Source organism: Ictalurus furcatus, chromosome 2 (genome assembly GCF_023375685.1).
Source record: "Ictalurus furcatus strain D&B chromosome 2, Billie_1.0, whole genome shotgun sequence".
Lineage (NCBI taxonomy): Eukaryota > Metazoa > Chordata > Actinopteri > Siluriformes > Ictaluridae > Ictalurus > Ictalurus furcatus.
This window is the reverse complement of record NC_071256.1, coordinates 26771204-26915382: the sequence shown is the minus strand read 5'-3', so window position 1 is coordinate 26915382 and position 144179 is coordinate 26771204. Positions and strand designations below refer to the sequence as shown.

At 38.0% G+C, this 144179-nt stretch overlaps 6 protein-coding genes across 13 annotated transcripts; 3 read left to right on the top strand and 3 right to left on the bottom strand.

The window, feature by feature from the left end:
• Positions 1-6009: 6009 nt before the first annotated feature.
• On the bottom strand, positions 6010-9733 carry tob1a (transducer of ERBB2, 1a). The gene is made up of 2 exons (XM_053612000.1): positions 9491-9733; positions 6010-8132 (listed from the first exon to the last, which is right to left on the bottom strand). Exon 2 carries the CDS (start codon positions 7964-7966, stop codon positions 6986-6988), a length of 981 nt encoding a protein of 326 aa, XP_053467975.1. The 5' UTR covers positions 7967-8132; positions 9491-9733; the 3' UTR covers positions 6010-6985.
• A 58053-nt stretch (positions 9734-67786) lies between these two features.
• On the bottom strand, positions 67787-111451 carry spag9a (sperm associated antigen 9a). 4 transcript variants are annotated; one of them, XM_053611989.1, is made up of 31 exons: positions 110755-111451; positions 101427-101547; positions 95705-95775; positions 95375-95469; positions 94419-94578; positions 92094-92177; positions 90934-91078; positions 90159-90252; positions 88571-88692; positions 86384-86441; positions 86104-86256; positions 85556-85607; positions 85259-85389; positions 83996-84052; positions 81228-81389; positions 80961-81090; positions 79535-79624; positions 78477-78623; positions 77934-78102; positions 77553-77786; positions 75858-76050; positions 74771-74893; positions 74514-74594; positions 74310-74377; positions 74074-74222; positions 72995-73166; positions 72448-72561; positions 72256-72291; positions 70870-71046; positions 69877-70014; positions 67787-69777 (listed from the first exon to the last, which is right to left on the bottom strand). In XM_053611989.1, the coding sequence occupies exons 1-31, from the start codon at positions 111052-111054 to the stop codon at positions 69647-69649; spliced, it is 3957 nt and encodes a 1318-aa protein (XP_053467964.1). In that variant the 5' UTR covers positions 111055-111451; the 3' UTR covers positions 67787-69646. The 4 variants fall into 4 exon arrangements, with proteins under 4 accessions (XP_053467964.1, XP_053467947.1, XP_053467938.1 ...); XM_053611972.1 differs by lacking the exon at positions 92094-92177 and having other exon boundaries at positions 77934-78096; XM_053611963.1 differs by lacking the exon at positions 92094-92177 and having other exon boundaries at positions 110755-111450.
• Positions 111452-113683: 2232 nt separating this feature from the next.
• Positions 113684-118714, top strand: LOC128599884 (lipid droplet assembly factor 1-A). Of its 5 annotated transcripts, none has more exons than XM_053611934.1 (6): positions 113687-113704; positions 114233-114310; positions 114448-114546; positions 115548-115722; positions 115831-115969; positions 117114-118714. In XM_053611934.1, exons 3-6 carry the CDS (start codon positions 114502-114504, stop codon positions 117163-117165), a joined length of 411 nt encoding a protein of 136 aa, XP_053467909.1. In that variant the 5' UTR covers positions 113687-113704; positions 114233-114310; positions 114448-114501; the 3' UTR covers positions 117166-118714. The 5 variants fall into 5 exon arrangements, with proteins under 5 accessions (XP_053467928.1, XP_053467909.1, XP_053467900.1 ...); XM_053611925.1 differs by having other exon boundaries at positions 113693-113773; positions 114456-114546; XM_053611919.1 differs by having other exon boundaries at positions 113693-113773.
• Positions 117820-121135, bottom strand: kdelr2a (KDEL endoplasmic reticulum protein retention receptor 2a). Its single transcript, XM_053611906.1, has 5 exons — positions 120862-121135; positions 119804-119904; positions 119557-119715; positions 119207-119459; positions 117820-118886 (listed from the first exon to the last, which is right to left on the bottom strand). The coding sequence occupies exons 1-5, from the start codon at positions 120950-120952 to the stop codon at positions 118852-118854; spliced, it is 639 nt and encodes a 212-aa protein (XP_053467881.1). The 5' UTR covers positions 120953-121135; the 3' UTR covers positions 117820-118851.
• Positions 121136-126733: 5598 nt separating this feature from the next.
• On the top strand, positions 126734-131807 carry si:ch211-139g16.8 (immunoglobulin superfamily member 6). The gene is made up of 6 exons (XM_053611892.1): positions 126734-126863; positions 129633-129965; positions 130050-130147; positions 130264-130314; positions 131362-131475; positions 131569-131807. The coding sequence occupies exons 1-6, from the start codon at positions 126806-126808 to the stop codon at positions 131632-131634; spliced, it is 720 nt and encodes a 239-aa protein (XP_053467867.1). The 5' UTR covers positions 126734-126805; the 3' UTR covers positions 131635-131807.
• Positions 131808-141074: 9267 nt separating this feature from the next.
• rps2 (ribosomal protein S2) lies at positions 141075-143809 on the top strand. The gene is made up of 8 exons (XM_053611866.1): positions 141075-141157; positions 141644-141781; positions 141879-141968; positions 142710-142817; positions 142905-143078; positions 143180-143339; positions 143521-143612; positions 143693-143809. Exons 2-8 carry the CDS (start codon positions 141647-141649, stop codon positions 143768-143770), a joined length of 837 nt encoding a protein of 278 aa, XP_053467841.1. The 5' UTR covers positions 141075-141157; positions 141644-141646; the 3' UTR covers positions 143771-143809.
• Positions 143810-144179: the final 370 nt, after the last annotated feature.

Here is a 144179-nt window from a genome sequence, read left to right as displayed (position 1 = left end):
GCACGTAGCTCGCGCATGTGCGCCCCCCCTCATTGAGGACGTGACATTCGTGCGTCTCATTCTGGTTGCTTGGCTATTTGGTCGCGTCATCAAACACGTCATTGTTCGGTCAAATTTATTCAGCCTCTTCACTAGCATTTTCGGCCGAACACCGAAAATGCTTTTTTTTTGTGCTATTTTCGGCCGAATAATTTCGGTTGCCGAACATTCGGTGCATCCCTAGTTTTAATACTTCAAAGGAAACTGCAAATGATGCTAGCCAAAGCCTGTAGAGATATCGGTATTTCACAACTAAATATCCAACCTTTAAAAATGTACAGGTAAACCATTAGCTAGCTCAGTGAGCTACACTAGCTAGCCAGGTCGTTTGATGTTTTACAGTATCAGTATAGATATACATACAGTATATGTAATGCTCAGGATAATGTGTAAGGGCATCTTTGCTTGATAGCTGACTATGAAGCTAGAAACATATATGACTTAACATGAGCTAGCTAGCTAACTAATGAAGCTAGCAAGCTACTGAAACCATAACAGCGTTTGGCAAAGTTAGCTAGCCAGCTAAAATTATGTTTATTTATATAGTCTACTGTTGACAGTGGAGGTGGTCTTCACTTCAGCACAGCTCACATGATTAGTTAACATTAATTGAAAGGTCATTTGTAAAGTAATAACTGAAGAAGTTTTTCAACAGACCACTTATTTACTCTTACCTGAGTGATTTTCTTGACCAGTACTTTTACTGTTACTCAAGTGTATTATTACTACAGTAGCAGTACTTTTATTCAAGACAGTTTGTTTTGTACTCTTTCTATAACTGAATACCACATACACTTCAATAGAGTATGCTTTTCCTTAAAAACCGTATGGACAAGATATACAGTGCCCTCCACTAATATTGTCACCCCTGGTAAATATAAACAAAGAAGGTTGTGAAAAATTGTTTTTATTGTTTAACCCTTTGATCTTTTGTTTAAAAAAAATTATAAAAATACTCAAACTCAAAAAAAAAATCACAAAAATGGATGAATGGTCTCAGAGCCTTTGCCATATATTCTCCAACCTCATCAGGCATTATAGGAGAAGACTCAGAGCTGTTATCTTGGCAAAGGGAGGTAACGCAAAGTATTGACTAAAAGGGTGCCAATAATTGTTGCACACCTATATTTAATAAAGTTTTTTATTTTTTTTTAAATAAACCTGTGTTGTGTTGCCAATTGTTTGATATCCATGAGAGCAAAGTATTTTCGTGATTTTTTAAAAAACAACAAAATATCAACAGGTTAAACAATAAAGGCCATTTTTTCACAGCCTTCTTTGCTCATATTGACCAAGGGTGCCAATATTAGTGGAGGGCACTGCAGCTGAATAAAATAAGTAATTGCTGTAAGTAATTGCTGTAAATAAAAAACGTAATGCCAGGGAAATTAGATTTAGTTGTCTGTAGATCTGCACTGTTTCAGATGCAGAGCTTGGATAATCCAGCTAATCCATCAGTGTTTTCGGGAGTGATGCTATCTTTTTTCCCTTTCCATTAATTGGTGCAAAATGCCATATATTTACGCAGTTATGCAACACCGTTGCCCATGGCGACTAAAGCCACTCCACACCCACATTCCCTCAAATGTGCCTAAATCATCTACACAAATAAGCATTAAAAGGAACCAAAGGAATCTTTGGAACATTTTAAGGTGTAGCCGTCAAATACTGTACACGCCATACTTGTATATTGTGTATATATATATCTGGCAAAGACAGTGCTGACACAAAAATATATGATTAATCTTTTTTTTTCAGTGATTTTTATGTATCATTTGTAAACATGTATTTTGAATAAAACAAAATAAATAAACACTTTTATTATGACTATATGCAACAAGACCAATACGGACACGAACACAAACTTTTCTGTTCTACAGTTATTGATCTTAAAGGTTGATGGTTACTGTTTGGCAGTGAGGCAGTAGAATGTCATGGTAGATTTACAACTGACATGTTAAAAAAAAGCTGCTTATTTGTCTATTAATGGTCAGACTTCCAGTCATAACACAAGAGTAAAATAATTCAAGGTCCAACAACAGTCATTTATTCTGAATATTTATATGTATCTAATAATACTCCTTACAGCATTATATTTTGTTTCAAGAGGCCACATGTCCCAATGGGCTGACAAAATATATAGCCATAGCAGTCCAGCCACAGATTCACAGGTAAACTCCAAATTCTGCAGTCTTGTGTGTGGGGATGGGCTTTGCACACTATTCAGGTCAAACTAGAGTCAAAGCAAAACACCAACATCAGAAGGACTATTATGAACCAGTTTTGACTTGGAAAATATTGTATAATCATATTACATTATTGAAATCATACATTATCAAACTGCTATTTCAGGGTTGGGCCACTGAGTATGGTCATCGTGTGAGATGTAAGGGCATAGTGAGAAGTTGTGTTGTGCAATCTTTCATACATCTGTGTATGTAAATATATTCCCATGACATGTACAGTAATTTATAAAAAAATAAATAAAAGCAAGTTTGTATTCTATCCTATATGTTGAAGTCATAATATGGTTAAATGAAAAACATTTATGTTTCTCATAAAAATCTCATTTGTTGATCTACCTAACCTGATATACACAGTATCTTAGAGATTTGATATAAATATTGGTTTAAAAAAAGAAAGAAGGAAAGAAAATATCATGTCAGCTTGCACGTAAACAACAGCTCCATGAGTCAGTTATGGGCACTGATTCCCATCTGCACTGGCCACCTGCAAAGCTTCATACGTTACAGACCATCTTTCTGTTTTTGTTTATTACAATGCAAGTCCTGAGGGAAATATTTCTCCACTGCCTCTCTGACTGAATTATTAAGATGCCCCAGTCCTTATGGGTTCACACTTATCTCCTTTCTGCCTACTACAGCTTTTTGAGGGTAATATCTTTCCATGTTCCTATCTCTCTACAAGTGTCACCTCTCTCCTGTGAGGTAGAAGAAAGTAAGACAAAGAAAGGAGGGTAACATATTTGAGAAAAAATGAAACAAATAGGCGTCCAAATGTGTGTGTGAGGATGAGTCCGTACATTTTACAGAAATGGCTGAGCTTCCAGCTGAAACATACCAGATGTGGAACTTTCTGTAATGGTCATCTGAGGACATCCCGACAGGTTTTGTGAGCCAAACGAAAGATATTCCAAACACTAGTCAGGGGAGAGACCAAGAATTAAAGAAGAAAAAACCCCAGAAAGAATGATATTGTGCATATAAGCAAAGGCATTAGGGGGTGGGGCTAACTGTGATCCTTGAGGGATGCAGTCCAGCAGAGCTTGGTGATTTCTCTCGCCAACCACACCTACTATACCTGATAATTAACTTGAGGTGTCTTTGAGCAGTGAAATCACCAGTGTGTTCTGGACACCTGTCCTCCAGGAAATACATGAGGTAAAAAATATCTAAGCAAACCGTCCCATCATTACCACCCCATATCTCTCAATACAGCTTTCAGCTAATCTAAATGTGTCAAATGTTTTCCTGGAAAAGAAGGAAAAACAGCAGCATCCCATCTCTTGCCACAACACCGCATATTGTGTGTCTTTTGAGACAGCTCATCCTCTTACTCACCCACTGGGCACAGCCAACAGTGGCTTGGAGAGAGCTGCCATGCATACCAGCTCATCACAATGCAGAAGCAGGAAAGAGAGAAAGGGTTTTTTTTTTTTATTTTTTTTTTTAACCCAGATCTTGCTTCCTTTCCCCTTTCTGGTATCAGGACACACCAAGAAAAGAGAGAGGCATCTTCTCAAGCACTGGGGTGATATGGTACGTTGGAAGAAGGTGCACTCAGAACCTCTATACCGGGAACCTCTATAACGTTGCATAAAGGTCCAGTTACATAAAAGTCAAAACATACAAGGTCTGGATTTTGCTTGTATTTTTCTCATTTGTAAGTCGCTTTGGATAAAAGCGTCAGCTAAATGAATAAACGTAATGTAAATGTAAATGGATAAGCCGAACTGATAATATTGAATGGTGACAGTTACCTTTTAAACTACTTTAATTGGCGAAATCGCAATTTCACAAAATTGTTTTGCAGTCTTTCGCAGCAAGGTTTGTGGGTAAATGAGACCTTTTAGCTGTATTAACGTTCGACGTACATGAATCAAAGGGTTTGGCTGAATGCGGGTTGTGATGACATCACATTGCGTGCCTTTGCCCAAATCTGTGGTAATTTGGAAAAATAGCAAGGTCCTCTGAATATTGTGGAGTTTCCTTGATTTCCTTATGTCAATTTCTACGATCGCAAAATTGCTAAGTCCTGGAGGTACTGATTAGTGATTAGTTCATAGCTATAAATAAGACAGTTTGAAGTAGTTATGATTTGTTTTGTATTGCCTTCTTCACTTCTCCACTTTGTCCAGTTGTCTTTAAAAATTGTGTTTTCATCGTCTCTTTGCTAATCAGACACAAAAGGGTAAATAAAAATAAATGTCTATGACAGTCTGTGAAAACTTTACCCTTTCTGGCCTGAAGTCTCTAGCCCCTGTAGCTTATCCCTGACCTGATGGACTGCCTTCAGCTACATTATTTATAGAAATGCATGCGATTGGATAAGCAGATGATGACGTTCATATTTAACAAATTGGACATCAGTTCTGCTTAGTATTTTTTAAAAAAAATATATTTTATGTGGGTTGATCTGCTGAAATACTTTGGGTCTCCATTTGGACCGTTGTCTGCCAGTTCATGACCCCTGCTCTATACACTAGAGATTAGATGGGCCAGAAATCATGCACAAGGGAGTTTGTGTGTCAGTGTTGAGTGAGAAGGACTGCAAAGATAATAAAAACTTGGCCAATACATGCAGCAAACTGTTTTGAAGCAACACCATATGGAGTAGAACTGCTGCAATAGCCAAAACAATGTCAAATTGAGGAACAATTGAAGTCATTTGGAGCAGCTGAATTGTACACATCACACTAAAATCAGTCATAAAATGCTCTCCAAGCCTTAATACTCCACCAAACTACAATAATAAAATCCAGCCAAACAGTAGGCCTAACCCCTGCAGGGGCACATCATTCTATCTTAAGAAGCAATAAAATTACTGTTCAATCCCAAATGACACGCAAACTGTAAATGTGTAAATATATATTTCAACTTCCCACTCAGCTGTCACTTCTCAGTCAAGACTACTAATCAGTGAGCTTAATATAGACCGAATTTACTTCTTGCAGTTGGGGGAGCCATTAAGTCATGCTAGCTTCCATTTTTAGAACTCACTAAGAGCAGCCCTCTCTACCTGTTTGTGCAAGTGTGGAAGGAAAAATAAAAAATAAGGCTCGAGGCCCCAGCAAGACCAGCCCCCATCCCCAACCCTTATAGTATATCGGACAAACCACACAGGGCTATATCAGAGTCACATGGGTGAAGACAAAATGAGATTAGCCTGAAGGGTGCATCAATACTCTGCCAAAGGAACACCCCACCCCACCACCAAGGCTTGTTCCAACAGACCTGCTGTTTCAAGGACATTAGAACTATTAGCAAAGCAGCACTAAGCCTGAGAGGCAGGTCTGTAGTATTTAAAAGGCATTTCCTCTAGTGAAAGCAGATTTTTAAAAAGCAAATAAATTAAATGTATAGCTTTGCTTCCAAGTGTAGCATGGTAGATCCAAATAAGACATCTTGCATAAAGTGTGAAGAATTTAGTGCTCCTATTAACTAGGACTGACGTTATTTCCTTTATGTGTACAGCAGACAGATATCAAGAACTAAAATGCCAACTGATTAGACATAAGTAGGGTTGGATGTGAGGCAGGGGGTCATTTTTGTGAGATAAAACTTGAATACAAGTGTGTGCTTGGTTTTGAGTTTCAGATGTTCCACACATTTCCCTACAAGTTAATCAACTACTGTGCAAATGCTGGAAAGATGCCACTGGTAGACTATGATATTATGATGCTGTGTTTAACACCGTCCTATCATATCAATAAATATTTAGACAAGAAAATATTTTCAAGAATTTTAATACAAACTTAATAAACTATCAGTCCCTCTTAACATATAAGACACTGACTCAATACTTTTGTTATACCGTGTGTTTTTATCAAGTATTGCACGATGTAGGTACAAAATTAATATACGATTACATTTCGTCATAATATAGCAAAAATCTTAACTTTTAACAGAAAATACAACTCTTGTTTCTTTTTTTTTCCCCAAAAAACGCAAATTCTTAAATCCCACCACTACGGAATATTCTGTACACAATCCTCAGAATAGTCAATGTTTTTAAAGATGGATTCATTTTACAATTTTCAATAAAAAAAGAAATAACACAAAAGCTGCTGCAGCCATCACAGATCACTGGAGTAGTAAAAAGATATAAATGCAATACCATGTTGTAGAAACAATATATACTCTGATATTTTACAAACTCTGTACTAAATTAAATTATACAATTAGAAAAGGAGACCAGGAAATTTCCACTTAGTATTTATGCCAATCCTTTGAAAATTGGCTGTCCAGCTATATCTTAAATACTGTAAGAGGCCATGAATTGTGTTTTAATTCCTCATAGAGTTATCTTAAAACAGTCAATAAAAAATAATTTTGTGCTTGGTTGGCAAAAAACCCCCCCAAAAAAACAAAAACAAAACCCCCACAACAAAAAAAAAAAAACAACAATATAATGTTGAGTTTAGGTAACCAAGCTTGGACATGTAGTACTACAAGCTTCATCATAAAAAAGAACAAAATAAAAAAAAAATTAAAAATAAAAAAACTCAAGGGGGCAAATAATTCACCCTCGGGCTCATGCTCTTTGACTTGTACACTGGGACTGTACAGTTAATGTGTAAGCTTTTCCTTTTTTTTTTTTGCACTTTTCTATTTTTTCCCCCCTCTTTTTCAGAATTTTAGAAAATAAGCACCCCATCCAATCCCCAGTCACATATCTCTGGTCACTGTAGTAGCGTCTTTGTTTCCTAGTTGGCCATTACTGGCTGGAATTGCTGGTTAGAATACTGCATGTTGCTCAAGCTGAAGTTTAGGCCATCCATCAGGGACTTCTCATTCAGGCCCCCGTAGGTGGCGAACACGTCAAAGGCATTACTGTACTGGAGAGGGCTGAGACTCAGGCCGAGTGAGCTCTCTCCTGGGAACATTGCACTTGGACTACCCTGGCCCTGGTGGCTGGGGAACACAAACTCCTTGGCATTTGGGGACAGGGCCGAGGTCTTCTGCTGCTGTCCGCTCAAGCCGAGGCCATAGAGTGAGTGCATCGAAGTAGAGATGGCTTTCTGCTTCAGGAGGTTGTTCACATTCAAGCCCAGGTTGGTGGGGGAGCTTCGTGTCACCTTACTGCCATTGCGACCACTACTCTTCATCTTGGTGGAGCCGAATTTGGTGGCAGCAAATGTGGCAGTGGTAAAGGTTAAAGGCTGGGTGGAGCGGGGCATGAAGGTGGGGCTGACAGCAGCTGATTGGCCGAAGGGAGGGGACGGTGAGCTGGATGTGGGTGAGGGTCCCACAGGCTCAGTGATTGGCATGAAAACCTGGGCCTCAGGGTTAAAGCTGTTCTTGATCTCTTTGTCCAACTCCAGCCCGTTTTCGTTGCTATCATCCACATAGAGCACCTTGACGGGTCCCTTTTCCCCAATCTGATAAGACACCTCAAACGGATCGATCCAAACACTGAGATCTTGAGGCAGGTTGTTGCGTACATCTTCGATGTCCAACCCACTCTCTTTGGCTGCTTGCTCAACGACCGGGTCCACTTTCTCCCCAACGTGAATACAGCGGAACCCAGACCCCTTGTATGGCTTGTCCGGGTACCAGTGTCCCTCGTACTTCTGCTTCAGCTGCCGTTCCAGCTCCTCGCCAAAAATGTTGACACGACGCCGTGGCAACTTATTGTACAAGTAAGAAATTATAAAGTTGAGTGCTACTTGAATTTCAAGCTGCATAGCTGCTAAACTGGACAGGTGCAAAATATTAGTATCTCCAGAAGCCGCTTGAAATCTCACGTGGTATCGAGCCTTGCGCAACACAAGATTCAGCTGGAGCCAGGCAAAGGAACAAAGTGCTGGTTGCAGAGGAAATGTCTCCGTCCACAGATGAGTGATCCAGTTCCTTTAGAGACGCAAAGAGAGCCATGTTAAAATTGTAATTTTTTATTTAAAACAGCAGAGTAATCATGACTTCACCAGACCAGCAATGTCAGATGCCCTCGTGCTATAAGCACTAACTAACCCTGTGAAAACTGGTTCCTTCTGACTAATGCTGCGGGTGAAAGCTGCTCTTTAATTCTTAAACATGTTGACATTATGAGCTAGAAATCTTTACGCTCCAGTATAGGTAATTAAACCGTCAAGTCCTTCAGGCATTTTAATCTGATTCACATGCATGCGGGTTTGTAAACAAACAAACAAAACTACTGGATTGCATGCGTCAACAAAGATGAATGATTTAAAACATCCGAGTGTTTGTGCAGGGCTGCAGAGTGAATATTCAACCTTTTCTATGGTTACATTTAGGGCAGAACCTGTTCATAATCGTTGGCAACAGTTTGCGCTGGAGGCAGAAACACCAGGCAGCCCTGTCGACGTCAGCGTGCGTGCTATAAGCGGTCTGGCGTCAGAGACACGCAGCTCTCTGGGCTGATCGCGTTACATAATAACGAGCTTCCACTAGATCCCATGTAGCACTGTAGCCGACCTTAACCGAGTCCTTACCGTCCAGTTAGAAACATATCACTGTGGTTTTTATGTGTTTGTAGGAGCTGCAGTGTGCAGCGATTAGGAATAGATTGATATGAGGATGCTAGAATGTTATAAAAGCTCTCAAGTCTTCTGTAAGCACGCGCACACACGCACATACAGCACCGGTACTGACTGCGGCTAGAAATAAATCCTACTTTATAAGACATGCATTCGAGATTAAAGAGGTTTCTAGAAGAAACGCTGCAAATACTTATTGAAAAAACACGCCTATTACGTTCAATTCTCTGTGCAACTCCGAAGTCTGACCAGATTTCAGTGTGTAATAATAAGGAAAACCATAAAGCACATACGAACACCGTTTAATTAAAGGTCTGAAACATGAAGCAAGCGGTTATATGCAACGCTAACTCCCTAAGCGGTTTTTTTAAAGCCATATCACGAATAACTCGGCTCATTTCGGTTAATAACAGCACAAGGAACCCAACATTCGACGATTATAAACGCGAAATTCAGCATTTAAACTAGCACAGACATTAAATAAAGGAGTATAAGGTTGCGGTTGAGAGTTTTACTATAGTTAGCAACCCCTCCCTGATACTGAAACCTCTCGCCTACTGACGCAGTAACTTGGCAGGATGTTGAAGTTCTCTCTATGCATAATACCATATTGTACTGCATTTTCCACGATGACAAGTCAACTTCATTGCAATATAAAGATACACAACGCAAAATACCGAACAGAGTAACGTAAAATGAATAGCTACTTACTTTAGTAAAAAAACAAACAAAAAAACCTTCGCAGTAGCTGAAGTACCGTTAACTAGTGCAAATAGAAAACTGTAGATATAAATACTCTCTTCACATTAAGGAAGTTAACATTAAAAAAAAAGATATTCCAATTTGTAGACGTAATTTTTTGCTTCCGTTTAACCTTCTTAAAAGCGCCTTTCCACCCTCAATACCTGGGTGTTTTTACAACTTCGTCTTCGTTTGCTTGTCATCCTCCTGTATTTATAGTTTTCCTCCGCCATCGACACGAGGTGGGCTGTGATGCGGTTTCAAAGGTCAAAACAATACGAACGCTGTGTTCGAGAATGTGATTGGTCCGAGTCTGGAGATAAACCCGCCCCAAGTGTGACGATCATTCGTCTGATTCGTATATTTCTCCGTCAAACAAAACGTGCCTGTTTTATTACGTTGGGTTTAGCCCGTTAAAGGGACTTGACGTCACACGTTACCTAGTTCCACTCAGCGGATCTCAGCAGAAAGTTAGACCAGTTTGGCGAACAAGACTATTAAATAAAAATAAATAAAAAGAAAGTATTATAACTCACAAGCGAAAATGTTTTACGTTAAACATAATATATATAGTCAAGAGTCTTTAATTAGTCCTTTGCAAGAAATGGTGCATGTTAATAACCAGGGAAAGATTAAAAGCTCGGCCAGTATGTCTCTGCAGTTCTCCTTTCCCAGTAGTTTTATATAGATTGCTTATTTGTCATCAAATTAATGACACATTGCGAAGATGTTTTTATTTTGTTTTACAAGCACCTGCAAACTTTAAATCGTAAACAGCTAGTATCAGCTTTCCCTTCCCTCCCACACATCAGTTAGAAGCAGAAGGACCTGAGCGGAGAGATACAGTGACAGTGGGCGGAGCTCTGTGACGTCAGCAGGAAGAAAAAATAGAAACGCTGATTGGCTTAAAAACAGAGCGGAGCTTCTAGTGAGTGGTGTATACATAAAATTAAATAATAATAAAAAACCCAACCTGAGCTCACATATTGTAACTAAACACAAAGTATTTACTATGCCCTAATATAGACGATACAGAACACACCTTTGAGTGAGCTCCTATTTGCGAGCTTCGTTAAAGTTAAATGTTTTGTACCTTAAGGTGAATGACTGTAAACGGACGTGTTGTGAACAGTAGAGGTGGATCCATTCACTGCTACCTGACATAATAGCTTGCTGTTCCAGTGTCTTTTATTATGTTATTATACACTTCCATTAAAAGTACAGACATGAACCAGAGAGAGCAGAAGATGAGCTTTGGTAGGTATGCTGGTTGTTTCTGTTATCTGCTACAAGATTTGTAAATGTTCCCCTTGCACAGATAACTACACATTGAGTAGAGTGGTGCAGGGATGACGTCATTTTGTACCGGAACCCGGAAGTTAGCATCACACTGTCACCCTCGACAAAACAACAAACAAACAAAAAAAGAACAACATAGGCTTTTGGACTATGCAAAAAATAATCCCTGTGATCAACAATACTAACATGTTTGGTCCATCATAATAATTTTCACAAATGAACACAACTTTTATGAAGTTTGAAGTCTAAATACAATCGCCAGAAATAAAAAAGTTAACTCATATAAATAGCTAACTTCAATGTCACCATCACCAAGCTTCTGACAACTTTTCCAAACTTGATTTACATTTTCCAAACATTTTCCATAATACAGATTTACTCTGTGGATGAATCTTCATCCACATTTTTGGGGGAATTGTGCACTGCATACCTGAACCAGTTTATCTGCGAAGATTTTTCCTGTTCGGCGTGAATTAAGCCCTGATGTGAATGCTGTTCCATCGCAGGACACTATTCACAAACACTCACACACTCATTCAAAACTAGGACATCCAGAGAAAACCCACATGGAATCTTGGTGAACATGCAAAACTCCATACATATATGTAGGTACATTGGATTGCATTGCCACTTCACATCTCCAGAGTCACTGGTTCAATCCTAAGCTTGGGTTACTGTCTAATAATATATATATTTAGCTAATGTTATTAGCATACAATATTTGCTATTACCCTAGGCTATTGCAGTTTGTGCTTCAGACTTTTTATGTGAATATTGTTACTATGTTGCTAGTCTACCCTTACTGAGAGGTAATGACTTTTCCGAATTCATCAACACAACTAACTTCAGTTAATTCGTTTTGCAGAAATAAATAATAATTACAATAATTTGCAATAATTTGTTCCTGTCAGGGGATGTATATCTCTATTCCACACTAGAGCCCTGTTTTAATGACCATATATATATAATATGGCATATTATAATAGTGCATCCATATAGCATCTCATAATGTGTTGCCTGGGGATTGGTGCTGATGCGTAGCCATGTTTAATGGCTGTGTTATTTCTGCCTTGCTGCAGCTAACAGAAGGCAAGCTCATTTCCAGGAAAAAGCCAGGACAGAGAACTTTCCCTGATTGGACTGGTTACTGACAGTGTTTAATATGAGAGTCACACACACACAAATGTATCCTCGGCTGCTCTCAACCCCTCCTTCCCCCTTTCCTCTCAGACTTTCATTCGTGAGACTCAGGCTGAGAGCTTTTTTTTCTTCCTTTTTTGACGTCAGTGATTGTTGTTATTTAACATGGACCTTTGAGGCAAGTTCACACAATGGACAAATGCTCGTCCCCTCTTTTGATGTAGGCTCTACAGTTGAAGGGGGTGTGTGAGAATAGAAGAGGTGAGGCAGATAAAAGGAAGGCCAAAAAGAATTGAGTGTAAAAGTCACAGTAAAAACTTTCAAGGGAAATGTGAGAATTTTTTCATGACTTTTAGTTACACTTTGGTATTTAGCATGGCTGTCTTCTTAGGCCTGCATGATATTCATGTGATTGGTGTTAAATGATTAAGGCTTAAAACATGGTTGTAAGCCTGGTCTCTGAGCATTTTTTGTACACTTACCCAACTTAGACTTTAAATAGGCTTTAAGTTACCCTTAAATCCACAGATCCACAGAATTCAAAGCAAACCATTTGTAATATGGAGATGCAATATATCAAATCAAATCTAGCTATTTTCTAGTATGAAAATATACAACTGTGTTAGTTGTTATTTTAGCTGAGTCTTACCTTCAAACTATAAATATACAGAGAACTATAAGGAAACATTATCAAACAGAAAAGGCAAAACTCTAAACATCATAGATGATAAACACAGACACTTATTTAGTGTCCACAGGATTAACTAAGTCCATGTTTCATTAGATACATACATTTCCTACCACCAAGCTAACAGATGTGAACACCTATGACAGCTCTACCTGGCACACCATTAGCTCAAAATGGCATCTTATGTAATTCAGCAACAGTGCATTCAGCCCAGTCGATAGCTTGCTGCAGAAAAGTGCCTGGGCTTGCTGAAAAGCCCTGCATGACCTGTTCTGTGTCAACAACAATGAAAAATACCTTTTTATTGACTGCTTGCTCTCACTGGGTAAAGAGAGAGAGAGAGAGAGAGAGAGAGAGAGAGAGAGAGAGAGAGAGAGAGAGCGAGAAGGCCATGAAGCTTTCCCTGCCTCCTAACAAGGTTTGAGTGTTTTCTTACTCTTGGAGAAAAGAATTATGTCCTAAATGGCGACATGCTAGGGAAATAACAGTGTCAGCAAAGTCAGCAACTTTTCACAAGTAATTTTAAATATAATAATAGCTGATGGTGATTTGATAGAATTATGCACTCCTCGAAGGTGAGCAATGTAGTAGAGAATTTCATTTCACCTAATATAAGTGTAGGAATTGAAGGTTAAAAAGTGATAAGAAAAGTGAAGGCACGTCGAGGTACTTCACTCTACTCTCTAGATTCTGATATTGCACAAGGTCAGTCATATGACTGGAAAGTATTCGTTAATATGTGTCTTAAACCAAACCATTCCAATTTTTAAAGATTTTTTGAAGATAAATCGATTGTTGTTTTGTTCAATTGATCAACTGATTGAACTGTTTCATAATTATATATTCATCTCTGATTCTAATCGTGCTGGTAGTTTTCCTCTGTTGTCCACAATATCAGTAGTATCTCATTGTATATCAGTATATGTCAGTTTTTTAAAAAATATTCTTGATATTTTATTATTGTGTAAAGTGCCTTGAGAAACGGCTTTAAAGGCGCTATATAAAAATAAACTTTATTATTATTATTATTATTATTATTATTATTATTATTATTATTATATATTCAGTAGCAGGTGACACTAGTTTCTATAGGACCTACTCTAATGTTGTCCTAATGGGAAAAACATTTATCGGAAAATGCCTTTATAATGCCTAAGCCTTTATAAATGAGGGCTTAACAGCTATTGAGGTATTTTATGTTTAATTCTCAGTCAGCCTTTGTTAGAAATTGTTACTCTAAGATAGTTTGCACACACATACACACCATCAAGAATGTCTCATGAATGCAACTGGTCAAAAATCACACAAATCAACCATAAGACAGTTATGATTGTTTAAATATGGGTTAAAATTGTAGCTTATTGATGTTGCTGAAATCCTTGCTTGTTAAATTTTTTGACATTTAGCATGAGACCAGTGTACACACCATGATAATAACAAATGAGCAACAATAGCAAGAAAACAGGGTGGATATCATCCATCCATCCATCCATCCATCCATCTTCTATACCACTCATCCAAGGGTGGATATCAATGTATTAAATATTGGAATTAGGCAGATATGGTGTATATATAGAGTGTTCCCACTGCCTACAGGAGTATTAGAGAAGAAGGTAGAATTACATTATTCCTTCAAGCTGTCTCACCACATCCCTTTCATTATGGCTGAGTTAATTAGGAATGCTGGGTCAGTAGTTAGATGTCTCTGTGGTGTCAGCTGATACAGGCACCATCTGAGCCATGAAACAAGCTTTTACTCAAATTGAACCAATTTTGAAAAAAAATTAAATGAAAGGGTAATACCAAAAAAAGAGAGTATTTTTTTATCAACATAACTAAACAATGTTGTTCAACTAAATGTACAACATATTGTTTTATATTCTCAATATTTTTTGTATATTGAAATGAAAGTTTCTGATTTTCATGTCATAAAAAGAGATCAATTCTATGTGATCGACAAAGGCTGTGAAGGCAAGTCACTGCATATCAATTATAAAACTTCTATAGTTGTGTTGGCTTGTTTCACTATTTTGGGCCTGTAGTGTAAGAGTGATAATTAAGCTCCAGAATGTGTGTGTGTGTGTGTGTGTGTGTGTGTGTGTGTGGAGGCTGTTTCTGTGTATGTAGGTGTGTGAAAAATCCATTGACTGTTACCAGTCTGAATATTACTACTTTACTTCAGCCTTTTCTATGGCCATATATATTGTCCATAGTCATACAGTGAATTTTCAGAAATTGGATTAGTGCCAAAATTGGATTAGTGCCATTTCACAGCTCTTCATATCTGGTATAATGCATTTCTGTCTAAAACACACTGTATTGCGTAAATGAAATGAGTCAGTGCCATTTTTCAGTCACTGTGACAGTTTTAATGCAGCGTCCACACCTCTATTTATAATGCTTTCTGGCTTTGCCATTTTTTCCCCCTGAAGAGTGCTGATTTATGCTCTTACTTCTTGTAATTGAATCAAAACATAACGTCACTTAAAATGGTCAAATATTACAGTGTATGCACGGTGGGTAATACTACTAAACTCATTTGCAAACATGACAGGCTGGTTAGGTTACATACAAAAATGTCCTTGCCCTAGAAAGTTTCTAGAAAGGAGCAAAGGGGATTAAAAAAAGGACAAAAATGTGCCTATGCAGGACTTCAGAAGTGCATTGTACTTTGACGATGCCCTAACATAAGGAAGCTGACTCCATAGTTTACTGCAGAATGGTGTGTTGAAGCCAACTGAGAGGCATAAAAGGTGTAAAGGTCCTGTCTAGGGGGATTAGACAGCTTTGCTGACATTACAGAGGAAGGGAAGCACCACACAGGGCACAGGACACCCCAGTCAGGCTCTCGGTGTCAAGTCGACAGCTAGCTCTGGACTGGAAGGGGAAGACAAAGTGTGAAGGGAGGAGAAGAAGGCAAAGGAAAGGGTGTGAGAGGAGGAGAGACAGTTGACTCAGGATCAGAGGCTTTGGTCATAATACTACTAGGGGGGTTTATGGATCTGCTGTGCAGCCTGTAAGAAGATAAAACCATAAAGAATGTTACAGTAGTGTAATTTATCACACAGAGCAGATCATGTTTGGGGCAAATATTCATGTCACTATCCACACTGCTGTTTGGTAGATTGACAATGCAGATGAGCTAAAGCTGAAGGGAAAAAAGCATGCATTTCAAAAGACCAAAAGCGAAGTTGAGGTAAAAGAAACAAGCATTTAAGACTGGAAGAGAAATTTAAAGTCAACACGAAGCAGGCATGGAGCTATGGAAGTCAACCAGCACAGAATATAAAAAAGATAGTGATAAGAAAGGAGGGAGGAATCATCTTGTTCTGCGTCAGAAGTGAAAACTGAGCTGCTCGGTGTTAATGGTGGAGGAATAATGCATGGACACCTAATGCATCTGAAAGTTCAAACATCCACCTCATTCATAATGCAGCTCTCATGTTCAGCTGGTCTATAATAGAGTTTAGGCATGAAAAGAAACACATGACTAAGCATCCTAATGCTACATGACATCGCAGCATTTAATCAATCACCAAGCACATTAAAAGTCCTTTAAGATGTAGTCTGCTTTTAAAGGTTTAAGCCATGTTGAGTTAACTCAAGTGGTAACTCTGGGTCAATTGCACCCTAGAAATCCTGCCATGGGAACGAAAATGTTCGTTTTTCTTATTGACAGATCTTATCATTACTTGCATTTCTCAAAAACAGTGATTGCAACATCTGAGAACTGACAAACAAGAGAGTTGCTTAAGGGTTACAGACCATATCACAACAGTTACAGTTTACAAACCACAAAGCAAGAACGACTGCAGAAGTGCACAAGACTGCATTTCAACTGGTTTGAAATGATCCTTATAGGTAAACTTTATGTAAAATATTTTGCAGTTACAGTTAATTTGCATGTCCTTTTGATAAACACATAGGAGGGTTGGGATGAATATTGCTCAGTAGCATCAAAGGCATGTCTAGGCATGTTTTGAGGATTTCAGATACAACAATCACCATTAAAGATTATTGGACTGCAAACTGTGAAAGACATATATCAGTAACAATGGATGTTAAATTATGTATATTATGTATATGTAATGACATTACATATAATGGATGTTAAATTACATATACTTACTGTATGTAGCATATAAGAATATGTATCACAAAGCATTACTATTATTATTATTATAATAATTATTATTATTAATAACAATAATAATAATAACAATTATTATTATTATTATTATTATTATTATTATTATTATTATTATCATTATTATTATATAACAGATTCTTTTCCAAATAAATTATAGTCAGACTGATACTGTGGTTCTTTCCTGATACAGTATCATAGAGTCAGAGAAGTAGTAGTAGTAGAAGAAGAAAAAAAGAAGAAGAAGAAGAAAAGGGAGAGAGAAACATAATATGGATGGCATCTCATACCACCCCAACCTTCTCACAAGCACATCTGTAGTTGAAGAACCATAATTGGTCTGAAACACAAACTACATGACCACCTCCAAGCATTTCGCTAAAGAATGAGTAACTAACAAATGAGAAAACATTAAGAAAATGAGTACTACCAAAGTAATACCAAATACTGACCACTGGAAATGGTTACAAGAAAGAATGACTGGTCTGTAAACTAAAGATGAAGTTTTTAAAAATAAAAAAAAAAGATGTCCCACAAAATACTCCCACATGACATTTATCCAGACCAGTAGGAAGTATGATATTCAGTGACAAAAATGCTACTAACTGCTACTTGATGCGACCAGATGTCTCATAAATGCTCTTAAATAGCTCATATTAGCCAGCTAATATTAATGCGTGTTTGTGACCAATACAGTTAACAAAGAAATCCACAGACTCAAATTGAAATAAACATGTTTTCAATGTATAATTAGTGCGCAGGGGTGTATTTATTTATGGGACAGAATGGTAAATTGTGAATGAAACGACTGAACAAGCAGAACAAAAATACCAAAAGCAGGAAAAAAGGCAAGTGGCAAAGCAAACACATGCTCACCAAGAATATTTGCATTCTGTGGCACATCCTGCACAGATGTTTACAGATGGACCAGTGTAAGAATGGCGCAATGCCCAGTCTCTCTCTCTCTCTCTCTCTCTTTCTCTCTCTCACAAGACACACACACATTATTACTACAAGTGCACACATGTATGGCAATGGATAAGCCTTCAGTTCCATTTCAGTTCAGCATTGTGTGAATTAGGGGTTCATGGAACGCCCACAGACATGTGAGACATGAGAGTGACTCAGCCATAATCAGTGAAACTTATTTCTAGTTCCAGATCCCAAATCTGAAATATCAAAATTTAATATTAAATATTAATATTAAAATTTGTAACACCACAGAACTTGTCTCCTTGCTAGATTTCACTATAATGTTGATTTAGAGCTTTAACTGTACAGTGTTCTTCCAAGTTACAGAAAGCGGAAGAAAGAAAGAAAGAAAGAAAGAAAGAAAGAAAGAAAGAAAACATCAGTCTAAGATTAACATGGATAATCTAACTTTGATTTGATGCCTCTGATTTTAAGATTCTCTTATGATTCTTGGGTTCTTTACATGAAAAAAAGACAAGTAAATACTGTAATAGTATTTAATGTATCTTATAAGTTCCAGTATCAGGTACACCAAGAAAGAAAGTTCCTTTAAAATCGCCCATTAAAAGATCTTGCCTAAGATCAAAGGTATTTATTACAGAAACACACTGAAAAGGCCTTTTCAGGGAGTGGATGAAAAGCTGCTTGTTTTAATAACGTTAGCTTTAAGTACAGCTACTCAGCCCCAACTTGCATTTGCAAAACCTGTTTTCCTGTATTTTTCCCCCCATCTTTTTTCAGGTAACCCTGTGCATGATCAAATCAAAGGTGCACCACCCAAACGGTAGAGACTACAGAGACAACAGCATGTGATTAACATTGTGATTTCTGTTTTAGAAAGCCTGGACCCAGGATAGCAAGCTGCAGTTTAGTTTAGTTACAGTCTAGTTTTATAAGTTATGAGGCACCATTTAATAGTGTTTAATTCCATTAATATATTCAAACCTGGTTAATATCAAACTGTATATCAACCAGTTTTCAGACATCTTCCAGAAGTGTGAAATGCAATGAAAATAACACTATTTAAATTCCCTGTGAAATTCTTTAACAGATATCATGTGAAAGTGTGTTGGCAAATGACACACATCTGTCAGGTTTTTGCCTAATAAGACTCGTGTTAATCTGCCTTTGTAAACTAGACACAAAGATGGAACTAGTTCAGTGCATACACTGCACTTGTGCCAGGGTCTGTGACTCAGGTGGGCCCAGATATTGACACTATTGTGTGGTTAACTGATAAAAGCACTATCCTCTAGCTGGTTCCTGCCTCCCTTTAGAAGTAGACCATAAAAAGCAAATAAACCTCTTTCAGGGGTACTCCTTCGTTCATTGAGATTTTCCTTATATTACCCTATTTTGTACTAACATTGCATATTGTGAAAGACAGTCCATGGTTTTCTGTGTTTTAGATCTGTACAGATCTGGGAAGTCTGGGAAAGTTGTATCATAATCCATCTAATCTCATCAAATAATTTAGAAGTCACTAATGGTTGATTTATATTGCAAATTATATTGCTTTGCAGAAGCTCCCTGTCATGTCGACACCGGAATCAATGTCCGGCTACACTTTCCAGAACTCAGAGTGAACTACAAACATGGCCGCTGCAAACTACAACACCCAGACTCGCATTTATCATAGCAATAGCCAGCAGAACCCTGAGGAAACCCATGTGGATTTGGGAAGAACATGCAAAACTCTACACAGACAGTAACCCAAACTCAGGATCAGCTTTATCAGTGGCGTTGTTGATGGCGTGAATGGAAGGAAAATTTTCGCATGTCAAAAGCCTTCACAATGCATACATAATTCAGCGTTTTTAGTCATTTTCCCGGATCCGTGCCAACAGGGATTGTTTTGACACTTTTCAAAAATGTTTCCATTTTTAGTACATCATTGTACTGTGGGTGCAAATGTTAATATTGATTTTGTTAATATTTGTGTTTGTGTGAAGTAAGTTGGCAAGTAGCTGTGCTATGATAGTGTTGGGGGGGGGGGGGTGGGGGGCTTAGTGGTTGCAAGACTTGTTATAGGCTGATTGGCATCCCTACATTGTCTGTAGTGTGTGTGTGTGTGTGTGTGTGTGTGTGTGTGTGTGTGTGTGTGTGTGTGTGTGTTATGTGAGTGTGTACCCTGTGATGGGTTGGTACCTCAACCAGGGTGTCCCCCACCTTGTGCCTTGAGTCCCCTGGCATAGGCCCAAACTCCCCATGACCCTGTGTAGGATAAGCAGTACAGAAAATGGATGGATGCATAGATGGATGGATGGATGGATGGATAGATGGATGGATGGACGATAGTGTTTGCTTGTGTTACGCATGTGTAGACAGACAGGCCTATCAGATTTTTTTCTCTCTGAAATAAAGGTGCAGGATAATGCATGTGCATGTATATACAACCCCAATGCCCTTCTTTCCTTCTGAAAGACTGCCTCTCTAAGATACTCTTTTTATACCCACTCATGTTACTGACATGTTGCCAATTAACCTCCAGCTGTTTTTTTTATTAACACTTACTCTTCCAGCATTTTGTTGCCAAACGTTTTTGAGACGTGTTATGGCCATCAAATTGAAAATTACCTTATTTTTTTTCTTAAAATGGTACATTTCCTCAGTTTAAACATTTGATATGTTTTCTGTGTTCTATTGCGAATAATACGGGTTTATGAGATTTGCAAATCTTTGCATTCTGTTTTTATTTACATTTATTTACATTTTACACAGCATCCCAACTTTTTTGGAATTGAGGTTGTAGTTTATTTGGAAAGGCAATGTGAGTAAGGCTCTATTGTAATGTGTGCACAGAGACCTTTTGAGACAAAGTTCCACCACTGACTGTAAAATCTTAGTGGACTGCACAATAAGATGAGTCACTCAGGTAGGCAGCACCCTGCAAGGTAAAGAAATGGCCATTTAAGACATTCTGCTACACTGCTTTGGAACACGACACCCACAGTCCTCTACCTCTCACTCCAGGATCCCAGAGCTCACGAAGTTTCATCTACAGAGCACAGCAAGGAAATACATTGTGATTGGGGTCTGAAATCCAGGTAGCCCTTTAATAATTTGTGGCAGTGATGCAATCCAGAGAGAGTGGCCTTTATTGACATTCCCTGCAAAATCTCCACAGCTCTTGACCAAACATTCCTGAGCACATTCACAGTTGAATGGATTTTGATAAAGCCTATTACTGTAGATTGGAAAAGTTCACGCAACCTTCAAACCCTAAGCATGAGCTCTGTCTTTCTCCTGAACATAAACTCCAGGCACACAGCTCTCTGGCCTGTTAGGCAGCAGTGATGTCAAAGTCACCATGGCAACTATTCATACAGATCACTTCGCCTTGCTCATTTTTTCCTTTCATTGTATAGGTGACATTCAAGTGCAGTTTCCTTTCATAGCAATGCACTGGGTCTGGCTGCTTCATGTGTTTATCATGTGAAAGGAGCGTAACCTGACCTCCTGAAACACCAAGCAGGGCCAGAGGTTATGAGGATGAGCAGATGCAAAATCCAGGGGAAGGGATGTAAACTCAGTTGAAAGGCAAAGGGGGTGCGTCACCCCAACAAATATCACTCGTCAATTTTACATGGGCATTTCTTCTGGTCTTGTGACATTGTCTTGCCACTTGAAGGTGCTTATTGAAGGCTCAAGTCCATGCAGATAATGGCTAGGAATGCAGCAGACACTTATAAATTCACAGCTTCGTCCTGCTAATTTAAGGCTTAGTGATGGATGAGTTCAATCTCCATGGTGATATGTGGTCAAAATAAAATGCAAAGTGACTGGTAATTTCAACCTATGTAGTATCATGACAGCTAATTGTTTGTGGCCTGAGTTGTTGCTAATTCCAAATTAATTCCCAGATACGGTAAGAGTTTATTTGAAGCACTGTAGAAAATAAAATCTTTTTTTTATATATCGCATTATGAGTAATATGAGGTCTTTGATTGCTTTATCTCCAGAACATTCCTTTCCTACGAGTTTCATTCCATAATGCCATTATTTTGAAAAATGTCACCTTGCCATTTCTGACTCAAAAAAGCAGAAAAGGTACGACTCTGCATTATCAGCCGGAACATAACAAAACCTTCCAGACTTACTGTACTGCTTCTGTGAAGCTCTCAAACTTGTCAATTGCTGGGAGAATACACACTGATTTACCATGGACATTCATATTGCATAATATGACAGCTATTAATAGTACATGGACACCATTATGAAGCGTAAACACCCACGCACCCTGATACCGAATCTATGGAGTGTTGCTTGGTTTTATGAAAGCCTGGAGGATTGAAAAGAGGATAAACCCAAGGGAGCAGGGCATCGTCTTACTTTTAATCCACATGTTGGTGTTGTTTAATCAGCAAATATAACAGCAGGCAGAAAGTAAGTGGTTGATTGGAGGCATGCTGAATAAAAGCTTTTACAAGCAATATATTCTTGTATACTGCAAAATCATTTGCAATTATACAATTCGCTTTCGCAAGAATATTTATCAGTAGCTGGCTATGTGCAAGTAAAAATCATAAAACAAAATTTTACAGCTTGGTTACATGATTAGTAGATGCTATATATTATGGGTACAGTGAATTAATCGAAGGACACATGTCTGTACCATTGGCCTAAATTCATTTGCTGATTTGATTACCTTCCTGTCTAATCAGATGGTGCTGTGCAGTGTTTACAAGCTCTTTATGGAGTGTTACATTAAAAAGAAAACATTCAGATTGAAAAACATTGTTAGCTACTGTCAGATTTGCTCAAGTCCAACCGTCTTCAAACCTTGATTAATAATCTATATTTAAAAAAAAAAAATTTAAGATGCAAGAAGAATTCAAACATTCCAAATTTGTGACTATTTATTTTTCTTATAGCCAGCTTCTGTTGTTTTAGAAACACACTCATTTGGAAATCATGCCTTGTGGAGGTCAACAAAGTCAAAACAATCAGTTCTAGATCATTGCTATTAATTTCAGATTTTTTAAACATTCAGAAGATTTAGGTTTTTCCTGTTACATGAATTAGGAAACACTAAAACCATTTTTGGTTTGATAATGTAGACTAATAACCCAAGCATCAATTGCTATCACATGCTCTTGAACCATAAACAGTTTTATAAATCGGAGGACTGAGCCACTAGAGAAGAATGAGGGATAAGGAGAATAAAGGGAAGGAGGGTACAAGTGAGAGAGTGGCGAGACTGGAAAATTGAAGCATGCCATCCAAGAGTCAGTTTGAAAGAACTCCTCTGAGACATGTTTGAGCGCTAAGTGCAAAGTGTTACTCATACAAGGCAAGGTATGGCACATATATGGTCTGGAATGTCTGCTGAACAGATGATGCTACAAAGCCAGAGAATGTTTTTCTGGGAAAACTATACAAAAACAATACAAACAATACCAAAAAACAAAAAAAATCATTTCAGTGCAGTTGAAATCTAAGTGTATATATAAAGGACAACAGCAGCTTGTCAGAATATGAATTCAGACTTTTTCACCATGGTTGATCGTTCTTTAAGGAATATCTAGCAATCCAAGGCAACTTTAAGAAATGAGTGATGATATTGCATTCAATTTGAGTATAAACTTTAACCTTTCCTATCTGATTCACTTTAACGTTTAAATGTACTGGAATGCCTTTTATGCAAGGTTGTTTTTGGAAAGCCTTTTGTGGTGGTATCAGCATAGCAATCTCAAAACGATGAATTGAATGAAATTATGCAATAAATGGTTCAAACAATGTAAAAAACACAAGAAATGTAAAAAATATTTGCTTTTATGATATTTGCAAATATTTTGTTTTTATGCTTTTAGGTTTGATGCTATATATATATATATATATATATATATATATATATATATATATATATATATATATATATATATATACACAAAACAAATCACAGCCAATCAAGCTCAATAACTTAACATCCAAGAACTTTATGATAAATCACGGCTACTAGTACTTTAGAATGCATATTTATTCCAGGCACCCACTGACAATGGTTTCCAGTATAAAATCAGTCAGAAGAAGGGACTGTAGAACCAAAGCAGCCGTCAAACCCTTGAAAGCTCTCCAACTGCAATCTGGCCCATTACTTTGCCAGAGCTTTTGGGGTGTGTAATTACACTATGAGGACAGTGTCAAATCTGGTTTCGGCTTTAACAGGAGCTGCCTGAATGGGAAATGTCCTCATTGTTAAATAATAGGAGTTTTGTTTAAACCCATGACCATGGAAAACAGCCACAGTGGAAGAGGAGTCCCTCATGCCTTTGTGTGTGCTTGATAGGAAGCTGGGAGAAGTGGAGAATGCTAAGAGCTAGGACAAAAACCCAACGCTCAGCGCCTTGACTAGAGTAAGTGCAAAGAGAACCACACATCAGAGGTAATGTAATCAGAGAAAAGAAAGAAATGAAAGTCAAAGGCAGCTGAGAATTTGTTGGTATGGTCAGTTATGAAGTAATGAAGCCTACACAGGAGACTTTGAAGAAGGAATGCCAATATCGGCCATTTGTACTTTATTTTCATGTGATAATAACATTTACTTCAAAAGGCCATTACTGAAGGGTCCAACTGGCAGAGACTTGCTTTGTGGATAAATGGAGGCCAAGTTTAAGTGTAAAACATGTTAACAATGTGACTAAAGAATATGCCAGGCAAACATAGAATTGTGGCTAGTAAGACCCCACACTGTTTATGAGTTTGGATTAGCTGGTGATGTTTGTTCAATTAAGTACCAAGCCTAAATATGGAGATTGTGATTATATCCATCCACCTCTAGCTTTCTTCAGCACATCTGAAGATGTTACTCTCCTGTAATGCTTGTTTCATGAGGAACAGTCACAATTCCCATCTCTCTCTTGCTCATTTCACACCAAACCTAATTCACCAACCACCATTTCTTACCTGAAGGAAACAAGTTCAATAACCTTTTGTCTCCATCATTATGTGATGTGATGTCAAACATGGCAATCATCTCTCGAATGCAAATAAGTTTCTGCTACCCTCGCTGCCATTCATCTCGGCATGCGGAACACACATCATGGTGGCTTACTGAGGATAAAAACTTGGAAGTATTTTGCAGAATCAACATCACAAGAAAGAAAACTGGGGAGGCCAAGCCTTTTTAGTTCGCCTTGCTGCAGTCTAACAAGAGGGAATTGTACACTGGCTCTGAGTGGAAGGGAGGGAGACAGTCTGAAGGAAGGATGAAGCACTAAATAATACAACATCTCAAGGACAGTGAGCCGGGGACTGCTGCCAAGCTGTTCCCCTGATAAGAAAACAGATGCAATCGATACATAAGCCGCACCTAAAAATATTATGGAAGCAAGCACCCAAGTGAAATATAAGGTTTAACATAGGAGGGAGGAACAGGGAGATAAAAGGGAGGAAAAAGGAAAACAGAAGGAGAACAGAAGCCTAATATGATCTGACAGGGAAACCTCATGTTACACAGTTAATGTTTTTTGGCATAGGACAGACACCTTTATGTAAAAACTGGAAACAAAGCGGTAAGTCTCGTGCAGTAAATAATTTGCCATTTGCAATTTATTGCTGTCAAAAGAGCCAAGTAAGAAGCAGCGCATTGACATTATGGCCTATTGCGCCTAACATATGGACTAACACAGAGACCACTGCATCAACACTGAAATGTAGACATATTTGACTTCATTTATTTTTGGAGTTTCACCTTACCATGACCAGTATTCTGGTGATTAATTCTATTAATCACTTCTATTAATTTGAGCATCAACAATGATGGCTAACATTGATCATGGTTAAAAAGAGCTGCACATCACCACTGACAGCCAGCTACAACAAACTATACACAAACAATGCCTTGAACCATACAACAACCATTTTCCAAGGGAAAACCATGTGAATGCCTCTGTTGTGGAATGAAACAGGTGTGTTCATGTTCAATGTAAGGCACACAGACAGTTTGCTTGTTTTATCCTTCATAATGTACACAGAGAAGGAACAGGTTTTCAGGGTAGAACATGAAGACCTGCTGTGCAAACACAGTTTAATCTGATGCCTAAGCCAAAAATAAAAGTGCTGTTTTGGAAGCATGCATAGCTTCGTAGATAAGTGTGGAGACCAGAGTTTCACGCATACACCTGCCCTTCCCAGAGGACAAACTTAGCAAGCAAGATTAAGCTGTGCTATAATGTGGCCACCAATACATAATGTCACTCATGCCAAGGATTATTCAATTAAGCCCTATCATGCAGTCATCAGGAAGAAATACCAATTGTCTTTAGACAATCTTAGTTCTTTAACAGATGCACTAGTTGGATATATCAGGCTAAATTGATAAGAAATTAATAGTTTTGTACATAGATCAGTTTCCATCCAATATTTTTGGTGATGTGAAATGTTGGCATGTTTAGGCTCATATTGGTTGGGACCACAGCTAATCAGAGTATTTTATTCTTGAGTAATTTATCGTCTCTGCTCTAGGCAGCATAGTGAATCAAAAAGTCTTCTGACTGACAATAGGAACTCAGTCTGGTTAGTTTTCTTTGCTTCTATAGTCTGCTTGAAACTTATTTACAAGGTTCAATGCCTTAATGTATGTCTCAAGGGGTTAATGTTTCATTCAGCAAGATCGATTATTTAATCAGAGCCCACACGCTCCCCCCTCATTTTGTCTGCATGTCGTCTTCTCTCTCTTTTTCTCTCTCCTTTTTGCGTGCTTTACAGATTAAATCGAGAAGACTATATGTTTAAATCAACTCTCAGAACAGGGAGTCTCAGTGTGATCTCAGTAACCTTGACCATGGTACAAGTGTTGGTGCCAGACAGGCTGGCTTGAGTATTTCAGAAACTGCTGATCCCCATTGGATTTATATACCCAACAGTCTATAGAGTTTACACAGAATGGTGTGGGAAAAAAATCCAGTGAGAGACAGTTCACCGTGTGTACACACATTTTTGATGAGAGAGGTGATTGGAGAATGTTCAGACTGGTACGCGCTGACAGGAAGGCTATGGTATCTCAAATAACTACTCTTTACCATGATGAGCAGATAAGCATCTTTCAAACACAACACATGGCAGAACCTACAGCAGAAGACCACATTGGGCTCCATTTCTGTCAGCAATGAACAGGAATCTGAGGCTCCAGTGGGCACAGGATTACCTAAACTTGGGCGGCTATGGCACAGGTGGTAGAGCGGGTTGTCCACTAATCGTAGAGTTGGCGGTTCGATTCCCGGCTCACGTGACTCCACATACCGAAGTGTCCTTGGGCAAGACACTGAACCCCAAGTTGCTCCCGATGGCAAGTTAGCACCTTGCATGGCAGCTCTGCTATCATTGGTGTGTGAGTGTGACTGTGAATGGGTGAATGAGACACAGTGTAAAGCACTTTGGATAAAAGCACTATATAAGTGCAGACCATTTACCATTAAACTAAACAACTGAAAGCTGGAAAAACGTCACCTGGGCTGAAGGTTCTACCTCTGGGTATTTTCTAGTGTTTTCAGGGACATAGATTAAAGTTTATATTTACACAAAGCCATTTTATTAGAAGTATCTTCCCTGTGTCTAAAATTCGCCCTGCTCTGTGCTCTGTGTAAGATCAGATGTACAGCACAAAATACTATATGCATGTATGTAGTGAAGAGGTTAAGGTATTCGATATCAGGGTATAGGATATTTGTTTCTAACAAGTGGATTACATTACTGTAAATCTTCAGACCATACTGTTTCCACAAAGATACACTGACATTTTCAGGTCAGTTTCAGGCTTCACTCCCAGCAGATCTATAATTTTGAAGCCTGTAGTAAAGTTCATCCACCTGCTGAGTGGGGTCAAAATTTAAAATTTATCCCCAGATTTGAGAAAAGTGGAATTTTCTGAAGTAAATGCTTAAGATGTCTTTACAAACAGTGGCGAGAGATAACCCTGCTGTTTGAGCTTCAGGCAAAATTCAAATGAGATTCTGATTTGAATAAGAAGCGAGCTGCTTCTGAAAAGACTTTGCTTTCCATTCTCAGTGACAGGCTGTATTACTTAGAGTCAAATCTTCTAAATTGTTATAAAAATTGAGAATATTTGGCATTTGTTTATTTAGGTCTTCAGTTTCAGGTTGCAATATTTGTTTAATTCAATGGCGTTACTTGTTTTAGTGCCATGTTTAATAATGTTGTGAATGCTATCTTACAAAAAAATAATTAACTGGTTTCTCTGGTGGGGAGTAAAAGAGTCTGGATGGCCTGAGGATCAAGTGTGCCTGAGAACTTGCCTGTATTCATGTGTGCCTAAGAATTTGTTACATCTCTAGCAGGACCAACATGCTCACAAACCAGTCCATACATTGGGACTGCATGTTAAATACATATGAGCAACAAATAGCACCTCATATATGTACAGTTCTGTCTCAAAAGCCAAAACAAAATGTCAAAGATGTCAGCACTTATATGATTTGTAACACAAACTCACAGTTTAGAAAATCAGTCCTAGCTTTCAGACATGGCACACACAACCACTTCCTCTCAGGTGAAAGGCCAATGAATGGAGTACTAGTGGAGCCCTTGTTTGCATTAGCAGCAGGGCCAGGCTTACATACCATATATCAATAATGGCTGTTTAGAACCCATTCATTCACTTGTGCTTAGACAGCATCCATATAAGGCTTCAGTTGTGTGTTGTTTGCAGTCTAAACATGACAGACAAGCTAAGCAGTTCTTTAGTAGTGTGGCCTGTTCTTTAGCTTGACTTATACATAGTCAACTCAGTACATTGTAAAACTATGTTTTCATGGATTCATGCAAAAAGTTTGCTTTCTATCCCACACTTCATAAACAGAATATGAATGTAAAAACAGACACATTAAAAAAAGCACTAATAAAAATATGTGCTCGACCACTAGTCTTTTTAAAGAACTATCACAAGTTATTTTTTTATTTTATTTTTTTTACCACAGAGGAACAGCCACAGACAGCCTGTAGAGAAAGTCTAAAGAGTCTAAAGAACAGAAATATATGTTCCTAACACAAAACTACACACTGAATCATTGTCTACTCTTGCCCCAGACTTAACAGAAGATACAAAATACAAAATGGCAAATAAAGGAGCAGTATGACCTGTTTGAATCAAATTCATATTCATATTTATGTTAATTAGCACGTCTATCAAATCTGCTCCTTTGTTCAGCTTTTTAGTGAGAGTTAGGACTGAAATGTTAACCTTTTTTAGCCTGTAAAACATTCACTGAGTACAAAAATAAAGTTGTGCTTCAGGTTATTAATAGAGTTGAAATTTCATCAACTACACCTGATTGTCTTTCTAAAAGCCTTATCATTAAATGTCTATTAATACAGTTATATTTGACCCCATCCAATAAAACTTAATAGCCAGCCTTTAAATATAGAAATGTTGGACATGGCAATGGTTGTGGTCCCATTCAACATTCTTCAAATGTTCTTACTCTAAGACATTAAACATGTGATACATTTCTTTTATTAAAAGTGACTTTAACAACTTTAATTAGCACTTCCACAACACCTGCTTTTACTAAATATATTTGGCTGTGTGAAGCCCAATTTCTAGAAGTACCTCAGTATTCATAATGGCCAACCCAACTCATAAAACGATATGATGAGTCATTGAGTGAAGGCGCAACAGTGTGCTGAGGCTCCGGAGGGCCAAACACATACTGTATAGACCAATAGAAGAGCAGAGTTCACTGTTGCTGGGTAAGGGTTCCTCCGCCCCTCCTTCTCATTGGCTGTCACTGGTCTAAAACTCCCACCCCTTCCAAGGCAGCTGGATCAGGGACAGACAGGGGACACTCTGAGAATTGTCTTAGGCAGGAATGAAAAGTTAATCTTTTATTTACGTAATATCCTATCTCTCCCTCATTTTTGGTACTATGAAAAGGAATACTGCAGCGTCTGCTAGGAAGGAGTGTAAACTGCTGAACCTGTGACCTGAGAACAATAAACAATATAGTAAAGGTGATTACTCTGAATATAGGGAATCTCTTGTATGGTTTTCCACCGATGCTCTCTCTGTAATTATTTTGGTTTGTTATGTCATCAGAAAAACTCTGAGATTTCAGACAAGCCACTAATCATAATGATAAACTCCTCCCACCAGCTCTGAATTAATTTCCAGTCAGTTCCAGATGCAGACCCTTGCTAATGTGCTGCTGTATGTGCATATTAAAAGGATCTAGCTATATAATCTCTCTGATGCGTAATGCGTAGGTTCAGTGATTCATCCCCATAATCATATGACATCACAAATTGTAGCACTCTGAATTATCTAGTGTGTAATCTAAACTCTAAAAAAAGCTATTAGGGTAAACCCTAATTGTGTTTGTTCTGCTTGATTAATTGCACAGTGATTAGAAGAAGAAGATTATTTGTAACCTAAGTAGGCAATGACTCAGCTTAACCATTAAAGCATTAGTCCTAACTTTATTGAAGTACTCACTCTATACAAAGTTTTAACCAACACTTTTTGAAATATTGTTCAGTTCTTGTACAGTCAAAAGGTGTTATACAAAAAGTAAGTGTATGTGCTCTGAATTTCTTTTTCTGATGTAACCTTTTGAGTTATTTAACATCAGCTACAGACTTTCAAAAAATTGCTCTTCACTGTGGATCCAGATCCTATCCCAGGATCACTGGGCACGATGCAGGAATAGACAGTGAATGGGTCAATTGTCTATCAATCACACAGAGACACACACGCCTTTGTGATGAACCATTGTCGTCAATCCACCTTCATGTACATTTTTGGACATTAGGAGGAATTTGGAGCAAAGACATGATAACATGGGGAGAACATGTGTAACTCTGAGCTCAGGAACAAATCAAATTCAGATTCATGCATTTTTTGGAACTTTATAAAATGATATATTATAATATAATATGAAGATAACAGTAGGCTAGCAATACCCACATGTTCAAACAGTTCGACAGGAAGTGTGTGCTGGGGATAGGGTCCACAAAGCCAGCAGCTTAGTGCTGTTCACCCATGGTTACCTAAGCTGAGTAGACAACCAAATCATTGTTACAGAGAGAGAGAGAGAGGTTGACAGAGAGAGAGAGAGAGAGTAGGAGAAGGGGGAGGAGAAACGGACAAACGCTCATCTGTAAGGACTGTAAAAGAAAACACAAAAAGAGATTGGGCTCCATGCATTTACCAATGCCTCTTGGCTGTTCACTCATATGTATTTATAAGTTTATAAGTATAAGTTTCTTGCCCATGACATAAAAGAAGCTGTTTAAAATTTCTCATTACTCACTATAAATGTATACTTTCAGTGTTATAAAGTCAGTCTACATTTATCAGCTATATAAAACAACTAAGAACAAGCCATCTTCCATTGGGAGTTGGTCATTTGTAATAAGAAAACTCTAGATTTTATCTTCTCAAATAAAATAGATAAGTCTGAAAATGGAAAACAAGGTTAGAGTACATTCGGTGCGCTAGCTCCATATCCTCTTCAGGGTCAGAAGTCCATTATCAGACTCTGTTTCCATTGGCTGACCCTGCACACATGAACACACTCCCACCTAGAACATGATAAACTAACCATGAACATGACCTTCTATAAAGTTTGCACTGCAGAACAAACTCAAATGCTCTGTAAATTACTGCAACAAGAACAACTGATAAGAGAAGCATCTCCTTGTCTAAGAGTGAATGCTTTTCTGTGTTAAGTCAGGGGACGTTGAATGAAGTGTCAAGTGAGGTTATGACAAGTGAATATTGCAATTAATAAGACAGACATTACACTGGAGGAATAAATACAGTATCTTATAACAGTCCCAAAGATGAGCATTAGGGGACAGAAGGCAGAACTTGGCGAAACATCATGGTTTTGCATTGTCAACATTCTAGGTAGCATTAGTCATTGCCAACAGAGGGAGAAAAAGAGGCAGATGGCACACAGTGAAAGGTCAAGCGGATGGAAAATATGCCCATTTCATTTTTCCCCCTTAACGAATTGAAAGGTCACTGCCACCTTATCTCTGCAGGAGCAGAAGGGTCAATTCACACCAGCTTGTGGAAACCCTGCATGCTCCTCCCTCACCTGTCCATGCTACTCCACCTCTTCTCTCCTTACCTCGCCTTCTTCCATCTGGTCCAACAACAGGGTGTTATGTGATAATTATGGAAAATCACAGGAGGAAAAATCAACAGTGGCTGGATAAGGCCTATCAGTTATTTGCATTGCTAAGAGGCTGGCATGACATAACATGTTCCTGGTCCTTCAGACATCAAGTCCCTGGCAATGATTAACCCCAGAGAAGCCAAACAGGACTTCCATGATCTAGGTCTAGGAAGTTTTACTCACAGACATTTCAAACTCAGATTCAAACTGAGACATTTCAAACAATATAACATCAGAGCATTTCAAAATAGTTTGATAGGAAAGAAACAGGGTAGAATAACTATACATTTTTAGAAATGTAGGTGTTGGTTCTAACAGTTGGTTATATATTTTTAGTATCACATTATATAAACCATTTTGGCATCTAATAATGAATTAGTGGTAACAAGTCATTGAACTTCTTGGGTATTGGTTTGTCTTTTTGTTTATCTAACCATATACTAATCTGGTAGTACCAAAAGATATCAAGTACATGATTCCTGGGTGATTTAGTATTTAATTTCAGTGATTACTAAAATGTTACAGTACTGGACATGTTATTGTCTTAAAGTATTGGCACGTATCTTAATTCTTATTGTTTAAGAAAAACACACAACTCTGAAGGCTTGTTTATTCTTCAGACGCAGTTAAGGTTCACATTTCTTTCAACCCTCTTACAGTACAATCCACTTGCTTTACTACATCTTCTCAACAACTCATTTGTTGATTAACTTTCAGCATACTGTAATTGATTCTGGTCAAAAGCTTGTGTTCTCCCAAACTTGTATCTTAAGTTTTAAGATACAAGTTATTGTATCTTAATAACTTTTTACATGCGTCCCTTAACTCTGCACGTGATCTAGTATAACCTCACTGAACATGTGCAGTAAGAGCCAATGAGAACACAAGTAAATATAATAATAGATTTAAATAATGGAAATCTGAAATAAGGCTCCTACAGATATTATTTTATTATTTTTTCATTTGGTATCCTACACTTGTTTTCATGAGCAGAGATATAGCACCAGCCACTATATAAGTATTAAAGGAAGGCTGAAACATGGCAACAGTGAGTCCTCAAGGCTATCGCTTCTGAAGCTGTGTGGTGAAGTCTTCGTGACTGACTGGTATCCTCTGATGTCAGCACAGAGCACAACTAATGCTGACATTAGTATGCATAGCAGCGGGGAGGTGATGTCGACGTGGGAACATTGCAGAGGATCATTTTTCTCTTAGCAGAGACTACCCAGAGTATTAAATTACTGAGTGTGTTTGTGCCAGAGCTGCCTATTTATGAGTGACTCATATTTTTGTTCATTGAGAAAAGGGAGAATATGTTTTAAAATTAAATTGAACTCTGGTTGCTTTTTTCTTGGATTAAATTTGAGATAAGGAGAGCAGAACTGTGTTCCAAATCACATCAAAATAAGTCTGTGAAGAATCATCAATACATTAATTACCACAAACATGGTATTCTACATCTAAATAGTGTTTTTCTTTACTTTGAGCATATCTACAATCACTGGTAACTGTTATTATTATTTTCACTGGTCCCTGGTCATTTTCACACCAATAAAATCTGCATTTAAGGAAATGCCTATAAAGAAATCATAGCTGCACTGTGCTAATAGTTATTTAGTGTCAATAGATAGCAAAGTTTCATATTAACTAACATCAACTAACATTAATATACAGCCAAGCTCACTGGGAAGCTAGTTAATGTAAAGATAATATTATAATTTTGTAATTGAATTAAGTAGCCAAATTTGTAGGTTTGTTCTTTGTTAGTAAGCCAGGTAGCATATATTTTAAATTCCACCAGAAATGGGGTAGGAAACTAGTTATTGTTAGGTAAACTGTTGATTGCTGATATTACAACCAGTGGCCAGGTTTGTTAGTGTCACGTTTCAAAGGTAGATACGGAAGCAATTGCAGATTTTAAACGTTTTATTAAACAAACCAACAAAACACAAAAGATACTATGACTAATGCAAAACACAGTGGCAAGGACTAAACATAAACTAACAGGACCAAAACACAGTAACGTGGACAATGGTGGTCTAAGACAAAGGTAAGACAGGGAAGCAGTTCAAACAATGGCTATATATAAGCGTGCTCGTTAACAGAAACGTGATTCAGGTGCAGTTGGTCATGTGACATATTGTAGTACAGTGCAGTGGCTGATGGGAACTGAAGTCCAGAATTACCTCCTTGATATATGACAGTTAGTAAGCTAGCTAGCCATAATGAATATTTAATTGTGTAATTACAACCTGTAGTTCTCTAACTAGGTTGCCGACTTAGCTTTTAAAAAACATATATTGCAAATGAATAAATTGCTTGTAAGAAATTAGTCAACTCCATACATGGTTGTATAAATATATCAGTATAAATCCTTGACCTGTGATCTATCTAAGTATATGCTTAGGCTAGTGTCAGTCCTATGTAGTCCTGCCCAAAATAACCTAAGCAGTGGAGTCTCTTCCAATACCAACCCCACACATTTTCCAAGACCAATTAGAGAGACTGTGCCAGAAACCACAGGTGGAGGTCTGAACCCAGTAATGCATGCTCAGAGCTGATGCCCATGCAACAAATAGCATACAGGTCATAGCCGACTGGTTATGGTGTTATGTAATTATAAGTCATATGGCTGCTTTTCTCATCTTCCCCTACTACAGACTGTTTAAATACCAAACTCACACTGTAAAAATAGTGATTTCTACAAACCAAAACCAAACACATCCCACCCCAAGACACAGCGGATTTTTGTTCTGTGAGCTTGTGTGTGTTGGTGCTTGAGTTAATCTCCTTCTGCACAACTCATGAAAGTCTGCCACTAGTACCTATAACATTGCGGTGCATTAGAGTTTGACTCTTTTTGCTCACCAATTTATGAGTTAATCTTTACTATGAAGAGAGAGAGAAGGAGGGAGAGCGAGAGCGAGAGAGAGAGAGAGAGAGAGAGAGAGAGAGCTCTTTGTGTAAGCAAAGGTCCTATTTGATCACCGAGTATGCTACTAAAATATGTTTCATAAAATAGAACATCAAGTGCTAGATGCATGACAAATGGCACTGAGGTAGTGCACTCATGTTTCTTCCGTGTTTCTGTTGAGTTATGACTAGACCAGTTGTTTTTGAAGCACAATATACTGGTTTAACATTTTAAGATCTTACAGACCAGGTATTCTAATACAGACTGCACCTGTCTGGGAATAGGACAGTGATTTATATAAAGGGTTTGACTAGTCATGTACGGAGGGAGAACACAGATGCTTAAAGAAGTACTGACTAAAGGCCTATGTTAATTTCTAATTTCAGGTCAACTTAGTCAGCGAACTCAATTTCCCACAACACACCGTGGCCTACAAACATGGCTTCCCTGGACTACACTCCCCAGAACCCACTACCGCTAACATGTTCGCAATCACTGGACATCTGATCACTCTTCCTGTTCACAATCCATTCGCTGTATAAAAGAGACCAAACATGAAGTAACACTTAGTTTGGTTTGTGCTTCTGAAGCTACCAAGCCTGTTGTTCCTGTGATTGCTATTCTGGTTTTGACTTTGCTAGTTTCCTGGTTTTCATATTTTTACATTGCCCTGTTTACACTGTTTGCTGATCACCTGACCTAAGCCTCTTTCTTGACCTTGACTTTGCTTCACATTTTGGATTTGTCTGCCTGCCTTTCATTAAAACACTTAACTACAATTGCATCCATCTCAGCCTTCTCTTACATGAATTCTAGACTGCAGAAGACATGATTTTATAGGTTGACAGCCCAAATACAGTAGTCCTGATTCTCACCCACCTACCTTAGAGATTCACTGTACTCCAGGTCATATAATCGAGGATTACTGTAAGATCCCAATTAACACTGAACCCTTTATGCATGTGCTTTATGCAGGTTGCAACCATTATACTACAGTGTTTACAAAAAAACAGGGTTCAGATGAATCACTTTAGCCATATTGTCATGTAACATCTTGGGACACAGCATGGTTGAACTATGCTTGTGTATTGTGTGTATATGTGTAAAGGGCATAACCTTTACACATATACTAATTTCCCTTTGTTTGAGCTACAGTATATATACACTGTATTCATGTACTGTATGTATGTATGTATGTATGTATGTATGTATATAAAATATTCCAAACTAGGTCTCATAAATCCATAGTATGGAGGAATTAAGAGTTTGCCCTGATTATAGCATTTTGCCCTGGGCTGTCATTTCCTTATTTATGCTGAAAACACTCATTGAAATGCATTCACCAGAGTCTAAAATGAAGGCACACTAGGTGTTTCAACATTACTTACTGTTTTTCCTGACATTTGTGGCATCCTTGAATGATCCTTTGCTGCATTTAAACAGAATAAGAAATAACAAGGAATCTCTCCAGAACACTCCTGTTTGAAAGTGTGGTACTTGCTGTCAAAGAGGAAATAGTGCCTCAAAGACTTAGAGTTGGTTGAAATAAGGTTAGTATATATATACATACTAACCTTTATTCAACCATCTATGTATCTATCTATCTATCTATACACACACACATACACACACACACACACACACACACACACACACACACATACATACGTACATATATACATACATATTACAGACAGACAGACAGACAGACAGACAGACAGGCACACACACACACACACACAAAACCATATATATAATGGTTGTAACGGAATATATGTTGTACATATTTGAATTCAGTCCACAATACCTTTTGGAAAGGCAGTATTCAAAATAGAGGTACGTTTTACGTTTTAAGGAATTGCTTCTTAATTTATATATTTTTTAATAATATATAAATAAAAAGCTTGTTATAAAATACTCCACCAATATCTGTTTATTAACTAATTTAAAGGCCACACTTACTCGTTTATGTTGCACACTAGAGAGTAGTGGTAAATGGAAATGGGTCAAACACACAACCTTGGTAGACAGTTGGTTTGTGGAAATTCTGTTACTTAATGTAGGTAAATAATCATGTTTTTGTGAAATAAGGGTGTGTTTTTCCCATTACCAATGCTTTCCAAATGACTACAATGTCATTATGCTTTAAACCTACAAAACAACAACAACTTTGATGTAGCCAGTCAATTGTGATGCATGTAACAATGGGTGTCTATAATATTCAAATACCTTTCTCTCTGTAACAGTAAATCTGACTGAGTTGAAATTTTGTAAGCTACACCCTCATGTTAGTCTCTAATGTGTCGCATACTTAGAAACTCTTATAATCTAATGTTCTACTTAATGCAATGTGTTCATTACATTGATAAAACATAGGATGAATAACTGTCCCTTTAAAGGTTTTGGATAACAGGAAGTGATGTTGACACTAGAATTTTTTTTTTTTACTCTGCTCAGTGTGGTGCTAAGTTTGAATAAAAGAAAAGTAAGCTCGACTATGAGTTGTCTTTATGGATATAATACAATGGATTTGCCAAGGATGACTTGATTAGCTGGCCACTATTTGCCAATCAGATTACAGCAAACATTTGACAGGGTTAGCATTGAGCTACAGTCATGAAACTTGAAGAGTATGTTCACCTATGGTCATTTTAGTGTTATGTGTAATTTGGCAAGTGTTGGGGAAAGTACTGGGGAAAGATGATTTGACCCTGTAGATTGCCAATTGTGGGTATAATTTTTCATACTTTTGATACAAATTTAATGGTATAGTAAAAAGTTAGTTTGTTTAAACACCTGCAGTAGTTTGGTGTTTCATACATTGCTAGACCATACGCACTGATCCTTGACTACATGTACAGAGTATAAAGTTACCATATTCACCACCTAGAAGCATAACATAGAGAAAACCGCTGACCAGTAACACAGAGAAACAGTGTCTATAATAAAATAGAGTGATGATACAGAACAGTTGTGTGAATATATCCTTGTATTCAAACTTTATTCTGCATGAATAATTTTTCATGCATTTTAACAAAATTCATTATTGCATTTAGGAAGATGTATTCAGTATTCCATTAATACTTTTTCAGAATATTCTGCCAAACCCTGGGAAATGTGAAAGAAAAACACACAGAGAGAGAGAGAGAGAGAGAGAGAGAGAGAGAGAGAGAGAGAGAGAGAGAGAGAATGAAAGGTCTTTACACTGCTTTTTACAGAAAACTACTTTCCCCCAGGGTGATTATCTCACAGGTCCTTGTCGCTAATCAGAATGCACTTGCAGTTTAGTCGGCAGTTGATAGCCGAGTTCCTCCTACAAGTCTCCTACGAATGCTGACCCAGCTCTTTAATGGGTCAAACTTCTAGCAAAAGACAGCCAATTATGAATGCAAGGCAAAACAAGCACTAGCTACAGTAGGTCTAAAAGGTAGACTGAAAAAAGTTTGATTGTGGGCTGATGATTGTACTGCAGCTATCCTTTGGCGTGAGGCTGGTTGGTATGAGTAATTAATTTTGTACAAGTGTAGTGGGTGGGAATGGAGTACACAGAGCAGACTTAATAAAGACTTTAAAGACTTTTTGACCTGAGATGAATAATATCAGACATGGTGTTCCCAACTATCACTGCTTTTGCTATCGTTCTAAAAAGAAAGGGGGGGCTGGTATACAGACATATAAAGGGTGCATATTAACACACTTTCACTGCATATTGCTTTCCCCAGCACAGAGCTATCAGTTTCCTTCTAAATGGGTCAATGTTCTCATTCTTTTATAACACCAAGAAGAAGTCCCATGCATTTTTAGTGCCTGATTTCATGCTCTGGGTTTTGCCCAAGTCAATAGCTGAGACTTCTATAGACAACAGTATAACAAAAAGCAGAGAGGAAGAAAGGTTTTATTAAGCATGAGTGTTTTTTTTTTTTTTCTTTCATTGCACACAATTTATATAGTGGCATGTCAAACTGATACCTTATAGGAAAAAAAAAACATTATGTTCTCAAATGCTTAACTTTTTTTTATTTCATCTCATAAAATATGAAGCTCATGAAGAGTCAAGTATGGAGACTTTTAATGCAAGTTTTGAAGAGGAAAATTCGGAAAATGGTTTATATTGGATTTTAATGCATGATATCTACATGAGTCTTGAACCTATAAAACAAAGCATTTATCAGAGATAAATATCAGATAGTGCTGAGTGGCTATATTAGCTGTATGTTAGCATGTTTAGGGTATGTTATATAGTAAAACTGACCTTAATCTCCTCCTATAGTATGACTGGTAAAAGTCCAATAACACGCTTCGTATAATCAACATAGTGCTCAAATTGATTGCATTTTACTCTGAATGTGCTTCCATTATTTTCCCAAAGATTTTTAAAAAATATAATTCCAGACTTGTTATCAAATGATTTGAGTCTTAATCTCAAGCCTTAATGGTTGCCAACCTCTCCTGTGGGTCAAAATGTCCAGTGTCTTTCTCTTGAAGAACGTACTTACCTATTATTAGCACCCAGCCCTCTTCTGATTAGCCCTTCTATTTTTGCAGCACCAAATCTGCACACAGGCTCCTTCAACAGTCCACAAATCCACATCATCCTGTCCTGCTAACTGGCTAACCCCTGCGCCCTGACTAGACAATGACAATAATGGGTTTGTGTGTGTGTGTGTGTGTGTAGTTGATGTGTGCAAGAGAGACAGAGCCAAGTGAAGACTCAAGCATGAGACTGCAGATACCTTCTCCACATATTCATTCTTCCCTTCTTTTAATGTCTCATGTCCCCAGTTTGCATTTTTGTATGAAATTCGTCCTGCACACCTTGGTATTTGGAATTCAGGCCAACACATCTTGGTCCTCGAGTCGAGATATGTGCCATGGTCCCTTACCTGCACCAAAGTTGTAATAGCTTGTTTTACCAGGGGAATTAATTAGCTGAGTGCTAAAGCTCAGGCATTATAATGAGCAAGTCCACCATGACAGAGGCCACAGCAAGCAAACAGGCCACAGGGAGCCTGTAAGCCAATGTGGAGGAGAGGAAGCAAAGGAGTGAAGAGGGGAGGGATGTGTAGGGAGTGCATCTGCTTACTGTGCACAGCCTGGTAGTATCAGCTTTCCCAATTATGTGAATCACAGCCTTAGAACCAGTGAAAATATTTGTTTTCACTCTAGTTTCACTTTAGTTTTTAGCTGTTTCAGCTGGGACAGTTCAATAAAGTGTTTGTGCAGGCTATTTCGAATGACTAGCAAGAAAACAGATTTGAACTAAGACATAGCTTCACTGGCCACTTTATTAGGAACACCTGTACACCTGCTCATTCACACAATTATTAATCATTCAATCATGTGGCAGCAGCACAATGCAAAAAAAATCATGTAGTTACAGGTCTTCTTTAAATGTTCACATCAAACATCAAAATAGAGGGAAATGTGCCTTTGACTGTAACTGATGATTTGCTGGGATTTTCATGCACAACAGTTTCCAGGGTTTACACAGAATAGGGTGGCCAGATCCAAACAGACCAAATGTGGGAGAAGTGGTAAGTTTGTGTGGGACATTTGGAACATATTTCTGACATTGAGAGGCCTACCATTTTGGTGTCTGTCTAAAAGAAACGTATATTCGGCCCATTTATATTTACATGTTATTTGTATCAAACAAAGCAACAAATAGAAACATTACTGTATAAAAAAATAAAGTGGGAAAAAAAGGATTTTACCTCAGTTGCCCAGTATGCCAAGTTTGAGTGAAAGGTGACAGCCCTTTGAAGACAGACTTCAATATTTTCTTCACAGCCATTGGATGAAAGTCAGATATGGCCACCGCCCCCTGGGGATGATTGCTTTGTCAGCGATGCAACTGACGTTTTTGTCTATTTCAGTTTATAACTCACAGAAACATTATGGTAGAAACATGAGAATTTTTTTGGACTAAAACCTTTAGTCTGTTCAAATTTTTTATTACCGATTAAAATTCAGGACATAATCTCAAGTTGCAGGATGAGGGACAAAGGAATAAAATGCTGTGTATTATAACACAAAGTGGGACACCTTAACATAGAATAATATGGGAAAAAATCCATCCTGTGAGCAGCAATTATGAGGGCTGTGAGGAATAAATTCATACATTTAAAATGTATATATTTCTGTAAAGCTGCTTTTGGACAATGTCCATTGTTAAAAGTGTTATACAGATAAAACTGAATTGAATTGTTGATGAGATAGGTCAGAGGACAATCGACAGACTGGTTTGAGCTGACAGGAAGGCCACAGTAACTCAAATAACTCACCTTAGAACACTCACTACATCAAACCCTCAGACAAATAGCGACAGCAGCAGAAGACCACATCAGGTTCCACTTCTATCAGCCTAGAACAGGAATCTGAGGCTACACTGGCCACAGGCTCACTGAAATTGAGCAGCTGCAGATTGCAGATGACATTTTTCCAATCTTCAACTGTCCAGTTTAGGTGAGCCTGTGACCACTGTAACAGATTGGATAATTGCATGAATAAGCTGGTGTCTCTAATAAAGTGGACAACTAGTGTACAATGACTACCAAGAAAACACATTTGAACTAGGTTTAATCTGATTTTCCTTCCTATTGTGCAATCTCATTGCTTTTTCCTCAATAGTTTTTTCAGTTTAAGCTAGGCTGAGATTTAGTAAAAGTCCTTGTCCTTAATTCCAAACCTGCTGGGGTTCAGCCGATTTTAACAGCTTCCAGGTATTATTTATAGATTTCTGTTTAGTTCAGTTCTTCCTCTTTTTTAACAACTTGCACAATTAACCTGTATATCATTTACTCCCAAGTATTGCCAAAGGGGAGTATTCACCAGTGATGTTTAGCCAGGCAAAACACCAAACCAACCGACTCAATGTTTCTGGCTGTAATCTTATGCATTTCCTCTGTGCTCCATAACTCTTGCCTACATTGCACCATCTATATTGACTGTTTGTGAGTCTTTGAAGAATTGTTCTTTCAGATAGGCAGTCCCTACCAGCTCGGCACATGGTGAAGAATGAAACGTGAACCTCTGCCTAATGGGAAGGAAAAGGAGATGTGTTGGTGTATGTTGTGTTGGTGTTTGTCAGTCTCTCTTACATTGCATTCATATACTAATGGTTAAAAACAACAACAACAACAACAACAACAAAAAACCTAATATGCACTAATGTGCAACAGATAATGACTGCTATGGAAGCTGTGGACCAAGGCAGAAAAGTTCATGTAAACGTTGCTATGGTGATTTGTCTCAATGTTCCTGTAGAGTCAAAGCTGAGGAAATGAAAAGTGCACACCATTTTAATTTACATGCAGTGGAAAAGCAGACAGAAATGTGGAAACAAAAACAGATGTGGATTCATGTTCATGTTGTCAGATCTCAAACAGTTGTTCTATAATCTGTTTCATTTGTTCCATGATTACTGTTAAATCTATACAATATATATTACACAAATAAAACCAAATGGAATGAATATAGTTTGTGCATCTGCTAAAAAAAAATCTTGGCAGGAAAAACTTTAGGCCGAAGGCAGTGTGCGGTATTCAACATAAACAGAGCTTTCCGTAGGCGTCTCTTCAAAAAGCACTGAATTTCGGTCCTGATTTTATGTCATACTACTTTATTAACATGAGTTTGTAACGTTAGACTGCATTAGACTCTGACATTTTGGCAGCTAGAACACATGATCATTGGCATTTCTGTGCCTCTTCAAGCCTGTTAAAAAATGTCAAGGTGTGCCTCGTGAGAGCCTTTTGAGGTCTATGTGTACTGAGAAACAATTAAACTAGCAAATAACCATGGATCATGCATTACTAAATATGCTAATTTTTTTTTTAAAGAAATGATCCAATTATTAGTATTAATGTAGTGTTTGGGTCATGCTGCCACTTGCTTTGTAAGGTTGGGTTCCAGTTTGGGTTTTCCACAGCTGAAAACAAGTTAAAACGTCTCACACTACTGTTTTACTGGCTGTAAAAGAGTGATATGCCCAACAGGCTTATTCCAGGAACAGGGTTTATATCCTAGATAAGCCCTACAAAGTGAAGCTACATATTTTCATAGCATTTTCCTTTTAATTGGTTTTTCATTAGTTAAACTGGTTACAGCTCATTACCAAAGAGCCAGTGATCCAGGTGGTGGTGGCTGGGAATCTTATGTACCAGTGGTATCATGCTGCAACAGCAAAAAAAAAAAAAAAAAGCTCCCTCATTAATTGTTGCAGAGCTCTAGAGAGTAAGTCTGATTCAGGTCATGTAGGTCAGGTGTCAGAAAGATAGACAGGGAGAATGAGAAAGAGCGAGAGAGGAGGTGTCTATGAGGCTTCATATGTCAAATGTGTCGACCTCTACCTTGGAGGTGACACACAATTCTTTGCCTATTTATGTGACATGGGTTCACAGCCCTGAGGGAGCTTCATAAATTAGATCTCGGTGGTGACTGTATTTCAATACCTTCCATTCCACGGCGTCCTGCCTTATCTGGTGTTGCTGATGTACAATCAGGAGGAACCTATCACAACTGACTTGAGTCCCCAAAATGGCAATTAGCCGTAAAGTGAGCCTGAAGGAGTGCTTTGACCAAATCTATAGTTAATGAGCTCATAATTACTGCAACATTGACATCCCTGGACATGGCATAAACAGGACTGCATTACTGAGAGATGGAAAAGATGATGAGGAACACATTTGAGGCATGTGTGAAAATAGTTAACTTGGCAATTTGGTCAGAATACCCACAATTAAATCAAATGAAACCAAAATGAGCTAGATATAATTCATAGATATGACTCAAGTCTGCATTAATTGCATAGCAGTAATATACCTCAGAGAATTGTGATTTTAGGTCAGAGCTGTAGTGGCAAGACATATTATATTATATGATATATACATATTATATGATCAACTAAGACAAGACAAAATTTATTCATTACAGGTGGAAAATTCCAGTGTTATATCAGCAGACTAGAGACAATAGAGCATATAAGACAAAAGACAATAAAGCAGCAGAAGAGTATTAAAATAAGTTATAATAAACAACTATACATAGGTGCACGACTGTAGTGAATATATACACAGAATATTAAAGTAAGTTAAAATAAACAACTATACATATGTACAAGACTGTAGTGAATATATACACAGAATATAGATTATGTGCAAAATGGAACAGGTGCCATTATGGGCTACCAGTGTAGCCACGCCCCACGTGAGTCCAGCACAGTTTGTTCATTTCCCTGCATTAATGCCTCTGCTTCTTTTGATAATTAAATTGTGAGATGAATCAGGTGTCTTTAAACAGGGAAATTACCAAAGAATGGCATTCCAGGACTGGAGCCTATTTAGTCTTACTAGAAAATTGGCCATTTAACAAAACTCCCAAACACTAAACGACTAGGTTTACATGCACATCAAATTCCACTTAAGGTCTATACTGGAGTTGCAGCCATATTTTGAATACGATGTTTATATGCGTACAGGCATCAGAATATTCCTGTATACATACATGGCTGTGGTAAGTATGCCGATCCACACATGCGCCTTTCCTTTCCCGCTCTTATTTCCCAGGAGATTCAAGACTCTGCTCATTGCTACCCACAATTCCGTGCTGTCTTGCTAACTGTGGAATAGCATAATAGCTAATCACACAAAAGTTCTATAAAGTATAGGGTGATTTCAATAGGCTAGTAAGTTGCCCAGCAGTTGTAAGTGATTTTTATCTATGTACCATCTATCTATTGTATCAAAGGACATGTTTCTCAATGACTATGAATTGTCAATTGGAAACACTAGTGCCCTAGGGTATTTTCTAAGTCAATAGGTTCAGAATGAAGCTTATTAAGAATTAGGACATGTCCAGACATGCTGTTTTGCTGAATGAGAATAGGCAGGTTAGGACATGTCTGTGGCTGTGGTGAGATGAGCTGAATCAGTTTCCAATAAATTTGTCTAAACCAAAATGGAGTATGATGAATTAATACAGGTAGCATTTTGAGACAGAGCTAGGCAGAGTTTTTCAGAAAGTGTTTTTAAAGATTTGTTCGAGTTTGGCTGCCAGAAATACTGTGTACAGGGACCACTCTATCTGTTGAAGGCTTATAAATAATACAGTGCTCTACTCTGGACACACTAGCTCGACTCTCTTTCAATGGGATATACGCTACAAACACATGCGCATAGGCAGAGGAATCGTTAGCTCTGAAGCACAGAGGAATTCTCCAAAGCTGTAGAGTATGTGACTCAACAGATAATAATCATGTGACACAATGTGATTATTAACATTTTGCCTATAGTTCAGTAAGGAGGACATTCTTGCACACACACACACACACACACACATGCACACACACTTTGCCTATTTGTTCTTCCACTCCCATATGAATGATGACACATTAATCTAGCTTTCTGGTAAATTAACTGGTGATGTTTACATTTTACTTGAGATCTGACTTTTGGGTCACATAATAGACCTCTGGTCTGAAGCAAGGAGGAAATCTTTGATAAATCACAGACAACTGTGCTGATCCTGCAAGATAAAAATAAAAAATAAAAAAACATGTCCCAAGCTATGAATCTTGTTTATTATTATTATTATTATTATTAATTTATTTATTAATTTTTTGTGTGTTCTGGATCTGAAAATTACAATCACAGTATTTGTGATGATATTACAATAGTAGCAGTATAATAAACCTGCACAGCTGAAAATTCAGACAGAAACTTCATGCGAATATGCTATTATGGTAAATCATTCTAATTTTATTAACCTAGTTTCTTTCCCAATCTCTCCCCTATCACTTTCTTGGAGGAATGTCAAGCCAGCCAGAGTATCTTTTCGAAAATCTCAAGACAGCTGAATGCACTTGGAGGAGACACTAATTTCCCTCTGCATGTATATACGAGTTCCCGGATGCCAGGGTGTTGATCTAATTGACAGGGCAGGCAGTCCCTCTCAGACAGCAGGGCCAATTATGCTCTCATGGTCTCCTGTTCATGGCTTACTTTAGATTACATGGATTTTTTAGTTTTAATGTTCAACCTCTCATTCTTACATACTATTATACATACTATAAGAATGAAAAGGAATCAAAAATATGATAATACATGGGACTATGGAGTAATCAAATATGATTTAAAAAAAAAAACTACCTTATATTTGAAATTCCTTCTCTCAACCATATTCATGGAACATCTTTACAACGGTCTCTAAGGATATACTCTACTGTATGGTGAGCACTTATTGGCTGGCTATTTTTTAAAATGTAATATTTTTGTTGTCACATATTCATTAACTTCACTATTCAAATTTGTCTACAAAGCAATTTGCAAGTGTCAGCCTTCAGATCAAAACGTCAGTCTTGTGTCCATATTTTTGACAGGTGCTGAACAAGATTTTAACCCAGCCCACATCCTGCACACATTCAAATGCATCGGAACACACACACACACACACACACACACACACACACACACACACACATTTCACTTAGATTCAGAGTTCGTGTCCTATGTATATGGATATTCAGCTTTCTGGATGTATAGTGACATCAAATGCCAATGTTCTGTATTAGGAAGTAGACCCTCTTTTTCACTGTCTGAATAAACAACAGCATCTATGTAGCTATGAGTTTCTACAGTTCATGGGAGTGACATGGAGATGAGAAAGATTGCAAGAGAGATAATAATCTATTAGTGTCACTGGCATCATAGGCAAAATGAGTTTCTCTGTTTAAAATAGAGATAGATTTCAGTTTTTGTTTTGATTTGCACTCGTACTTTCTGTTTCTGTCTCATCTCATTTCTTTCTTTTGCGTCTTGAGAATTTTCTGTTGACTCTGCTGGGTTCTAGACAAAATAACTGAGAAAAGAATGTTCAAAGTGCAGTACAACAAACACACACACACACACACTCACACACACACACACACACACACGGCACAGATTGGTCTGCAGGTCTCTTCACCTCCAGAGTTTGTTCATTTATCTTTAACTCTGCATATTTTCTGCATTGTTGACCTCAAGTGTTTGAGTCTCTGAGGCATTGATCAGAATGTTGTGAGGCCAAATCCCAGGACCGCTAGAGAAGGGCCTTTTGAGTTGTAAATCACGTTGGTTAAATTCATTTGCCAAGTGAATCAATTTAAAACCAAGAAAGGGCTTGTGCAATATGTTTGTGTTTGTGTGTTTATGTGTAGGAGTACACGTACACAGCCATGATAGGGCATGGATACGGTATCGGATATATTATAGATTCTGCAAGAGTCTAGCTGGTAAATCATCATCCATATTTATAGGAGAAAAAGTTGCCTCAGCTCTTTTGGAAACATTAGCATCATAACATAGATTCAATTACATTTTGATGTGATCCAAGCCTGGCCCTTTAAAAATAGACAAAGTCAGCAATGTACTACATTCCTGGCCATATAATATGAGTATAGTAACTGAATATGAGCCAATGGTAACTAAAGCACCAGAAGCTGAAAGAGCTGTTGCATGTTCTATTGGAGTTGCATTCAGGCCTGCATTTATCCCAGATTACACACACAAATTCCATTCAAGGATTCAGCACATGTGGCCTTCTGTATGTTTTCCAAATAGTGCCTAGACTCAAGAACACATGGACGTGATATGCATGCAAGAAAGTAAAAAGCAAACGAAAAACAAGAGGAGAAGAAGTAGTAGATATATTGATCGAGAGACAACTTTGCAACAAAAGCCAACTTCTGACGAGAGAGCATACGTATAATCCTGTTATCATGCTCTCGTACAGCTGTAGCTGTTGACAGGTCGGGGTTACGGTTTGACACAGGGCATAATTTAAACTGACATCTCTGTTGGAACAACAGATAAGCTTATCTATGTTTGCACAGTCACATCGCTATGATGTCATGCCATTCTCAGACATCGCCCAGGACCATTAACTATAAATGGAGTTCACATGCAGATGAACTTTTTATCAGTATCTTGTTTTTGGGGTTTTTTTTTTTTTTTGGTAGTCAGCCCGTCACGTCACACTTTGCTTAAGACAAAAGACTTTCGTGCTGAGACTGAGACTTTGTCTGCCTAAGATATAAGCTGTAAAGATTCCCAGTAATGCTGTATATACAGCAAGGACATATGGTATTAAAGCAGATATGTAACAAAAAGAGTCAAAAATGTCAAACTTAATTTATTTTATATGCTGTTTAAACTTGAAACATAGAAGAATATGCTGTTTGCTAATAGTTAGCATATTTTCATTTTTCAAGTTGTGTAATGACTTATACATTGATGTTTCACAGATGTTCCTTTACTGCAAACGTTATCAGGGAATATAATGTAGATTAGTGGTGTAACAGTGTTCAGAATGAACATTTCATATAATGTGATAATATAATATGGTAGTGTCTCAACAAGATAGTGTACACTTTTGAAGCAGCAAAAATAAGGATTGCTTAAATATGTACCAAAGGTTCTCATTTTCTTTTGATTAAGAGATTCAACATTATAAAAGTACAATAACTGAAATGTTTTTTCATTAGCACTGGTGTATGGTAGGAGGGGCACGGTGGCTTAGTTAGCACATTTGCCTCACACCTCCAGGGTTGGGAGTTTGATTACAGCCTCCTCCCTGCGTGCTTGGAGTTTGCATGTTCTCCCCATGCTTCGGGGTTTTTCTCCGGGTACTCTAGTTCCCTCCTGTCGTCCAAAGACATGTGTTGTAGGCTGATTGCCGTTTCCAAATCAGTGTGAATGTGTGCGTGAGGGTGCCTAGAAATGGGTTGGCAGTCCGTGCAGGGTGTCCCCTGCCTTGTACTCCGAGTCCCCCGAGATAGGCTCCAGGCTCCCCGTGACCCTGTGTAGGATAAATGGTATAGAAAATGGATGCATGGATGGTGTATGTTACTCTTACTTGGTGGATCTGGCACACTGTATTGTTATGGTTCAACACCTGTCAGCGTTGTAACTTACCAGAAAGCCAAAGTGCTCCCATACACCAGAGCTTAAAGATTTGAGTAAATTTTCCAGTTCCTGCTTGCTGTTGATTCGCTTTTCTTGAGCTAATATGCTAGTACACTCGTATGCAAGAGTGTTAGCTCAGTCAAAACAGAATGTTCAGGAGGAGTGCGAGTTATTTTAAACCCCTGGAGCCTCTCCTGAGTCGAGATAAAGATGCTATTTTTTAAGAAGGAGTGTGGGCCACCATTAACAGCCAACTATTACAGCAACCCAAATTGCTCATTGTCATTTTTTTTTCTAAACCAGACAAAGTTTGCTGTATAACTCCAACTGAAATAGTTTAATTAAATTTTACGTACTCTACCTTAGGATGTACAAAATAGCGTTACTTTACTTTTTTCCCATAAAAAATATTTCAATAATGGTTAGCCTACATTAGCAAGGCATTACAAACATGCCTTGATGCAAAGAACAGAGAGTACCACTGCTTTGTTATTGTGTCTGCTGTGTCTGTGCTTCATTAACGGAAGATTTATTTCCATTTATCCTGATAACTAATCACATTTGTCTCACATGCACAGCTGAGAGAGCACACGCCTCAGCATTCACGCAAGTGAGCAGCTCAGATGTTGAAAAGAGGTTTCCATGGAAACTTTTAAGCAGTTACTTACGATAAATGAGTGAATAAATGAATGAAAGAATAACAATCGCCTACATTTAAAAAAAAAAAAGAAGAAAGAACATGGGATATGGCCGTCAGTGTCACCTAAAAAGCCTAAAAGAGCTGAGCTGAATCATTCACCCATGACACATCACTAGTATGCTCCTAATACGGTATCGGAAAAGACCTGTTAATTTCTCAGTCAGAATGATCCTCCGTGTTTTATGCATTACTGACACTACAGTTTATTATAAATGTCACAAAGTAAACATACCAATGCAAGTGCAGTTTTTCTGGTTTTATTATTTAAAACCAACATAGCATACAAACTGAAGGGCTACACAATACTCATAAAAATCCCACAATGCACAAAATCTCATGATTTACAGTAAATCCAAAATTCTTTCTGAAAAACAGAACAATGGCTTTGTTTTAAGGCCCTTACATTTATGAATTTAAAATTTCTCCAAAATTAAAATATTATTCAGTTAAACTGGAATGTGTACATCTTCCACTATTAAACCAAAACTGATGTGATGTTTAGAAAATGATGAAATCAAATGAATTGTAATTTTAAGCCATTCGTATATGTCAGACCAAAGAGCTCAACTAATTGAACAGTCAGAAAACAAAATGTACTGTTGTTTCAATGTCAGAATCACAGAAAGTACAATAATTGTGATCAATATTAAATATATATCTCAGAAAATCTAAGGATGGGTAAATATCATTAAAAATTTTAAGTGTACTTCCTTAGCTTAGGGAGGTATAGGAAAGGAAACATAGCTCTTAATTTATTAATAGAGCTCTTGGGAAAACATTGAATCAAATTATTTCGACTAACTTGATTTGGAAATTTATCTTGGGTTAATAAAGTTCATATTCATTTGTTTGGTAAACTATTCCTAATAAAATCCAGCTCCTTCTAATAAAAGGATGGTAGATGAAGAGCGTCAATTAGATTGGGCATTGAAACCGAACAAATGCCTTAGGAATACCATGTCATACAGCTTGTAATCATATTGAAAGTTGTATTTTTCACAAGAAGTCCTGTTATTCATAAAATGACCTTCCTCATCTAGAAGATGAACAACAGACCAGATTTCTCTCTTCCATCTCTTAATCTCTTATAAAGTGTGACTTGTTCCTAAATAAAGTATATTGTTAAACTGGTGAATTGTGAGGGTTTATAAGAAGTGTTTATAAAATCAATTTCCAGTAGAAAAGAACTTGCCTATGAAATTCTGAAAATTTGAAAGGGAGTTTTTATATTGTGAAATCACAGCGTAATAAGAATTCAATTCAACCAACACTTTTAAAGAATCAATGTCCCAATGTGTAGTGAGCCAAGGTCCCTTACCAGTGCCCAAAACTTGTGTACATGATATACTGATTCACGACCCAGGGAGCTGATTGAGACACACCCTAACACAGTAAGCACAAAAGAGTTTTTGGTGAAACACTAACCACTAACACTGAGACTATTTAAAGGGGCTAAGAATAATACGATTGTAAACAGCTGAGTGTCATTAATGAGTAATCAGGTAAATGTGAGCAGGGATGAGCACTTGACTGCAGGTCATGTGATTGAGGATCATGGGAGCTGTAGTCTGTAGGTTTGGAAATTGCAGTCACAGACTTGACAAACGAATGTATGATTATTTAAAGACAGTTATTTGGTAGCGAATTCTGACTTTTGGACTTTTTGGACAGTCATGTACAACTGTCAAGAATAACGTAATCATTATTAATCAACTAATCGTCAGTATTTCAGCACTATTTTGTGATCTATACCTAATAAAATGACCACTTTTTGTATATTATCTGGCATTTCAGTGCATGTTTTACTAGTGAGGAAGGATCAAAGGTTTGTTTTGAAGGCAGTTCCACTGCAAGCATGCTGCTGAGATTATGAAGACATTACTTTGCTGGCGTGTGTATCATAAATACTGCCCTTTAATATGACTTCCAGCTCTCTGCAGGAATGCCATCCTTTTAAATCTGTGTGAAAACAATATACACAGTAGTTAAGACAGTAAGGATATATACTGATGCTATAAATTCTTGGTATTATGGTGGTTGGATCAGTTTAATAGTATAAATGGGATCTGGTGAGGCTAGCTACGTACTCCCTACACATTTAAGCACACTATAACTATAAACACTTGCTTCCACATAAAGTCTTGAAGTGGTAAGAGTAAAAGAAAACAATATAAGCATACACACACATACACATACATATGCACATACAATATTCTCTAGACGTTCTGGAAAACTATAGCGGACAGATGACGCTTTATAACACAATAAATAACAAATGCTATATGGATGCCCTCATAGCAGTATACATACTTATGTACCATGTGGTGTATATGACCTTCAATCACCAAGAGTGCATTCATTACAATAGAATGTATCGGACTGTGTTTTTCTCCAAGCACACGGAAGAGCTTAAAAAAATAAACATATTCTTAGTGTACATGCTTAAATTATGATGTTTTTAATATACCTTCTGTACTTAGGACAAAGCTTTATCAGGCTTTATACACAGGATGCACTAAATAAATTAGGAAAAATATCCGAGAATGCTTGAATTGCATACCGCATATACATTGATAATAAGAGAGAATGTGCATGCACTCATATGAAACTTTATTTCACAGAGTCATGTGAGAGAAAAAGCTCAAGAGCTTATTGTAAAATGAAACAATTATGAGCTCTTAAATCACAGGTTTATGTTATTATGCATTCTTTCTATTACATTATTGTTTCTACAGTAACAAATTACAAAGGGACAAATGTAAAATTGTTGATATAGTGAAGCTTTCTATAAGGACACGTTATCAGTCAGTAAGTTTTCCAACACGGGGAAGTCTTTGTAATGTCTACTTTCTCGGTAACATAACAAGCTGCAGGGTTTTTTTTTTTTTGTCTTATTAATTTCAACAGAAAGTAAAAAAAAAATGGTAGGTGAAGGAAAAATGGTTTATAGTTCATAAGAGGAACTAACTTGTTTTGTAGATATTCCTCCATTTTAAATGTACACAATATGGACAAAAGTATGTGGACATCTGAGGACTACTACTGAGGACGACCCCAAGCAGTGCAGCCTGGAGACTGATTAGGATGGTACCGCTTGAAGTATCATGGAAATGGTTTTGGACCTCAATTCCACATGGACATTCTCGCTGTGGTTGCTGGGACTACGGTTGCTGCTATGCCCTTGGGACTGCAATTACCACATGCAGTTTTGCATTCAGGTCTCCTTTAGTGAACAGTGGACTAGTTCAACAAACAGACTTCATATAAAAACAATAATGAACTTTCTTTTCCTTTCACACTATCTGTTGTTACCCAGATGAGGACGGGTTCCCTTCTGAATCTGGTTCCTCTCAAGGTTTCTTCCTCATATCATCTTAGGGGGTTTTTCCTTGCTACCATCGCCACCAGCTTGGTCATTAGAGATAAATTCACATACTTAAAATCTGTATCCTGTGTTTATATGTTTCTGTAAACTGTTTTGAGACAATGTCCATTGTAAAAAATGCTATACAAATAAAATTGAATTGAATTGAATCTGACCATAACATGCATATGAGGGTCTCCCCCAAACTGTTTTTTTTTGTTTGTTTTGTTTATTTGTTTGTTTTCTAGAATATCTTTGTATGTTTTAGCATTAAGATATCCCCTCACTGGAACCACTAAGTCCCCTTTTGTCCCTAAGGGGACAAAACTTGCTCCAGCATGACAATGCCCTTGTGCACAAAGCGAGATCCATGTAGACATGGTTTGCCAAGGTTGGAGTGGAAGAACAAGTCACCTGCACAGAACCCTGAGCTCAACCTTTGGGATGAATTGGAATGCCGACTTTGTACCAGACCTTCTTGCCAGACATCAGTACCCGAGCTCAGTAACACGTTGAGGCTGAATGAGCACAAAGTTCCACAGCCACACTCCAAAATCTGGTGGAAAGCCTTCCCAAAAGAGTGGAGCCTGTTATAGCAGTAAAGGGGGGACCAACACCATAACACTATTGAAGATGTACTGTCTGTGAGGAGTTTTGCATGCTCTCTCCTCATCCACTTGGGTTTCATCCAGGTTCTCCATTTTCCTCCCTCCTCAAAGAAATATGCCAATAGGTGACCTGGTATCCCAACCAAGGTCTATGCCTGCCTCGATTCCAGTGTTTCCAACGATACGTGCCGGACAATCCTGACCAGGATGAAGCAGTTACTGAAGATGAATGACTATTGAGGATGTAGCCCATAAAAGGCATCTTCCTGAATGACGTTAATACAGTGCCATCAACATGATTTTGTCAGGCCGTGACAGCACTCAAGGTAGTAGTGGGAGCGTTTGTTGAGATATTTGATGAATGTCAAATTAGACAAATGGGGTTAGGGGAGAACATTAAAAAACAAAAACAGCACCTCATAAAAATTCCCATTTTAATAATAAGCACCCGAATGACAGCAACTCAGCATGCGTTTTCACATCTATTAGTCACCTGACAGATCCAATCATAGAGAAACATGATCACGATGAAAAAAAATAATAATCATATGATCCTTCTGATTATTTGCACACTCACACAAATATAGTCATGCTTCCACCTGTTACTATACACACACACACACACACACACACACACACACACACACACATGCACACATACACACACACAGGCGCATGGCCACCCACAAACCTCACAGCTGTTTTAAAGGAAGTGGGTAAACTTCCACCACCTTAAGCTGAAGTGTGTGTGTGTGTGTGTGCGTGTGTGTGTGTGAGACACACTAGCGACACATATTTGTCTTTATAGTCTGATTATACTGATTTCCTCCCACCATTACACAGAGGGCTTACGTGTAAGGACCATATTAACTTGGGTGAGACGCGAGAACTTGTGAGTTGTATAGACATGCCACTTCATTAAAGAGACGGACAATGAGAGTGAGGAGAAGAGAGAGAGAGAGAGAGAGAGAGAGAGAGAGAGCAATGTCCAGAGAGCAGTCTGAACATCTTTGATTGGGGATGTCAAGATAAGTGAGTGACTGCCTCGAGGATAATCAGTGTTTACTTGTTTAATGTGCTTGTGTGTGGGTGTGTGTGTGGGTGTGTGTGTGTGTGAGTGTGGGTGTGTGTGTGAGCATGAGCTTGTTAGCTGAAGGACATGACAGGCTGAGAAAGGCTATGTAGGCTTAGTGGAAACTGAAATCTGTTCAAATACATCAAGGACTGCAGACCCAGTGTGGAGGCACAGAGGATGGGAGAGGGATGTTCGTGTGTGTGTGTGTGTGTGTGTGTGTGTGTGTGTGTGTGTGTGTGTGTGTGTATTTGTGTAATGGCATCTCAGATACAGAATACAGAAATGGCCCCTAAGGGTACATGGCTTCCCAGACAAATTCCATATTAAACAAGTTGATTGAAATCTACAGTCTAAATAAGATCCAAAATGCACTAGATGCTCATTTGTATGCATTCGTTTGATCAAAACAGCTTGACTGGATACCCAACCTGGTTCTGGACAGTAGTCCATCATCATTATATTGCCCATCAGCAGGGGTGGAAAGTAACTACATGTATTCTTGTTACAGTAATTGGTTACTTTTTTAAGTATAATTAAATCATACTACTTTGACTTATATTTGAGGTTTTTTTAAATAAAATATTAACAATATTAAATATAAATAATATTATTAAATATTTGCTACATTTAGTTTTGATCACTGTCACTCTGTTTCACAAAATAAATAAATAAATATGCATTTAAGCCCAGAAAACAATCAATTTAAGCCAATTACAAGACAGTATGTCCATCCATCCACCCATCCATCCATTTTCCGTACCGCTTGTTCTACACAGGGTGCCGGGGAGCCCGAAGCCTCTCTCAGAAAACTCTGGGCACAAAGCAGGGGACACCCTGGACAGGGTATCAACCCATCACAGAGCCAAATCGCACACACATTCACATACTACGGACAATTTGGAGATCCCAATCAGCCTACAGCACATGTTGAAGGAAAACGGAGTACGCAGAGGAAACCCTCGAAGCACAGGGAGATCATGCACACAGCGCAGAGACGGGCTTCAGACCCCCAACCCTGGAGCTGCAAGGCAAGCATGCTATAAAAGACAGTATGTGCAACTGTTAAATAATTCAAGTTTAAGAACCAATCAAAATGAAGAAGTTTCCTGCTGATGGTCTGTGCCAAATTTTCAGATGAGCACTCCCTGGCCCAATTTATCGAAACAGAGTGATAATGATCTGAAAATCCTTTACAAATACTGGCATTTTCACAGATCAACATCCAACCTGTGGAAATGTGTACAGGCACACCTGAGTGAGCTAGATTAACAGGCCAGATCTTGAAGTTTTAAAGCATGAAAGCTCTGTGCTGTTGCCTGTTGTATAAATATATCTAAGTGCTGCTAGGGCTCAATGGTTAAAGCTTTGAGTTACTGATCAGAAGGTCAGGGGTTCAAGCCCCAGCACTGCCAAGCTGCCTCTGTTAGGCCCTTGAGCTTAACCTTAACCCTCTCTGCTCCAGGTGCTTTATCATAGCTGACCCTGCGCTTTGACCCAAACAAGCTGGGAAAGAAAATAATTTCACTGTGCTGTAATGTATATGTGACAAATAAAGGCTTCTTCTTCTACAGCTTATAGGTAATACTCAGGACAACGTGTAAGGGGCATCTTTACAAGATAGCTAACTATGTTACTATAAGCAAGCTAACATTACATTTCTTTATATACTATTGATAATGAAGGTGGTGTTCACTTTAGCATAGCTCACTTGTTTAGTTAACATATTTGTTCAATAATGCATTCAATAATGCAATGATTAGTTGTGTGAATTTTAGACATATAAAAAAGTCATTTGTAGGGCTTTTTTTAACCAGACACCTTGAGAAATATTCTTGATCACAAGTTTTTTTTCTATTAAACTCAAGTGCATTATTACTACAGTAGCAGTACCGCTATTTAAGTCAATGTGTTTTGTAGTCTTTCCCACCACTGCATATTGCCACTTCCATTCTAATTTCATCTATGCCTCAGCAATACAATTAGATGATCAAGCACACAGTCACTGAGGGGATGAGAAATATATTGATCAAACAGGAGGAGGATAAATAAAGGTCAAAGTGTGCTTCACCACCCTGACAAGACACATCACCTGCCATACAGTCCAGTCTTATGACCTCTTCATTCCCAGCAAATACACACACACATGCACCAAACTCAAATCAATGACAGTTGGACCAATCACTGAGACCCTATTGAATTCTTGATCGATGTCATCCACTCACTATTTTCTTTCCTCCATTGTTTCCCTTCTTCTCTTTCTACCTTTGCTCTCTTATTCCTCACATGTTTCTCTAGACAGCTTTTAGAAATAACATGGCACTGTCTCAAACTCCACAGGAGAGACTGGCACAATAGCTGACGTATGTGTGTGTGACAAGCTGTTTTATAATGCAGTAAGCAATGATGGACTCAGAGTCAGCTGTGGCAGCACTGGAGCTTTAGGGGTTAGCATATTTGCCTCACACCTCCAGGGTTGGGAGTTCAAATCTCACCTTTACCCTTGTGCATGGAGTTTGCATGTTCTCCCCATGCTTTGGGGTTTTCCTCTAGGTACTCCGGTTTCCTCCCCAGTCCAAAGACGTGCGTCGTAGGCTGATTGGCATTTCCAAATTGTCCGTAGTGTGTGAATGTGTTTGTGATTAAGGATGTCCCCCGCCTTGTGCCCCAAGTTCCCTGGGATAGCTCCAGGCTCCCCTACGACCCTGTGTAGGATAAGCGGTATGGAGAATGGATGGATAGATGGATCATAATAATTTAAATAGTTTGTCATATTTCCAGACAGCTGGAATTATGGCAAAACATATGTGCACCACATTCCTAACACAAAACATCTTATGATAGAAACTATTGAGTTGAGAAAAATAGTTCAAAACTTTTCTCTAAACTGGTCCAGGCTTTTTCCACGTTTCAGTGAATTCATGTTCTTTTGATCTTTTACTTTTCTTGGATGAGTCCTGCACACTTCAGTACTCTATTCTGCCTGACTTTACTTTCTAGAGGTCTCATCTCTCAATCTGAAGTGACTCTCGACTTGATCCTGAGCCCACTTTAGTAAGGAGGATGTGTGTCCTGAATTAGGGAAACTGTGCTAAGAACAGAATAAAAAGGCCTGAGTCACCATAGCTTGGCAAAGCCTTAAAGACAGACGGAAAGAATATGCAGGTCTGCAGACTTTCCAGCTCCTAGTATATACTATTTTTACTATTAAGGCAATGCTAAATGTTTGGGAGTCTAGTCTTAAAAGAGCTGTTTGTCATTTTTAGAGCCCTCTGCTCTAAGCATGAAGTGCTTAGAAATCTCCTGGTAGACGTTGCATCGACTCTCGACTTGAGAAAACACAGTGGACCAACACCAGCAGATGACATGGCATCCCAAATCATCACTGACTGTGGAAAATCCATGCTCAAGCAACTTGGATTCTGTGCCTCTCCACTCTTCCTCCAGACTCTGGGACCTTGATTTCCAAATGAAATGTAACATTTACCTTCATCTTCCCCATGATTATGGTTGTGTACTGAGCCAGACTGAGAGATTAAAGCCTCAGGAAACCTTTGCAGGTGTTTTGAGTTAATTATCTGATTAGAGCTCTTCTCAGGTCGACATTTCTGTATTATAAATTCTTTATTCAAATGAGATACTAGATTTTTTATTTCCATGAGCTGTAAGCCATGGTCATCAAAATTTAAAAAAAAAAAAAGGCTTGAAATATTTCACTTTAAGTGTAATGTATCTAGAATATATGAAAGTTCCACTTTTTGAATGAGATTACGGGAAAAAAAACGAACTTTTCCAAGATATTTTAATCTTTTGAGATGTACCTGTAAGTATGCCTTGTCATCTGCTTATTAAGGAAATTGGGGCAAAGCTGAGAAGTTCTCTTCTAGTGTTGAATTTCAGGGTTTGAAAACATCCTTAATCCTGAATGAAGCAGAATCCTGAAATGAAGAACTAGTCAGATTCACTGAATTGCAATATTACAAATCATAGTTCCTCTATACCAGGGATATTTAACTAAAATTTATACCATTTCCTGCAAAGGTCCATAGAAGCAACTAACATGACCGAATGGTGACAACAGTTACCTTTTAATGTTTAACAATTAATGGTTATTTTACGTTTTGTTTCGGATTGATGCTTAACCTTGCCACTTTTGACTAGTGCCATAGATTCTGAAAAGATTGGGTTTGCATTTGATCATGTTAAGAAAGCCAGTGTTACTGAACTACATTGATATGCATGTATGATCTTTTCTGGTACTAAGTTCAGCCGACTGAAATTCTTCGCTTTTGACCCATCTGGACCATGGCCCCATGGTTAACAACTTCTGCTATATGCAATGTTTGAAAGATCATTACACATTGTGCCTTTAAAATGAATCACTGGCCTGTAGCCTGCTTTTGCATTTACTTGCTGGCATAGTCTCAAATACCAAGAGATTAAAAAAAATGAACTGTAATTCTTACAAGTTTCGAATTTGTTTTATACGTGTAATTGTGCAAATCTTTTTTTTGTTTTGTTTTGTTTTTTGTTTTAAATACATGTACCAATATGTCTGATGTGACTAAAGCTAAGAATGTCTGTGGGGGAGGTACTAAACAGTGGCTTAACAGGTGCAGGGTGCTGCTGCCAGGACTTGCACACCAAACACACAAGTCAATCAGACAAACTTCACTGAATAACACAACTGACTAATGACCAGCTGTACATTTGACAAGTAATCTCTAGTCTGAGAAGTATTGGGATGTGTGTGTGTGTGTGTGTGTGGGGGGGGGGGGGTTATGAAAAAGACAAATGACAAGATATGAAATGAAGCAGGAGACATATGGAGAGAAAGGCAGTGACAGAAAGAGGAAATGGGGAGCATGTAAGGGCACTCATAACTGGAACACTCAACACACCACAGCAATGAGTACAGCTGGGACACTTGAGGTTATATATAGACAGAGAGAGCAGAGAATGACTCTTACACACACTACACACACACGGCATACAAACATCCAACAGTCCACCAAGCTCCAGCACCTCGACCTCAAAGAGCACCATGTCAACTGTTCCCACTGCGCTCTGGATATCCCCTTTCAGGGATTCTATTGGCTGAACGGTCCTTGTCACATCCTGATGCTCCACCCAATCATGCTTACGTCCACCTGATGAAGGTGTTGGCAGCTTATTTCCAGCTATGAACTTAATACACAGTGAGGACAAGGGCACAGATAAGATTGCTGTCTATAAAATTGATTGCCTGCACAGTGCTAATCCATTAGTAGGGGGGACATCATTTAAAGCGAGTAGTATGAGTAGGTTAAACAGCTTTGGGTATGGGAAACAAAAAGGGTCAAAAAGCTGGACTATCATATTTAAAGACTAACAGCCTTCCCTTTTGCTATTCGGAACCAATTTATTTATCTGGACCATTTATAATGACACATAGGACCGTGGTATCTTAGTGATTAAGGCATTGGTCTACTGATCAGAAGAGCATGAGCTTAAATCCCAGCACCACCAAGCTGCAATAGTTGGGAGCTTGAACAAGGCCCTTAACCCTGCAACTGCGCAGTATAATCCCGCAACTGCACAGTATCCTTTCTCAAATGAATGTCATTTTTTGATTAAACGTATCAGCCAATTGAGGCAAATGTGGATATTTACTACAATATGATAATATATTGAAGTTTATACAACAAGCTTTAGATCTCGATACCCATCCATTTTCCATATTGCTTATCCTGCACAAGGTCACGTGGGAACCTATCCCAGGGAGCTCAGGAAAGAGGGTGGGAGACACGCTGGGTGCCAACCCATCACAGGGCACAATCACACACACTCACATTCCCATTCACAAACTACGGACAATTTGGAAATGCCAATCAGCCTACAACACTGTGGACTTTGGACTAGGGGAGGAAACCGGCATAATCGGACATACTTTTTCTGCTTTATTTCCTAATATTGTATACCATATACAGTTGAGGTCATAAGTTTGCATATTTGACCCCTTTCCAACAGTGGCTATATGATGTTGAGATCCATCTTTTCACACTGAGGACAACTGAGGGATTCGTACACAATTATTACAAAAGGTGCAAACATTCACTGATGCACAAGAAGGTAACACAATACATTAAGAGCCAGGGGGGTGTAAACTTTTGAACATGATGATTGGCGAAAACTGTTAATATTTTGTTTAAAGCCCTTATTTTTTCCATTTAGTACTGCCCTTCAGAAGATTCATAAGATGTTTACAAGTTTCCCAGAAGACAAAATAATAACAATTTACACTGATCATCCTGTTCAAAAGTTTACACCCCCTTATTCTTAATGTATCGTGTTGCCTTCTTGAGCATCAGTGAATGTTTGCACCTTTTGTAACATTTGTGTACGAGTCCCTCAGTTATCCTCAGTGTGAAATGATGGATCTCAACATCATATAGCCACTGTTAGTACAGGGGTCCTATATGCAGAAGAGGCTGGAAAAGCAAAAATGTGCAGGACCTGGAGGATTTTTCTGCAGAACAGTGGGCAGTTTAACTGCTCGGGACAAACACGGGACTCATGAACAACTATCACAATACAAAAAAAACAGTTGTTGATAATCCAGGTAACGACACACAGTATTAAGAATCAAGGGTATGTAAACTTTTGAACTGGTTCGTTTGTGTAAATTCAGTTATTATTGTATCTTGTGGACTATATGTATACATCTGTTGTGTGGAATAGCTTCTTCAGTGCAGTACTGAATAATAATAATTTTAAAAAATGCCATTTTTATGATCCCTCTTTGTTATTCAAATTTTGCAGATTCCACAAGGCACATGTAAACTTCTGACCTCAACTATACCATGGTATTATTTTGTGTCACAGACAAATTGTGGTGATTACCAACACCAATGGTGGACAATTTTAAGTCAAGATCTTTGAGGTGCCAAGCAGCGTTAAATCATTTAGGACTTTGTAGCAGGGTTGGACAAATTAATATGCAGTTTGTGAAATCCAGTACTCTGATGATGCCTTTAATCTTTCTACTCATTTTGTGCGATGTCATTAGATTAGACACTAAAGATCAGCAGCTTGAATAAATCATGTGCAGTGTGTCAGTTTTTTTTTTTTTTTAAAGGGAGTTGGAGTAGGACTAATAAATGATTACAATGCAGCTGACAAGAGGTTCAAGATTCTTTTTGGCTTTTAATCCAATTGACAAAGAACAAGTATGGTTTTGCTTAAGGTGGTGCAGGGGCACGGTGGATAGTTTTTGCGCCTCATAGCTCCAGGTTCCCTGATTGAATCTTGAGTTCAGGTTACTGTCTGTGTGGAGTTCTACATGTTCTCTCAATGTCCATATGGGTTTCCTCTGGGTTCTCCGGTTTCTTCCCAACTCCAAAAAAAAAATAAAAAAATGTGCCAGTGGATTAACTATACTACATTGTCCCTAGGTGTGAATGAGTGTGTGAATATGTGTGCATGGTGTACTGCGATGGACTGACAGGACACCCTGAGAATGTACAGTGTTCCCAAAGTACACAATGTTCCTAGGATGGACTCTGGATCCAGTACAACCCTGACCAGAATAAAACAGTTACTGAAATTGAATGAATGAATGAATGAATGAATGAATTAGATTTTGGTGTATGAATGAAATATTACTAAACAAAAGCTTAAAACCTTACATTTTATTCATTCTGGGTTTTTTTTTTCTTTCAGATAGTGATAATACAGTGAATCTTCATGTTTATGAAAATCTTGGCAGATGAAGAACAGATGTAGTATGCAGCAGACATTTAGCTAGTTTTTGTATTGATTTGCATTATTGCCTTATAAATACTGGTATAAATCTGATAGCACCAGGGTATAAAATCACCCGCCATAGTATTATTATACGCGTTGTATCATGTAAGAGATATCATATGATTCTCACCGTTAGGAGTGCATGCGGGGGCTTGCAGATGTGTGGTGTGTAATATTGTTGGGGCCTGGAGGACGGTGGGAAATTGTGTGGGTGTGAAGAGTGACGCCATGTGCGCATCACATGCACAAATAGATTAACAGCAGGAGCACTCCAGTCTTTAGATCACAGACTGCTGGGGGAAGAGCTCTCATAGTAACAACAAAGAGAGACTGATGCACTACCAAGGTCAATATTGACAGTGTGCAACAGATGCCTCAAGCCTTACCTAAAGATCAAGGTCTGATACCCACACACGGGCCCTGATCCCCACACACACACACGCAAGCACACGCACGCAAGCACACACACACACACACACACACGCTGACCTTAATGCAATGTGCACACATAAAAGCAAACATCCTTGAGAGAGACTGGGTGAGAAAGCAAAAGGCTATCAGAAAGTGCACTTTGATAGTATGATTGCAAGGTCCTAAATGCTTTACAAAACACATACACACACACACACACACACACACACACACACACAAATATCTAATGAGTTGTTGTTCGTCATAATATGAAATAATGATTACAGCAGTTGAAAGTAGACAAGGATGCCTCTGAATCACAGTGTTTAGGGGCTTAAGTGTGAACATACACACACACACACACACACACACACACACACACACACACACACACACACACACACGCCCAAGGGTCTCGGTGACAGAGCAGCTGGCTGGCTTACGTAAGTGCTGCCTCCTGAGCCATGTAGGGAAGGTTGAGTGAGCAAACAAGGAAGCCTCCCTCCCTCCCTCTCTCTCTCTGTGTGCGTAGGCAGCTTGGGCTTCGCTTTCGTCTTTCTTCGTGCTTCAGAAATTCACCAGCTAATTTTGCTATCACTTGTCACCACATAGGCCATTAGAATACACAGCATTTTCCGAAACGAGTGAACATGTCAATTAACACAGGCGTGAACACAGGCATTATGGGCTGATACTGTGTTACAGCAGCAGAATTTAGGGAGATGAGCATCCGTTGCATTGTGCAAACTCTCTCTCTCTCTCTCTCACACACACACACACACTGGGGGTAGTTGACATATCTCTCCTACATACATATTCGTAACCACCTATAATGAAATATAATGAAAAGTGTGTGTCTCTGTGTGTGTGTGTGTGTGTGTGTGAGAGAGAGAGAGAGAGAGAGATCATTAGCGGAGACCCATCTGTACACCGAAGCTGCCTCATCAGGCTGTTTAGTTACCATGAGTGGTAGATAGATGGAGAGAGGGAGTTAGAAAGAGATGGGAGGAGTGCTTGTGATGTAATTTTACTCAAGTCTCTGTCACTCTCTGTAATCCAGCACTGCCACCTTGTGAGACATGAGCACACGGCATCTAGCTTCAATGCTTTTATTTTGTAATTCCAACAAGTCCTTTCTTTCGTTTATTGCTTTGATATTCAACAGCAATACTGCTTAAGTGATGCAGTCAACTTTTTTAGGATTCCTCTGTGAGGAGGAAACCTACTGTTATTGTTAGTATTCTTATTCTTATTATTCTCCTTATCTCCCTAAATTGGCTAATAACACAAGATCTGAATGGTAAAAAGTTTTGAAATTTGGCACATTGATACTACAGGCCACGAGTAACTCCCACACCACAAATGGCCCACATGAGCCCACAGGTGGGGCGACAGGCCACGCCCAAATTCTGCGTGATTTTCAAATCATGTAACAAATCTGAGAAATGGGTGAATGTAAGATGAAAAATAGATTTATTGTGAATATCTGAAATAAGCACGCTCAGCTAAATGCTAGTGCACTCTGCCAGTGGATGTCTCCTTTCCTCCACAGTCCATGCACTCTCCAAAATTCTCCTCAGGCCCTTTACATGCGCACAAGCTTGGGGCCACATACACGCATCCATGGCTTTCTGGCAAGGCTGGGCTGACTCTCTATTAGGCAGACATTCTGTGGCTGATTTGACCACAGCTAATGCTAACAGAAACAGGAAGTCTTCTTCTCCAGAACCGTGAAGCTTGGTCAGTTTTGTTCTACTGTGGCACACTGAAACTAGAGACTAGACTTACACTTCTCAGAAAGAACGAGCCTAAACAGACTATAGGTGGTAATACAGGCCACGCCTCAAAGTTGACACATTCAAAATGATGGCATTTCTACTCCGTCAGGCCAAAATGTCTAAAAGTTGGTATGCATGCCTTGTTGCTCATGGGGAACAAAAAGGTCTCAAGAACCCATAATGTTGGATTTTTCTCTACAATGATCATTTGTGGAAAACTACAAAAATGAACTTAAAATCTGTCATTGAGCCAAATGCGTTGAAATGTTGTATCTGTGGGATACATTTCTCTACCATCTCAATTCTGAAATGTCCTCAAATTATTTTTTTTTAGAAGGCAGTTTTGAATTTGATTGCCGCAACACGTCTCAAAAATGTTGGGACGGGGCAACAAAACGCTGGAAAAGTAAGTGTTACTAAAAATAAACAGCTGGAGGAATATTTTGCAACTAATTAGGTTAATTGGCAACAGGTCAGTAACATGATTGGGTTTAAAAAGAATATCTTAGAGAGGCAGATGCTCTCAGAAGAAAAGATGGGATGGGAATCTGGATGGAAGCATATGAAAGTTCCACTTTTTGAGTTCAATTAAGGGGGAAAAATGAACTTTTCCACGATATTCAAATTTTTTGAGACACACCTGTACGTTCACCATCACACGCCTACATTCTCCATAATATTAAAAGTGTAGTAGTGGTCTGTGTGTTTAGATTTAAATTTGAACAAATGATTCCCTGTGGTTTGGGGATCTTACACTCAGTCTTGAAGATCCTGCTAGGTGTGAGGATGGAGTCCACAGAGAGATCATGACTTTCTGTCATTCCGTCTGGAACGTCCACAACCTGTTGTTTACATATAACACACTAATACACTGAATTAATCATGTGCATTTATAATAGGTATTTAGTATTTTTAGACAGGGACTGGCATGGAGATCTGGAAAGTTCTTGTGATATGTTAGGATGTTTGTAGAACACGAGTACTCACAGATGAGGCTCACACAATACACAAACTTTCACCTGTAGAGATCCACGCCGAAGCTCACCCGATCCCAAATCTGCTCTCTCATGAAAATGAACACAAGAAACGTCATGTAACTTTGTTTTGTAATAAGAGAAAAAGAGAGATAAAAAATAAGAGAAAACGTGAAGTAAGGATTGCTTAGGGAAACACAGGCAGTGACGATGGAGAACTGGAGGTAAAGTGCAAAAATGTAGCTTTTGTTTCTATGGTCTGTCACCAGGAATCATACCGTGTTTGGTTTGATTTTTTGGGTGTGACAATGACAATTTCTAATAAAAACATTATTATTGTGCTTAGATCTTGCCCATACAGTATTACATATACTGTATATGTGACCAATAAAGACTCATTATCTTTATCATAAACTCCTTTGTGCTGAAGATGTCAGAATACTTTAAGTTACAGCTTTACCTCTGACTGTTACAAAGCCCTGACACTGGAGACTCCTTCCACAAATGTTAAATAAAAGAAGCCATCACCATAGCAACAATTGTGCCATACAAGTCCCTGTGCAAGTTATTCCTATAGAAATGATGACATTTTAACATGAGCGCATTAATATAAACCTGTGATTGCAGCCAGAACTACTGTCAGAGCTGTTGTTACAGAATATTAATTAAGAACTTTTTTTAAGGGTTCTGACCTGGCAATCATAAACAACAGTCACAACCACTGTGGATTCATTCACAGCTCCCATTGAGACCATCATGGTATATTCCATGTCTTTATTTCCTCCACTTTTCCCAATTTTGTACTCTCCTTGCCCGCAGAAAGCCCACGTTGGGACCTCAATGGGCAAAACTGCTGTGGGACTTACGTGGGCTAAATCACATGGGGTCCATGTGGGTTTGTCCTGCCCACACTACCCAACAGTAAACCTACACCTACAGTACCTACGGTGGGCCCGCTTGCTCATGTTTGCTGGGATTCTTTTCTGTTCATGTGGTCATGTAGACCATATCTATCTCAAATTTGACATGCCATGCATTCGGAGATGCTTTTCTGCTCATCATGGTTGCAAAGAGTAGTTATTTAAGTTATTGTAGCCTAACCAGTCTGGTCATTCTCCTCTGACCTCTTTCAACAACACAGTGTTTCCCTAACTGGATGTTTCATTTAATTGTTTTGCGCACCAGTCAGTGTAAACTCTAGATACTTTTGTGTGTGAAACTTCCCGGACACCAGCAATTTCTGAAATACTTAAAATAGCCAATCTGACACCAACAACAATGTCATGGTTAAAGTCACTGAGATCACATTTTCCCCCATTCTGATGTTTGACGTGAACATTAAATGAAGCTCTTGACCTGAATCTGCATGGTAATACCGTATCAGGATTTCTGCCTGGCTGCTTTTTTTTCAGTGGGTCTGTCTTTCTCTTTCTCTCTATTAGTCACTCACCTTACTGTACGTTTTTCTTTTTCTTTCTTTCTTTCTTTTTTTTTTTTTTACAGAAACTAGCAGCATTTTTAAAAAAAACATTTTGGCTCTTTTAAGAAGGAAAAAAGGAATTTCAAGAAAGTAAAAAATGTCTTGTTTCTGGGAAATTAGTCTTATTTTTTGTGTAAAAAATGATCTTGTTTAGCATGTTTTGCATTAGAAAAATAATCTCATTTTAAGAAAATATCTCTAACTTTGTCTTAATAAGATATTCCAGCTAATATTGAACACGATTTAACCAGAAACAAGCCACAACAATGGTTTGCATAATATCCCAGCAACAAGGAACAAGATGGTTTTCCTTATTTTAAGATTAAGACTAATTGCACACTTCAATTTTTCAATGAAGCAGCTATGATGCAGAGTTTTCCCCTGTTTTAATAAAAATGCTAAAAATAACAATGCTTCTGGTGCCTTAATATAGGGCACAGTCACTTATTTTTATTATGCTGTTGGAAGAAATTGTCTTATTGTTAACTCTTTTTTGTTGCTAATTTTAATTAATCTAAGATTAAATTCTTAATGTCGGCTCAATGAAGAGATCAAATTACTCATTTAAAGTAAGTCTATCTTAAATAACTGATTTTACACTGCTTGAAATAAGCACAGCTTGCTTAAATTTGGGCATTTTTGTCTAGTTTTAAGGCCCATTACAGTCTTTGAGTGGTTAGACTTTTATGCTAGTTTTAAGTATTCTAGCCAAGCAAAATTGGCTTACCCCATTGGCAGAATTTTTTTTTTGCATGATATAAGACAATTTAATTATATTTGAAGAACATTTGGCTTCTTTCTAATATGGCTGTTTTTGCAGTGTAAAAAAAAAACTGCAAATAGAACCAGCAGCGACTGTTAATTCCCATGAAATTGAGTTTATTAGATTGTTAAAAATAAGGCTATGGTGCTGTTTTAGCAAACATTGAACAGGAAAAAACCACAGTAATGACAAGCTGTGACAACCACAGCACATCCTGTGTCGTTTAAGGGATCAAGCAACCGTCCACACACACACACACACCCACACACTTCCACATCAGTCGTACACACACACACACACACACACACACACACACACACACACACACACACACACTAGTCCACCCAAAAAGGTGGCAATAATCAGGGATTTGAACAAACATCGCAGTGTCCTTTTAAAAAAACATGCATAGCTTAGTACAATAAATGTTGAATTCCAGATGATCCACACAGAGGTTATTCTGTATATCCTACAAATTTCAATTCATGATGGTACACTTATCAACCAGTAATAATACAATTCCTTTACAATGTCTGCAATAACACACCACATTAAACCCATTTTGAGTGCCTGATATTACACAAAATGTTAGAATGTTCATGTATAAAGTTACATTCTGAACCACAAAAGTCATTATGAAAAAATAAATACTGCAATGGCAAAATACCTATATGAATATTCCCTTTTCGGAATAAAAACAAAACCAGAGTGCCTGTTATTTATTTCCTTCAAATACAAAAAAAAAAATTAAACACTGGCCTGTTGTGCTTTCATTTTAACAGACCGCACTATGACACAGAGATAAGAATAAAAACAAAAACTGGTTTCAGCATCAAATACCAGATGTGTAAACACAATAATGAATGCACAAAACCCACTGGCTTAGTGCTTGGAGACAAACAAGGTAAGGTGCGATGCAAAGTGGTTCTGATAAAATCCCTGTCAAGAAATGAGGCCTTTTAAAAAATTTGATCTTGTAGTTAACGTCCAAAAAACAAAAACCCTAAATGGAATGCAAGTAACTAGAGGCTGTTATGCATTTGTTCTACAATTTGTCCTTTGGTAACAGGCTAGCCCCTTTTTGAAAAAGAAAAATACATGTTGGTTTTTAGAATAAATGTAGATCTAAGTTTAGATCTAATTAGGTTGGTCACTATTTTAAAGTGCCGGCAAGCTCTAGCGTACAGGTGCTACCACATGAGGCAGAATCTAGTGCTAGGGCTTTTACAACACATTGGACTACTTCATTCTCACAGACACATATACATACAGACACACACACACACACACACACACACATACACACACACACACACAAAACAAGACAGACCATGCCTTTAAGGTTCTAAGACAATGCAAACAGGACACATGCCAAGCCGATAGCAAAATAGCTTTCTGTTGCTCTAGAAATCACACATTGCTACTGTGACACCAGTCACAGTGCACACAAGTCGTATCCTCACAAGATATCTCTCTCTCTTACTCTCTTGCACAAAACAAACGACTTGAACGTGAGGACTTCCCTTATATATGTGCAATTATGCGATCAGTCATGGTGTAAACTCAATGCATGTCTTTCCTTCACTGTGTTTCAGTACTCCAGTGGGGTACTAGCCTTTTTTTTGGACTGGTCATTCACAAAGCCCAGTCACAACAACTGTACAGTTACAGTCCTGGACGGATTAGTTTACTCCCTTTCGTTTTCCTTACTTCCCAGATTTCCTTTGATTTTACACCTTGTGTGAATGAAAACAGAAACTTTTAAAACTTCAAAGAAAAAACAAAACCAAAAGTATCCCTTATGAAATGGGCTTCTGTATGTCTTCTAATAACAATCATGGGAATCATAATTCTAGTAATTTGTCATTAAAAAAAATAATAATAACAGCAGGCCACAGGGTGGCTTGAGGGGCGGAGTTCTCTGTTGAACCTGAGGCAGTGATTGGCTGCTCACTCGTCATTGAAGGCAACCTGCCAGACTATGATGTGGCTGCGCTCGGTTTTGGCGGGAGCAGACTGCAGCTGCAGGGTGGGTTCCAGAGGTTCCTCGTCCTCAGGTACTCCTGCTCCATCTTCATCACCTGTGAGACACAGACCAGAATTATTTAAGTACTACCGAATGTAATACTGCTCATAATGGAGAATAAGTGCAGAAGCTTACTGGTTTGTAGTGTTCTTACCCATCCTGAAGTCGATGTAGCCCTCCCCTCCACTCATGACCAGCATGAACTTGGGATGCTGCTCTCGTGAGGGACTGTCCAAGGAAGGAGAGGCTGCGTCTGAGGTCATGCTGTCAGGTGTTGGAGGAACAACTTGACCTGTAAAAAAAAAACAACAGACACACAAAAACAGAATCTGAGCTAACATTGCCATTTTATGAAAGCTTACAATCAAATATATGTAAATGTGTGGAGGTCAGATGTTACTGATGATGATTTCTGGAAAACAGTCGAAAAATCTTTTTTATTTTTTAAACATACTTTACCAAAATAGCATGGGAATGTTTTTATTTAGCAGGGGACACCCTTGCCGTCCCACACAGGGCACAATCACACACCTATTCGGAAATGCCAATCAGCCTACAACGCATGTCTTTGGACTGAAGTTGGAAACCAGAGTACCTCGAAGCACAGGGAGAACATGCAAACTTCACACACAAACTTCACAGAGGTGCGAAGCAAGTGTGCGAACATTTTAAATTCAAAGCTATTACTTCTGGTTGAGATACATGCAAGATAAAACCATATTTCATTGCAGCAAAATATGTGTTTTTCAGAATCATTTATATTTATTCAGATCCTTGAAATTGTCAATTGACCATTTGAAGGGTTTTACCAAGCTGCCACACATGTACAAAGACCAAAGGTATACCTAATATGTGAACGTGTGGCCATTTTATCAGGTAGAACTACCATACAGGCCACTTTGTAGATATGCATTTAGTGCTTATCTCTTGCTATGCTCTATTTGTCAGCCTCCCTCTACCCCATTCATTAATGGAGAAGGACCACCGATAACCAAATGGATGATGGACTACTCTTAGCACAGTAATACACTAACATGGTAATACCACATCTTTGCCTGGTTTGTGTCATTGCTGGGTTAAGAACAGCCCACAGTGATGTAAGTGTATCTACAAAATGGTATAGCTACATTATTTTCCTATATAATACCTGGCACCGCAGCGAAGAACTTGACTGCATCTTTGTGACCATGGAAGCAAAGTTGAGCATGGGCCATAGAGCAGTAGGGCACATAGGAGCCTGACGTCCCACTGTCTGCACTCTCGTCCCCGAACACGCGTACTGCGCCACCAGGCCGGCTCGCTATCGCACCAACACTCCTATTAGCTGCAGTTCAGAGGAAAGAAACAGCCATTGTTAACGATGAGGCTTTTAGCAAAGTCACAATGCAAGTGCTCTGCTCTGTACTGAGTTGCAGGTTTTAAAAAGTGTGCTTACTCTTGAGATATGCTCAATGTTAACGGTTAAAGTAGATGCATTTGAGCTATTAAGCAAATCGATATTAGGTCAGTAAAAGAGAAACAGAGAATGAAGGAGAAATTATAACAGAAAGAAAGAGAGGATAATCCAATATTGGATAGAGGGCCATATTCAAAGTAACACATGCATAGTGGGGAATACCAAAATTGAGCACATTGGTTTAGACCTTAGACATAACTACAACTCAGATGCCTGCTGGCCAGTGCTCACTAGAGCTGTATCAGGCATGTCACAATGGACAGAGCCCAGAGAAAAGAAACAAGTCCGACAAGATTATTTATCACAGTTGGCTTTTGAACATCTGGGAATCCCCCAGGAGAAACTGGAGTGGATGTATGGGGATAGAAAAGTCTGGGCTGGCCTTCTCAGCCTGATTCCATGCCAATCAGGAAAAGCAGAAGGAAAATGAATGAATGAATGAATATTAAGGATATATACTGCTTGAATCAACCACTGGTAGGATGGACACTACTGAAAAACCCATCTTCTACATGAGCATTGTCCCAGCTTCCACGCAAGCAAAATCTGACAACCTTAAAGGACTGAATGGCCTGCCAGTAGCTCTATTCATCTAAATGGGCCACCCAAAAATGATCTGAAGCACTTGTGCAAGCCGAGTATGAATACAAAGAGAACAGATAACTTTACCAGCATAACTATTGACGTTTCACTTGACTTTAAGGTGCTGGCTCTAAATACGGCCCAAAGTGAGTAAAGTAAATCAGAAACAGTAAGTTAGAGAGAGACCGAGAGAGAGAGAGAGAGAGAGAGAGAGAGAGAGACCCTTGTTCATCAAAGTTGCATATGTGTGTGCATCAAATCAGGTCGCAAGCCGAGTGAATGCAAATTCCGGTTTCCTTATTCATCAATTTCATCTTTGCACTTCAATCTCCACTCTTCTCTACGCAACTTTGACGCCATAAGAGCCAATGAGAGAAAATCAGAGAAAACAAAGCGAGAACACAGAAACCTACCCAAGTGCAATCTAGTGTGTAGCAGCAATTAGGGGTCTTATAACAGCCAGTTTGTTAAGCATGTGGCACTTTTCCCACTCACCCCTCAGCCCGAGAACTCCATGCTGCAGACCCACAGCTACTGACAGAAGAACCCGGAGGTGATTCAGAGATAGGACAGTGAAAGGCAGATGAACAGACAGGAGAAGTGTGGAGCTAGATGAGATCGAAGCCTACTTTGTATCTGGCTTTACTCTGAAAATCTGCACCTGTTCAAACATATTTGCGAACTCACACTCTGACAGAGGAATAGAGATGATGACACCGTTTCCTGTCCCAACCCAGAGACGCTTACAGGACACCATGAGAGCTGTGATTCTCACAAAAGAGAAGCCCAGTTTACCTGTCCCTGTTAAAGCAAGAGAGGAACAGTAAGAGAGAGAAATACCACATACAAAGCTCAGGATTCAAAATAACCATTATAATGAAATGGGACTGATAAAACTACAAACTCAATTTCTGATCATGCAGTTGATCATATATGTATGTATGTATGTGTGTATATATATATATATATATATATATATATATATATATATATATATATATATATATATATATATATAAAGAACTGATCAGTATATTGCAACTGAGCCAATATTGTGTAAATATGTGTGATGAAACTTTTCAAGCAGACCTATGAGGAACGGGCCTTAACACTTTAAATGCGGTAGTTTATGGAATACAGCATAGGATCTCTCAGATTCCCTTCCCATAGTTCTTTAAATGCCTTAAGTAAAGTTAAAGCTAGATTTTAATGTAAGCTTCCTCCTCCTCCTCACCCAGCATCTTGCTGACATAAGGCTCAATGTCCACATCCTGGAGATGCTGGAAAGTGTGTGCATGGAATAGACGCAGGGTGGAGTCCAGCCGGATGGAGACCCAGATTCCATCATCCACCCAGGCCAGCTGACGCACCTGGCTCTCCTTCCGCGGGTGAGCATCAAATGACTTCTGCACGTACACACACACGTACACACACACACACACACACACACACACACACACACACACACACACACACACACACACACTATAGTCTATAATTGCATAATGCAACAAACCAAAATTATTTAATCAGTAGAGCTCTACTATGGGTTTGTATTGCATAAACCATAAAATTGTTGAAAATGAAAAAAAAATTGTTATTCACACGGAAATAAACTAAGATACATATTTTTGTAACACATTTTGTCCATCTTTAGATTTTAATTACAAAAGTATTTAATTAAACCCATGTCAGGAAACAAGGGATATTTGGTTAGAACATTGAGGAAACAAATGTCTATGTAGACTTAAATTTGGCAACTCAAGGTGGAACATGAGTACTTAAACATGGGCTCTTAAACATGGGCTCTTAAACATGGGCTCTTAAACATGGGCTCTTAAGCATTCAAATGTGGTTCCGATTACATAAATAGAGAAAGACAAAGAGTCTTCAAATTCTGAAATTCATTGTGACAGCTGGAAAAAACTACTTTTTGTGCTAGAAGTCTTATATCCAGCTTCATGGAGGGAGGTAATAAAGTCTAAACTGTGCCATTCTGAAGCTACAAATATGTCAGTGTTGAATTCTTAAAAGCGTGCCACTGGATCCATAGCTTTCTTTTAACACATCCAGTCAGTGATATGCACATTATGGACGAACTGAAAACAGCTCTTATAGTTGCCATTTATAACTTATTTCTTGGTAAATATAAGCATATAACTATGAAACTCTCTACCTTACCAGAAATGGTGCAGTAGAATAGTAATAGAACCAGATGGTTTTCTATATATATTAAAGAAAATTATAAATATGTCTGCTCTTCTTGTATAGAGCTTGCTGGAACATATGCAGAACAGGGAAATGGGTACAAACCTCAATCTTCATAGCTTTGGGATGGATGATATAGATCTTGTTCCTGTAGCCACACCACACTTTATCATGCACTACTGACATACAGCGGATGGAGTGGTGCGGCCGGCCCAGATCCAACAGATGGTAGTTGGTTAAATCCCACTGGCTATCTATATGAGAGCAAAAAAACAACAACTTTTTTTTGCACAATTGCAAAAAGCAGAAGGGATTGCACTGACTAATGTATAGGGTCTTACCTAGGCCTCTGTGGAAGATGGCTAGTGTACCATCAGCTAGAGCCACAAGCACTCGTCCTTTAACGTGGCTGTGAAAACAAAAGTGGCAATTAAACATCAGGCAGCTACAGTGCATGCCTGCCTTACCTGTTTACTTTTGTAGCACTAACTGAAGGTGATGCCGTTCTGATTCAGTTATACGATCCATCATTCGTCTTCACTTACACAATATTAAGAATGGAGTCCTTCAGCTTCACTGCATGGAGGCACTTTCTCCACCGGGCCACAGATGAGTGCACATACAAGCTAGAGGAAAGTGGGGAAAAGTGACATAGCATGTATAGTATTTAAATATCACCAACCTATAAATACTTGAATACGGTTGAGCCAGAGTGCATCGTCAGACTGAAAGATGAAAAGGACGTCAAAGAAGGTGTGTGTGTGTGTGTGTGTGTGTGTGTAAGAGAGAGAAAGAGACTCACCAGCCATTCTGAGCTCCCAGCCACATGGTAGGCAGGGTGCTGCTCATCCTCTGGGCCTCTTCCCTGACTTGATCCTGCTCGTTGCTTGGAGAAGCTGCTCCTTCTCTCTCTTGACATGACTCCCTGGCACACACATCATAGACAAAATTAACTACAGGAATTCGCAAAGTTTTTTTTTTGTGATTGTTGCAGCCAAAAATGCTTGATTTCGTTGCAGCTTTTTTCAAAATTTTCAATGCAACTTGCGGAGGTTTTGTACTTTTTTTGCGGAAAGCTACTCGAATTGGCGAAACTGCAATTGCACGGAATTGTCTTTTGCAGTGATGTTTGTTGGTAAATTAAGACCTTTTAGCTATACTCATGTTCAACGCACGTGAATCGAAGAGGGCTTTGGCTGAATGCGTGTTGTGATGACGTCGCGTGACATGTCTTGGCCCAAATCTGCAGCAATTTTGTAAAACTACAAGCTCTTCCAAATATTGCGAAGATTTTGTTTTTACTCAAAATCCTAAAAGGACTGAACCAGGTTGTTTTACTATTTACAGATGTGCACCAAGTAAGATTATTATTATGGATAATGCAATGAAAAAAATCAACACAGCTGTAAGTCTATATGGTAAATGACAAGAGATTTACTCGAACGTAAGTATTGTACTAGTGTCACTGATTACAATGGCTGTTCAGAATGGATTTTAATTTGCATTCAGGAGACTGCAAGAGCCCTTAAAAACCTAAATAGAACACATGTGGATTCATGCAGGCTTATCTAGGGGGATACATGATTTTATCCTAACGAATGCACTGTATTAGAAACCTCACTGAAGCAGAGCCCATATTGTCAGAAAGGGGTTTGGTTTGGGGAACCAGTTCTTTTGGAGGCACTCTGATTTGAGCTGGTTTTATGGCCACTAAGGCAGTCTAGGGGAAAAAATGTGATAATCCTCTATGGCACAGTCCACTAGCTACAGACTGGATCTGGACACAGACCAGATATGAACTGAATGTCATGAATGCAGAGAGATGTACAGACTGTGTCAAGCACAGAATGAAAGATTGATAGCAAACCTTTCATTCTCTCTGTACTCACCTCACACTGTCTGTGGCTGTAGAGCTCTGAGTGGGCTGTGCTCCCAGTGGATCTGTGAATACGTGCTCAGTGTAAATGCCAGGCTGGCTGGTATCTGTATCCGGTGCCTCCTCTTCTTCCTCAGTAGCCTCAGTGGCTTCCTCTGCCGTGGGAACGCCATCTTCATTGGGACTAGGTTCCCTAGACAACTCCACTGCACACACAGTAGCGTAACTGTACCACTTACCATTGACCATTAACACGAGAATTACACCAAGCATCAAATTACTAAAGATAACTGAGTAACAGGCTCTGGCTTCAGTTTAATCGTAGCTAAGAAAGAGTTTTACAAATGTCATGAACACATGCATTTTTTCAGGATTGAAGTTGAATGTATATATTTCTGAAGATATTCTTTTATTATCTCCTTTGCTAAAATTATAGATATTCTCTGTGTTGTTCTCTCAACTCTGCTATTATCACATACAGTATGAATTACTTAATTCTAGATATCATCTAGACTCAAGGTAATGGTGCATACTAGTATCTCACACTGTATTGCCTAGATTATACAGACGCCTTATTCCTGCCTAGAGTTTAGATTTTTGTTGTTTGGTACTGGAATTGAACTGATGATGATTATTTGATGAAGTTGGAAAGGTAATAAAGAAATAATTGCTTATTCACATATTATACCATGGTCTGTCTGAATACTCGATTCTGATTGGCCGGAAGGTGTGCATTCAAACCATATAATGCACAGGTAGTTCCAGTCAGTTTAACCACCATTCTAATTTATTTAGGGCTGCACCTAACGATTATTTTCATAATCGATTGGTTGGCCGATTTTTTCGATTAATCGGGGGGGGGGGGGGATGCTTTCAGTAACATTTCTTCGTTTATTTAAAATAAAATCCACAAACTGAGTGTTACAAATATAAACTAATATATGTTTATATTATTTAATAGTATTTATGCATTACTTTTTATAAAAGGTAACACTGACAAACAGTAAACTGAAGAAAGCCATTGTCGGTGACTCTGGGTATCTGCTAAAGCTAGCGGCGTCACTTTACGTGCGTATGACATCATGCGCTGTTGACTAGGAAGCGGCTTATACTTCTGGATAGTAAAAAATGATAGAGTTCCTTTTGAAACAATACTACCAGAGTACGTCATTTAGGACACAACTTTAGTATTTACTCTCTGAAGTGTGTTTTCAGAACAGAAGTAACATAGTGAGTAAATGCACCCCGTGCTGCGCGCAGACCAACTAATCGATAATGAGATTCGTTGACAACGATTTTCATAATCGATTATTATCTAATAGTTGTTTAAGCTCTAAATTTAATGTGCTGCCTATAAACAACTCTAAGCACAGTTACAGCTGCATACAGTAGTTAAACTCAGAGCTTCGTTATTAGTAGAGACGCGACACAGACGCAGGTAATTCACACACATATCTCTCTCTCGCTCTAATAACTATTTATTATAATACATTCAAATAAATGTCATCTTATCACACTACTTTATCTCTGTGTATGATTTAGGCAGAATTCTAGATCTAAGATTTCAGTTTGTTTGTCAGTTTTGGAATGATCATTATAATTATCACCGTCACGCCATGGTATAATTTTAATTTCCGTGAGCTGGTCTCTCTTGAGCCCCCCTCTAATTAAACCCTTGTTCATCCCAATTACAATAAATAGTTCTTACCTCTACCTCTTACAGGACTGAGCTCTGCTAGAAGCTCATTGGTTCCTGATCTGCCTGTTTGAGCTCCAGACCCCAACCCTTCTGCTGTACAGCCAACTGCTGAGATGCCACTCAGAGCTCCCTCACTGCCATGTGAGCTGTTACTGGCCAAACTGCCTGTCAGTGAACTTTCAAGCCTCGCCTCCGAGTCCTGAGGAACTTCTTCTCCAGCAATATAGTCTGTCTCCAGGACACCTAAAGCACAAACAAGAACTCTTAATAATTGTCCTTCCTATAAATTTATTGGACCTAGGTTTCATTACACAGCATATAAAGGTACAACGCAAGCAAAGATCATTTCAAATTGTCAAATAATGTCAAATAGATGTGTGTTTGGCTGACCTGGCACGCTGGCGATGCACAGCACGTGTGAGTTGCAGACGTAAAAGCTATCCAGCAGCTCAGAGGGCTGTGTTGCATCGAGGATAATGACTTTAGTGGAGGATTGTGTGCTGGTGCAGATCCAAACATGGCTGGAAATGTCCATCTGTGCCACTTCTCCTTCCTGCTCCTGACACACATACGCACATACACACGGTTAGAAAATCTATACCTGCGTGAGGATTCTGTCCACAGAGAAACTCTATCTAAAAAATAACTACCAAAATAAAATAAAATTAGATTAACAAAAAATACAAAGACACACTAGTCAGGTAGAAATGCTCTGAGGCATATCCATAAATCCATAAATCTAATTCAGATGTAAAAAAAAAATAAAAATAATGATGACATAGTAAGTATGTGTTTTAGTCTCTCTGTGATTAGAAAGAATGTTTTTGATCCCTTTTTATAATATCTGTTATAATTTGTTTTCATCGAAATTAACTTAAAATTTGTAAAACATAATCAAAAAATTCTGCAACTTGCACTGTTGAAGGCTTTCACCTTGTGCTCCTGCTGGTCCAGGCTGCTTTGAGAGCCTTTCCTCGGTCTGGATGTTTCTCCCTCAGCTCCAGAGTCATTATTACACACACCTGAGCCTGTGTCATGTGGCTTTCCACCTGAGAGGTTTACACCGGCTGCACACCACAGCTAGAGAAAGAACAAATACATTTCAGCTTCATGCTCACTCAGTATGCTTACATGGACAACAATAATCCAATATTAACCCGATTAAGACAATACTCTGATTAAGAAACTACCATGTAAACAAAGATTACTGATTACTTTAATCGGACTAAAGTCATACTCAAAGTAAACACAAATCGAATTAAGACATGTGGAGTATTCCTGTTTTAGTCGCATTATCAACGTGTATTACAGACATGTAAACAACTTAATCACACTATTAATGTCGTGTGAGAGTTTTCACCGCATTTTGTGACAGGACACACATGGCAGGGCTCAACCGCAAACAAGAGACCACGGCTGCGTCCAAAACCATGTACTTACCTACTATATAGTAGGTGAAATACACGTATCTCGGCTACTATATAGTAGGTAAGTACGCGGTTTTGGACACAGCCCATGGCTTCAAGCAGTTGTCTATTAGCACGTATAGCATGACAAATAATTAACTGCACATGAAGCGTTCGTAAAATTAAAAATGAAACACCCAAAACTGTATACGGTACCATAACGAAGACGAACTGTATGTTGATATGTGAAATTCTGGAGGGAACGTGGGACGGCGTGGCGTGGGGATGTAATGACGTGTGCTGTTAATCGATCTATGTTCTATAATATGTAAAACGGGAACATGAAAGGAATATTCTAAAAGCTCCTCATGGAAACACCTTAATCACAACATTGTCTTATTCAGAATAAGGTCAATAATTAGATTATTGCTGTCCATATAAACATAGTCACTGAGAATCTATACACGATGCACTGAAAATGTAAATAAGTGTGTACAGGATTAGAGGGTGTGTAGCATATATACCATAAAGAATTATGCTAAATTTATAATGATGTAACATAGTAATAAATCCCAAAGCACTGACCTTCATAGAAGAATCTTTCTGATCCAGTGGTCTCAGGTACACAGGCACAGGCAAGTTCATCTTATTCTCTGCTTGCCTACCATTTGCTTCCTGTGAATACAAAATAGAGCAAGTTTTACAAAATTACATCAGGAGTGGGCATACGTTAAATACGATAGCTAGCTTACTAGGCAAGTGAACGCTCCAGTGTGCTTGCCAAGTCCCATGTTGTGTTCGGCTGGGCTTTAAGTAAAAAGTACAACAAGCTAATTATATGCTTGTGGTGCTATAGCATTGGTGTTATAGTTTTGTGCTGCATTGTATAGTATTTTGCTTAGTTTAGTCCCTGTTTCCATGTCTGGAAAGATTGTCTGGAATCCATTCAAGCTAATTTGTATGTCTAGTAAAAAACAGCCAAACCACATCCTTGGATCGAGTGTGTAGTGTAGTGTGTAGTGGGCTTTGCACCAAAAAAAAAATGAAGCAGCTGGTGTTATGTTCAATGTAGCCTATCAAATCAAAAGGTTTATTTTGCAAAAGTCAATAGGGAGTAGAGGTTTTCTTGCTGGATGAGTGACGTAAAAAAAAAAAGTAAAACATATTAACAGTCCACTAAACCTGCTTGTTCACTGGGCAACTGTAAATGAAAAACTGAAACCCTGCATATATAATCTGCTTATGCTGGGTGGCCGGGTTCCTGATTTGTCCACCCCTGTACTTATAAAATGTTTGCATGATCATATTTGATCAGAAATTCAGTGGATTTGAGTTTGCATTAAAAGTGATGTACACAATACAATTTATAACTACTCTCTTTTTTGGTACTCATGCACCTGTATACTAGTCCCCACTCACTTTTGGAACCCTTCTGTGACGTAAATGCTATTTAATGCAATGTTCTTTTTTAAAACTAAAGCTGAAGATCTCGTTCACAAGCTCGAAAGACATTTTGTGAAACAATTGTTGCTTATATTTGACATTTTTCAGATTGTTTGCAGGAATATAAGTAAATCATTTCACATACACATTTTTAGAAATGATCTCTGAGATGTGTACAATTTACATTTACATTTATGGCATTTGGCAGACGCCCTTATCCAGAGCGACTTACATTCATCTCATTTATACATTTGAGCAGTTGATGGTTAAGGGTCTTGCTCAAGGGCCCAGCAGTGACAGCTTGGCGGTGCTGGGATTTGAACTCACGACCTACTGGTGAACATCTTAACCACTGATCTACCACTGCCCCTTATGCATAACAATTATATTTTATAAGATTTAATCAAAAATATGACTGTTATCTAACATGCATTGTGCTAAATGCAAATCCAAATGAATCAAAGTAAGATAGATAAAAGCAACCCACTTATCTCCAGTTTACTGCTGCCATCAAATAACTTGCCTGAACTATCAAAATTGTAAACTTTAGTGTAGCTTAAACTCTTGCCTTGTATTTACTGGGCAGACTCCAGCCGTGAGCTGCCATCTGCCCGTCCTCCTTCTGTACGTGGGCTTTGACCTGCCGGTACTGAGCCTTCTTTTGCTCCCTACGAGACGGAGAAGTGCACAGGTCCACTCTGAAAGAGGCGAGACATAACAATTCAAATGGATCACTTTGACCTGAATAGAATACAAGGCTTAAAGTCAAACACAGTTTGAGGATAAGTGAGCTGTAGAGTTGCTGAAGCTAAAACAATGCTAAATGAGCCCTTACTCATCTTTGAGGAAGTCAAAGGCTTTGGAACGCTCCGTGGGGAACTGGGAGAAGGTGCTGCTCTTCCTCATGCCACTGGGTGGGTTGTACTTGACATTAGAAGGAGGAGGCTTCATCGCACTGCTGCTGCTGGAGGACGAGGAACTGAACAGCCGGCTGAAGCTGGGACGGACACACACACACACACACACAGAGAGAACACATGCAGGGATGGTAATGGGAGCAAGACACACACACTTGCCACATGGACACAGCCAAGGCCTGCCCTAGGACATCAATAACATTACAGAACAGGCAAATACCTGCAGTACTGGAATTGCTACAATCTTTTTGGGAAAAAAAAGTCTAGCACTATCTGAGGAAACCCTGTGCGGAATCCTACATGACATTCACAAAGTTAAAGAACCCTCAATCTATCCAAAGAACTCATGAAAAACCTTTTTGTAAGAGTCACTACAAGGATATGTGCTAATAAAGAACATCTGAATAAAGTCATATTTATAATTCGACTTTCAGGGATATAAAATCCTTAATTTTCCAGCGGTCTACATATACACACTCCACACCCGATTTATTGTGTAAGGAAATGTAGTGAAATGAACAGAAATGATTATTTTATTAAAGTAAAATATATGATACATGATGTCACAAGACATCAATAAGAATGTTTATTAACATTTACTCACTACGTTACTTCTGTTCCGAAAACACGCTTCGGAGAGTAAATACTAAAGTTGTGTCCCAAATGACGTACTATACACTTACACTATGCACTATGTACTCTACAGTCTAGTGCAGTGTTTCTCAACGGGGTCCGCGGACCCCTAGTTGTCAGTGGGTAATTACAGGGGGTCCATAGGAAAGTTTTAAAAATGTTTAAATAATATATATTTTTTGTTAAATGTATCAAAACATATTCAAATGAGATGTTTTAAAATTAATCAATTTAGTTATTCACAAATATCACATTAACTGAGCTGACGATCGTTCATTGATGGATTTATTTAAAATTTATTTACAAATGAAATGATAATTTGCAAAAACCTACAAGTGCTCGACAAGATCAAGTGTCGCATTGATGGATAAAATAAACAAAGGATAATTCAGTCAAATTATCCTTTGTCAAATCCTGAGTCAAATTTAATGTCGCACCAACAATAAAATGTAAAAAATACAATCTTGAAATGTTTTGATGAAATTTTAATGTTAATATTATTAATGTTAAATATTAATAAAATAAAGCAACATATATAGAAATAACTGTTTAATATATAGCCTATAATTGTTGTGGAGTGAGGGGGTCCATGTGGATTGTTCGAAATATTCTAGGGGTCCAAAGCTCACAAAAGGTTGAGAACCACTCATCTAGTGTATGAATTTTAGAAAGGTAATATTGTCTGAAATAGAACACATTAGTCTTTACTAACTTGAAAGTTTGCCCCCTGTCCGATTAACCAGCCAACTAATCGATCATGAGAATAATTATTAGTTGCAGCCCTAATATATATATATATATATATATATATATATATATATATATATATATATATATATATATATATGTAGAGTTCTAGTGTCAGCCCTTTACATCTGTCTGCCTATTTCCTACTCTCTGAGCTCACATACTGTATTTTAATAGAGCCGAATTCCCAGTAAAGTTCTTCTCGTTTACATATTTTATCTGTTTCTGTTGTCAAACAATAGAGCGAGTATGAAATACTGACTGAAACACAGCCTATTAAGATTACATGTTAACCAGCACTCACTTCCAAGCCATTTCAAAGCTGCTGCTCTGCACTGCTAAAATCCTGATTTATAACCATGACACCCTCTGACAAAAACACAAGTTAAAGACAATGGCTGTGCTGTGATTTCGGCTGTATGTAAAATGCTCACTCAGAGATAAAGTTAGAAGCGAATGAATGTTTACAGAGTAGCTGCGGCGGAAAAGCAGGACCTTGCACTCTTGGGGCAGTACTGGCCACCCTCTTCTACAGAAAGCAGCTAAGGTTTGCCCAAAAACTTGCTAGATATGTCACTAGGTGTTTTTTTATGGGGAAAAAAAGTCGCTAAAGGGGTTTGAAAAGTGGGCCGGAGCGGTCTCTGTCACAGTGAGTGAGTGAATAATGGGAGGACGGGGAGGGGCTGCAGAGGGGTGTCATATTTTAAGTGAAAGGATTGTATTCGTGTTCTGTCTAATATAAACATTTTTAAATTATTTAGTGATTTCGTATTTATTGACTTTTTATAATTCTAGCACTTTTTAAGCACCACTAGATAGAAAAGGGCTAAATAAAATGGCTATTTTTAAGGTTTTGCTGTACTTAAATTTCAAAACGGCAAATTCAAGCAGTTCAAGCACCTTGTACGAACCCTGGTGAGATGCTATCTCAAAAGTTCAGGAAATAAAGTCAGAATTCTGAGATATAAAGTCGCAATTACCTATTTTATTTTTTTTCCTCTGTGGTGGAAATGGTCTTCCATACATATTCAACTTATCCAACTGATAAAAACAATACATCATGAACTGAGGCAGACTAAGGAGCACCGCAAGCAGGAGCAGCCCAAGGAAAAACTCACAGGAAAATAATCATATTGATTTTTTGCAACTCTGGGCTGAGGGCAAGAGAGGAGCAGTTAGGATAGGACTGTTTTACCTACTTGCTGAAGACCACCAGCACATCAAGTGAGAAAAGAAACACATGAGTAATAAACATACAAATAAACCACTTCTTAATGTAGAGAATCATTGGAGTTGAAATACTTACAATTGCCAGATGCTGGACTTCTTCTTCTCAGTAAGAGCAGGATTTTCCCTGGATGCACTGTAGAGGAATAGAATATGCCATTATGTATGGAATAAAACACAACGTTGTCTATGATTATTTTCTTTTAACGGCACACCCAGAAGTGTTTTTTTTTTCTTCTTAAATTGGCAATTTGCCAACACTGTAGCGTCTTGGATTCCACTCACTCATGTCACAGGATTCATGTTCACTTACTGTATATACCACTCCATTTGCACCTATGTTCAATTGTACTGTCTTGGATTACATTCATCCATGTCTGTGTGCACTTCTGGTTAGATGTTATTATTTATATATATATATATATATATATATATATATATATAGACATACGTTATCAGTTTATAGTCACGTTTAATGTTGTGGAAAATCTGCAAAACAAGGAACTTCTTGTTATCATTTATGTTATAACAGCTTTAACAAATCTTTCCTATATCAGCTATGACAAATCTTTCAGCCTAGGTTTGTTTCTCTAGTTAATAAGACAAAAAAGTAGTTTGTCATATCACCAAAAAAACAACAAAGTCCTCTGTCCTGAAGACTTTTCCTTGTTGGAATACTTAAAGTTACAGCTTTATTTCTGACTGTTACAAAACGCTGACAATGGAGACCTTTTTAAAAATTCATATGAAATTTTACAGACTTTTAATCTGATTAAATGGAGCATAAATCCCTGTGTAAGTTGTTACTACAGAAACAAGAATGAGTGCATTTATTATATACCTTGCGGCCTGATCTACTGTCTGAGCCACACTGTCAAAAATTAATCAACACCTTCTGACCAATCAGAATCAAGAACTCAACAGTGCTGTGATATATAGATGATGATATATAGATGCAAGCAACTCCCTAACAACTCTATCTGTTTGAGGCAGAAATACAAGCATTTAATCAGAGCCTTGGCAGACCATAAATGAAACCCCTATTCAAAGGACACTGTCTACTGTAAACAATTAAACACCACTTATAACAGCTGTAGTGAATTAATTTTTATACAAGTTTTGGAGCCCTGGTCGTGACCAGAAGGTCAGAGAGCCACTGTTGAATCCTTGAACAAGGTCTTGAACCTCCATCTTCTCTACATGCTTAGAGATAAAAGGGCCTTTACACCAATTCTAATTCTAACGATTGCCTACTATAAGAACAACAACAATTCAGTACTCTGAACCAAAAGCTGTTGGGGTTGTTTTTTTTTTTTAAACAAACATTCAAATGAGTGTTTACCGGATCATTTCTGTCCACCTGACAGCCTCCTGTAGCTCCATCAGCCTCTCTTTATACTGGTTCCTTTCCATCAGCACACGTGCCATCTCTACCCGGGTGAACCGACGCCTCTGAGCTGTGGGCACGTCACTCTACGGACAAAACACAGACATACTTTGCTTCAACCGGCATTAGGACATTTACTGTATATGCACTACAATTTTGTATAACCCATGCACACTTCTGCTATTGAACAAAGCCACGCTTAATGACATAAAACCAAATCACATATTTGGTATTTAGGCAATATATTCTCACCTCATCGTCCTCTTTGTTATTCAGTTTGACGCTCTCCATTTCAGCCCGAACTCTATTGCATATAAAAATTCATATTAGTCAAATAGTACACAATATTCATTCATTCATTCTACAGCTTTATTCTTGTCGGGGTTGCAATGGATCCAGTATCCTAGAAACACGGGGCTTGAGGCAGGTATACACTCTGGATGGGATGTCCATCACAGAATACCATGCGCACACACACACATTCATAACTAGGGGCAATTTAGATTAGCCAAGCCACCTACCAGCATGTTTTGGGAGGTAGGAGGAAACCGGATAGCCCTGAGGAAACCTACATGAAACTGTGGAGACTATATAAACTTCCCTAGGCTATTATTGCTATATACTGTAGCCTTATGGCATAAAAAATATCCTTATGACAAAAAAGCACTGTTTTATGGGTAGACAAACCAAGCTTGGTGTCATGCTGCCAGTTTTATGAAAACACTACATACTGTAAAGCAGTAAGTTTTAATAAATTAATAAAAAAGACTCAGAAGAAAGAGAAGAAAGGTGTCACAAACTTCTTGAGCTCTTCCTCAAGCTCTTTGTTCTTCTCCTCCAGTTTGGCCTTTGTCTGCAAAACCGTGTCCAGCTCTCCCTGAAGAACCTCCCTCTCAGATGTAAGTTCATCTACTTGGACGATCAGGTCATTCTTTACCACATTCAGTGCATTTCTGCATACACACACATACGCACTTTCAGCCATTTTGATCATATTTTTGTTCCAGTAGTATGGTTGCGCCTAATTTTCTGTCAAAACGTGTTTTTCTCAAATGTGTTTTTTCTGAAAATTGCTCCTACTTTGTCTCCAGCAGCTGTGTGTTTTCCAGAATGAGATTCTCTACTTCTCGGCCCATTCCTGCAAAAAAAAAAAAAAAAAAAAAGACCAATTACAGTGAGAACTTAAGATCCCAGTGTCAGTTTGTCTCTCTTTTGGGACAAGGACCTGGTATGACTTCTGGGTTTAACCAAGATTGGGGAAGGATGTGAAAACACACACACCGAGACATATAAACACAGGGAAAGGAAAAGAGTCACAACTGAACTGAACAACTGAACACTTGAGGGAGAGAGACAGGCAGTCAGACATGAAATAGGAGAGCAGATGGTATGTCTTACCAAGCAAACTCAGGTCTGAAAAAGCATGCAGTCCATGTTAAGCAGAGAGAACAGGAAGAATGAAGATAGCCTTTAAGTAAATGAAGCCAACAAGTAAACCAGAACAAAACATACAGAATGTTATCTCCCACCCCTTTAATGCAGTACAGATGTCTTATTTGCCAAATATATGAAACGTTACTTCAATGCAAATTGTTTGCTCTCTTTAGTATTATGAAGTAATGGAAAATGAATGAAAAAAGGAAAAAATGACTCTACATGCAACCATTGTCCTTGACAGAGACACAGACAGGAAGTGACACACAGACGGGAAAAGAAACAGCCAGAAGGGTTATATACACACCAGAGTACTCCACTGGGATAAGGCACAAAAACCAGAGAACAGGAGGATACAGCATGGAGAGAAAGAGTGCAGTTAGCATTATACATACAGCAGGGACTGACTGCATGACTACACAGCACAAGGAAAGCACATAATACTCAGCTGACCCCATCATGATTTTTACGAATGCTACTAATTTCATTGCCAAAATTTTGTTGCAGCTAGGTCTGTCACTGCACCTACTTTTGCTGGACGATATACTGTCCCAGAAATCATTGCGGTAAATGATATTAATGTCATTTTATGTCACAGATGTAATGATAATGTAACGGCATAATAATGCAAGTACACCCTTTCAAACAGCAATGAACTTTGAATTCTTAAGAATATTCAGACATTGTAACGTGTTTTAGTGCGTTGTTACGGAAAAAGCGTATTCACAACGTGACTTATCATTCTACTTAGCTCCTTACTTAAGTTCAGTTCACCTGTGCATTCGTGTCATTTTGTGCAGATGCGAGTTGTAATATTAGGTTTATGCTGTGTTTGTCTGATTTAATCTCATATTTGTATTGGATGTGTTTTGGTGAGTTAATTAACCCGCTAGTAAAGCGCTTCAGTTTACCGCTGTTCATTCAGCTTCAGCTCACACAGCTTAAACGGCTCAATCCCCGACATAATTGACTAGGACTGGATTACCTGAAACACTAGAACTATTCTTTTTCTTCTTCAAAAAACATTGTTAGTTCACTAATATCTTGCATCATTTATTCAACAGTATGTTTTAATTAGACTAGGTGATAGTGCTTGCTATACGTCTTAAATTTAACAAAGTTTTTTCATTCGAATGTCCATTTTTATCTTACATTCGACAAACGAGAGGACAGAAGCAGTGCGAGCAGCTAAAATGTTGGTAACATTCGTTCGCATGTAATCACAACGGGCAATATCGAGGTCAGCAAAAATGATCAAGGTCATGTCCACATGTACAATAAGTTGATAACGTAATTATCGTGACAAGCCTAGTTGCAGCTCGTGTTCGGCTTTCTTTAAACACACATACGACCTGTGAGCAGCCAATCAGAACAATCCTGGGGCAGAGGTGACTAGTTAACAGCAACAATTAAGGAAATGGAGAGGAAGCGAGGCTTACCGCACCTTTAGTTAAATAAATAGCACAAATCCGGTCCATTGAACTCAAGCCAGTCAGACTTAGTACTGCTGCTTACTTTATTTCATATGTTTAATTTAGTTTTAGCACTCAGCAATACACCTTCCACTCGTGTCAAAAAATACCTCGGACTATAAAGAGTAAACCTTATTTTTGAGCAATAGTGTTTTGCTAATATACTATGTATTGAAATACCCCCCCCCCCCCCAAACACAAAAAAAGTTCTACTTCCACAATTTATATAAATACCTCAATTGCAATAACTATCAATAACTGGCGCTACTCAATAGCATGCTGTTTTCTTTCTTCCTAGTATTTAGGAGATAAGAGACGATGATTAACAAGTTTTTTCTTTTTAAGAAAGAAAAGCTCTTACCCAGAAGATCAGCTCCTTCATCCACATCCCCAATGAGACCAGAGCCTGCGCTTGACAGCTCCTCAAACAGAGAGTCTGTGTTACGGTTAAACGCCTTGTTCTCTATGCCTTTAGTCGGGGTGCTGGAACACATGAAATGGTATACGCTCAGCTTTATTACAGCCACAAATAATGAGTACAATTTTATAGTTGCAATTTGAAAGTATTTACTGTTAATAAGATAAATCTGAATCAAATCCATGCAAAGGGTCTGTTTAAGCTTGTTGACATCAGAGGAGGGAACGTGTTGTGAATACTTAACCTTCATAATACAGCAGGTCGTAATTTTGAGAAATTTTCTAATTATTTTATTTATTTACAGACATAGTTCCAGTAAAGCTTCTCATTATTATGATACAGTAATTGACTTTATTTTCTCTTCAACTGGAGGAAACAGGCTCTTGCAAATGTAATACCTGTCTTTAGTCTGTATTACATTTACATTTATTCATTTAGCAGACACTTTTATCCAAAGGGACTTACAAATGAGGAAATACAAGCAAAGCGATATATCAAGCGGAGAGCAATACAAGTAGTGCTACCATACAAGATCTATAATTGAGTTCTAGAGAAGCAAAAAGCGCAGAGTAGAGGTGTAAGAGCTGGAGTAATTTTTTACATTTATTTATTTATTTGTTTTTATAAATAATGTGGGGTTGGCATTTTAGGGGTTAGTTAAGTGCTCATGGAAGAGGTGGGTCTTTAGCTGTTTTTTGAAGATAGTGACAGATTCTGTGGTCTGGATTGAGGTTGGAAGTTCATTCCACCACTGAGGGACAGTTAGTGTGAAGGTTCTGGAAAGGGACCTTGAGCCATGCTGAGTAGGCACTAATAAGTGTCAGTCATTAACCGATCGCAGATTGCGTGAGGGAATGTAAGCCTTCAGGAGAGTGTTGAGGTAGGGAGGTGCTGTTCCAGACCAGGTCTTATACATTAACATCAAGGCCTTGAATTTGATAAGGGGAAGTCATAAGAAGCCAGTGGAGGGAGATGAAAATGGGTGTGACATGGGTTCTTTTGGGCTGGTTGAAGACAAGGCATGCTGCTGCATTCTGTATCATTTAAAGGGTTTTGATGGAGCTGGCTGGGGGGCGCGCATGAGTAGTGTGTTGCAGTAGTAAAGTTTTGAGATGACAAGAGCCTGGACTAGTAAAAACAACCAAATTTATTCATTTACAGCCTCCATTCACTAAGTGACATTCAGACAGCAACAAATCAGCAATAAATTTATTTGCATTGATACCACCCTGTATGGTGTACCTGAAGATAGAAACACCCTCTAACTACACATCCATTAAGACAAGCACATAAAATGGACAACACATTATTTTGTTAATACAAAAAGACAATCTACAGTAGACCCTGTTAACAGATGGTGTCATCAGTTTTACAATAATTTTTTTTTCATGGTCAAACCTTCAGAATATTATCATTGTTTGTTTTCGGTTGTCCAGTTTATGTCACGACAGATATGGCAAGGACACATTTGATATAATACATCGTATATGCATTATAAAATTAGTTATAAATTGGATATAACATTGTGTACCTGGAGCCTTTGTAGCCACTGAGGTCCAGATGGAGCTCTGGGGTTGATTCGATAATAGCTTGCACATCAGACTTGTCCTCATTCTCCACCAAACCTACATGACCCAGGTGGCACATAACATGTAGTGTTATACTGATACGAAGTAAAAATACATTTAAACTGCATTTAATAGGCTAAAGACATGCATTAGTAATGCAAGACGGTGGAATTATAAGGTTGTCTGAACGTAATTATCTGACAGTTCTGTAATTTTAATACACTGAGCCATAACATTTTGACTTTTTAACATTTGGTGTAATATTTTTGTGTAAAACATCTCACGTACTGTATGCAGTGACATGTAAATAGCATGTATAACTTTTTTTGTGCAACAAAAAAATCAGGTAAGACTTACAATTGCAACTTTTATAATAGTTTTGGGGGAAACAGAAAGAACTCGATCAGTTTAATTTTGTTTAATTCAACAGACTGTCTAGTATTTCAGGATATACTAGTATTTCATAAAAACACTGATACTTTCTTTTTTATTTCTTAATTTTTTTACGCAAATAGGATGTAAAAGTTGATTAGCCTACAATCAGCAAGTTAAGAGCTGAGTATTCTCTTTCCCATTGTTTTGCTCAGGCTGCGTTTTTAATCCCCAGAAAGACACCTCAGCTCTTCATATTACTAGTGTATTACTAGCATCATCCTGATTTTCATAACATTTCAGTTTCAAAGTATAACTCAGGTTGAGGATTTGAATCTAAGACTAACTCATATGATACTGACTCACCGGTTGAAATTGAGCGAGTCCCCGGTGCAGCCTGCACCTCAGCACACCTGCTGGAACCGTCACCATTCTCCCGCTGAGACTCCAACCCTGGCTCTGAGGCTGTGGTGGACATGGGTGTGACAGAACTGGAACCTAACAGCTCATCCTGAAATTACCAAAAGCAGACTCTTATTAAAGGCCACAACAGAGGTCAGAGGTCACATCTCTGTGACAGTTCGGTGAGAGAGGGAACAAGAGAACCAACCATGTAACGCAAATTATGATGCATTGGATTGAGTGTTCATATTAGATTAATTAAATAACAGAACTTTATGTTAAGGCAAACATTTTGTGAGCGATAAAAATTTTGAACACAAAGAACAGAAAACAGCAAGGTAAACCATTACTCGTTAATTTAGGAGCCACATTCAAAGAGAAGCTACAACACATCACATAAGGACTAATACTGAAACAGCAGATAAATTAATACTGAAAACCACAAACAACTTAACATAATTCACATACAGAGCTCACCAGGGCACACAAAGACCACAACATACAACAACATTGCAAACAACAAATCAATCTTCACTAAAAAAAAAAAAACTTACGCAAAATAAATGCATTTAGCTATATTGTCGCACAGAACAGCCCACAACCAAAGCCCAGCAAGTGCTAATCTTTAGAATCCATTTCAAAATAAGTTAAACATGTAGTTCTCAATTATAGCAATTTGGAATAACTATGACTATAGTAGATGAGCATTACCATTTTCAGATTAACTAGTGATACTAGTCTAGCTTAATGAATAATGTTTAAATGGAGAATGAAGTGGATTTTGTGAAACTGAAATGCCATGCGATCAAACTGTAAACAAGCTGTATGCAACCACATTTATCATTCATTCATCTACAGCAACCACTTTACACACTCTGGATTGAGCACCATCTGTTAATCAAAATAATTTGAATTTGCTATGCCCGAGGACTGTCCAGTTCCAATCTTCAATTTGTCGGGGTCCAGTTAAACTTTTCTGAACTATACATACTCTTCACTTTAGTGGTTGCATTCAGCACAACACGGGATGAGACGTGGATGTTGCAAAGCTGTACGAGAAACTCGGCGTCAGCGCATGATGGTGAAATGGACTGCGCGCGTTCGGCTGTTACAGAGCCAACTACCTTACAGTCGTCTGCCAGCATATTCCCCCAAGCCTCCTGTGCACTATTACCCTCGCTTTTCTGTGGAGGATCCTCCGCCTCCAGCTGCTTGGGGAAGAGAATTCAAGTGAAGCATGATTCGTGGCATGATAACTGTACAATCCAGTATCATGGTTTTGGGTATATCAGCAACAGCATGCTTCTCATTTTCTAAACTGGATGAGTAAATTAGTTAGGAAGACTGATGGACCTGTTACCCTTCAGTTAGTTTATCAATACATAGAAATACAGTTATCTCAGTTATCTATTTTTGGCCTAGTACCATGCAAAAGTCCTAGACCCCCTAGGTTTGTAATAGAAATGTTGTCTTTAATGCCCATTTGATGTCTTGTGTATTAGTGTCAGAAAACAAAACTTATTATAAACATCTCCTTACAGAAAACTTCAACATGCCAGCTATTTGTTTGTTAGCTGAATATCAACACTTTTTGTATTTGTTAGCATTAGCCTTGAATTATTTTGAGTATCCATCTTAAAAGCCCAAGTGAAGAGGCTGTTACTACAGAAAAAAAATCATGTATTAAAAAAAGTGCATTCATATAAAGCTGTGATTACAGATGTTACTTCTTTTAGAGCTGCAGTGTTACAGAAAATGAAGCAACATGCAATCATATTGTGAATTTAACAGTGCTGTAGTATAATGTAAATACAATTATAGGTACAGGTACTGAATATTGTAATTACATTGTAACAACTCTGTATTTGTATCATCAGAACACTGAATGACACAACCCTCCTCTTATTTCATTTATTTTGACACTGCATAAATGCAGATCATTAAACTACACAATTATCAGTGTTCAGAATTATTTTCTAGGTATTAAGATTGTTTTTACAGGGTGAAAATTCAGACATGATATTTTATATGACTAATTCAGAAGTCAAAATTTTATCGAGTATATTTCGCACTAATTCTTGCAAAACATTACTGTATGCATTTAACCAAAGTGCAGCCATGTTGAATTAGGCAGGAAGAAGCCAACTGGATCGATGCACCAATCAAAACACAGAATGTGTCAAAGTGACAGTTTTAGTTTCACAGTGTTGTATGAAGTGTCATGGAAATAATTCAGCAAACAATCAAATAAATAAACAAATAAATCTGTGTGACATGTATGCCCACTTTTCACTGTAGTAGTATTATTTCTTAATTGTCACATTACACTATTAATTTGTATGTTTGTGTATTTCTTTAATATAGTCCAAAATATTATACACTGTAGTACTTGTTGATGTTTAGAATATTCATGTAATTGCTTTTTAAAGCATCTTCACAGCATCTTTTCTACATAAGCCTATGACTTTTGCACGATATTTCATCTGTTCTTCAGAAAGTACGCACCATGTCATTAGCGTCCTGCAGCATTTCTCTTTTTTTTTCCTAATCCCCACTATTTCGAGATAACATATCACAAATGCTAGAACTATTTCCAACTGGCTTTCCACAGTATACCATCACACTGACATAACATCCCAAATGTGTTTGAGGTTATTGACATGCATATGAAAGCATTTTAAGCATCAGTAACCACCAGACAGAAGAACCCAGACTGAAGCTTGCAGCTTACATTTTCTCAGGGGAATTTTCTTTTTTTTAAAATAGTTTACCAAAACTCCCTTGCCAAGGTCTTCTGTATGGTATACATGGATATTTCGTCAGGCATAAATACAAGTCAGACATAGATACAGCTCAAAAGCCAGTGAGAGTGAGTGTGTCACATGGTTTGAGATACTCACCTGCAAGATATTCGTTTAGTATTCATTCTCTTAAGTCTTAGCAACTATGCTTGATGTATAAATGCTTAAATATCTTAAATTGTCCTATGTCAATACTGTTGCTCTGAGTCAGCATATCAAGTCAGCTCTGAGTCAACATATCTGAGAAGAACATAATTCCTCCAGTTATATACACTGTGTGTGTGTGTGAGTTTGAAAACAGAAAGAGGTGCAGTCCTGACAGGCATCTAAGTGTGTGAATGGTTTGAAAATATAGAGCGTCTCACACGGGCTCTACTATAACATCAGAGAGCAACCTCTGTCCTGCTCCCTCCTTCATCTTCAAAGCCACATCATTACAAATGCCAAGTGTTCTTCTCTAATCCACAACACCAGCTGGTGGTTTATTAACACAAGCACGCTAACGCAAATGTTTCCTGAAGCTTATGTCCATATTGCATTGGTACTGTGGCCTTAAGATTATAGTCCTATATCACTTCATTGAGGTTATATTATTGATATATTACGCATGCTGCATCACACCAGGGCATTCTATAGAGGTTTAAGTACCTTGAGACTGGCATTCGATCGATGCTGACTGAGATCAGTGAATCTCCAGCCTTCTGTCCCTGGAGTCTCTGCACGGCCCAGAAAATCTGGGATCTGTGAGTTGTTCCCACCACCACTACCAGACATGGGGAAGATGCCCAGAGAGAGGGGTCGCTCTTTCCTAGAATACAGATGTTCATCCAAGTATGAATGCAGACAGGAAGACAGACAGACAGACAAAATTTTATAGTGCCATAGACTGAACATTTCATTAGCAGTACCTCTATACTGTGCATTTATATCACATAAACCATGAAAGGTGAACAAAAATCTCAAGAAGACAACACCATAATCTGTTGTTTGACTAGATTTTACATTAAAATAGAAAGTTATTACATAGCAACATATTTAATATGTATATAATATACATTAGCAAAAAAAAATGTGACCGCATTACGTTGAACTGCTCAAAATAATGAAATGTAATATATTTTAGTACACATATTTGAAAATTGATACATAATTTGAAACTACAAAGAAATAAACTACGCCATTAAGAACATGCATCAATTGAGATGCATTTTCCTGCAAGAAACACAACAGACTTTTATTATTTATTATTATTGTTAAATAATGATGTTTGTTCTGACTGCCCTTATATACACCACTAACAGACCAGACAAATGCCACTTTGTGTCTCCCTAGGACAGTTATGTTGATTTCTCTTATAAACCTGATTTTTTCTATCATTTTCATTCATATCATTCATTCATTTCTATCCCCACTTAGATGAATAATGTAAATGAACTTCTCAGAACGTTGATAATTGTTGCATTTATGTTGGATGTATGATTTTTATACTGCAAAATAACATTTAATAACGGCACATGGTATTTTCACTTCAGCATGAATTTGTTTGCTAGTTCGCAATCAGTTCTGAATGGATTATTTTCATAAGCTATACAGCCCTGTCCTACCTGACTCTACCCAGGGTTCCTGTATCTGAGGCCTCTCCTCCGGTTATCTGCTGGAGTTTAATGCGCTCTACATGCTCCATGTAGTTATGAATCATCTGGAGGAAACAGAGGAAAACATCACTGCTGATAACTGGTAACATATTTAGCATCATAACTACTGATAAGTATGTGCCTCTGATCAAACACAGATCTGTTTGTGAAGCTGGTGGTGCTGTATACCTCCTTGATTGTTATCACTTAATCCTGTCATTCTCAATGGATTTTCAGGTATTGCATGGACAAAACCTTTCAACTGACTGATAAACATTAGAGATGATGCTGGTGTGTTACCTCTGTGTGTCGCTGATGGAGAGCATTGTACTCTTTCTTGAGTTCTGCCTCCCGCTCCTCCAAACGGCTTACTATGAGTGAGAGAGACAAAAAGAGAGAGAGAGAGAGAGAGAGAGAGAGAGAATGGGTGAAAATCACCTCATAGGATGCTACTCATTTTAAAACTGTCCTTATGTGGCACAACAGAAACGCATTCCCCCTATCTCCTGGAAATTGCAAATTCGAATCCTGACAATGCCACAGCCATCTGAGAGCAATAGTGGACATGCTGCCTGGGCAGGAAAGATGGCATTACTTTCTCACCTGTCAATAAGACCTACACTAGCCAATTCTGAGCATGTGTGAACTAATGTATGTATTAAAATGGGGTCAAATGGGGTAATATCCTTATGAACACCAAGAAAGTCTGGGGTTATACTTGATGCATGGCAGATATGCAAGCAGCATTGTTCACATACTTGCATGCCTAACTCTCCCACATCTGGAGGATTAAAAGCTCTGCCTACTAGGGAGCAGGTCAGAGTTTAAACATCCTTCACCTTCTCCAGAATTCTTTCTTTGACCACTTCCTCTCATTTTGCACAACAAGAATAAACAGTATAAAATGTCAGGAGTTGACAGTCAATGATAATGCATCTTGAGAAACACAAAATGGAATGTATAAAGGCACGGGTTGCTTCACACACTACCTTCACTGCTTACGTCTTTACTGCACAACGTGCATGGGTTGTATTTTTATTATTTTTGTGGACATGCACAATCAATATGCTGAATAAATGCAGGACGTGCATGTCAGCCATCTTGCATACATGTGGTTAAAAGCAAGTATAACCCTAAACTGCAAACCAAATATTGATTCAAATAACATTCAGTCTGCAAGAACACCATGAATTCAACTGGGCATGAACAGAAATCTTGATGCACTGTGCCCTGTCATTCCCGCCTCATTCCAAAGATTCCAAAGTCCTTGAGATCCAAGGGTTGTGTAGGTCACTGAAGCAATGAAAACTTGCTTGGCTCAGTACTTGTATGACCAACCAAACCTTTTTCCAGTGATCCAGTTTTTATGCTCCTGTGCTCAGTGAAGAAATTATACCTAGATCTTCAGGAACATGGTCTTTCATCTTTGGTGGTCATACCTCATTGAGACTAAATCCAGTAAGTGGTTCTGAGATTACATTCTGTACACCAATGTTGAATTCACAAGTGGTTTGCCTGGATGGAGATAACTCATAATCCTCCCCCATTTTCCTTTAACTCTTCTAATCCAGTATCTGTTTTCATTCAAACAGATTCAAGGGGATGCTATAAACAGAATGCCAACTCCCACATCATGTGAAAGTTGTAAAACATTGATATGGAGCAGTTGCCATCAGAAAGGACATGCATCCATCTGAATCATGTAGTGCTACTGTTTAACCACTAGGTAGTAGTAGTCTATTAAAAGGGATTTTGTGAAGCTGCTAGTGGAAATCAGTTTGGGCATTTCTAGTACAATGAGTAAATCTGGAATCTTGAGATGAGTACCTGGTCCTAGCTGAGTGTAAAATTGTTCCTTTTGCTCAGGTGAAATTTCAGCAAATTAAATTAACCGGCTCAACTGAAGGCAAAATCCTCATATAAAATGTCAGGATTAGAGTGGCTGGTAGCTGGTAACTCAGTGGATGCCAACTGTTTAATAAATTCTTCACGGACCGTGGAAATGATTTCATTTAGTGATGCATGAAAATAGGCGTGCATCAGTCACATCAGCGAGACATTTTTAACTCTTGTGAGGGTGGAGTGGGAGGTCAGATATAAAGCTTACAAGACAAAGAAAGATAGCACATCTTCAACAATGTTCAGCACAACTCCATTAAAATTTTTACTTGAAACCAAATAAATAGATGGAAATGTTGTCTTGTTTTAGTAGCCATTTACAAAAGACCGCTGCCATTTTATTTAAAAAAAAAATTACTACATCAATGCATTCAGCAAAAAACTCAGTAAACTACAGAAAGAAAGAAAAAAAAGAAAATCAAACATAACTACAAAAAAATAAACCATATACTTGCATATAAACTACAATGGACACAATTCAAGTACCCTGGGTGGCTGATTACTCATCAATTCATTCATCTATCGTAAGCTCTTTATTCTGGTCTGGGTGACCGTAGCTTAAATTATTTTATATTTGCTTTTTATTTGGAAAATAGAACACAGGAAATTGATTAGAAAATATCACAGGTAGGTACAAGCAAAATAAATGCAGAAGCAGTGGGACTGATGAAACAGTCCTCTGCACACCTTTACCTTTCAAATTAAAATAGGTGTCTGGATCAGAATTTCAGAATACCCTTGAATACCAAATCCCAATACAATACTCTGCAATTCAAAACAATACAATACAATACAATACAATACAATACACGTTTTTGTATGATTATTTAGTGTAACTAAACTACAAACATAAATAAATGCTGTAGGCTAGTATAAATCCCCTTAAAGTTCCAAGTTCTTATTCAGTTCTTCATCTTAAAGCTTGTTATTCAGTACTATGAATTATTCAGTAACCAAAGTAGAACTATTGAATGTAATTAAACACTAAATCCTGTAACTAGTAAACATTTAAATGTAACTTTGAAAGGAATTTGACAGACTATTCTTCTATCACACATCAGTATAAATATGAAATATGTTTATGCTCCAATTACAGAATGGGAGAGCTCCACTTCACATTTACAGTCACAGGGGGAAAAGGACCACTTGAATGCAAAAAAGTCTGAAGAGAAACCCTGTCCATATCAGTACATAAATGCAAATAAATAAATAAAGCAGCAAATAAATAAATAAATAAATAAATAAATAAATAAATAAGCACATAAATGCAACCATGACTGAATAAAAAACCCAAACCCAGTATCCAAGGGTTTACTGAAAAGTAACATGTTCTTTGTAATTCTTTGTAATTCTTTACTTGTCATGTCATTTCAGGTAACATCTTTAAACATTTGCATGCCATAAACAACTCACAAAGATTAGGTGGAACTGAGCCCTAATACAGGTTTAGACTTTTGTACATACTGATAAAACTGAATACACGTAAAAAGCCAAACCGGTCCAGACACTGTGCTCACTTTCAGATGTGTTATGGCTTAGTAGCTCAAAGTGACACAGCCCTGAGGCCGTGGTGAAAGATGGAGCAGAGGGAGACTGTCTTTGATGTGTGGATGTGATGTATGGAGGGGACTCATGTAGCCTGCACATGAACAGATGAATAAATCAGCAGCTCCCATGACAACTCAAACCTCAATTAGTCAGGATCCAGGCTGTAACAGACAGCGGTCTAAATTTGCCTTTTTTAAAAGGGAAACAAAATGTGGGTTATAATCTGCATTATGAATGAGTGGGCATTTTTTAAATATATATATATATATATATATTTGAAGAAACAACATTGCAAATGGAAGCTCATTTACAAATGTATCGACATCAATCAATCAGTATTAACAACTTGTACATAGTCCTGGATCTTCTGTACCTTTTAGAGCATGCTGTAAATGCTTTGGTCATGCTTAAACTGGACTATGAACTCAATGGGAAATATTTCTCAGGCAGCATACAGCTCTTGTGAATCATTCACCACTTACCAGGGTTTGCTGCACATAGCTGCTTTTTTGAGCTGTAATTTCCATACATGAGCACCGTATTAGAGAGTCTGTGGGTGTATGCTTTGGTATCATGAGAGCTTTATAATTCCCAAATAAGCTACCATACAACAAAAGTGCTTCGCATGGGCTTAACCCACCAGTAACGCAGTGTACTCTGTAATCCTGCTAGAATGAGGCTAAGCCTGCAAATAAATCTAAATCATACCGGTGTTACAGTGTATAAATACACTAGAGCTGGAAAAGATTAGAAATGAATATGTTTCAATTGCTGTTACATTATGGCTGGCTGTTTTCTTATTGCACTAGGCTGTGAGAGTTAATGGGCATGTGTGGAAGATGGTGTAACTAAAATGAGGTCATAGCCTAGATTAGCTGCACAATACCGGTGTGGGGGGAGTTATAAATTCATAACTGAATGAGTGGCATGGGAAAAAGAGGGACAGAGAGATACAAACTGCTTGTTGGAAAAACTTGCATCTACATATTTCAAACACATGAATGGAATACCCCTATGTTTACAAGTATACAGTCCATACAGGATTTCAGGGAGGTTTTTTTTTGTGATTGCTGCAGCCAAAAATGCCCCAAGAGTTTTTTGTGCGTTTTTTTGTCTTTTGCAATGTTGTTTGTTGGTAAATGAGACCTTTTAGCTGTACTCATGTTTGATGCACGTGTATTGAAGAGAATGTTTGCTGAACGCGTGTTTTGATGACATCACATGATGCGTCTTGGACCATATCTGCGGAAAATCTACAGCAATTTTGAAAAACTGCAAGCTCCTCCGAATATTGCGGAGTTTCCTTGATTTTGCATTTATTTCTGGGATATCAAAATCACAAAATCCTGGAGGGACTGAGTATAAGATTAGGAAATAATAAGTTAGCTCTGGTTCCTAATTTAACTGAATTATAAGTAAGGCTTATGCCTTACTTATGATGGAGTGTGCTATTCTAGGAAAGTAATCCATGATGGAGTCCTAATTGGATTATTTTCCAATAACAATGCATCCAAATGTTTTTAAATTTCTCTTTTAACTCAGCGATTTGCCAACAATAATTTAAAATTTTCGAGATTTATTTATTACTGAGCAATGATTCATAATTTTTAACCGTTTTCACCACATTTGATGTTGCAGAAAGTCTCAGAGACAAGTTTGTTTCTGTTATCACTTATGTTATAGCAGCTATAAACTGTCACTCCCTCACCACACTCTCTTTTTTCTCTCCTGAATAAGACAATAAAATACACATTGTCATGTGACCAAGACACCAGACAGTCCCCTGTCCTGAAGATTTGACAAAGCTCTGATTGTTACTAAGCTCTGACACTGGAGACTCCGTCCAGAAACGTTTAATAAATGGTTCCATACAGAATTATTCATCATATCAATGATTTTCATCGATTTCTTTTTTTAACATTTGAATCTGTTTATTATTAGCCTTATATTACGTAGATCATCCTCCATACAAATTCCTGTGTAAGCTGTTATTATAGACACAATAACTTATTAGAACAAGCTCATTAATATACTTAAATTAATACAGCCAGGAATACTGCTTTAAGAGAAAATTAATCAACACATTATGACCAATCAAAGTGCGCTGTCGTATAAACTGTAATAACTAATGAGGTTTTCATAATTAAACAACATTAAATTGTATCCACCCCGTATAATAATCAGACGTTTCTTCATGATACATGAAATGTATTACAATCATAATTTTAGATCAACTAAAAGACTAAAGTATGTAACAAGGGAAGGGAAGGAAGGAAAATTAAACAACTGACAACAAAAAACAACAATTAGTTATAGTGAGTCGCATTCAGGTTATAAAAGCACTAACAAATGCTGCTACTAAACAGTGATGTCAATATCGTATTGTCATATCACCCAACCATAGCAGCAATACTAGAGATGTATTCCTTGATAGAACCTTCATAGTAAACATTGTGCAACATGAAATAATTAAGAAAATGCCAGAGTTGGAAGGGTAGCTAAATCTGTCGTAGAAGAAATGCATGGAGGGAGGGACAGTGTGAGAGAGTGAGTAAGAGAATGAGTAAGTGCTTACTCTGATCAGCAAAGTTCTTGACTTTCAGCTCCAGTTGGCGTGAATGTGAGTTCATCCTCTCCATGTGGTTCTGCAGGTCCTTCTTCTCCTGCTCCTGGGAGTCCTCAAACTCGATGAACTTCTGCTCACGGAGAACACAATAACAAACATGAGATAATGTTAAATATTCAAATGTTAAATCCCATGAATTTCTTTTCCTTTTTTTGCTACAATATTCACAATATCACAGTACTACATTAAAATAATTAATGCATGTATAGATTACTGTAATAGCACTATTTGTGGTGGTCTCAATAAGATGTAAAGAAATTATGATGCTTCAGCTGGGATGAAAAATACTGTACGTACTGTTGAGAGTGACTGGAACGCCCATGAGAAATTTGTATTTTATCATTTTATATCATGCGCTGACAGATAAATGTGTGCAAAATTTAACATGGTCAAGAGATAATAACCAAGGCTCATGAAACTGTAATGTATGTATGGGATATAGACAATCTCTGATTTGAATGCTTACAGCTCACTTTAAGTGTTGTTTATTTTATGTCTCTGATTAAGTTGCTGTATTCTCTGGCATCCTCTTAAGTTAACAATCGTAATTTCATGTACAGTGGTGCTTGAAAGTTTGTGTACCCTTTAGAATGTTCTATATATCTGCATAATTATGACCTAAAACATCATCAGATTTTCACACAAGCCCTAAAAGGAGATGAAGAGAACCCAATTAAACAAATGACGCATAAATATTATACTTGGTCATTTATATATTGAGGAAAATTATCCAATATTACATATTTGTGAGTGTCAGAAGTATGTGAACCTTTGCTTTCAGTATCCGGTGTGACCCCCTTGTGCAGCAATAACTGCAACTAAACATTTCCAGTAACTGTTGATCAGTCCTGCACATTGGCTTGGAGGAATTTTAGCCCGTTCCTCAGTACAGAGCAGCTTCAACTCAGAGATGTTGGTGGGTTTCCTCACATGAACTGCTTGCTTCAGGTCCTTCCACAATATTTCTATTTGATTAAGGTCAGGACTTTGACTTGGCCATTCCAGAACATTAACTTTATTCTTCTTTAACCATTCTTTGGTAGAACGACTTGTGTGGTTAGCGTCATTGTCTTGCTGCATGACCCACTTTCTCTTGAGATTCAGTTTACAGACAGATGTCCTGACATTTTCCTTTAGAATTCGCTGGTGTAATTCAGAATTCACTGTTCCATCAAATTGTCCTGGCCAAGATGCAGCAAAACAGGCCCAAACCATGATATTACCACCACCATGTATCACAGATGACATAAGGTTCTTATGCTGGAATGCAGTGTTTTTCTTTCTCCAAACATAATGCTTCTCAAAGAAATTTAAACCAAAAAGTTCTATTTTGGTCTCATCTGTCCACAAAAGTTTTTTCCAATAGACTTCTGGCTTGTCCACGCGACTTTAGCAAACTGCAGATGGGCAGCAATGATCTTTTTGGTCAGCAGTGGTTTTCTCTTTGCAATATTGCCATGCACACCATTGTTGTTCAGTGTTCTCCTGATGGTGGACTCATGAACATTAACATTAGCCAATGAGAGAGAGGGCTTTAGTTGCTGAGAAGTTATCCTGGGTTCCTTTGTGACCTCATGAACTATTACACATCTTGCTCTAGGAATGATCTTTGTTGGTTAACTACTCCTTGGGAGGGTAACAATGGTCTTGAATTTCCTCTATTTGTGTAACTCATATGTTTACAGCCCTAAGCTACTGTGTGGCATTCGAGTAAGCCTGTTAACCATCACCTGCTCCAGCTAGATGCATGTATTATATGTGAACCCAACTGTACGTTGCTTTGAATTATCTGCCGAATTAATCAATATAAATGTATGTGAATTATATTAAGCAAGAGCCACCAATGAAATACACAGATTCTTACATTCCAATGCGATGTCACACAACATGAGAAGGAAAAAGCAGGTCAAAATTCACAGGATGTGTGACTACTTGCTAGATACAATTTAGCAGTTTTATTGTCTGACTTATTGTCCAGTTTCCCCCTACAGCCAGTGAGTGTCTGGAATACAGCTAAGGAGATTGGACATCCTGCACCGCTGCTTTGTCTGATGTTCCATTTAATCTTGTGTTTTCTACTGGGGAAACTTCTAAATGACCCATTATCACACCTATTAATGCTCATTCCTCTGAATAAAGGCCAACAGAAACACTCAAATCTAACTGTGAAGTCCAAATGCTAGTAACACAAAGCCTTTATTATCTGGTTTAAAATAGAAAAGATTAGCCCAAGCACTTGGTCACTGGGAGAAGTCTTCTGGCCTAACACCAAGAGGTTCTCAGCTCTGCCCGTCACAACAAAGGATCAAGTGATCAAGAAGTAACGGCATCCCAGTGTCTCTCTATTAAGAGGCTCTCGTAGATTTAGTGATTCCGGAGATCTGGACTTAGTGAGACGGCAGGATGGCAGGGTGTTGCTTCTCTGTCTGTCATGTTCTCTTCTCATCACACAGCCAACACTACAAACAGCGACATCGCCCCAAGAGCTGAACTGATGCAAGCAGAAGGTTCTTGTCACTTTACATCCACATTCACTTTAAGCTACAGTCATAAAAAAAAAAAATGACATAAATGTCAGATGTTACTATCAGCCTACTGACAACTTTGTTTAAAATAGTTGTTAAAAAAACAATAATAATATCAATTTATGGTTGATGATCACATGTCACTTTTTGCAATTCTGAGATACGTCGTGTCAAGTCTCAAGGCCTTCACTATACACTTTAGTTAACACTAAGAAGAAATATCCACCCTGAACGACTTGCCTATATATATTTATAATTAATATATGATGCTCAATGGCATACAAGATACAGTATATTTGATCATGAAATCTGACATTTTTGGTTTACACTTTCATCACCATGTTGGGCTATTTTTACTTGGTTAGTGATTCCCTAGATTACCTACAATGCCATTATTACCTAAAGAGACCAGTGCAGAAGTGCTTTAATCCTTTTGACTGTCCAGCTCTCTCACCTCGTCATCTGGACACTCCATTTAAACAGATTCAGGTTTCAAAGCCAAGCTGAAATTCTGGAGCTTCTGGAGTCCAACTTTTGCTGTCCCACCTACTTCTACTGTACAGTACATTTCTCATTAATATGTCACTGAGTATCACTGAAAAATGATGAAGGAGAAGATAAGCTATTGCTCCTTTTTAAGGACTGCTGTGGTTACATTTGTGGTCTGAATACTGATGTGTGCAATTAAGGTTGGCAGTCCCAATTTATTCATTTTGGTTCATGCTTTTATCCGGGCAGAAATGTCACTAGCCTAGAGTCATGTGTCTGTCAAAGTGTGACTCAAGTCGAGTCTCTATCTACTGTATAAATTTTCTGTACGTCTTCAAAGAAGCTTTAAGTTTTGCTGGAAGGCAGTTACATCTAGAATAAGTTCATGTAGGATACACAATCATTATTGAACAGCAGCCATACTACAGAACTGGGTAACATGCATTGGAGGTTTCATTAAGCTCAAGAAAACTCAACCCCTTCATTTCCCTAAAGGATCACACTATTCTTTTATCCTAATTATAAGCAAGCCAGGTTGTGAGTGTTACCCACTAGCTTTTGTTGCAATGATTTCCAAATGGCTTCCATGTGACAACTATATAATTATAAAAGCTTTGTGAAGTAGACACAGTCATGCAGTCTCACTGGAGACTTGGTTTCAAGGAGTTTTTAAAGATCTTTTTAAGCCACTGCTAAGTGTGCATTTTAACTGTCCCATTTGTTTCACACTCCAAATTATCAGCGTATCATTACAGGCAAGATATGTTCTTTGTGTCATTCATAGTTGCAGCATTAATTTTTCCCTTTAACTTTTTTTAATTTGAATGGATTTAACCCAGGATGGCTAAAAAGTCACCAAGCAAAATACCTTTTTACAAATATGTGCATTGTATACAAAGAATTAATTATATTCAAAGCAAAATGGATCAGTTAAACATCCATTTTGACAACTTAACTCACTTGACACGATGTTACTCCTCCGGACATAAAAAAGTGCACAAACTACACTGGATCTTATAATTGGCTGATGAACTAGCTAACAAATGTATTATTTGTCCCCGTCTGGTACATATTCCTGAATGCTATCATCAGCAATAACTATTTTTGTCTAACATGGCTTTACATAAAATCACAGGATGGCGAAAAAATTCGCCAAGTAAAACACTGATTACACATGTGTGCACTGAATACAAAGAATTGATTATATTCAATGCAAAATGATTCAGTTAAACATCCATTTTGACGACTTAACTCACTTAACACAATGTTACTCCTCTGGACATATTAATAGCTAGGAATAAACCTGAATGCTGGTTAAACCTGAAATTAATCAGAAATACACACTATTTTTAACTGTTTTAAATGAGATGCCATCTTTTTATCGAACACATGTCACTTCTTCCAAATCAATTTCTCTACTACACACTGAGAGCAAAGATCTAAATGCTTTACAGTCATGCTGAGCACTGTATGAAACAGAATCCAGCCTGCTGCTGCTCTACTAAAAGCTTCGGTAAGAGGAACGTGAATGAGTGACGCTGAAAGGAGTGACAAAGTAAAGACATTCAGAGTGCTGAGTCACTCAAGCTGCTCACGTACAGAGCAGTGTGGCCATGTTAGCCTGGACTCCCCAAACTGAAACCTCCACCACGTGGCTCTCTTAGGAAAAAGCAGGCAAAAATAGTACCAAGCTTAAGAAAATTCCTATATTACACAGCCAACAAAATAAACCTACAGATTGTAGCAACGCTTTGAGAAATATTCCACTACATACTTGCTACAGGAAGGAAGTTACAGTGTGTTCCTAATTATACAACAGTGACCTCATCATCCCTATAAATGACAGAAGCTGCTCATTGTCTTATGGGAAATTCGGAAACTCTGCTATCAAGGTACTGACTAGCGCCAAAATAAATTTTTAGCAAACAACAGAAGAAAAAAAATTAACTGACTGGTAGAAATATAGATTTAATTTTTTTTTACTTACTTTACTTTTTTGAAAAGCAATTATGCCTCAGCAAAAACCTCTAGTTAAACCAGATAACATGACAGCCATATTGCCATAATCCTTGTTCAGTGTGTAAGTAATAAATCCCCTCAATAGGCTCACATTGTCAAAAGAATACACTTGGAGAACTGATTAATTTACATCAAACAGTAATCTCCTTTTGCCAAAGAGATTAAAGTTAGGAATTTAGCTCTTCTCTGGCACACACACGCCCCAGCATGATCAAGACCAGGAATTCTTTTAGAAAGGACTGAAATCACAAAACTCCATCAGATATAAGAAATGAGAATGTTTATAAGCTATATATTATTATGTAGGTCCACTGCGACGCTGACCAGGATAAAATGGTTGCTGAAGATGAATGAATGAATGAACGAATGAATGGTACATTATGGTTTGAAATCACATCATTTTATTCAGTACTATTATTTGAATAACTAAATATTGTAGTCTGTTGTCATCATACTGTACACACCTGCAGACCTACAGACTTTAGCCTAGATTGTGTGGTGTAGCACTGGATTCTCATCTCCTGTGTGTTACCTGTGTAGAATTGTTATTTTGGTAAGATGAAGTGAGCAGACATATTGAAGCTAATTCTGTCAATAAGCCAACATGTGCTGTTGAAGGAAGGAAGTAAAGACTTTATATAGCACATACAGCTGAAGACAGTGAAAGTGAATTTCTATTCAAACACAACATTGAGTGTACTGAAAAAAGTTTGCTTCAGAAGTCAAAAGATTTCTGGTCTACAGTCTGCTAGCTTTCTGTTAGCGTTGCCGATCAGACACGGACTGCGTTTACATGGACAGCAATAATCTAATTATTGACCTTATTCTGAATAAGACAATACTGTGATTAAGGTGTTTACATGAGTCGCTTTTAAAAAACTCCTTTCATGTTTCCGTTTTACATGTTATAGAACATAGATCGATTAACGGCACACGTCATTACGTTACTGCGCTACGCCGTCCCACGTTCCCTCCAGAATTTCACGTATCAACATACAGTTCGTCTTCGTTATGGTAACGTGTACAGTTTTGGGTGTTTTTATTTTTAATTTTTATGAACGCTTCAAGTGCAGTTAATTATTTGTCATGCTGTATGTGCACATAGACGACTGCTTGAAGCCGTGGGCTGCGTCAGAAACCGCGTACTTACCTACTATATAGTAGCTGAGATACGTGTATTTCGCCTACTATACAGTAGGTAAGTACGCGGTTTCGGACGCTGCCGTGATCTCTTGTTTGCCGTAAAACGGTTGAGCCCTGCCGTGTGCGTACATGTCCTGTCGCGATATGCGGTGAAAATTCCCACATGATGGTAATAGTGTGATTAAGGTGTTTACATGTCTATAATGCACTTCGATAATGTGACTAAAGCAGGAATCTTCCACATGTCTTAATTCAATTTGCATTTACTTCCAGTATGACTTTAGCCAGATTAAGGTAATCAATAATTGCTGTTTACATGGTAGTTTCTTAATTAGAGGCTTGTCTTAATCGGGTTAATATCAGATTATTGTTGTCCATGTAACTGAGTGTCAACAGATAAATCACCATTACTGAAGAAATGGATCTGAGGTGGGTAAAGTTCTCTGTAATAACATACCTTTTCCCATCTACACTGTAAGATATTATGTAAAAAAGTGTTGAAAGAGACGTGTATGTCTCTGGGCAGTACGGTGACACAGCAGGTAGCATTGCTGTCTCACAGGTTCAGGGTTGCCGGTTCAATTCTATGTGCAGATTCATACGTTCTCGCCATGTTCATGTGGGTTTACTCAGGGTTCCCTGGTTTCCTCCCCCTCTCAAAAACATCCAGATTGGCTATGCTAAATTGCCCGTAGCTGTGAGTGTGTGGGCGTGAACTTGGTGTCCATCCGGGATGAACTCATTTTGCATCCAGTGTTACCGGATAGACTCCAGATCTACACTAATCCTAACCAAGATAAAGAGGTCACTGAACATGAATGAATGAATATCATCTTTGGGGTTGGTTTATAGTTTTGTTTGGAATTACTGTCATTTTTAATGCTCTGGATTGGTGCAACACTTTCCACTATTAAAAGTAATGGCCAAACATGACTGTTCCCCGTTAAAGGTGTAATCATTGATTTTAGTGTAGCTTAGATAAAGCTAGCTGTTCTGAGACTCACAATTCAAATACCACCTTCCTTTCACTGTATCCTCTAAAACCACACCCTCAAAATACACACACATGCCCTGCCTAAGCTAGAACACCTGAATGCTGAAAGTCAAGTACAACTGGCTGTATTATTTATGACATTATTTTTTTCTCCTGTTTACTGATCCTAGGGAGCTGCAGAGACTGGAGTGGTTATTTTGAGCAGATAGTTTATTTACAGCTGCCCGAATCCAAATGCTACAGAGTGTTTTTACACCCAAACTTTAATCTACATGGGCGTAACAACCCTTTAGACCAGGCGTTATCAACCGGATGTAGACGGACCAAAACAAATACTTGAAAAATTACTGCAGCAGAGCCGATAAACGTATGAAAAGTACTCCAGTTTTCAAACATAAACCAACTCAGCTTCTGTAACAGGTTCCTCTGTTGCGGTTTATCCAATCAAATGCATTAAATTATTTAGCTGAATGTCCGAATCAGCTCCCCAGTTCAGTAGTCAGGGCACTGATCAGGGAGTTGGCCATTTTAAAGGCTGTCTCAATCACTAAATAATTCCAATGCACTGGAACGTTAGCTCCCTAAAAAAATCCCACAATGCACCGCAAAAACCAAAGAGCATCGATGCTCAATGTTCCCTTACTGGAAATGCCGTCATATTTTCTGAAGCCTCTCAGCTCGAAAAAAAAAATGGCAGGCAAACTCTCAGCCAACTTCGTCTATGAATGTAACTAGCTTGTTGTTTTATCTCTCAAATGATTACTTGCATTAGAGATTTTCTATTTTAATTGACATTCTATATACGGTTTGTTTGAGTCTAATAACTTAAGTGCATAATGATTTAAAGAAATACACTAGCTAGCCTACGATCCTGCTTAAAGTACAGAGACAGAAATGCCTGTGATTAAGCTAACAAGTTTATTTGACATATAATATCAGAAAGATCTTGGTCCTGCCTGTTGTTGATAAATGCCAGTGGTGAAGCTTCACAACGCGAGTAGGTAGTCATGTCACTGGAAATTGACTCGTCAACTGAGTGTCCCAATGTATAATGAACCAGGGTCCTTACCAATGTCCGAACTCGTGCACATTATATATTGATTCAAGACCTACAGAGCTAGGGAGCTGATTGCGCCGAACCTAAAGACCAGCTACTGGTAGAGACATTAGGTCAGAAAGGGGAGAGTTTTCACAGACTGTCATGGATGTTTCATTTTATTTACCCCTTGGGTCTGATTACTGAAATGATGACATGACTTATTTAAAAAAAATTTTTAAAAAAAGCCAACAATGAAAAACCGAATGTTTAAACACGAACAGACAGAGAAGTGTGCGTTTATTCTCCCTGTGTCAATTTCAAAATAGATCTGTTCTGAGTCTGTGGTACAAGTCAAAAGTAGGAAAGCAAATTTCGAAACAAGTATAAGCATTTCAAACGGTCATACTTATAGACAGTCTATTATTTTAGTTACAAGTTTTAGTTGATTATCCCTGCTTTAGACAGTAAGTAAAACCTAAAGACTGTCTTTACTAAAGATGTTATGAAAAAGTCATGCCAGAAAGCACACTGAATATTCAGATGAATTACTTAATATTATTAGTGATGCTTTTTGGAATGTTTACTTGGCCTGGCCTAGCCAATCTCTCTCTCTCTCTCTCTCTCTCAAGCTGTGCCTTCTGACAGCATGAGGAACAGAATGTTGCTTTAATCTCAAAGTAGTAACAGCTGTCTGGTGTCACCACGTTATATCGCTGTTTACCAATCGATCCCCAGCCCATTGCCCTAATAAGACATCTCCAGTGCCTCTAAAGCATGTGCAGCACGGGGATAAATAAGAAAGGTTACTGAGTGCAGGAAAACAACATGTAAACAAAGCACGTTTTCTATTAAAAAAAAAAAAAGCATCCAACTTCCGTTCTTGGGAAGGCCTGAGAGCATTCCCATTAATATGGGGATGGGGGGCATCACTGGGGTTTTTGTTGACAAAGCCACACACACACACACACACACGTACACGTGCACAGAGCGAGTGGCAGATGTGCGAGAGCAAAACAAAGGCGCTGATCTCTCAGAGAGCTTGAGGGGTTAAGGAAAAGCGCGGCTCACCTCCTCGGCGTGTTTCCTGAGCGCCTTCTCGCGCTCGTACTGCGTGATGAGCTGCTCGTTGTCCTCTTTGAGCAGTTCCAGTTCCACTTCGTGCTCCTGGTTCTCAGCGAACACCGAGTCCAGGTTCTCGAGCACGGCCACGACGAGCGGCATCAGCTCCTTCACCACGTCCTCGTCGTATTTGCCAATGAGGCGCTCGAACTCGCGGTAGATGGAGCTGGCCAGGCCCGACACGCGCTCCGACATAATCGCCGACGTGCCCGTGTCGTCCTGGTACACCACTCCGTCCTCCAGCTCCATTTTCTTTCCCTTCCTGCCGCAAAACAATGGTGCCCTATATTACTTTCTCCGCGACCAGCTTCTCTGATATCTCTGTGGGCGTCAACGTGGAACAGAAAAAAATAATAAAAGCTCCACAGTCTCTGCCTGGAAGTGACCGCCGTTTGGGTTGTTACGTGGAATCTTCTTCTCCTCCCGTGGTCTCGTCTCACAACAGCTGACCACACCATCGCACGGTGACGTCACGCCCTCACAGCGCGCGCTACGGGATTTTCTTCCCAGCGTTCATAACGCCATATAATAATAATGATGATGATGGCAATAATAATAGGCTAATCATAATAATAATAATAGCTCCAACAACAACAATAATAATAATATTAATCCTCGTCAATACTACTACCACTACTACTAATAATAATAATAGCTCCAACAACAACAATAATAATAATGGTCTGCACTTATATAGCGCTTTTTTTATCCTTAGTGGTTCCAAAGCACTTTACAGTCGTTCTCATTCACCCATTCACACACCAATGGTAGCAGAGCTGCCATGCAAGGAGCTAGATAACAACAACAACAATAATAATAATAATAATAATAATAATAATAATAATAATAATAATAATAATTATAATAATAATAATACCACCAACAACAAGTAGAAGAAGAAGAACTCAAACATCATCATCATCATCATCATCATAAAAGGAGAATGAGAGTAAAAACAGCCTTACAGTTACAATCAGGGGCGGATTTAGTGATTTGGGGGCCCTAGGCCAAATATAGGAATGGGGCCTTATACAACTGCATGATCGCACTGATATTTAAATCTTCACCATACGTTATTTAGCATTAATAATTAAAAATATAGCCTATATAATTTGCATTTTTGGGGGGCCCTCGGCTTCTGGGGGCCCAAGGCGGTTACCCAGTGTAAGTCCACCCCTGGTTACAACAACACTGTATTACCGTCGTTGTAGCATTATTATTATTATTATTATTATTATTATTATTATTAATATTATTATTATTATTAGTAGTAGTAGTAGTAGGCTTACATATGTATATTTCTAATAGTTACACATTATTCTTCCTCACGCCATAAAGAATCACTAGAAGATTTATCCACACGTAGCCTACTGTAAGCTAAAACTCCGGAAATGGCTTGAGTCTTGCACAGCCAAATTTAGAGGTTGCCAGAGTTTCAATATAAGACGTTCTTATTTGATGTAGTTATTATTATTTTTATATATATATATATATTTTTAGCATTGTTGCATTAATAATGTAAGTAATAATTTCATGTAATATTTTTATAATAATTTAATAAAATAATTTTTATAATTGAATTACATAATAATGCGTTAAACAGAAATAGTTTTGAGAATCCTCAATCATTATTTATCATACAGTATATTGTAGTACAACAGATATATTATGTATAGGCTACTCTATATTATAGTACAACAAAAGGAAAAAGATCACATAAAATAATTGCCATGGTTATAAAAGCATCGCTTCAATGCTTTGTAGGTCACTAATAAATGGATTTAATGCATAAAATTGTGAAACTACAAAATGAATCTATTAATTTAAAAAATCGTATGTATTCTTGTAATGTCCGTTCTTAATTTATCATAATCCAGGCACAGATTTATGTTGTTATAAACAAATTGTATATGTTCAACTGTATGTAAAAAATGAAATCAGTTCAGTTAAATGTGAATATTGTTCATATAGTTTGTGCAACTTGGTCTGACCAGCATGTCTTCAGTACAACAGTCATATACTGTCTATAAATTCTAAATTATTGCATCTTAATAGACTAATATAGCTACGTTTAGATATACTTCACTGATTTGATCTTCAGTTCTTGTTTAATTAGCCTATTGATCAAAATCTAGGTCACTTGTGATAACTAATGCTTTTTCCATGTATGACACAACATATTCTTGGTTGGCCTCTAGGTGGTGCCTTTTTTTTTTTTTTTTTTTTTTACCATTACCCATAGTCTCCACTAAACGACATCTCATATAATAAATTCCCTACCCGTAGTCCCACCGAACCCGCCTCCTGCGCTTTGATTGGTCAGCACTTCTAAACAGAGGTTCGCGGATTGGTCAATTGAGAAGTTATGAAAATCACACCCAGGAAATATGAAACAAATACTTTCTATATTTGTTCAGTATGTTTATACTATATGTTGGAAATGCCTATAGGAAATGTTTATTGTTTGTAATGTGACTGGCATTTAAATAAAACAAAACAAATAAATAAATAAAAACAAATACGTTGAAACATATCGCCTAGCTAATAACCTGGGATATTTCTGTACAGATAAAATCTGTCTATCCAATCACCTTCATCAAAATTTTCATTTTGAAAAAATTTTCATTTTCAAAAAATCATTTTTGCGTTAAATAAAAATCATTTTGGCAGTCTGTGCCATTTATTTAGGCTATAACTGAATTGACAGCTCAGTGATTAAAGCTGTGTGATAGGCTACTAGCTGTATGAAGGGAAATGTGTCATGATCCATTTCTTATAGGATTACTGAGAAATTATTTACAGCTTTTGTTTGGTTATTTTTTGTCCAATTCTTTTCTTTCTCGACGTCCAATCGGCGTCCGACTTCATGGTGCAGGAGGAGGTATTCGTCCGAATACGGGTGGGTTATTATAAAGTCAGACAAGACTAAATTCTTATTTTTGAGAACGTGTTTTTTTCGGATGAGCAGGTATCTGTATTACTATACTGTAGTTTACATTCCGTTTACTTTGACTAGGCTGCTAGTTGTTTGTCTCATGGCTGTGCGCTTATTGTCGAGGGCACACTTGGTGAGCCGAGCTAAAGTTAAGAAAGACTCCGCATTAGTGCTAATACTAACTGTTGATGTAGAATGTATTTTGTTAGCCATGTCATAATAATGACTGAATTCAAGGACTAGTGCCATTAACTTCACACTATTAAACAGGCAGCTCAACTTTAAATAAACAAGAAAAAAGGCAGCTAGAAAAGTGTTTCTATATTTTCCTCAAGTGCTTCCTACTTTTATTGAACTGTTTAGTCGATGCGAAGCTGCTTCCCAGAAGGAGCTCAGGTTTCTGTTGTAACATATTATTATTCCGTCATTTTATGTATTTTAAGTTTTCGGTTTTGTTTTTTTAACTGTAAACCCATTTTCAAATCATTCCAGAGGAAATAAGGTGTTGCTGCTGAAGGTGCTCTAGGCAAATTTGGAGCATTAATGGAGGACTTCAAGTGGGAACCTAAGGTGACGTTTTATACAATGTTTTTATCGTGTATGCATTTGGAAATTTTGTCCAGTGCAACAAGTTAGTCAAATTGCTTTTTGAGGATTATAATTTCATTCATTCATTCATTTTCCATAACCGTTTTTACCCTGGTCAGGGTCACAGACTGTGACTCAGAGTGGACCTGGGTCCTATTCCAAGAATACTGGGCATGATGCCCACCTCGACCTCGGATGGGACACCAGTCCATCACAGGGTACTTTACACAGACTCATTCACACTTACGGGCAATTTAGAGTCGCCAGTCCAACAATTGACATTTTTGGAGGTGGGAGGAAACCGGAGAACCCGGAGGAGATCCAAGTTTCTGTTAACGGAAGAGCAAGATATAAATTTCATTTGCGCAACTATCAGTAATGTAAATAAAGATTAACCGTAGTGAAGAGATACCAATGTGACCATGAACGTTTTAACTGCAACTAACTCGAATTTAAACTAAAAAGTCAACTCAGAATTTTATTAGAAATTAAATCTTGGATTGTGCGTTACTGATAAAGTTTAATATGCAATTTGTTTCCAAGTGGATTTTTCCTCTAAGTGCCCGCCCAGCAGTCGCTCTGTCGCAGTCTTGGGATTTGAATTCACAACTACCTAAACACTAACACAGAACCTCAACCACTGAGCCACCGCTACTGCATTCAGGCAGCGTTATACTGTACATTATATACAGTGGTGCTTGAAAGTTTATAATTGTCTATATATCTGTATAAATATGACCTAAAACATCATCAGATTTTCACACAAGTCCTAAAAGTAGACAAAGAGAAACCAATTAAACAAATAAGACAAAATGTTATAGTTGGTCATTTTATTTATTGAGGGGAAAATGACCCAGAATGTTATAGAGTCACATACGCTGATGTGCAGGACTGATAAACTTACCAGAAATCTTTACTTGCAGTTATTGCAGCACAAGATGGCCACACTTTTGCCACTCACAGATATGTAACATTGGATCATTTTCCTCAATAAGTAAATGACCAAGTATAATATTTCTTTGTCTCATTTGTTTAATTGGGGTCTCTTTCTCTACTTTGAGGACTTGGGTGAAAATCTGATGGTGTTTTAGGTCATATTTATGCAAATATATAGAAAATTCTAAAGGGTTCACAAACTTTCAAGCACCACTTTAAGTACAGAAGACACGTCCATTACCTACAACCACAGAATGATTTGAATGTTTCCTCTTTTCTCTAGATCGAAGAGCTCTTGAATAGCAAGGTGGGAAAGTATCTGAGTGACCACCACCACCCCTTCATCACACTGGTGCTGCTTGTATTTGGTCTAACAGCCTCAGTACCTGTTGGGCTTTTCCTGGCATATGCTGCTGTTACGTTCATCACTGTTACTGCATATTGCATATTTATTGAAAGTAAGGAATGCAGCCAATAATGCAGAGTAACTAGTAGATACCCAGTCATTTCAGTGAATCACTTCTCAGTTACTGCTCACATTACATTGTACTATATTTCCTATCCAGTTTTCCTGCTGTCTTTCGGAGGAGTCATCTTGCTCTGTGTTTTCTGCTGTCTTGCCGTGGTGGCCTTCTGGATCTCCTGTGTGCTAAGCATCATGTACATTATTGGCTCACATGTCTTCAATTACTCTTGCATTCCCAGGTACCTTATCCAGGGTTTCTGCGGGTCCTTAACGTCTTAAATTCCTTAAGTTAAAAACAAGGCCTTAACTAAATTCACGTTTCAAAAGTCTTAAAAATGCAACCGAACCATAAAAGTAGATCTAGATTTTATTGTCGCTCGTTGCTTTTTGAAATGGTAAACCCATGTGACTGTGTTGCACTCAGTGTTTCACCTGATTGGTAATGAGAAGTGAATTTAAAACATTGTAGCCAACTTAAAAGAAGGTCTTCCTGCAGTTTTCCGAACAAAATAAAAGCCACAAGGTCTAACGGATAAAAGTGAAGTCAGAAGTATATTACTATTTGTACCCCCACTTAAAAAAACATTTTTATTATTAAGTATTATTCAGTGGAAAAGCAATATTGCAAAATAACGTTTTTTTTTGTCCTTTACAAAAATGTACGTACATTTGTAACACTGGATTCTACATTAAACTGGCATTAAATTACAAAAAACAAACAAACCTGTAAACACTGCTGCGAGGGGGTAAGGGTCAATTTTTCTTTTCTGACTGCCATAATGCATCTTTCTATATGTTTTCCTCTCTTGTAAAGTCATGGAAAAGAAATACTGGATTTTATTTTCTCCTTTCACTATTGGAGCAAATGGTAACGCAAAAAGGACATTTACCATCTACCTCTATAGAAGTTTACCCTGCTACAGTTTACTTAAACCGAGAAATGGATGTATATGCATGAACACAATCCATTATAGCTGATGTATCGTGTAGCGCAGGGGTGGCCAATCTTATCCGGAAAAGGCCAGTGTGGGTGCAGGTTTTCATTCCAACCAAGCAGAAGCCACACCTGAATCTATTGAACGCCAAGATCAACTGATTAAACAGGTGGAATCAGATGTGCCTTCTGCTTGGTTGGAATGAAAACCTGCACCCACACCGGCCCTTTCCGGATAAGATTGCCCACCCCTGGTAGCGTGATTGAAGTGACATACGTGTAGGTATTAAAATTGTTTGGAAATGTTTTAAATATTGTATTAAAAAGTATTGCATTTGAAGTGCTGATACCTGCAGATACCCTGTTATCTCACCAATCACGTCACATTCTCACAGCAGTGCTTCACTCTTGTACCTTCTAATATTTTCCTTCTGCCTTTCACCCAATAGAGTACCTGAAAGGACAGTCTCTGCAGGAGACATGGAGAAAGAAAAAGACTGAGAAAATGACTGAGTGGTAATACGGTCTACACATTTATATTGCACAACCCCATCCACAGCTTTTGGCCAGTGAGAGTGCAATGGCAGAAATGTCCACTATATATTGTTACTTTTTTTAAATAATATGAACAGTGGTTTTGTAAGTGTATTTTATATTTTTAACCCCTGAAACAGCATGCACCATTGTGCTATATTCTATACATATATTGCTGTTATTCCAGATCAGCAGAACACTGTACTAGTGTCAGTTTCAGAGCCCCTAGGACAACAATTGGCATCCTGTGGAAGTATTAAAACTTTTGGCATCATTTGGGCAAACAGTGGATTTTAAGAGCTTATATTTTTATAGGTCAGCATTTATTTGTGGGTTTCTGGTGCCTAAAAGGTGTTTTTTGTTCCTGCAATGTTCACTGTATGCTTGTATTGTAAAAGAAGTCATCGTAGCATTTTAACAAGTGCATTGTACGTTTATCTGTTGCATGCTGCACCTAACACTACACTAAAAAACTACTTTTCATTAAAACAGTATAAAACATAAATGTATTCGTGTGTTTTGATTCAATTACTCAAAGCCTTAATGCATTACAATTTAGAAAAGTGTAGAAATAAAAAGGGGTTAAAAAAAAAAAAAAGTAAATAAAAATCTAAACCAATGGCCTGTAAAATATTTTATTGGAGGTGATAACATAAAAACTCGAAAAACGAAAACCCTAGCAGAATGACTCATGAAGGGGGACATCAAGCATACTGAATATATAAATGAATGTCCAAACTGAACACAAGTGTTCTATGAAATCTGTACACACACACGCTCCAGATCTCGTTTGATAAGCACACCATATTAAATTCCATGGGCTTTGTTGATAAATTACTGCATCTAAAGAACAAATACTTAATCACAGGATACTACTATTAATATTATCTTGTCCTGTGTTATGGAGGTTGTACATTACATCATGAGTACTACTGAATGACTACAACCTTAACAGAGATACAAAATGCACAGTAATTTGGAGCCAATACATAAGAAATAAAAACTTATCAGTGCTGAATGATTTGGTAGTACAAAACATTCTCCTTCTACGGAAAAGTCGACAAGGAAACGTTTCTGCTTACATACTGGCTATAATTCTTCTCAAATGAATAAGGCATTTGTGTAAGTTGACGAAATTTGAAAGGCCATTGAAGTCTAAAGCAATTTCATGTTATAGGGAAAAAATGAGATGGTTTAAAATATGTGTATAGTACTTCATGTGTCACTTATGTCAAAGTACAAACTGTACCTGATTCAACACTCCTAGAAACCACAAATAAATTTTCAAAAAGTACATGTAGTAGGAGTTAAGGTGTGTTTAATCTGGCCAAATTTAACATTTAAACTTATGAAACACCTCACATAGAAAAAGTATTTGTTTACTTTTTTTTTTTGTTCTTTTTGAGTTTTTCTTAACAGCACTAAAAAGGTATCGCAAGATGCTGAAAACAAAAAATTTCCATTGCCAAATCCAAGAGAAGTCCTCATTGCAGTCATTGTGCAGTCATTTTTTTTTCATCCAGATGACATTTCACAAACGGCAGCAGTTTCACGTGCGCTTTCTGTCTTCGGCCTCTTGCTGTGACATTGCTGGCCCGTGCCCCCCCCCCATATGAGTCTGAATGGTGACACAGGTCTTCTGTTCTTTGGCACTTACGCTGGCAAGCTAAGCTTCTTTCCTTTCAGCACTGTATGGACAAGAGACACAATGGCACAACAGGTCCTTAATCACAGTTTGTTTTTTCTTTTACAATCATCCCAACAGCTCATGGGAATGCCATTTGTTTCTAAGTAACATGACTCTGAATAGAAAGCGTTCTCAACTCCAGTCCTGGGAAACTGCCCCACTCAAGCCAACTGATAAGCTAATCATCAAACCCATCATGACCTGGATTAGGTATGATAGGAGAAGGGAAAACTTCATACTATGTAGGACACTGGCTCCCCAGAAGTGGAGTTTTGAACCTGAGGACAAGGTACTGAATTTATTTCTCTCCCTGGACCTCACCTTTTGTGACATAAAGGTAGAAGAAGTCACAATACAAGATGGTCTGGACCACCCCAGCCACAATAGCAATCATGTCAAAGAAGCCCTCAAAGTAGAACCTCCAGATCCAGTTGAAGAGATAGAGGGCACGGTAGACACCCAGGCAGAACAGATAGTGGGTGGTGATGGTCTCAGCCTCTCCGGTCTTACTGATCAGGAAGAGCTGAGGCAGGATGGCCACTGACTCAAGATAGATGGAGAAGGTCCACAGAATCTGATTTCATAAAGACACAGGGTTTTTTTTTTTTAAATGCCAAACTCATGCATGATCAGTTCAACACAATGTACACAATGACTAACACGTAACATACCTCCAAAGGAGAGAAGTCATGATTGACCAAAAAGGCCAGGCCTCCCACAGGAACTACTAGAAACTCCACTCTAAAGGTGTCATGGTTTCCATCATAAGTAGCCTTGAATTTCATGTAGATGAGGTACACGGTAGCATAGGCGCATCCGATGTAGACGATCTAGTAATGAAACGATAGGAAAGGGCTGTGGTAAATGCAAACTATGTTGTCTCACACTTTTTTTTTGTCGAAATGGGAAACCACCTACCTTCATGAACGTGTTGTAGAGAGAAATAAAGGAGGTGAGCAGATCCAGGTAACGTGTTGTGAACACCAAAGCAAAGAGTATCTGGCTTTTCCCAGAGATTCCTGTCAGAAAAGCAAACAAAACAGTCAGCGTTTGCATGTAAATGCTCAAGCGATGGTACAAGGCTCAGTAATCAGCTATGTTGATAACTAGGACATGTCACTTCGGAGCATGGAAGTGCAGCGCGATGACGCCTATGAGGTGCTGCCACGTCACGAAGAGTTCTGTAATGATAGACTTCCTTCTGGATAATGCAGTTTAATAACACTGCATTAATACACACTGTTCTGAGATCGCTTTGAAACAGCAGTGCAAACTTGAAACGCAAGTAGTTTGCACTTCGGTATGTTTTGATCGATGTTATCGACTAGGCATTGTTTGTGTGGTCAAATAGTAAAGCAATCGTGGGTCCTTTTATTACATTAACAACAACATTTGCAGCTGCAGCGATCACCTATTCAACAGTAACTAATCATTCAAAAGATAGGAAATGTAATAATTATATATATCTATATCTATATATAAGCTAACATAGTACTGAGCCACCCTTCAAACACTTCTACACCTCTAGGACATTATTCATTGCCGTTTCTGATATTATCCCACAACACAACACTCATTAGCGTTACCCATCAATCTAGCTTCTCTTTTAGTTGCTAACATGTCCAGCTAGTTAGTCCCTAAGCGTTAGCTAGCAGCAGGAATGATAGCTGCTAGCTCACTCCTAAGTTACCTCAGGTAACGTCGCAGTAAACAACATACACTGTACTTTTCTTCCTAATAGCAATAACCACAACAATTTTCATTCAATAAAATTCACTCAGGCTCCTTCAAATGAAAAGCTGCTGACGAGTTAGCTTGGGTTAGCTTGCTAACACGAAACTAGCCAAGACAGGACGGAACAACTTCGGTGCCGTTGGAATGAAACAAAATGTATCGTGCACAAACACACAAGATAAAGTAAAGCCATGTATAAACTTAAATGCACACATAATTTCCCCCGCAGCTGCTCGGCTTACCTGCGCAGGAACGGGTTTTCCAGATTTTGAGCAGCAGAATGATGATTGCCGCTAAGTGAGACAGATCTCCAGCCAGCCTAAAGATATTCATTGTGGCTTTTAAATGTTCCTTGACTTGAACACGAAGCAAGAGTGAATCGTTTTATCCGCTGTTACGAATACGAGACGGGTGAAATTTGCTTGAACCGCTTTCCAACACTTTTCCAGCGCATTCCTCCGAGAAATATGGCGAACGCGGGGCGACGTGGCCGGTGGACGTGGCCAAGAGTTAAATTACAATGCAAGCCGGGAAAAGTAGTTAAAGCGGTGCGCGAGCCTGGCCACGCCCATGGGGGGCGGGGGGCGGAGCTCTGGGGGTGAGGGTTTAGCCCAGAAACATTTCACTGTGTGGAGAGAAGAGAGGGGCGCCATGACAGACGCTTACTCTCTTTCTCTCTTTTTTGATGATTTTTTTTTTAATCGTATTTTTTAAATTCCAATAAGTGTATCGCAAAAAGAGGAAACATGCGACTTAATATGCATTAGAGACACTGGGTTGGTGCAGAAGACATCTAAAGACAATGTAATGCTTTTCCAAAATGTTTTCAGAATTTTGCATAATGTTTCTGGAAATGAGCACCTTTAAATTACAGACGTTTCCAGACTTTAGAAGAAAAAAAATGTTAATAATAATAATAGTAATAATAATAATAATAATAAGTAGAAGAAGAAGAAGCATAGGGCACAAGATGGCTTAGTGAGGCACATTTGCCTCACACCTCCAGGGTTGGGGGTTTGATTCCCGTCACTGCCCTGTGTGTGCAGAGTTTGCATGTTCTCCCTGTGCTGCAGGGGTTTTCAAGAATTCACAAGAAGGAATAGAGCATGACAGGGTATCTCCCTACTGAAAAAAAACAACAATAGAAACCCTTATAGAATTTGTAATGGTTATAATGGGAATTGTAATGGTTTTAGTAGAAACTGAAATGGTCCCTGTGGGTCTCTGCTGGTAATTTGTTGCCTTCTTTTGGTGGCATGTTATGTCTAGTGGATACTTTAATCACCAGTAATGGTAATGGTAATGGTTTTAATGGTTAGCCGATGGTTTTTAATGGGATTTGTAATGGAAACCATTGGAATTTCTGTGATGGTTTCTGTTGGGTTTTTTTCAGCAGGGGTATTATAGGAACATAATCAACGACAGGGTGTGCTATTATAGGAAACTAATCAACAGCAGGGTGCTATTATAGCTTAATAATTAACAGCAGGATACTGTTATAGGAAGACAGTCAACCGCAAGGTGTGCTGTTATAGAAAAAAATAATCATAGTCAGGGCATGCTGTCATGGGAAACTAACAAAGATTGAGGTATGTTGTTATAGGAAAATAATAAACATCAGGGTGCTGTTATAACAAAATAATCAACAAAAGGGCACTGTAGTTATAGGAAGATAATCAGTGATGGGTTGTGCTGTTTTAGGAAAATAAGCAACAGCAGTGTGCTGCTATATAAAAAAATTGATGTTGGTTTTATACAATGGATATAAAAAGTCTACACACTACCGTTAAAATGGCATGTTTTTGTAAAGTTAAAAAAATGAAACTAAAATAAATCATGTCAGAACTTTTTTCACCATCAATATGACATAACAATGTATAAAAATTAAGTGAAATACAATCAGAAACATTTTAGGGAAAAATAGGGGGAAAAAACATACAATAACCTGGTTGCATAAGTGTGCAGACCCTTTAATAATTGGGGGTGTGGCTGTCTTCAATATAAACCAATCACATTTAGTGTCATGTTCAAAATTAGTTATCATACAGCTGTCATCTATGAAATTATTCTGATTAACCACAAATAATGACCAGCAGTTTCTGTAGGATTTTCTTCACATCTTTTTGGTTTCATCTGGCTCCTGAAGCAATGGTCCACAAAGAGCTTAAAAGGCCTGTATTGTATCTAACTTGTCAAAGGAAAACAATCAGGAGAAGCGTATAAAATAATTTTCAAAAACATTAGATGTACCAAGGAACACCGTGAAGGCCATCAGCAACAAGGGGAGAAAATGGGGCACCACAGTGACATTACCAAGAACAGGATGACCCTCCAAAATTTACTAAAGGACAAGACAAAAACTTACCAGGGAGACTGCCAAGAGACCTACAGCAACATTAAAGGAACTACAGGAATATCTGAAAAGGACTGATTACTCTTTCATGTGACAACAATCTCTCATATTCTTCACATGTCTGAGCTGTGGGGTACGGTGGCTAAACAGAAGCCCTTTCTCACAAAAAACATCTAAGCCTTCCTAAACCACCCAAAAGCATGTGGAAAAATGAGACCAATTCCAAAAGCTATGATAATTCCATCATTCCAAAAAGTATGTTTGGTGCAAAAAAAAGCACCACCAAATGAACACCATACCCACAGTCAAGAATGGTGGTGGCAGCATCATGCTTTAGGGCTGCTTTTCTTCAGCCAGAACTGGGGAGGGAATCATAAACAGCTTCCAATATCAGTCGATTTTAGTGCAAAACCTTTGTGTCTGCTAGTAAGCTGAAGATGAAAAGGAATTAGTTTTTTTGGCATGACAATGACCCAAATCATACATCCAAATCAACAAAGGAATGGCTTAACCAAAAGAAAATCCATGTTTTTGAATAACCTAGCCAGAGCCCAGACCTGAATCCATCTAAAATCTGTGGGGTGAACTGAAGTGAGCTGTGTGCAAGGAGTTGCCCCTACAATTTAATGGATGTAGAATGTTTTTGCAAGAAAGAATGATAAAAGTCAAGATGTGCCATGCTGACAGACTCTTACCCAAAAAGACTGAGTGGTGTAATAAAATCAAAAGGTGCTTTAAAAAAGTATCAGTTTAGGGGTGTGCACATTTATGCAACTATTTTTTTATTTTACATTTTTTTCCCCCTAAAATGGTTCTGATAGTTTTTAATTTAATTTTATATGATGTTATTTCACTTCACAAAAACCTGCCATTTTAACAGGGGTGTGTAGAATTTTTATATCCATTGTATGTTTGTACTTAAATAAAAAGGAAGTAAAACAGAGTGAATTTTTTTAAATGCATATATCTTGTATTTTTTAATAAATAATAAAGATGTATTGTGGCTGGGTAAAACTGACAGAGAACTTTAAAAAAACATCTGGTATCTTTGGGATAATAGAGGGACAAAAACGAACACCTTCAGGGACTGATTGTGTAATCGAGACGTATCAAAATGGAAGAGGAATAGTGAATTTATTGTAGAAATGTGCAGTCATGCATGCATGCATTAGCAGGCTGTGTGTATGGGGTGCGCTGTGAGGCGTGTTTACTCCTTTTAAGTGTGTGGTGAGACTCCCTCTCCTTCATGGTCTGTAGCAAGCTGTAATTACCTGTTGGAATTCAAAAGCCATAATTAACATTTAAACAAACATCAAACAAATAGAAAAAAAAACTTCTAGAAAGATAAAAACATTTTAATAGCAAATGCTTAAAAACAGCTTGAATCTCCATATCATTTGTTTGTTTCATTTCTGCATCATTATTACTTTCCTTCTCAGCAGGGGTTCAGGAACATGTAATGAATTAATGGCACCCCAGATGTTGCTGCCAACTTCCCACCACACTTATGCAGGTTTTTTGATGATGGACCAAAATGTCTCAGTGCATCTCCTCAGCAGTGTTTAATAAACAGAAATAATGATCTGTTGTTTCTCATTGGTGAGCTGCACATGTTGTCCTGCTACATTAGATATCATTGGGACAAGATCTCGAGGAGAGGATTTGGTTATGTCTGTTCTATAGATCCAGTAGTGGGTTCTCAAATGTTTTGTAGCCAAGGACCCCTTTGACTGTAAAATCCACTGAGCCGCCAGTACATTTTTATGAACACCATCCAACTATACAAATATTAGACTCATTATTGTACTGTATTAAGTGTGCAATAATAATTTGGCTATTTATTTAAGCCCTAGAACCTTCTACTCCTGAACTTTCCAATGACAGGATACCAGTTCAAGTGACTTTTTTTTTTATAAGACTACTTGTTATTGTTATTGAGCTTTGCATTAAATCCATTTAATTCAAGCAGCTAGTCAAATAGGATAGTAATTTTAAGAAGTCAATAAAAAATATAGTAACTATGATAATGGTCAGTTGTGATTTCCACCACAGACCCCTGATCACAAACCCCTGGGAGTCCCCAGACTACAGTGAACCACATCGAAGAGTGTGTGTGTGGGTGTCACCTACCCTTCTAAATCATTCCACATAGTTTATCTGAGTGCATGTTTATATCTGAGTAGATAGTGAACAGGTTCACTATCAGTGAGTGGACACTGAGGGTCAGGGCTAGCAGAATCTGGCTCCAGCTCACCAACACTTTACATCTCACTGACACAGAATCTCACAGATTACAGACAATTCTAGGGATAAATATCGTTAAGTACAAGCATATGCTGGTCAGTTAAGACAATGACAAATTTAACAGCATTTGGAATCTGGGCCAAAAATGGGCCAGAACACAACCAACAATATTTAATGCTTGTGCAGCTTCTAAATAGGTCAGAATGTAGCCTGGTGTAAAATTGCAATCCAATTGTATCTCATGTCTGAGGTATAGTTTCATCATTTCAACCAGATTTGAATTAACAAATCCCATTTATTCCATACACACACACACACACACACACATATGGCCATGAACAACCAGCATTGGTCCATCCCTCTTTTGCTATATAGGAAAGTTTTGACATATTTATTGTAAGTGCAAAAACCTATAAAAAGCGAGTCCGATTACAAATCCTACAGAGGGAGCTGATGAGATAATTAGCAAATGTACCAAAGTATGACAGTAAATGGCATAATGATAGCAATACAGTGAAAGAAAAAAATACCGGGCTCTGTACAATACCAGTTAAACTGCTATACTATAAAGTAAAGCCAACATTCTCAGGTTGTGTCTTCTCTTCCAGAATTTCTCTCTTTTTATTAATTAAATGTGAAGCCCATAATAGACCTGGCTTATAACTCATTCACTCACTGCTGCTAGACTGAATGCAGATCTGTTTGCACTAACAAATTTCAAGTGCATGATTTAACAGCCTGAAACACACCCTACACAAACACAGGCTGCTTTCAATTCTGCTCTCATTGCAGTAAACAGCAACTGATATCAACAACATTCACTCAATCAGAGACATCTACCAATTAAAGCATTCGCCCAGCTTCATAATAGGCACTGAAGTCATCTGAATGATGCAAACAATATGCTGTATTTATTTCCCAAATGCGAACAGCCACGATTGTTTCTTACAATACAGATGCAGAACCCTGGATATTTGAAAGGAAGTATCTAAAGTAAGAGTCACGTACTTCAGGTTGAGGACCACAGATTTTAAAAATGCCAGGCTGCTTCAATGACACGGTGGCCTTTGTTTTTAAAGAAGCCCCTGAAGAATCTGTGGCAATGTTTATTTAATAGCCAGTACATAAGCATTTTAACATTTAGCTAACATTATTAAGACATAGCCTTAATTTCCATCCATCCATCCATTTTCCATACCGTTTATTCTACATATGGTACTGGGGGAGGAAACCAGAGTACCACTAAGCCACTGTGACCCCTAGCCTTAATTTTTGTTTTTTCAATCTATATGTACATAATTGATTTTTAGACAATATATTATCTTTATATATTATCAGTTGTGCCATTTAAAACATACGTTCTTGCCAGGAAATTTCATGACTTTCATGACATTATTTTTTTCTTTACTTACATGTGTACTAAAGGGTTACTCAGCACAGGCATATGATGAAGTAAATTCATAGCATAGTTCACACTGTTAGAGAGGAAGGAAGGGTCATAGACACCACTTCTCTCTTTTATCAAACATTCAGTTTGTCAGCAACTCTAAAAGAACTTACAAGGACGGATACTTTCAACCAAACTTATAATGAAAATGGTCCTTTACCATTTATTTTACATCCTGTTAATTTTCACCTTTACCCCAGGTAAGAAGCTGAAAACTTTACTTTGATGTTTAAGAAGAAAAGTTATGGAGTATTTTAATACTTAAATTCTTTACAACATAACTTTGGGACTAAAGTATAGAGAAATTACTTGATATAGACATGAAACTTTGCAACTTGTTAAAAACGTGTAAATCATTCACTAGATTTCTTAAATTGGAATATGATGCAAGCAGTGTAATAAGACATTGAGATTTGTCAATGTTGATGGGTGGATTTAAAAAAAAAAAAATCCTGAAAATGATTAATGAAACACCATAATTTCCAACCAACAAGTAATGCTGGAATATCTGTTGTTTAACCTACTCAAATGCAAATGTGAACATATTAAAGGAAATTCCACCCTCAAACCCATTATATATGTTTATATTGTAACATTTGTTATGTGTTTAGTTATTCTCTTGCTAATTTGTTGGTCGATGCTGTACTTTGTTGTTCCTATGTGTTGTTAGTGGTTGAGTATTGTGCTGATGTCACACGGTAGCACTGCTAGTACAGTTACAATGGAGTTTATTAGGTGAAAAAATTTAAAGGATCTCAAACATAATGGATGTTTGAGATGGTAAAATTTTGCTGTTACCTCTTAAAAGAAAAAGAGTAAGAGTTTATTTTCTTATTCAATATTTCCAGCAATGTTCAATGCCATAGTCATGAGAAATCCAGTGTAGATGTAGTGGGGACAGCAAATGCTGGACACCAAGTTACAGAATGCAGTGCAGCTGTACAACACTGTCACCCTATAGTCATGTAAAAAAATAAGTACACCCCATGGAAATAATAATAATTAACCATGCCTATTAATAAAGTTGATACACTCTATCAAATGATACATAAAATCGACATTTTGTAGTAATTTTCACAATTTTAATTAACAAAAAAACTGATCAGTCACATGGAAAAAGTAAGTACGCCGATACATTTATCACACCTTCAAATCAAGTGTTCAAGATTGGGTGATAGAACCTGTTTAGGGAGTGCAGGTGGAACCTGTCTCATTTATACCCCTCTCATATCTAGTGTCTGTTGTTCCCTTTGCTATTGAGGTGTTTGGTGTGCCACACATGGCAAGATCTAAAGCGTTCTGTAAGGCCTTCAGAAAAAAGGTTGTGGATGCCTATGAATCTGGCAAGGGATTTAAAAAGATCTCCAAATTATTTGAAATACATCATTCTACTGTAAGGAAAATAATCTAGAAATGGCGCAGATTTCAAACAACAAATTCAGCCCAAGAACAGACCAACTGATGCAAAAAGAAGTCTCCAGGAAACCCAAAATTTCATCACGGGATCTGCTAGTAAGTCTTGCAACTGTTGGTGTCATAGTGCATGCTTCTACAATCAGAAAGAGATGTGATGTGCCCTGTATGGGAGACGTGCCAGGAAAAAAAGCCTGGAAAAGCCAGGAAAAAAAGCCTTTCCAATGAGAATATAGGCAAAGACCAGGCCTTTTGGAATAATGTGCTCTGGACAGACAAATAAAAGATAGAGTTTGGTCACAGTAACAGCAGACATGTTTGGCGCAGACCAAAGACAGCTTTTCAGGAGAAGCACCTCATACCAACTGTGAAGCACGGTGGTGGAAATGTTATGGTTTGGGGTTGCTTCAGTGCCTCAGGGACTGGACAGCTTGCATTCACTGATTCATCTATGAATTCTGCATCATATCAAATAGTGCTTGAAGATAATGTGAAGCCATCTGTCCAAAATTGAAGTTGAACCAAAAGGACCTTCCAACAGGATAATGATCCTAAGCACACTAGCAAATCCACCAAGTAATGGCTCTTTATATATATAATAGAAGATATGCAGAGTTATGGAATGGCCTAGTCAAAGCCCGGATTTATATCCTATTGAAATGTTGTGGGGGGATTTGAAACGGGCAGTACATGCAAGAAAACCCTCAAACATCTTGCAACTGAAAGAATATTGCATGGAAGAGTAGTCAAAAATTCCAGCAAGCCTGGTGGAAAATTATTTCAATTACAGTTATTATTATTTTTGATTCACGAGCGTCAAACAGTTATTTCTGCTAAAGGGGGCAATACTAGCTTCTGAGGTCAAGGGTGTACTTTCTTTTTCCACAGAAGAATATCACATCTATTGATATGTCTGTTTAATATTTTAACTGAAAAAGCTAATTTTCATTGTGGTTTTGTTCAAGTATATCAACTTTATTAATAGGCACTGTTTCAAAGATGATCAAATGTTTGCTTTTCCAAATATGTCAAAAAAGCCAACCATTTCCATGGGTTGTACTTATTTTCTCACTTGTCAGTAATCTATGATGACAAGCATGATGGTGTTAATGAAGGTATTAGTATGAAAATAAAAGCTTTGCAACCAAGTGTACAGATGAGGAGATGAGAGAGCTGGACAGACTAAAGAACTAAAGCGCTGCTGCTCTCTATCACTCTCTTTAGGCAGAGATAAAACAAGGGCTAAATCCCACTGACACCACTCAGTAATGTAGGAAACTGTTAAAGTGAAAATGCTAATGAAAGACATATTTTTAACTATAAAAGGGTAAACTTCATTCTTTTATTACAGAATAAATCTTGGCTGCCAATTGAAGGTCGTGTTAAGTATAAAGATTAATATGCAAGTTGTTCAGGGTGGATTTTTCCTTTAAGTGATCATCTTATTTAAAATATTTCATGTTCCTTGGAAGTATACTGGATGTATTTACTGTAACAGTTACCTGGAAGGTGTGAGTAAACAGGGAATGGAACACTTTTGGATCTTTCTATTACAGGACTCTCAGTGAACAGCTGCATTATAAATATCACACAGCCACAGGAGCGTCTTCATGGGAGATTCAACCAGTCAATCTCCATCTCCTGCCACGTCAACATGTCTTGCCCAGAAAGCACATCTGACATGCTATGGTATGTGTTCAAGACAGACTCCTATTATCAACTGGGTATAAAGAATCAGCCAACAAAGTATAGATTGCAAGGCACAGACCTACACATCAACTGGCTCTCACACAGTGATGATGGCGTGTATTACTGCGCTGTGTCTGACAGAGTTGCAGCAAACAGTGGCGCACAGGCTATTGGGACTGGCACAACACTGACAGTGAAAGGTAAAATGGCTTGCTGTGTCACAGAAGACATGTTGAATTTTCAATCATTGTTTAATCTATCTTCAAATTCTTCTTTATATTCAGAGAATGAATATAACACTGGACAAGTTCTGCTGTTCACACTGGTGGCTATACTGTCCCTCTATTGTTTAATAATCCTGGCTCTCGTCATCTTTATAAAGGTAAAGTGTATCAATATGTATTAATTATTATTTAAATAAATACATAAGGACTTTATAAAATGTCACTTGCCATATCACATTCAACCAACCTAAACTGAGTAAATTCAATTATTCAGAGTGGACGAGTCAAGCTGTTAAAAGGAAGACAAAGACAAAGCCAGGGCAAGGTACTGCTACATTTGACATTTTATTATTATTAATTAATTAATACTCAGTGCTGTTGAATTCTGAATCAGAACCTCAAGTTGAGTTGAACCTCAAGTCAGAAGGTGCTATAAAAGCATGCTTCTACCCATAGTTCCAGCTCGAACATAAATGAAAGATTTATATTAATACAGTATTAATTCTAATAATTTTGGGTTGATGTTTTGTTTCGTTTTTTTTTGTGCATTTTTTTTGTCTTATTACATTTGAAAAGGGGGGGGGTGCTAGTGAGGGAATAGGGAATGACTGTTTATATCGGTTATAGGGTAACTGATAACAGTAGCCTAATTAACAGACATTCCATATGATTAAATAGAACTATAAATGGTTTAAAAATGTGACCTGTCATTCATTAACAAATTGCAAATTGTACTTGATGAAGTAGAAGAGAAATAGCACACTTCAGTTTATGTTTTCATAGGAAAATAATCCACTTTGATGCTTTACATTATGCTGTAACACACCACACAGTCATGGATTATGTTCCTAAAACAGCATGGCCCCTTGTGTGTTATTTCTTACCGAGATCACATTATAGTGTTGCATGCTTGTGACTTAAATCTAGTGGAAACTTGTTGCACAGGTGCCAATACGCATGTAATAGAGGACATAGTTCTTTGTCAATTCAATTAGCTTTTTTTGAAAAATGGTTTAAGGGGCTTTAAATCTAGTAGCCTAGATTAGCTTCCTGGTGTCTTTCATAATTTAGTTATAGACCCTTATTTTCCTTTTGGTCCAATTAACCCATTTTGTTCTTTCTGTAATTCACTCCCTCATCCACATCATTACTACAGCTGTATATCACTGCTTGTAATGTTTGTTTGTTTGCTTTAACAAAACTCAGTCACTGATATGGTTATGGTGTGAAATAGGAATCTGAGGTATGTTTAAACTATACTTTTTCCTCAAAGTCAATATTTTGAGTGGGTCTTCTATTCACCTCTGTATGTATCTGGTGTTATAAGTAATCTAGCTGTGTTGAAAAAGTTCTTTCCTGTTACACATCTCAGGATGACTCAACCAGGAGAGTTCACTTCGGAGCTGTGGTGCAAGAACTGTACAGCAAGAGGAACTTGCGAAGAATCAAGAAAAACACGTCCACTGAAGTTTCACAAGAAAACAAGGTTTTTTCATCATTCTGATCCACTCAAATAAGAGGCCAACGTATAAACTAAATGTGTGGACTGCATGCTTTAATATCTCTGTTTCTTTTACAGGTTGAAAATCCACAGTCCCGCACTGAGAGAGAAGACGTATACCAAAACATGAAAAGGGCTCGATAAAACATCAGCTCAAAGCACCAAGAGCCCTCTGCTGTATAGTACACAAAGAACAAAAGAATCAAAACATAAGTGAAGGAAAGAGGAACATTCAACTTGGGAACCAGTTCTTGCTCCTTTGTCCTAATCTATACTATTAGAAGCCAAACTGAGAATATATCTAATATATATATATATATATATATATATATATATATATATATATATATATATATATATATAATTTCAAATGTGAAACTGGAGCCATTGTGTGTTGTGGTGATGCCGAGTGATATTCTCTGTTTCACATCTCCACAGTGCTTCATTGTCTCTTTTAAATATTTCCAGTTATTTGTTTATTTTTACTTCTCTGTGATAAAGTTATACAAGTTTTTTTTTTAATTATTAATCTGTCCAGTGCTACTCCTGAAGTAAATTTAGCTTAAAAAAGTTAACTAGTTGCTAAATGTATAAGAATGGATATAACATTTTTTTCTGTTAAAGGTGTATAATTAAACAAAAGATAATTTGCAGTAAATGTAGAGCACAATACATACCAAAGGCAGAAGAACACATGTGTGCCTGGGAAAACCCATCACATGGTGAAATTATGACATTTTCATCTATTTATATTACTGGAAACTACAGGCTTTCCTGAACTGAAATGCATTTCCCTTTTCCATGTATCAGGCATAAAGTTCTAGTGTTTTCAAAAGTGAAAAGGGAGAAAACTGCATTTAAAGATCACAGACATTTTGAGAGCCAGTATGTGATTACAAACAGAACTGATTTTCCATTTTGTTATTGCACATAGCTATCAGACAAGTTGAGCAAGGCCGAAAATTGTGAGAGGAAATCTTAGTTTTTAGACATCTTTATGCAGACTGATTGCATGTATTGCTGCATTTATTAAACTGTCCCCTTACCCCACCTGATCTTTTCACCTGATCTTTTTCATTACTGTCAGGAATTGAAGAGGAGGTGGACACAAGTGCAGATTATTTAATTATGTGAAGTACAAACCGGAACCATAAACATGAAATGCAGATACAGGGCAAAAAACATACAGACTATAAGCGATACTGTGGCACACACCACAACAACCAATACAACAGCAACAGAAGCTTGACAATAATGAGACCCTGAAAAACTAGAACTTAAATAGTGGTGTTACTCAAGGTGAAACAGGATATATGAGTGACATGTGACATGTGACATGCTGGGGCTGATGGGTAGTGTAGTTCTGGACCCCTTTGGCTCTACCATGAAAGTTAGAAAAGAAATGTTTTAAAATCCTTTTCATTTTGATGAAGAATATTTGTGGTTTCATAAAGTTGAGGAGAATGTTACAAGCAGAAAAAAAGTGCAATTTTGGCCAAAACATTTTTTTTAATTCTCTTTTTGACTGTTTGCCCGTATCCAGCCACAACAACAACCAATGGGTTTTCACAGGCTGCCACATATATACACACATACAGGTGTGTTGTGGCCTGTTTGTATCAGTGCTATTAGGCAGTCACAGGCCTGATTATGTAAATTCAAAAAGGACTTGGGTGCATTTCAGAAGATTCATATCAGATCTCTAAATGGGTAAAAAGCACACAAAGACAAAACAACAACAACAACAACAATAACAATAGTGTGTGATTGCTGTTTACAATAATGGAATAAAACCCATAGGCTTATTTTAATCATTAAGTATAATATCATTTACAGCGGGTGTTATCATCAGTTATAGTAATAGTTAGTAATAGTATGTTTTCATTAAATGCAATATTCTAGGTGTCATGGAAATTTTCAGTATCAAAGAGCTTTTATGCGCCAGAACGGAAATCTCCATGCCTTGCTCCAATCATTTCATAATCATCACACTTTCACATTCCTGGTGAAGACTAAGCTTTATATTTTGCACGTTCCCAACAGTTAAACTGAACTGTCTCAGGCATCCTATATATATAGAATATATATCCTATATATACAGGGAGTGCTGTCATAGGAAAATAATCAACAATAGGGTGGTGTGATGCAGCCAGACATAAAGTGAAGCGCCATTACCACCAAAAAGGTGATTATTTTCCAATAACAGCGCATTCTAACGTGTTTTTCATTACTTTTCTGCCACATCAATTTGTGAAAGGTAACATTAAATAAGAGATTGAAATGCCATTCTTTTTTAAAAATCTTTTTATAGTTATGTTTCCTGTTGTTGAATGTCAAAAACAAGTTAGTTACTCTTACAAATGTTAAAACAGCAGTTGCTCCCTTACCAGTTTCTCAAAGGATATGCAACCAAATATTGTGTTATTTACTTTACGACTATCTGTTCCAATACTAATGCTCACCTAAAAATTAGAAAGCTGAAACTATTGTCAGAACTGATCTTTGAGAATTTGAGATTGGAGATTCTGAGATTTGAGAATTCAACAGTGCTGTGGTGTAATATTCATTGGTACCCACTATAAGACTCTTTTCATTATGTAAACAGTATATACTGCTACCAGGGTCACATGCATTTGTTGTCTGTTTTTATATTCAGTGTACTATAGCTGTTAGCTGTTAGCAGTTCTATTACATGAGCGACAAACAGTGTTCTTTCTGCACACCTGGCCACAGAACAACTCATACAAGCAGTTCTAGTGAGAGTACAAGGTTAAAGGAATGCATCATCTGAGGGCTTATGAGCTACAACCACATGCCATATATAGTATGTTGTGTTTTGTTTGATGGTGTGCAGTAACAGATTGTGAAAAATTGATGGTTATGAAATGATTTCTATTTTGACATGATTGGTAAATTTTAAGAATATTTGGAAATAATATAGCCTACTATATAAATATTTTCCCTGCAGAAAATTCTACAGTAGCTTGGTCTGACCAGCTACCAGCTGCCAAAACATAGCTGAGCTGATCATACTGGTAGCTATCTTTGTGAGCAGTTATTTTCCAACTTCCTTATTCAGTCCCTCCAGGATGATAATGCAAAATCAAGGATCTCCGCAAATATTCGCAATATTTTCCACAGATTTGGGCCAAAATGCACCATGTGACATCATCACAGCACACCATGTGACATCATCACAGCACGCCATATGACATCATCACAACACCATTCATCCAAAGCCCCCTTTGATTCTCTAGCTTCGAACATGAGTACAGCTAAAAGGTGTCATTTACCAACAAAAATCACTGCGAAAGAACCTGCAAAATAATTTCATGCAATTGCAATTTCACCAATTCAAGTAGCTGTCTGCAACCCCCCACCAACCCCGCCCCAAAACACTGTAAATTGCATCGCCCATTTTTTAAAAAAAAGCTGCAGTACAAGGAAGCATTTTTGGCTTCAACAGTCACAAAAAAACCTCAGCGAAATCCTGTATGGACCGCTTAAGATGTGCATTTAATAGAACATGCAGTGAACAGTACTGTTCCCCATGTTGTTGTCTGCCATGAAAAAAGTAGAGCTTCCTCATGTTTAAAGACTTCTGTGTAAACGTTGTTTAGTTAATTAATCCATTGAATAAGTTTGTTAAACTTTAGCTAAAGCCTGCTGCAGTGGTGAGTTGGCGTAGTGGATAGTGTTGTTGCTTCATCTTCCAAGAGTTACTGGTTCAATGCTGAGCAGTGGTTACTTTTGTAGAATTTCACGGTTCCTCCTAGGCCTGTTTTCTCCCTCTTCTTGAAAACATGCCACTTGGTGTTTTAGCTAATGGTCTGACTTGTGAGACTACCGTGACTCTAACCAGGACAAATTTGTAGGTGATCGAATGAATTAAGCGTTTCAGTATGATTCTGATGCTCAAACTGATATATCAGGAATACTAAAAACGTTCAAAAAGTTTTGACCAATGAACTACCCAATAGTAGTTTTTGGCTGAATCCCTTAGAACAAAAACATGTGTAATGAAATATTGTTTTAATCAAATTTCCATAATATCAGTGTTAAGCAGTCCCTCCAGGATTTTTGCGATTGCAGAACTTAACGCAAAATTAAAGAAACTGCAATATTCGTAGGATCTTGCAATTTTTCTAAATTACTGTAGATTTGGGCCAAGATGCATCATGTGACATCATCACTTCGATTCATGTGTGTTGAACATGAGTACAGCTAAAAAGTCTCATTTATCAACAAACATCACTGCGAAAGATGCAATTTTGCCAATTCAAGTAGTTTTCCCACAAAAAAGCACAAAAATTGCGAGGCAATCTGTAAATGTTTGAAATTTTAAAACAACTTGTCTACAAGTAGAGAGCAGTTTCCTTTCTACCAGCACTAATATTAGCTGGTAAATATGAGTTTGAGCAGCTCAGACTGTGTTGTGGTGGCTGGTCAGAATATACCACCGCTTCTCAGCAGAGTTGTTACTAGATTTGTTTAGTAATAAAGATGTTAGAACATTGGTGGTATTTAAACATATGCCTGTTAGTTATTTCATTTTGTTCCTTGGTTGTTTATTAATGAAATTAAAATGTATTTGAGATGTAAGAGGGACTTTTAGCAGTCAGGGAGCAAACGTCTTCGAGCTGCCATTAGAAGGTGTCAGATAGCAACAACAACCCGGATGGAAACGGGACCCAAGGAGGTTGGTCGGAGTGGGCAGGAGATGGCAGAAGGAAGTGACGAATCAGGAAGTGAGATGGGGTTTGAAGAAGATGGTGGGAGAGATAGGAGTGTATGCAACATAGTACGATCGAGAAAACAGAAAAAAAGGAAAAGAGAATGTCTAACACAAAGGAAACAGATAACGAGCAAAGTGTTAGCTTAGCAACAAAACAGGAAGAGGAACACAAAGTAATCATAAAATTAATTCAAGAAGAGATAACGTTTGGTGAGTGCAGTTCGGTTCATCTAACAAAATCGATAAACTACTGGGTGAGGTCAAAAGTGCTAAAATATTGAGAAGTGGATCTCTACTGATTAGTTGTAGAAATAAAGCCCAGCAAGGGAAAGCCATGCAACTGAATAAAATAGATGGTAAGACAGTTCACTGTTCGTTGATTGGATATAAAAAATGGGTTTGAGGAGTCATCTCAGGGATACCTACAAGTGTTACAGAGGAACAAATAAAAGACAATATCTCAGTGGCAAAAGTACTAGAAGCAACTAGTCTTAACACAAGTAGAAATGGGGAGAAATGTGACAGCTTGGCTGTGATGATTAAGTTTGACGACTCTAGACTGCCAAGTAAGGTGTACATAGGATATATGAGCTATGAGGTCAGGCCATATATTCCTCCACCACTGAGATGCTTTAAATGGCAAAAATATGTCCATGTAGCAGCAATATGTAAGGGCAAACAGTGATGTGGTAGGTGTGCAGGTGAACATGAGTACGGGAAGTGTGGAGAAGGAGTAAAGCTCAAATGCTGCAACTGCGGAGGAGAGCACAGCTCAGCTTACCGTATGATAGCAAGAAGTCAGTGGAGGTGCAACGAGTGAAGACATTGCAAGAATTAACGTATGCGGAAGCAGTAAAGAAAGTGTCTGGTGAAAGAAAGGACTATAAAGCAGGAAATAAAGATAGACCTTGGGGGGCTGTGAAAAGATTGCAGTAAAGAAAGATATGCTAATTATGAGCAAGAATGAATTTGTGTTGTTTATGGTTGAGGTTATAAATTGCTCAGCACAGACCGAGAGAAGGACTGAAAAGATCAAAATAATAGTTAAATCAGCTGAAAAATACCTTGGTATTAAAGGACTCAGCTGTGAAGGAGTGGAAGAAATGTTAACTGCAGGAATCTCTCAGTCATGGGCTGGTGGCTCTTCATGATCCTAGTTATACTGCAGTGGAATGCCAGGAGTCTTATAGCTAATGGACAATAATTCAAAAAGTTTGTGACTGATCTGTTAGATAAACCTCATGTAATATGTGTGCAAGAGACGTGGTTAAAACCACAGTTAGACTGTAATTTATGGATATACTACAATCAGAAACGATAGGGAAACGGGTAAAGGTGAAGGGGTAGCAACTTTTGTAAGAAATGATGTGAAATATAACCTAATCAATAAAGGAAAAGAACATGAATCTGTGGTAGTCAAAATATGGACAGGAAAAGACAGTATAATGATAGTCAACTTTTATAATCCCTGTAATAGACTGAGCACTGATACACTGAATGCAGTATGTGGGTTGACACAAGGGAAAATAGTATGGTGTGGGGATTTTAATGCACACAGCACAATATGGGGGAGTAAGAACACAGATATAAATGGATCAGTAATAGAGGAATTTATAGACGATAAAAACTTGGTTTGTGTTAATGACGGGAAGGGCACACGGTATAGTAGTTCACATAACACAGAAAGTGCTATTGATCTGACAATAATGACAACTGAAACTGCAGGAATCAGCACATGGGAGGTTTTAGACCAGTTGAGAGTAGGTAGTGATCACTATCCAATAATAACCACGATTGGAGTAGAGATACGCCAGGATAGCGAAGTGAGAACACCAAGGTGAAGGTTAGATAAAGCTGATTGGCAGATTTTCCAAATGCTGAGTGAAATAAAATGTGTGGAATTAGTGAATAAGGATATTACAGATGTAGAAGAAATGAACAGAAAAGTGACTACGGCAATTATACAAACAGCTGAAGGAACAATTCCTAAAAAGACAAGAAATGAACGAAGAAAGAGCGTACCATGGTGAAATGAGAGCTGTAGTATAGTAATTAAAAATAGAAATAAAGCTTTTAGGCAACTCAAAGCTCACCATACACTGGTAGCTTTGATTAACTATAAAAGGGCACAAGCAGTAGTTAGGAAAACAGTTAGATCAGCCAAACGTGTATATTGGAGACAATTCTGCAATAAAATTGGAAGAGAAACCCAGCTGTCAGACATATGGAGAACAATTAGGAAAATGAGTGGAATAAGAAACAATGTAGAAATACCAGTGTTAAGTAGCAATAATATAAATGCGATTAGCAATGCAGAAAAAGCTGAACTTTTGGTAAAATCTTTTGTGAAGATCCACAGTACTGAAAACCTATCCTCAACAGCTAAGCAGTGTAGAGATCAGACACTTGCCCAAAACCCAGGGATAGTGGAAAGAAGGACTACATCAGGGGGAGAGTTGGACTTGCCATTTACTCTATTTGAATTAAAAAGGACCATATCAAATGCACGGCAAACGGCACCAGGGAAAGACGGTATATGCTATAGCATGTTAGGTCACATGAGAGACATCACACTTGATGTAGTATTAAGACTGTTCAATATGGTATGGAATACAGGAAAAATCCCACTAACATGGAAACAGGCAGTTTTAGTTCCAATACTCAAACCTGGAAAAGACCCGTCAGATCCAGCAAGCTATAGACCCATAGCATTAACGTCACAGTTAGGCAAAACTATGGAGAGGGTGGTTACAGATAGGTTAGATCACTATATAGAAAGTAAAGGTCATCTTTCACCGTATCAGTCAGGATTTCATAAAATGAGGGGCACAATGGACTCTATATTATGCCTAGAGTCAGAAGTTAGGGAAGCTCAGACTAACAAAGAAAGTGTAAATGCTTTGGAAGGATGGACTTCTAATTAAACTTGACAAATTAGGAATAAATGGTAAGATATATAATTGGGTATTAGACTTTCTGAATAGGAGAACAATAGAATTTAGAGTAGGTGCAGAGTATTCAAATAGATATGCAGTGGAAAATGGTATCCCACAAGGCAGTGTATGTAGCCCAATACTGTTTAATATTATGATTAATGACATATTTGATCAGGTTGGAGAAAATATAGGTAAGTCGCTTTATGCGGATGATGGGGCACTCTGGGTTAGGGGTCGGAATATAGAATATTTAAGGAAGAAAATGCAACATGCAATAGGGAAAGTAGAACAGTGGGCAAATGAATGGGGATTTAAACTATCAATTTCAAAATCACAAGGTATATGTTTTTCTAAACGTCATAAAACAGTACCACTTAAATTATATGGGCTAGATCTTGAACAGGTCAAGGCTGTGAGATTCTTAGGAGTGCTCTTTGATGAGAAGCTGACCTGGGGTCCACATACTGATAAAATTAAGAAAAAATGTAAAAAGATTAATAATGTTCTGAGATGTCTGTCAGGGCGAGACAGGGGAGCAAGTAGGGCATTGCTCAGAAATATATATCAGGCTCTTATGAGGGCCGCCTTTGATTATGGCTGCCTAGCATATATGTCGTCATCACAATCAAATCTTAAAAAGCTTGAAGTGGAACTGGCACAAGCACTCCGGATCTGTACTAGAGCATTTAAATCATCACCAGTGACTGCATTACAGGTTGAGACAGGAGAGATGCCGTTGTGTATCAGGAGGATTAAGATCATGGTGGCATATTGGGTAAATCTACAAGGGCATAGCAGGGTGCACCCCACGAAAACCATCTTACAAGAATGCTCAGAGTTTTATAGGACTAACTTTAATAGCTTTGGATGGTTAGGAAATGCAAAGGCACAAAATGCAGGTCTCAGTCAGCTACAAGTAAGCCCCATTGTGGCGATACCAACTGTACCACCCTGGAGATTCATAAAACCATCTGTAGCAGTCAATAAAAGATCATTTATCAGTGTACACTGTAGAATTATTAGGAGTCCTATTGGTACTGCAGTGGTTGGAAAAAAAAAATCATCAGAGCCCAGATGTTGCTATAGCTTCTGACAGTCTATCAGCCGTATCAAGCATACAGTCTGGGAAAACATCACGCAGACAAGACATTGTCTACCAAATACTCTATCTGCTTGTCAAACTCCATGCTAAGGGGCTGAATGTTTCCTTCTTCTGGGCTCCTGCACATGTAGAGGTAGAAGGAAATGAAACTGTGGATGTACTGGCAAAAAGATTGATAAAACATGAAACAGTTGATATACAAGTACCGTTAAGTAGAGCAGAGATCAAAACCATTATAAAGGGACACACACATAAAATGTGGCAGGAATACTGAGACACAGCTGACACCGGATGACACCTATATACTATACAAAAAGGAAGAGATGATAATTACACGTCTTAGAATAGGTCATGCTGGCTTAAATCTAGCATTAAACAGAATAGGAAAACACCCCACTGGACTCTGCACACACTGCAGAGACAGTAAAACACATTCTGTTAGACTGCAAAAGGTATGAGGAGGAAAGAACTGAGCTAGAGATGCAGATTGGAAAACAAAACATGACACTAGAGAACTTGCTGGGGAAAACATCTGGGAAAATGCACCGCCCCCTAATAAACTATCTTTAAAAAAAAAACTAGGATAAGTGAAAGATTTTAGTATTCTACTAGGAATATCTAGTATATAGTTATTTATCTCTTTATTTTCTTTTATTTATGTATTATTGTTTTGGTATTATTATTATTCCATTTTATTTACATTTTTCAGCCAATCTACTGTTCATACTGCAGTCCAGTAGATGGCGGTAATGCACCTTTAGTTGGTTTGCCAACCGCCATTAAAACAAGAAGAAGAACAACGACAACCCCCGGATGGAAATATCGCGAGACTTGTGCTGAAATAAATCCCGCCGGAACTCTCCTCGAGCCTTCTTCTTCCTGAATACACATCACGTAAGTGATCATGGTCTTGTATTTGCGTGAGGATTTATCCGTTTATATCATTGCAATCCGCAATTATATAGTATTCTTTTTGCAATGTAATATGTTTATAATGTATCTATAGTATTACAACGTCAAAATTGCGAGGATCGGTTGAATAAAAATCATTCTTTATAAGTTATTTGTTGGGGTGGTTTTAGAAATGGCAGAGTGCTAACTAGTTAGCTGACAATTTTTTTTTTTTTTAAAGATGGGTACGCGGGCTAAATTACTTACAATATACTGTGAAACACCGTGTATATAATTGGGGGGTTATTTTATTTTATAGGGGTTATTGTTTTGCTGTATTCTCATAAAATTTAAATATTTTGAGAATATATAATCCCAATATTTGGCTAGTAATCGAAGTCCTCTGTCCGTTATGCAGCATGGGGCTATGTCGGGGCTTGTGTATGATGAGCTCAAAAAATAATAAAATGCTGTAATTGTTTTGTTTAGCAAATGGCGGACGACGCCGGTGGTAGAGGAGGGTTCCGTGGAGGTTTCGGTGCTGGCGGCCGGGGCCGCGGTCGTGGTCGTGGCAGAGGCCGGGGGAGAGGGCGCGGAGCCCGGGGTGGCAAGGCCGAGGACAAGGAGGTACAGGCTTCTCCTCCAATATTTAATCATTGTTCCTTTTCTACATTAAAACCCCAAATTAAAAGGGTATAACTTGTCTGGTCATGTTTTATTTTAGTGGGTGCCTGTGACCAAGCTTGGTCGTCTGGTGAAGGACATGAAGATCAAGTCCCTGGAGGAGATCTACCTGTATTCTCTGCCCATCAAGGTGAGTGAGAGGTCCTTGTCTGTATTGTAGATTAACTTTTAATCTGTAATGTCAGTAGTGTGATCATAAAGAGTAAAAAAAAAACAAAAAAAACCCTGGGGATAGATGTTGGAGGAAAATAATCTGTGATGGGGTGCTGATGTCATTACCACCCTGAAGTTGATTATTTCCCGATAATGGTATACCCCAAAGTCTATTTGTTCTTTACCGCAACGCTTTGCCTATACTAACAATTTCTTTCTTAAAGAACAAGTCATAAGCTTCATTTGATGGTTTTGGTTAATATTGTGGAACATCTGTGAAACACCTCTTAGTTCCTGGTATCACTTGTTCATAGCAGCCACAAATTCTTGTTTCATAATGTGTCTTAAAGCCCTGAAACTGACTGACGTCTGTCTTAATTTAAACCTATGAGCTAACAAAGTGATGATTTAGAATGAGCATGTTAATAGAAATTTGTGTGTTGACCCAACACATAATCAATCAGATTTAGGAAATCCTTGGCGTTGAGGTATAAGTGCTGTACACGTTTACATTGTGTGTTCTCTACTTTGGCAGTACTTGTTAATTTGAAGGCTGAATAAATATGACCCAGCTTGTAGATTTTTATTTTTTTTATTCTTTCTATTTTGATGGCTATTTTGATGTCACCTTGCTAACAATCATAAATGACAATACTTGGAATATTTTGGTCATGTCACCAAACTTCCTAAACTCTCATGGCTTCATTTTCTGTTTCAGGAGTCTGAGATCATTGACTTTTTCCTGGGCTCAGCCCTGAAGGATGAGGTGCTGAAGATCATGCCTGTCCAGAAGCAGACCAGGGCTGGTCAGCGCACCAGGTTTAAGGTGACATCTTGATTTTGAGTAGAGCATTGTGTAACTCTGTTCAGATATTGATAAATACTTGATATTAATGAGTTGGTTTTGCTTTAGGCTTTTGTTGCCATCGGAGACTACAACGGGCATGTTGGTCTGGGAGTGAAGTGCTCTAAAGAGGTGGCCACAGCTATCCGTGGAGCCATCATCCTGGCCAAGCTGTCCATCATCCCTGTCAGGAGAGGCTACTGGGGTAACAAGATTGGAAAGCCCCACACTGTCCCCTGCAAGGTGAAGAACAAATAGATGGTTCTGAATTTGTTTTTATGAATAAAATAATTGGATGTATTCACGTGTGATTAGCTTTGTGCTAATGGTCGAACTGTGACTAGGTGACTGGTCGCTGTGGCTCAGTCCTGGTGCGTCTGATCCCTGCTCCCCGTGGTACTGGCATCGTGTCAGCTCCTGTTCCCAAGAAGCTGCTCATGATGGCTGGTATTGACGACTGCTACACATCTGCCAGAGGCTGCACGGCCACCCTGGGCAACTTTGGTAAGGAGGCTTCTAAGTTAACTTGTCTTAAGTGCATGTGAGATCCCTGCTCAATGCTTCTCATTCTAATCCACTTGTGTTTAACAACACATGGCTGGAGTATGTGCTCACTGAAGTTTGTTCTTTAATTATAGCTTTTTAATGCTAAGATTTTTTTCTTCTCCTGTCCTTTCCTCTTTAGCCAAGGCTACTTTTGATGCCATATCAAAGACGTACAGCTATCTGACCCCTGATCTCTGGAAAGAGACTGTGTTCACCAAGTCTCCCTACCAGGTACGCATCTGCTAATGTTTGATTTTTGTACACTGTTTTGCAAATTAGATCTGGATTTCTAACTATTTGTTCTCTTTCAGGAATTCACTGATCATCTGGCCAAAACTCACACCAGGGTCTCTGTACAGAGGACCCAGGCTGCTGTTCAGCCCTCCTAAATTTTGTACAATGGATTGAAATAAAATCCTGAAAACAGTCTTGCTTGCCTGAGCCTTGCTTATTAGTGGGTGTGAGGGATCTGGAGCCTTCTGTAGATCTTGTGTTAATAGTTTTATGGGTAGTTGAAATACACGTGGAATTTCTTACCATAAAGAACTGGCCACTTTAACTGCAAGTTCAGTAGGAATGTTTGCATTAGTGTGGTTGGCCACTTTAATGCCAACACATGGTCATAAATTGTTTTTGGCACATTATGTTGAAAGTTACTAAACATGGCCACTGGTTGTTAAACCTCAATTTGTCGGATTATACTTGGAACTTAAAACATCCTGCAAACTTGCATGGTTTTGCACGTAAGCTGGTGTCTGAATTTTTACTATACAACCCGATTTTGTTTTAAGAAAGTTT

What these genes read in the sequence shown, in the direction of transcription:
- tob1a (XM_053612000.1), bottom strand. Translation starts at nt 7,966, where the DNA reads ATGCAGCTTGAAATTCAAGTAGCACTCAACTTTATAATTTCTTACTTG.
- spag9a (XM_053611989.1), bottom strand. Translation starts at nt 111,054, where the DNA reads ATGGAGCTGGAGGACGGAGTGGTGTACCAGGACGACACGGGCACGTCG. An exon ending in AGTGGCTACAAAGGCTCCAG is followed by an intron (nt 88,693 to 90,158) that starts GTACACAATGTT and finishes CATGTGTTCCAG; the next exon opens with CACCCCGACTAAAGGCATAG. An exon ending in AAGTCCAGCATCTGGCAATT is followed by an intron (nt 81,390 to 83,995) that starts GTAAGTATTTCA and finishes TGTCCGTCCCAG; the next exon opens with CTTCAGCCGGCTGTTCAGTT.
- LOC128599884 (XM_053611934.1), top strand. Translation starts at nt 114,502, where the DNA reads ATGATGCCCACCTCGACCTCGGATGGGACACCAGTCCATCACAGG. An exon ending in GGACACCAGTCCATCACAGG is followed by an intron (nt 114,547 to 115,547) that starts GTACTTTACACA and finishes TCTTTTCTCTAG; the next exon opens with ATCGAAGAGCTCTTGAATAG. An exon ending in AATTACTCTTGCATTCCCAG is followed by an intron (nt 115,970 to 117,113) that starts GTACCTTATCCA and finishes TTCACCCAATAG; the next exon opens with AGTACCTGAAAGGACAGTCT.
- kdelr2a (XM_053611906.1), bottom strand. Translation starts at nt 120,952, where the DNA reads ATGAATATCTTTAGGCTGGCTGGAGATCTGTCTCACTTAGCGGCAATC. An exon ending in GAAAACCCGTTCCTGCGCAG is followed by an intron (nt 119,905 to 120,861) that starts GTAAGCCGAGCA and finishes CTTTTCTGACAG; the next exon opens with GAATCTCTGGGAAAAGCCAG. An exon ending in CTACCTTTATGTCACAAAAG is followed by an intron (nt 118,887 to 119,206) that starts GTGAGGTCCAGG and finishes TTGTCCATACAG; the next exon opens with TGCTGAAAGGAAAGAAGCTT.
- si:ch211-139g16.8 (XM_053611892.1), top strand. Translation starts at nt 126,806, where the DNA reads ATGAAAATGGTCCTTTACCATTTATTTTACATCCTGTTAATTTTCACC. An exon ending in AAAGACAAAGCCAGGGCAAG is followed by an intron (nt 130,315 to 131,361) that starts GTACTGCTACAT and finishes TACACATCTCAG; the next exon opens with GATGACTCAACCAGGAGAGT. An exon ending in AAGTTTCACAAGAAAACAAG is followed by an intron (nt 131,476 to 131,568) that starts GTTTTTTCATCA and finishes TTTCTTTTACAG; the next exon opens with GTTGAAAATCCACAGTCCCG.
- rps2 (XM_053611866.1), top strand. Translation starts at nt 141,647, where the DNA reads ATGGCGGACGACGCCGGTGGTAGAGGAGGGTTCCGTGGAGGTTTCGGT. An exon ending in GTCAGCGCACCAGGTTTAAG is followed by an intron (nt 142,818 to 142,904) that starts GTGACATCTTGA and finishes GTTTTGCTTTAG; the next exon opens with GCTTTTGTTGCCATCGGAGA. An exon ending in GGCCACCCTGGGCAACTTTG is followed by an intron (nt 143,340 to 143,520) that starts GTAAGGAGGCTT and finishes TTTCCTCTTTAG; the next exon opens with CCAAGGCTACTTTTGATGCC.